This window comes from Mesoplodon bidens (assembly GCF_964165515.1).
Source record: "Mesoplodon bidens genome assembly, chromosome: 2".
NCBI classification, from domain to species: Eukaryota; Metazoa; Chordata; class Mammalia; order Artiodactyla; family Ziphiidae; genus Mesoplodon; species Mesoplodon bidens.
Genome location: NC_138177.1, coordinates 69,372,947 through 69,484,004, shown reverse-complemented (window position 1 = coordinate 69,484,004; position 111,058 = coordinate 69,372,947). Strand labels below are relative to the sequence as shown.

The 111,058-nt window shown below is 49.9% G+C and overlaps 4 protein-coding genes across 6 annotated transcripts; 3 read left to right on the top strand and 1 right to left on the bottom strand.

Annotated features, from left to right (window-relative positions):
• Window positions 1–8,808: 8,808 nt before the first annotated feature.
• KCNJ9 (potassium inwardly rectifying channel subfamily J member 9) lies at window positions 8,809–12,693 on the top strand (the record flags this gene model as incomplete). The annotated part of the gene is made up of 2 exons (XM_081225413.1): window positions 8,809–9,658; window positions 12,260–12,693. The coding sequence occupies 2 exons, from the start codon at window positions 8,809–8,811 to the stop codon at window positions 12,589–12,591; spliced, it is 1,182 nt and encodes a 393-aa protein (XP_081081539.1). The 3' UTR covers window positions 12,592–12,693.
• A 3,263-nt stretch (window positions 12,694–15,956) lies between these two features.
• On the bottom strand, window positions 15,957–23,394 carry IGSF8 (immunoglobulin superfamily member 8). Its single transcript, XM_081223594.1, has 8 exons — window positions 23,324–23,394; window positions 22,913–22,990; window positions 19,429–19,806; window positions 18,268–18,729; window positions 17,521–17,928; window positions 16,887–17,300; window positions 16,393–16,523; window positions 15,957–16,209 (listed from the first exon to the last, which is right to left on the bottom strand). Exons 2-7 carry the CDS (start codon window positions 22,962–22,964, stop codon window positions 16,408–16,410), a joined length of 1,830 nt encoding a protein of 609 aa, XP_081079720.1. The 5' UTR covers window positions 22,965–22,990; window positions 23,324–23,394; the 3' UTR covers window positions 15,957–16,209; window positions 16,393–16,407.
• A 21,183-nt stretch (window positions 23,395–44,577) lies between these two features.
• Window positions 44,578–68,893, top strand: ATP1A2 (ATPase Na+/K+ transporting subunit alpha 2). Of its 3 annotated transcripts, XM_081225409.1 has the most exons (23): window positions 44,578–44,677; window positions 49,850–49,954; window positions 50,140–50,199; window positions 51,679–51,882; window positions 52,375–52,488; window positions 52,741–52,875; window positions 53,574–53,691; window positions 55,411–55,679; window positions 56,836–57,034; window positions 57,170–57,279; window positions 57,421–57,555; window positions 58,282–58,471; window positions 58,587–58,762; window positions 62,261–62,397; window positions 62,853–63,003; window positions 63,092–63,260; window positions 63,496–63,650; window positions 64,282–64,405; window positions 64,612–64,757; window positions 64,963–65,093; window positions 67,565–67,666; window positions 67,764–67,855; window positions 68,828–68,893. In XM_081225409.1, exons 1-23 carry the CDS (start codon window positions 44,666–44,668, stop codon window positions 68,854–68,856), a joined length of 3,063 nt encoding a protein of 1,020 aa, XP_081081535.1. In that variant the 5' UTR covers window positions 44,578–44,665; the 3' UTR covers window positions 68,857–68,893. The 3 variants fall into 3 exon arrangements, with proteins under 3 accessions (XP_081081535.1, XP_081081536.1, XP_081081537.1); XM_081225410.1 differs by lacking the exons at window positions 44,578–44,677; window positions 49,850–49,954; window positions 50,140–50,199; window positions 51,679–51,882; window positions 52,375–52,488 and adding an exon at window positions 52,580–52,636; XM_081225411.1 differs by lacking the exons at window positions 44,578–44,677; window positions 49,850–49,954; window positions 50,140–50,199; ... (2 more) ...; window positions 52,741–52,875; window positions 53,574–53,691 and having other exon boundaries at window positions 55,539–55,565.
• Window positions 68,894–78,072: 9,179 nt separating this feature from the next.
• ATP1A4 (ATPase Na+/K+ transporting subunit alpha 4) lies at window positions 78,073–108,914 on the top strand (the record flags this gene model as incomplete). The annotated part of the gene is given in 26 exon segments (XM_081257912.1): window positions 78,073–78,216; window positions 78,400–78,459; window positions 80,248–80,283; window positions 80,287–80,451; window positions 81,047–81,160; window positions 82,751–82,885; window positions 83,111–83,228; window positions 86,548–86,618; window positions 88,117–88,315; window positions 88,552–88,661; window positions 88,852–88,986; window positions 93,282–93,471; window positions 93,845–93,971; window positions 93,973–94,012; window positions 97,947–98,083; window positions 98,483–98,633; window positions 98,954–99,122; window positions 100,925–101,079; window positions 101,236–101,359; window positions 102,623–102,768; window positions 105,559–105,665; window positions 105,667–105,687; window positions 105,781–105,815; window positions 105,818–105,881; window positions 108,511–108,602; window positions 108,886–108,914. Coding segments are annotated over 26 exon segments (2,874 nt in total).
• Between the last annotated feature and the right edge of the window lie 2,144 nt (window positions 108,915–111,058).

The following is a 111,058-nucleotide window of genomic DNA, read 5'->3' as shown; positions in this document are numbered from 1 at the left end:
CCCTATCCCGGAAGATCCCACATGCCGCGCAGCGGCTGGGCCCGCGAGCCATGGCCGTGGAGCCTGTGTGTCCGGAGCCTGTGCTCCGCAACGGGAGAGGCCACAGCAGTGAGAGGCCCACGTACAGCAAAAAAAAAAAAAAAAAAAAAAGAAGAAACACCAATCTGACTGTGTCACTTCCTGATTTAAGCTTTCCATAGACTGCCCACTGTCTATAAGTAAAGTCCAAATTCCTAACCATGGAACAGAAGGCCTCTTATGACCTGGACCTGGTGCCATTCCAGCCTCATCTTCTTCCACTGCCCCTACACACCCCAACGTACTGCTGTTTCCTCCTCCAATACCCAAGGTTCAGTCTTATGTTCTCTTTCCATGTCATGCTCCTGGACCCTTCGTCACTTACATGGCTCCAACTATCGTTCCTGAGTTATACCCAAATCTCTACCTTCAGCCTTAGGCTCTCTTTAGAGCATTACCTCCACAGTTCCAGTGGCTGGCAGGGGATTTCCACTCCAACTGGACAGGCCCCAAACTGAACTCATCCTCTTCCTCCTCAAGGCTGGGAGTTCTCATGACTTCCTTCCTTACTTCTGTGTTCCTCCCAGTTGATCAGATTAAAAAGCTAAAAATCATCTTCACTCTTCACCCTTACCCTATGTTCCATCCATTGACATGTCAACAAAACCACCAAATTCTGTCAAGTCTCCCTTTGTTCTATCTCTCTAGGATATCCTTTCTCATTTCATGCCTACTATCAGGATCAGGAAGGTCACTAGCAGCCCAGGACCTTGACCTACCCTTCACCCTTCTCTCTAGTCTCAAAGGAAGAGGTAACCTGTATTCGCAATGTCAGTCCCTGTGCCCTTGGATCAAAACCCCAAACTGGTGGCCCTTGCTTGCAGGTCACAGTCCACACTCCTCAGCTCGACATTTGGAGTACTCCTCTGAGAGAGGAGGGAAGAAAGAATCAAAGGGCAGGAGCAGAAAGTGATACCTGGTGGTGAAGAAGTCTCTGCAGAAGTTCCTTCCAAATGGTTTTCACTTTTCTGTAGTTCAGAAAAGTCATTTACTGAAACTCAGGGTGGCGGTGGGACTGAGCAATTAGAAAGCATTTAGAAGTTCCAGAACAGCAGGTGTGCAGAGGTTGTGGAAAAAGACACAGATAGCTTGAACGGCACTGTAAGTTTCTAATTTTACAAGAGTGATTTAAATTGGGTTTTTGTTCTTAAATTATGTTTTATAGCATACACACAGATATCCATCATGTATACATTCCTTTGTACATATCAAATGTCAGTTTTTAATTTCTAAGTCTTTTTACAAAAGAAAGAAGTCCTAGAACTGTCACTAGGAGCCCAATAGGGAATCAATAATAAACGGCATAGGAAATTCATATTTGTGAGTGTTGACTATGCAAGATATACATATTACTTGAGAGGGAGAAACTGTGGTTCAGAGAGTTTCAGCAGCTCGCCTATGGTAACATAGCTAGAAAGTATTCGATTTGGAATTTGAATCCACGTAGGTTGAACTCCAAAGCTTGTCTCGAGGTAATACTAGAGTGATTTTGCATGGTTGAAACATAAACTTGTCAATATGAGCACACACTGGTATGAAAAATTTGCCAGGGTTGCGATGTCCAGTGTTCCCACACAAAATGGCAGTTAGGGGAACCATCTTTTTTTGTAAGGACACCCCTCTGTTTCCTCACTTTAGCAAGTTCTGTCTTTTTTTTTTTTTTTTTTTTTTTTTTTTAGCGGTACGCGGGCCTCTCACTGTTGTGGCCTTTCCCTTTGCGGAGCACAGGCTCCGGACGCGCAGGCTCAGTGGCCATGGCTCACGGGCCCAGCCGCTCCACGGCATGTGGGATCTTCCCGGACCGGGGCACGAACCCGTGTCCCCTGCATCGGCAGGCGGACCCTCAACCACTGCGCCACCAGGGAAGCCCACAAGTTCTGTCTTTCTTATTCTCAGTTGCTCCTCTCTAACTCACTCCTCCCAACTTTGGCCTCATCTCTTCTTTTACCTCATTCGTAATAGGGCAGGGGCTCCTTCAGAGAGCACAGAGGACAGGAGGGGTGAGTAACTTGTTTGGGAAGGAAAATCCACAAGTGGGCAGCAGTATGAGGGGCTTCTGCTGGGAAAAGCCAGTGCGGACGGAAGGGATGAGGGAAGCTTTGGCTCAGGAGGCATGAGGAGGCTCAGAATAGGCACCATATCACAGTCAGAGGGATCGGCTGGAAATAGAGATACTGACAACGCCCACCACAGGATTCCAAGGGGCATTTTAGTGTTTGGGCCCCACAAGGCTGAACAATTTCCATTAGTAGTAGGGCACCTGATAGCTGGCTCATCCAGACCACAGAGGAGAAATCCAAGAGAGGGACTGAGCTACACCCCACTACCAAGTCATGAATGGATCATTATTTAGGTATACCACCTCCTTTCAGTAAATGCGATTTACAAGAACTCACATTTATAAGACATAAGTTAGGGGATGTTTAATCACAATACCAAAGGGTTCTATCCAGAATTTCTTTAACTAGGTGGTTTCTCTAGTACCTTTCTAATTGGGTCCAATGGAGAGAAATTCTATTAAAACACCCAATATACTGTGGTAGGAGGGAGGCAACAGGGAATAAAGAAACCACCAGGGACCAGGAGCCAGGAGGCCTGGGTCTTAGTTCTGTCTATGCTCTTGGGGCCCATCCCTGACCTGTAAATTACTTGGGACCCATCCTTGTCTGTAAAGTGCTTGGAACCCATCCCTTACCTGTAAAGTGAGGATTAATTCTGGACTGCCTCTAAAGTCCATGACTTTTAAATCCTGGTCTACTTGCTCCAGTCCTATAAAGCAAGATAGACCTGTGTATGAGAAGGTTCTGATCCTCCTGCTGTCCTGAACTCAGCCAGAAGACCAGCAAAGCCCTCAGCCTCAGGAGCCCAGTGGGGCTGCATCTGTCCTGGATCTGTGCTCTGCTTCTCCCCATTTCACTCTAATATCCAGCCACATTTCACTCCTGCAAACCTATGCTCCCTCTGCTCTGAGTTTTCTAGGGCCCCATCTCCCTTGAATTTATAGAAATTGTTATAATCTATCTGATTGGCCTCCCTACTCCATTAAGTTCATATCCTCAGCCATCTCCTGTATTCCCCATCACGCTTCCTCTCCCACCTCCAACCTTTTACCTAAGAAGTCTCATGATATTGCTCAAGGAAATCTTCCCAGATTGGTTGAGCCCAAGGCTGCCACATACAGTTGTACAGTTTGTGCACTGCATAAAGGCACCCATTGAGGGGGCAAACTGAGGACTGAACCACATTCAGTTGGCCATTCCTTGCATCATGGCTTGGAGCCGTGTCTACCGGAGGGATTCCCCTTTTATTTTTTTATGCCGAAGTACCACTTGCTACATGCCGTAAGGAGTGCATCTGCCCAGAGGGGGTTCCTTTTTCCTATTTTGTACCAAGTTTCTTTATAGACCAGCAATGTGGCCCCAGCTGTGCCCCTCCTGCCCTCAACATTCTCCAGTTCCAAACCCAATCTCCCATCGTCACAACTGTACTGACATATTTAATTGACTCCTTGTAAAGTTGCTTTCTTTACCTCATAATACCTGAAAGCTAGGATCCTGCTTATTTTTCTGTATCCTGGTACCTAAGAAAACATTTTTTTCCCTCACTCTGTTCAAGTTCAATGATAAACAAAGAATTGAGGTTAGATACCAGGTAAAGTCCAGGACCTGCCGGATCCATAAAGCAGGGGAGGGGGTGGTGTTCTCCTTTGTCAGGAAGGCCATACTCAAGGCAGCCTGCACTGAGGCAGGGGGCTGGCTGATACATCTTCCGGAGGACCCTGCCAGCCCTGTGATTTCCCCCTCCAGGAAATGGGGCCAGTTCTATGCAAATACGTTCTTGCCCAGGAGTTTGGTTTCTTCTCTCTGAGCTCCTGGCACAGTGGAACCAACGTGAGCAGCTGCTTGGCAGGACAGAGAAGGGCAGGCTAGCAGTCCCAAGGCTCAGGTGACAGGGCCAGGCCCAGGAGACAGGGATGTTGACTGGGGCTTTAACAGCCCTCCTGATGCCAATCTCAGGCTGAAAACTCGATATTTCCACTTGGAACAAGAAACATAGGCGAGAGGGCTGGGAGAGGAGGGCAGTGTACCAGGAGTGCCCCCTGCAGGTCTCACTGGGTGGCACCAGCACAGAGGAAGGCGGCACAGGGTAGGTGGAGATTTCAGGAGATGCCTGGGATGAAGACGATGATGATAAGAAGGAAGACCACAGCTAGCATCTACTGAGTACTTACAGTGTGCCACCACTGCCTAATAAATTCCTCATGACAATCCCCCAGAGATGGATAATACAGCTGTTCTCAGTTCTTAGATGAAGAAACTGGTCAGAGTGCTTAAGTAACTTGCTCAAAGTCACCCAGCTAATAGGGGACAGAGTTGGGACTTGAACCCAGGACACTGCCTCCTGAGACTGTATTACTCAGCACCACCTTTTGCACCTTGCCAGGCCATTCCAGGAACTTCTAACCTGCTGGTATCCGTTTCTACATCGTCCTGCTTCTCTAGCTCACACCTTCCTGTTCCAACTTTAAGGCAGCTGGAGAACTGATCAATATCTTGGGTATAATAATGCTGCGACTAGCAACACCTGGCATTCGTCTACCACTCTCTGCTTTTAACTATTTCCCTGGGGAAAATAAACATTGAAGTATTTCCATTTCTCCAGTTTTTTTCCCGATTTTTATCAGTGTTCCTAAAGCTATTTCTATACAGTTATGATCAGTTTGTAAGAATACTTTGGGGAATTCTCTGGCGATCCATGGTTAGGACTCCATGCTTCCACTGCAGGGGGCACAGGTTTGATCGCCGGTTGGGGAACTGGGATCCTGTAAGACATGTTCCTGTAAGACATGTGGTGCTGTGGCCCAAAATAAGAAAGAATACTTTCATGTTCTCGTTTTTGTTTTTTTTTTTTTTTTTTTTTTTGCGGCATGTGGGCCTCTCACTGTTGTGGCCTCTCCCGTTGCGGAGCACGGGCTCTGGACACGCAGGCTCAATGGCCATGGCTCACGGGCCCAGCCGCTCCGCGGCATGTGGGATCTTCCCGGACCGGGGCCCGAACCCGTGTTCCCTGCATCGGCAGGTGGACTCTCAACCACTGCGCCACCAGGGAAGCCCCATGTTCTGTTTTTTATGTAACAGTGTGTGTGCCTGCATGCACATTTACATATATGAACATAGTAACTGATTATATCGCTTTGCCACAAATATTGCATTACCAAGGGAACAGAGCATGGGGGTGTGACACAGGTGTATGAGTGTGACTACTTCTCTGCCAATGTCCAACTCTGTGACATTTGGCAAATCACTTAACCTTTTTCAGTTTTAATTTTCTCATCTATAAATAGAGAAAATAATACCTGTCTCATAGGGTATTGCCCAGGGTTGTTGAATAAGGTGTGTGTCTAGCTCAGAGCTGATGCTCAATCAATTCTTAGTAGTAGTGTTAGTATTCTGTGCTTATGTATCTTTCTCCCCCACTAGACCATGAGCTCCTGGTGGGCAGGGACTTATCCATTTCTGTAACCAGCTCCACCTAGCACATTACCTGGCACGTGGGCTCCACAAAAATTTGTTGAATGAAGAGTTAGTAAGCCCTAAACTAGCCTTTTCTCTCTGTTGGACATTTGGGTTGTTTCTAGACCTTTTGCTGTTAAGAAACTACTCCTCAAAGCCCTTCTATTTATATTCCCTCTTTTGATCTGCACACCCTGTAAAGTAGGCAGAAAGGGCTATTTGCACATATCCACATCTTGTGAAAGATGGAGCGACTGTGGCTGAGGGAAGTGAAGTGATTCCTATGGGTCACATCGCAAATCAGTGACAAAGGTTAGAACCTCTGACCCTACCTCCCTTCCTTGGGTGGATCTCTTTTCCCTCTAGCTACCTTCTTCTGGATCAGGGTGACCTCTCCAAAAACAGAGACTGTGATGGCAGGCCTGACCCAAGAGCAGCACATGCACCCAGAAGCCCGGCTGGAGGTGAATCCCTAGGAAACCAAATGCCTTATTCCCAAACACATCAAGGCCTGTATTTTCCCAGAGCAAGGAGCTTCTTAGGAAAGAGTCAGCATGCTAGCTTTTCTTTTTTTTTTTTTTTCCTGAGGGGGTGAAGAGGCGAGCTCTGAGTTGTCCAGGAGGAGGAACTTTGGCTAAAAATAGCCATGGCGTATGGATCAGCCTCTAGTGGTACCCAGGACTGGGAAGGGGAGGGGGATGCTCTAGAGCTGTCGCCAGACTGGTTGCTGTGGAAACAGGAGAGGAGCAGGGGAGCCTGGGAAGTGCGGATGACACAGATAGCAAGTCCTAGTCAGAGCTGCCGCTACATTTAGGAGAAACAGCGGTGCCTGCGGCTCCCACCCTCCAAGGGGGCTGGGGTTGGGGGGAGGAGGTGTCAGGGGCATGGACGCTACACCCCCAGGGGTCTCTGCTGCCGGCTACTCTCCTCTCCACACGCTGTGAGTTGAGTTCCAGGGGACTTGGGTTTGGGCCCCTATTCCCAGGCAAGTGGGGGTTTGGGAAGAGCTGGTTCCTGAGGGAGTTTTCGCCAGATCCCCTTCCAAAAAATAAGCCCCCTTGCTGGCCAGCACTCTGGCCAGAGAAAGGGATATCCAGGAAAATGCAGCACTGGGGTCTTCTGGAAAGGGGGCACAGCATGCACATGGAATAAGGAGGAATAGGCTGGAGGAACAGGACTCTTTGGAGGGAAGGTGTAGAAATCGAGTCTTTGCTCTTGAGATAGAGGCAACAATTTCACACCTTTCCTTACCCATTGAGAAAGTGCAGCCCAAAGACAGGAGATAAAACACAATCAAAGTGAGGCTCACCTAGATTCCCAGGGCAATGGCGGGTGAGAGAGTTCTGGGGGCCATCAGACTCTGGCGTTTCTTCCCCACACCTGGGCAGAGAAATCTGCCTCAGCAGGCAGATTGGGGGTCAGATTACCTAAGACCCTGAGAGAACATCTGAAAGCCCACCTTGGCAGAAGCTGGAATAAGTGGGCCCAGGTACTTCTCTGAATGACCTGTGATCTCTAAGCCAATCAAGGACATTGTGGGCTGCAGGAAGAGAAAAAGCAAGCTCATGGTTGGGGGAGGGGAAGACCCTAATCTGCCATTGCATTGGGGTTCCTGGATCCTGTGTCCTCTGATTCCTCCTGGAAATGTAGGGGATGCCCCTAAGCTCCAAGCCATCTCATTTTGGTTTTTCCTCCTGCCCTCTACCCCAGCACACACACACACACACACACACACACAACCTCCAAAGGTCTGGCTGCAGAACACCTCACTCCAGAACTTAAATTCGAGAGTGCTGGGTTTGGAGTTACATACCCAGGCAGTTTCTCCCCAGGACCTGGTCAAACGTCCAGGCCATCTGTGGTCCTTATGTCACACTCTTCCCCTCCATCACCCCACCCAAGCCAGCCCAGGTTTCCTTGGAGTGGGGAAAGAGGATGATTCCCAAGAAGAAGGGAAAGCTGAAAAGTCCTGAATTCTTAACCTTTCCTCATACGAGCCATACCACCTAGGGGCCCCTGGGTGCCTAGGGAAGGGTTCTGGGTCTCTCTCTCTCAGGGCAGCCTGCAGCTCAGAGAGCTCCTCACAGGGAAGAACTTAAAGCAAAATCAGGTAGGCTTCCCTTGGAATGTGAGCTTTGCGGCATATGGAGGGGGGCTGTTTAAGGATAGTCAAGGGAGGTGGGAGGCTGGGGAGGGAGGGGCGAACTGAAGGGAGGAAGGAGGTAAAGGTGTGTGCTTAAATCACTTATCTGATTTAATGGCTCATGAAGAATAGGATACCAGAGGGCTACAAGCCTACCTTGAACTTTGTGCTTCCTTTACCCCGGCTGTCCGTGTTGATCTCATATTCTCCCGTCCTCCTGCCCATTTGCAGGCTGTCTCCACTGTGGAAATAACCTAGGGGAAATGGGGCTGACGCTACAGCCGAAATGATCATGGTCAGTCCTCAGGGAGGATTTCCAGTGGGAATTTCCCAAGGTGGGAAGGTTCAACCCTTGCCCACTGGAGATTTTTCACTCGTTTTCCACCACTTTCATTTCTCCTTTGTAAGCTTGTTGAGAGGAAGAAGATGTGGGAGGGGGTAGAGTAAGCGAGGTCCAAGGAGGGAGGAACGGGAAAGACTTTGTGTCAGTCTCCAGGTGAACTTCCAAAGAGCCTGGTTAGACAGCAGGTTGAATTGCGGAGACAGGGATTAGGGGACTGCCTGATATTAGCCAGGGCGGAGTGGGGCGGGGGTGACCTTCGGGCAGGGAGGGTCCTGCACAGGAGAGGAAGATTAAGCACCTGCCTCGAAGGAGCCCACAGTCTAAGCGTTTCAGAAAACTCCCTCCTTGCCTGGGCCTCTCGCCTGGGGGTGGCCGTGAAGTGCTGCACAGCCCAGTTAGAGCAGTAGGACCAAGACCTCTGGTACCCCGTTTCCCTGAAAATACTCAGCCGTGCAGAGTGCGATCCAGTTCATACACACTATCCCATTTGATCTTCACGGTGTTGTGAGCTGGGGGTGGGGGCGGCTAGGGTTGTGTGTACTGTTCCCATTCTACCGATGCTGAAAGCTGAGGCTGAGACAGCAAGGGACTCGCTCTGGGCCACCCGGCCCCTGGGCGCAGGCCCGGACGTCTCGGCCTCTCCCGCGGCTCGGCTAATCCGGCCCACCTCTCAGCCCCTCCAGGCCCCGCGCCGCCTCCCGGGCCGTGACCTCCCCGCCGCGGCCACGGCCATGGCGCAGGAGAACGCCGCCTTCTCGCCGGGGCCTGAGGAGCAGCCGCGGCGCCGCGGCCGCCAGCGCTACGTGGAGAAGGACGGCCGCTGCAACGTGCAGCAGGGCAACGTGCGCGAGACGTACCGCTACCTGACCGACCTGTTCACCACGCTCGTGGACCTGCAGTGGCGCCTGAGCCTGCTCTTCTTCGTGCTGGCCTACGCGCTCACCTGGCTCTTCTTCGGCGCCATCTGGTGGCTGATCGCCTACGGCCGCGGCGACCTGGAGCACCTGGAGGACACTACGTGGACGCCGTGCGTCAACAACCTCAACGGCTTCGTGGCCGCCTTCCTCTTCTCCATCGAGACGGAGACCACCATCGGCTACGGGCACCGCGTCATCACCGACCAGTGCCCCGAGGGCATCGTGCTGCTGCTGCTGCAGGCCATCCTGGGCTCCATGGTGAACGCCTTCATGGTGGGCTGCATGTTCGTCAAGATCTCGCAGCCCAACAAGCGCGCCGCCACGCTCGTCTTCTCCTCGCACGCCGTGGTGTCGCTGCGCGACGGGCGCCTCTGCCTCATGTTCCGCGTGGGCGACCTGCGCTCGTCGCACATAGTCGAGGCTTCCATCCGCGCCAAGCTCATCCGCTCGCGCCAGACGCTCGAGGGCGAGTTCATCCCGCTGCACCAGACCGACCTCAGCGTGGGCTTTGACACGGGCGACGACCGCCTCTTCCTCGTCTCACCGCTCGTCATCAGCCACGAGATCGACGCCGCCAGCCCCTTCTGGGAGGCGTCGCGCCGCGCCCTCGAGAGGGACGACTTCGAGATCGTCGTCATCCTCGAGGGCATGGTGGAAGCCACGGGTGCGGGCAGGCCGAAGGAGAAGGGAGAGGAGGAAGAGCAGGGGGAGGAGGGGAGCGGGTGGGCGGGGAATTGGGGTCAGGGCGGAGGAAGCGGGGTGGGGGTGGGGGTGGGGGTGGGGGGATGGAGAGGCTGGAGGAGGCTGAGAGGCTGAGATGAGATGGGTTGGGAGGGTTGTATGAAAAGAGTGACCCCCCCCCACCCCGAGAGCCGAGAGAAAGCTGGGAGGAATCCTCCGAAGTGGCCCTGGCCGGGGGCCCTGGGCTGAGAGGTCTGTGTCACTGGGAATAGGAGAGAGTAATGATAATAGACAACACCCAGTGCTTACTCCGTACCCTGCACGGTTCCAAAGCACTTTACACCTCCTGGTTTATTTAATCGGTGCCCCATGAAGGTAATTTCTTCTTACTGTGCTCATTTTTCAGGGAGGAAATTGCCCCAGGGAAAGGTTAAGTTGTCCACAGTCACAAGCTAAATAAGCGGCCACGTCTGGATTGGACCCAGGCAGTCTGGCTTCAGCATTTAGGGTGCAGAGTAGGAAGGAGGGGTTAGGTTCCAGGTTTTTCTCAATACTGAGAGGTCCAGGCCCCTGGAATGTGATGGTGCAGGTTTTCCATGGTCTGAGTTATTCCTAGGCTGGACCTTAGGGAGAGGTTGATGGCTGAGCTCACTTCTGCCTCAGTTTCCCCATCCATCAGAAGATTCGGTTTCCACTGACAAAGGATAGATGATCTGCACATTTCAAGCCCCTTTCCAGAAGGAACTAGCAATGTACCTGTGATGTCAGAACCTCCAACTCAGGCTTATACAGTGAAAGGTCTGGGAGCAGATAGGATAAGACCAGTGCAGGGGCAGCAAATGAGTCCTTTGGGACTTGAGATCCGGAAGTGGAGAAGAAAACTGCAAGTGGGATAACCAAAGGCCCACCAGGGGGCCCTGCAGTTCCTGCCACTGTTGCCAGTATTGCCCTCTGCTGGCTTCTCCCAGACTGGTGCCATCAAACCCTTTTCCTGGCCCTTCATGCTGAGCCTCTACTTCACCGCTCTCTGCCTCAGTGTTCCCCACTCCTTCTCCCCACCCCCATACTCCCCTCCTTCCCCTTCCCCCACTCACCCTGCTTCCTTTCCTCTCATCTCACCGGCTGGCACAATTTTGCTGGTACCTGAGAAGTCCCTGCCCAACCCTCTTCTCCCTTTGTACCTCCAGCCCTTCCCTTTCTTCCTTGCAGCCCCTCTCCCCAGTGTCCCTTTTGCCTCTTCTTCCCCTCCTCTACCGGACACATGCCAGTCTTCAGCAAAGGAATGAAGAATACCAATGTCCCCCCCAGGTTTGCTCAGGGCAGGGCTTTCAATGTTGAGAGCCAGTCTCTGGTTAGCTAATGTTCACTCTTCTGTTCCCCCTTGTTCGGAGGTGGATATGAGCTGAGGGGAATATGAGAGATCTCAGGGTAGAAGGAAAATCACTTACCCCGGTGGGTGTGCCCACCCCACAGGGAAAACAGGACACAGGCCCACAGCAAGGAGGACAGGGGAGGGTGGGGTGGAGGAGATAGGGAGGGGAGCTTGTTGGAGTTTTCTAGAGAGACAGAGCTGGAAAGGATGGTAATATTTTGGGTGAGAGAGTCAGTATCCAAAATGCTTCTGAAAGGCAAGTATAATGAGCCAAAATCCAACAAGATGACATTTAAAACGAATAAATATAAAGTTCTACATTTAGGCTTTAAAAAATCACTTATGTAAGCACAGCATGGAAGAGCTCTGGTGAAAAAAGAATTGTGGGTTTTAGTTGGCCACAGGCAATGTGATACAGCTTCCAAAAATGTTTACGTAATGTAATCTTGGGCCCTATTAGCTAAAGCATCATGGCCAGAAGAGAGAGGTGGCGAGCCCTCTCTTATGCATGGATCAGGCCACAGTTGGAGTATTTATCATACTCAGAGTGCTTAAAGGATCCTCCTTGGCCATTCTGGTTTGCAGTCAAGAAAGTAAAATTTTTGGAAGCCAGGTCACATCAGGAATGGTGGAGGGAGACAGGGATGTTCAGCCTGAAGGAGAGAAGACATGATGAAAACTGAGACTCCTGCTTTCAGATACCTGAAGGGGTGTCATACAGCAGGAGAATGAAAATAAGGGTGGCAGATTTTAGCTCTGTATAAAGAACAACCCAAATATTAGAGCCGTCACACGAAGGAGTGGGCTCCTTGTGAGGTGGTGAGCTCTCAATCCTGGGATGTAATCAAGTGCAAGCTAGTTGCCCATTATTGGGAATGCTCCAGTGGGGAGCCCTGTATGGAGAGGAAAATTGGGCTAGATGATCCCCAAGGTCAGTTTCAAGGTTAAGCTTCTCTGATTGGCATCTCCAGTGGAGAGGAGGGGAGAATGTGGGCTGGAGGTTAAGAGGAGTTGGGGCAAATGGAGAGGAGGAGGGGGAGCTGGACAAGTACAAGAGTTGGGAAGGAAGAGAAAGCGGGCTGGACCAAAGGGGGTGGGTGGGGGTCCTTGAGGAGGGCTCCAGGGAAGAGTTCTAGGAATAGGGTTGTGGAATGAGGCAGGGGTGGGAAGGCTGGGGCTGGGATCTCCCTTGACCCATGACCTTACCCCCAGGAATGACATGCCAAGCTCGGAGCTCCTACCTGGTGGATGAGGTGCTGTGGGGTCACCGCTTCACGTCAGTGCTGACCCTGGAGGATGGCTTCTACGAGGTGGACTATGCCAGCTTCCACCAGACCTTTGAGGTGCCCACACCCTCATGCAGCGCCCGGGAGCTGGCTGAGGCCGCAGCCCGCCTTGATGCCCATCTCTACTGGTCCATCCCCAGCCGGCTGGACGAGAAGGTGGAGGAGGAGGGGCTGGGGGAGGGGGCGGGCGAAGAGGCTGGGGCTGACAAAGAGCAGAATGGCTGCCTGCCACCCCTGGAGAGTGAGTCCAAGGTGTGACCAGTTTCCTCCAGACCCCTGTGGCAGGGCCAGACACAAGTAACTGGGGAGCTGGTTATGGAAGGTGGAGGAGGGCGCAGGCAAGGTCCCTGGGAATGCACTAAAGCTGGGGAGCCTCCTCAGAATCTCAGGTCTGGGATCCAACATGGATGGGAGAGATCCTGATTTCAGGAGAATGGAGGGTGGGGAATGGGTAAACTTGCCAGCCTGTCTGTGTTTGACCTTCACTTCTGTTCACGCGTGGATGGATGGACAGAAGGATGGACCTATGCGGGTTGGATGAGAAGGTGGAAACAGAGAGAGACAGCCAGCCAGTGGACAGGTGAATGGGCCAACAGACCAACAGACAGGTGGTGTGCTCAGGGCTGCCGCTAACTCATAGAGCATCTTGGTGCAAATTCTAAAAAGGCGCCCTTTTCCTCCAGACTGACACTACCCCAAACTAGGGTGCGTGGCTTGGGGAGCAGAGTGTGGGCTGGATTTTAGTCCCCACTCACCTCCTCAGCCAGCTTCCCTGAGTCTGGCGCACCTGTCTCACTGGACACAGTAGCCCAAGCTGACCCAGAGGTGAGAAAGCTGGACGGAGGCGGGCAGAGATGAGGCGGGTGCCCTCCCAGCTCCACTCCTGCCACTGTGACAGGCTGAGAGGGAGGGTGAAAGGCTGCAGGGCGCCTCAGCAGGGTGTGAATGACCTTGTCCATGTGTGCAGGGAAACCGGCGATGGGGGAGATGCCAGAGCTGGGGCCCTGGGGCAGGGCCTAGGAAAGGCGAACAAGGGATGGCTATTTTCTGACAGTGAAGTGAGGTCTCGTGAGTACCACTGCAGGGGCGGGAGGGGATAGAGAGGTTTTGAGGAGGAAGAAGGGCCGGGGAGAGATGGAGAAACATGAGTTCACTAGAACTGGGACACGGGGTCCTCAGGAAAGCAGAATCAGTCTTAGGACACAGTGAAAGGGAGTCATTCACATGGTTCACTGGGTGCCCATTGGGTCCAGAGCACTGACCCGGGCATGTGTGGGGAGGACAGTCAGAGACCCGATTCCTATTCTGGGAATACAGTACACGTGGGAAAAACAGAGAAATATGCCTGTGGCAACTGTTTCAAACTGAGAACCTGGGCGATCTCTCCGAGCAGAGGGTGGAAGGGCTTGGTAATCAGAAAGCTAGGGATTGAGTCAGGCCTGGAGAGTGACCTGAGCCAGCAGTCATGAACTTGGGTGGGCATCAGGGTCTCCTGGAGGGCTTGGGAACACACGTGGCTGAGCCCCACTCCCAGAGTTTCTGACTTAATGGGTCTGGGGTAGAGACCAAAACTTTGCATTTCTAACAAGTCCCAGGTTCTGCTGACGCTGCTGGAACAGGGACCAGGCTCTGAGAAGCCCTTCCCTAAGCAGACTTGGGGGTCCTGTCAGGAGGTGGGCATCAAGCTGAGGAGTAGCTGAGGGTCCTTGGGGAGTAGACTGAAATATAATGGGTATGGAGAACTGTGGTGGGGGGAAAGGAGACCATGAAACCAAGGCTGAAGAGTCTGACTCTGGGCCTAGGGACTCACCCGTCAGTGGAAATAGGGCTGTGACAAGCTAGAGATGGTGTTCGGGCAAGATGAGTAGGCAAGATAGATGGGACAAAGCAGTCGGGAGGGCTTCAGGGGAGGTGCTGGCAAGGTGGTGGTGAGCTGAAGTAGGAAGGGCACCTGTGGCAAAGGATAGAATCCCACGTAGGACTTAAGAGGCAGGATTAAATGCGGGAGATGTGAGAGACAAACGGGAGTCCAAATATCTGGATATGACTGTGACCTGCTGTCTGCCCAGCTGGGGCAGGAGCCCCTGGAGAGGTGGCCACGTGCACCCCCTTCCTGGTGTCATCGCGGTCACCAGGGACACCCCCCACCCCAGGATTGTGAAGGAGGAGCAATGGCGAGTCGAGAGGGGGCAGAGGTAGGGGGACCTGCCTCTGAGAGAGACATGTGTACACACAGGCAGGCACACGCTCCGCCACACGGGCCCAGCAGTGACCTCCAGCCCTTGGCCCTGGCTGCACCCCATTTCTGTTCTTTAACAAAAGTCTGAGCCCTTTGCAGGGAAGCACCCCAGTGTGCTGCATTCCAGGCTGGGAAGCTGGGGTCCTGGGGGATGCCGTGCCTCCTGGAAGCAGGAAAGGGGGCTGCAGAGGGAGCCCATGCCAGCTTGGGTCCGCTCGGAGAGAACGTCTTTGCCTCAGGTCACAGGGTGACTTGGGTCACCGTCACCCAAAGATGAGGTCCCTGAACCCTGATGCTGGCTGTTCCCAAAGAACAAATGTTGGGGCATGGGATGAGGAGCAGTTCTGGTTTAATTTGCTGAAACATCTGGAGTCTGGACAGGAGGGAGCGGGCTCTGGGTGTCCACACTCATTCACGCGGTAGTTCACCCATTGCAAGTGAACCCACCGTAGAGGAACTGAGGCTGGATGGAAGGCATTGAGACCCCGCCACCCCTCTCCTTGCCACTCAGCGACCACTCAGGGCCCCACTGTGTGCAGTGCAAGGAGTCTGGGGACCTGGGTTCTAGTCCTGACACTGTCACGAATTAGTTCTATGACTCTGGGCAAGTCGCATCACTTCTCTGGGCCTCAGTTTCCCTATCTGTAAAAACAACACTTGGTAAACTGGTAATGCTCAATAAATGTTTAAATAACTGAGTTGAAAGAGGTAGACTGCGTGCCTCTCGAGGTGCAGTGCAGCTAAGAATTCTAGGATGCGAGAATCCTTAGGCAGAGACAAATGCAGGGAGCCCCGGGGGCACGGGAGGACGGGTGAGGCAAGGGGGCATGCGCGCAGGCGGTGGGGCGGGTGTATGCAGGGGCCCCTCTGACTGCTGGCGTCCCCGTCGCCCAGGTGGCTGTGTTCTGGGCCTTCCATTCTGCTGCTGTCAGGCAGAATAATGAAGATCAGGAGCAGAAAGGCTGAGGCCCCAGGGCCTGGGGGGAGGAGTCAGGTCCAAGATTAGCCTGACCAAGAGAATGAGACTGCGGAATAGCGTGGGGACTCAGAAAAGGGCACCGGGCCCTGGAAGCCCCTGCCCTGCAACCTAGAAGTCTAGGGGCACAGGCCGTGCTCAACTGGAACTCATCCCCCTTTCTCTCTCCCCACCCCAAGGAGGAATCCCAACAGGAACTGGCTCTGCACTGACAGCTCAGACAGCAGATGGGACCCAGGTTTCCCCTCCCGGGGTGGGTGGCATGGCCCACGGAGGCCAGATGGTGTTTCTGGGGGCGGAAGAGAGGCACGGGTCATCCAGAAGAGGCTGTCAGCCCCCAGTAGCCCACCTGCCACGCGCCCCTGCCTCTTAGAGCCTCATAGCGGGGAAGACACAGCCAGCCCTGGATTTTATAAAACAAGTTTATTCACATTTTACAAAAACTAATTCTAGGACAGGGAACGGCCTCCCTTTGGGCTATGTATGAGATCATGAACAGAAGGCCAGAGGGAGGAGCTTGGGAAGGAAGGAGTGGGCATGGGGGCCCTGTCCCCCACTCTGGGCGGGAGTAGGTCAAATAAATTAAAGGAAGGGCAGGCAGAGGGAGAGGATATTCAGACACCAGAGGCGGGCTTGCGGCTGGGCTGGAAGATAGTCACACCTGCAGGAACGGGAGAACGCACATGGAGGGGGCTAAGGAGAGTGTGACTTCCTCCTGGCCCTGGCCCGCAGAGCTAAGAGGGGCTGAGACGGGCTTCTCCTTCTCCAGCTGGGACCAGGGAGGAAGCTGCTCATCTCAGGACTAGGGAAGACAGGGCTGGGACTGGGGGTCCTTGCCCCTCACCTGGGGTGTGAGGGATCACCGTTTCCGCAGCCTCTTCATGAAGCAGCAGGTGATGGAGCCCAGGATGATGGCTCCGGTGGCTAGGGCAGCCCCTGCACCCACCAGCATGGGCACAAACAGGGTGTCCAGGGCTGGGCGAGAGAGGATAGCTGTGTTCAGCCTGGGGTGTCACTGCCCTCCACCCACGTCCCCACCCGTATGCCAGTACCTTCTCGGTCAGGCTGTCCACACCACCTCCTCCCGTTCACACACGGCTTTCCCCCGCCTGCTCCCTGCCCCATCTGCGCTCAAGCCAGCCCCTACCACCAGGACACCGGGGCAGCCGGGCACTGAAGGGCTGAAAGCTGGACTTTCAGACTTTCCGTGTGAAGCGAAGAGGAAGAGAAAGAGGAACCAGAGGGACCACTAGCAGGAGGATGAGATGCAAAAGGGAGAACAAGAGCATGGGGGTGAGGGGGGCTGGGGGGGCATGAGCAAGGCGGGGCACCACTCACCATGTGTGTACGGGTAGACCGTGACAGGCCCCGAGCGGGCACTGCCCGCCTGGTACCAGCTGTAGTCAGCGTGCTGCACCCAGGCGCTGGGGGCACAGTGGTACACGCCTTCGTCCTCGGGCCCCAAGCCGTGCAGTCTCAGCCGATGGCTTCGGGGCCCCACCAGCTCCACGCTGATGGGGCCTCCTCCGGGCCGGACCCCCAGCTCTGCCACACCGTCCTGGCCCACGCCACCCACCAGCTGGGCAGGGGCAGAGCTCAGCTCCCCCTCCTCCAGCCGCTCCACCCACCAGCTGGCAGCCAGCCGCAGCCCGGGGGGGCCGCCCCGCACAGAGATGTTGCAGAGCAGGGAGGCCGTCTCCCCGCGGTACACTGTGCCTCCCACTAGCCAGGCCACAGCCTCCAGCACCACACCTGCAGAACAAAGGTCAGAAGGTGAAAGGTCAGGGGGCATGGGGTTAGGACTGTTGTCAAAGCAACACCCCAGAAACTCCGGGTGTTCCCACAATCTTAGAAGGGGAGTGTGAGACTGAGACACAGAGGCAGCCGATGGAGAGGCAAAGAGGCACAGAAACAGAAGGGAAAGGTTCTGCAGACCCCGTATCCTGTCCAGGGCCAACCCACCCCCTCTCACCTTCCTCACGCACGTGCACGGGGAGGGGCCGTGAGCGGGCACTGGCGGCTTCCCGAAGCCGGGCCCCAGACCCTCGGACATAGGCCTTGGCGAGGCAGCGGTAGGTGCCCGCATCCCCAGGCCGGGCAGCCTCCAGCCGTAGCCGGTAGGTTCTGGAAGCCACCTTCTCCATGGCAATGTGCCGGCCCTCGTAGCCAGGGCCCAGGCTGCCCACACCCTCCGTGTCCAGCTGGGCAACCAGGCGGCCGGGCCCAGGTGCCCCTGCAGGTGCCATCTCCCAGCCCACGGAGTACGCGGCATGACGGCCTGGTGGGGGCAGGGCCCCTGACACATTGCACAGCAGCTCCAAGGGCTCCCCTGGGCCGATCCGACGTTCCCCAGGCCCCACTGTCACTGCCAGCTGGCTGGCTGAAACACAGGAGGGGAAGGGGTGTCAGGGAGGCAGGAGAGGGCACAGAGCACCTGTCCTTCCTTGAGAGCAGCAACTTCAAGGCCACCCGTCTTCGCCACCCAGGGGCCTGGCTCTCACCCTTCAGCCATGGCCCTCCCATTCCCACACCCAATTTCTGAGCAGAGAAAGCCCGTCATGGGTACAGATGCTAACAGGAAGTGATACTAATGGGACTTCACTCTAGGGAAGGCGGGCTCCCTGGAGTCAGACGATGGCCATCTAGTGCCCATGGTGGCCATGGTGCCTACTGAGATACCAAGGCTCCCAGCTGGCGCCGTGGGACGCGTGGCACTCACACAGCGTCTGCACATCCACGTGGGCCAGGACAGCCCTCTTCTCCGCGATCTGGGCCCAGCTGCCGTCGGGATCCTGAATCCACTCAGCGGCAGTGCAGTGGTAGGTGCCCGCGTCGTCTGCCTGGGCGCCCCCCACCACCATGCGGTAGCGCTCAGTCCCCTCCTTGCCCAGCCGCAGCTCCCCTGCTGCCAGCCGCTCAGCATAGGGAGCTCCGGCCTCCACGGCCATGTCGGGCCGGAGTCCCACCACTTCCTGCAGAGTTGCTCGCCCCACTGGCGCCTCGGGCACAGCTCGTCCAAAGGACACAGCCAGGTGTGTGTGCTTCTCCGTGCTCGTCCGTGCCAGGCAGCCCAGTGCCAGCTCCTGCCCCTCGTGCACCATCAGGCGAGGGGGTGAAGTAGGGGCCTGACGGCCCCGGGGCCCTGGGGGGGCAGCAGACACCTGCAGCATATCTGGAAGAACTGGAGAGAACAGCTAGAGTGAGGGAGGGCTGGGAGCTGTACAGTAACTAACACTTGGTACTGTTTCCTACCTACAACCTATTTCCCTAAATAGACTGTGAGCTCCTAGAAGGCAGAGACTTCATGCTGTATTATTTCTTCTGTAACCCAATGATGCCAAGCACAGTGCTGGGCACAAAACAGGCACTCAATACGTGTTGAATTTCATAGAACCAGCCCATCGCCTACTGACCCTTACGTTTGAGACTGACCCCTGTTTGAAATACTCAGAAGAGTGGCTCTGTCTTCCTTCTCAGAAGACAAAGAAACTCAAGAGAGCAAGAATGTCAAGTGGTCTCACTCCTCCTACCCTGCCTCTATTTCCCCCGCCACCCCCACTCCCCCAGATCTGGATCCTGGAATCTCCAGGAATGGAGTCTGTTCACCCTATTAGGCTCCCCTACCCTATCAGGGAATGGAAAAGGGCTGGACAGCTTAAGGACACTTCTTCTCTCCCAGGAAGTAGCTTGACAGAATAAGAGCAGTGGACTGGAATGAAGAGTTCTGGGTTAGAGTCTCAGGCCAGCCACTAACTTGTTGGGTGACTTCATGCAAGTCACTTAACCTCGTTGGGCCTTAGGTTCCTCTTAGGTCCCTGCTGGCCCTGACTTTCTGCCTTTTGGGAGGGCACGGCCCTGACCCCATCCCAGGGCCCAGTACCTCTCAGTTCCACTTTGCCGCTGTAGCTGCCCAGGTAGTGGGCATCAGTGGAGGGTGTGTAGCACTCGTAAATGCCAGCATCCTGGGCCTGCAGGCGGGCAATCTTGAGCACCACGGCATCACCCTGCAGACGCTGCACCTGTACCTCACCAGCTGCCACTCGGGGCCCAAAGACAGCATAGGAGAATCGGGTATCCCTGGTACTGACAATGCCCAGGGCAGCCTCTGGGGCCTCAGGCCTGTACAGGAACCACTCGAAGTCCTGCTGGGAAGGGCCCTCGTAGCCAGTGACATTGCAGGAGATGGAGATGGCTGTGCCAGCCACGCGATACAGGGGCCCCTCAGGGACTAGCACCTCCCGGGCACAGCACCCGACTCCTATAGGGAAGGACAGGAGAAGTTAGGGATGCCTGGGTCCCTACTGCATCCCCCCACCCCCACCCCCGCATCACTCTTGACCTCTGCTTGTGAAAGGAAAGGAAACCTGAGGAAAGTTGGTACACACTTGGGCCCTGTTCCGAGAACAGGCAAAGGATGCTGGGAGGTAAGACACCTGGATCTCAAGGAGGTGGTGGTATAGAGCCAGGTTTGCCTCGGAACCCAGAAACACCCCATTACTGGCAGGCCAGAAGCAGGGCACCTAAGGTCAGAAAGGAGTGTATCTGCTTCCTGATTCAACCATTCCTGATTCCGGCTGTCCCCTAATTCCCCCTCCACCCCGTTTCCCCACGTTTATGCCAGTTGAGCCTTCTAGCTAAGGCATCCTGAGACCACATGTCCCCCTCCTTTGTTTGAAGGGAGCTGGCAAAATCTTGATCAGAAGGGCTGGTGCGCTCAGCTGTGTCACCTGGGCCAGGGGACTCCAGACAATGGAGCCAGTGGCCCGAGCAGGACAGGGCACAGGCCCAGTCAGTTCTCACCACACAATCCCTCCCCACTCCAGCTGTGCCATGAGCTCATTGCTTCTCCACCCCACAGGGCTGCCGAGGCAGCTGAGGCTCATGGGGCAAGAACCAGCCTCTGCCCTGGCCTCTGGGGGTAGAAGCTCCCCTCCCCCACCAGTGCCTGCCAATCTTCCCGGGCAGGCCCAGCTGACAAATAACCCTCACCCCACCCCCTCCAACTCTCTAACAGAAGCCTTCATTTGCATATGGTGTGCATTTATTTACATCCCCGCTCCCTTTCAGTAGGGAGGCAATAACCCCCCAGCTGCCCCTTCCCATCTTTCTCTCCTCAGAGAGGCCAAAACTCTTCTTCACCCCACCCTCACCCCTACCCTGCCCTCGCAGATACTCCCGGTGGCCTTGGAGGGCTCAGCTTCTTCCTTCTCTCCTTCCATCCTTCCACAGCCCCAGATCACAGAACCTCAGAATGTAAGAAGGGCTGGGTCAGCCCTCTGCCTCCATTTTACAGATAAGAAAGTTAAGGTACAAGAAGTATAATGTCTTGGCCAAGTTCCTACTATCCTTGGCTAGCTTCCACACGCCCCTGCAGAGGGACAAAGCCAGAGAGGCAATGGGGAACTCCAAGGAGAGGCCTGAGGGCACTGACCTCACCAACCAGACTGTCACTCCCAGGGGCATAACCATCACCTTTCTTCAGGGGCTGGAGGAAAACACCTAATCTGTAGTCGAACTGTCCTCCAGCTCCTCCAGAAGCACTACCCTTACCTTTCCCTTCTTGCTGCGGCTGAGTCAGAGGGAAAACTTGTGGTTGCTCGGTTAAAGCACAGACTGGGATCAGGAGGTTGGGTTCCAGCCCCATCCCCATCCCCAGCTGTACCGCTTGGACCAGCCCCTTCCATTCCCAGGCCTCAGTTTCTGGAAGACAGCTAAGAGCTTCCACCCTGACAGTGAGTGAGCCTGTGTCTCAGCAGGGCTCTGCCCGAGGATGTTTCATAATCAGAGTGATGGTGGAGACAAGCGAGCTGACACTTTCCCTGGGCTCCGGACAGACTCTGCTCAAGAGGGCCCCCTCCCATCTTCCTGGCTCCACAACTGCTGATGCTTGGAGATCCCCATGGGAAAGTCATCCCCACCGCCTGGGGAAACCAGCTGCCAGGCAGCTCTCTCTCCAGCCAGGTCCCCTCCTCTGTGTTAGTGGAGAGGGAAAGGAGAGCAAGGAGACCTGCTTTGGAGTCAGATGGGAGTGGTTTCAAATCCAAGCCCCAACACTCACTAGATATGTTCTCTGAGGCAAGTGACTTCATTTTCCTCATCTTCAAAATGAAAGTAAGTGCCTACACCCAGGGCGCTCACATCTCGGCAAGCTCTTCTATCTCTTTGCACCACATTTACCCTGGGCTCCTCTCTGCTCCACGCTGCCCACTGGGGAAAAAGGGCCAAGTACTAGGCAGCTAGGCCTCACAGCTCCTTCCTCTGTATATCCTCCTGCCTCCCACCCAGGGCCCCAAGGAGAGGACTCATTCTAGTCCCACAGGGCCCAGGGACCTATGCAGCACATGGAGGCTCCTTGGCACTGCGATGGAGCTCTGGTCTAGAAACAGGCGGCTGGGGCTACGTCAGCCTCTGCCTTAACTATGGCAGCTCCAAATCCTGGCACCAAAGCCACCCCCTCACCACCCTGTATTCTTATTTCAAGGGTTTCAGTTTCAGTTTCCTGAACATCTGTACAGGCAGTCTCACTGCCTCGATACCATACTCCTCCCCAGACCATCCCTACAAGGAACCCTCCCATTCACGCCAAAAACATTTCCACTGTCACTGTCCTCATGCATCCATGCAGCAGTGGCCCAGAACATCCCACCATGAACACCCACCACAACAGATACAGGGTGCTTGGAGATCTCAGCATCAGTCTCCATGGAGCCTGGTTTCTCCTGAGGCAGGGAAGCTGGGACTAAGGGAGTGTGACAGCCAGTGGGAGGCTACAGAGCCAAGTGCTGCTATCTGGGAGAGGGAAAGTGGGGGAAAGACCCAGCCCAGGATGGAGATGGAACTGCCTCCAACTTCAGATGATGAAGGGGGGTAGGGGGGGTGCAATTAGGGGAGATGTACTTCAAAGATTGTGGGCAGAACCGGCCCCTGGGCCTCCAGCCAACTTAGGCAATTATAAAGATGGACAGGCACTGCCCACCAGGGCGAGCACCCAAGGCTGGGCCTGAAGCTGAGTGAGGCAGAGAGGAGTCGCAGAATTTGTGCGCAGCGACCTCAGGACCTGAGTGTGCCGGCTGAGAAGTGGGGCCTGGCGGTTCCTGGGGGCGACACCTCGGTGGGTCCTCACTGTGCCCCAGCCCGGGGCCTAGAACTCGGGAGCCTTCACCGCTACCCCACCCCCGCCCGCCCCAAGACTGGCTCGGAGCGCGGCCACAGAGAGCAGTTGGGTGCCAGGCCCGGGGAGGCTGGGGGAGCCCCTGACGGAGAAGGGGGTGCGAGGGGCTCCGAAGTGCTGGGGAGGCGGGCAGGGCTGGTCACCAGGTGGCAGGCACCTGCCGGGCGGGGCTGGGAGCCAGAGCCGGGCTTACCCAGGATTAACAGCAGCAGTGGCGGCGGCGGCTTGGGACCGAGGGCGCCCATCCTGCGCAGCCGGCTCTGCGAAGGCTCTGGGGGGCGGCACGGGCTCTGGGTGGCCGGGGGTTCGGGGGGCGCATGCCCGGGTGGGGGGCACGAAGCGGAGCAGCGAGGCGTGGGTGCGCGGAGCGAAGCTGAGCGAAGCTGGAGCTGCCAAGTCACGGCCCTCTTCCCTCTGCCCTCTTCCCTCTGCCCTCCTCCCTCCTCCCTTCTCCCCTCCTCCTCTCCTCCGCCTACTGCTTTCCCTCCCGCCTTGGCAACTCGGAAGACCATTCCCGCCCCGCCTTACCCGGGCCCCGCCCCCGCCCTGGGCTCCCGGCCCCGGCCCCACTCCGGTCCCCAACTCCGCCCTGACCCCTCCAGACCTCGGCCCCGCTCAGGTCCCCGGGTGTGCCCCGACGGGGTCCTGGACCTTGGCCCCGGCTCCCCCCGCCCCTGTTCCAGGCTCCGCCCGGGCTCCAGCCCTAGCCCCGCCCCCTCTTCAGTACCCGGCTCCGCCCCGACCCTCACCCAGGCCCGCCCCCCTCAGCCCTGTCTCCGCCCCGACCCCAGTCCGGGGGCGGGCTGCACCTGGTCTTGGCCAAATCCCCGGCAGCTCCGCAGAACGCACAGGTACCCTGCACCTTCCGGCTTTTCCCTGAGAGTTGGGTGCAGGGGCCCTGGGGTCGGCGAGGTGACTGTGGCTTCTCACTTTGAGTCCAGCCATTTGCTCTGGGCCTCTAGGCCTCGCCGCAAACCCTGCTGGTGGGAAAGGGCGGGATCTAGGAGTTAAGAAACGAGGAGGATCTGGTCTGAAGGGCGCTTCAGGGCTCTGCAAGGTCACTGGAGACCTGTTTGCCACCCCCTCGGGGCAGAACCAGAAGAAGAGGAAGGCTGGGCCGTTTGGATGCTGTCACTGCCTGGTTGGCGATCCTGGTCAACTTGCTTAACCTCCTCCAACCTGTTTTCTTGTTGGCAAATCGAGGTGGATGACATCTATCCCAAAGGATTTTTGTGACGTTAATTGAGATAATGTACAGAAGGTGCTCGGCACAGAATACACTAAATAGGAGATGGGGCCGGGGGATAAGTTATTTAAACTCTTTGCTAAGAGGTTTAGTTAGGACCTAAGGAAAGGGTGAGCCTGGGTTTAGGTGAAGGAGTCTCTAGTTCCAGTGAGGAGAAGCGGACAACACTCTACACTGGGAGGGGTGGGGCATGCCCTGGAGGTTGGAGACAGGAAAAGTCATCTTTCCTAGGCACTCTGTTTCTTTCTCAACTATGGAGAATGTGGGGAGTGGGGAGGAGCTGAAAGGGTGAGCCAGAACCAGGAAAAGGGACAGCCGAGTCTGCAAAGCTAAGGCTGTCAAAGTGGCCATCCGTAGGAGGTGACCCCAGAGCTCATCTAGCACCTTCATCCTCAAACTTCCATCAGTCCCCACTCATTCCCCCAACCCTCCCACTCAATCCTCACTCCCTTTTACAGAGGAGAAAATGGAGGCCCAGAGAGGGGAAGTGACACAGGCCAGACCAGATATTTCTTGACTTTGTCTTTCCAGAGCCTGGCACAGTGGCTAGATCAGAGGAGGTGCTCAGTTGAAGCCACATTCAGGAACCCTGAAGAGACTGGAGAAATTCTGAGACAGAATGCTGGGGACAGTTGAGGGAATCAGAGGTCCAGCCCTCCCCTCTCAATACTTCCAGTTCTGGCCCAGGAACAGGACAGCAGGGTGCCTTTTTCCTCCTACTTTGTCATATCTACAGCCTGATATCTCCAGATTCATTCCATCTAAATTCATCCACAGGCCAGACTGAGCTGTGTGAAAACTGAAATGTATAGGGAAGCTTTTGGAGGAAAACCACTCTCCCTTTATTGGGGAGTGGAGTGAACATGATGCCTTCCTGATGCTTGAGAGATGAGAGATGTTGCCAAATATCATCATCATCATCATCATCATAGATGCAATTTATGGGACGTGTTGATCTTAAAAATAACAAGGTCTTAAGCTAGCCAAAATGAGTTTATTCAGGAATAGCAGAGGAATTACAATTTGAGAGAAACAAACTATGGTGAACCATAGGCATGTCGGAGGAGACAAAGGGAAGGTCAGCTTTCATTAGGTTTTAGGAGGAAACTGGATAGGGCTGTGGCAGTTTTCTTTTTCGTTAGCTGCAACTGGTGAGCAGCTTGTTGTTGCTGAGTCAGAAGGAAACCCTTCTTCCTGCTGTGATCTGTAAGCTGCAGTGAGTGATATGTGTGTGAGAGCCCTCTCTTCATGGCTTCCTGACTCCATTTTGATTTAGTTTCCTTTGTTCATTTTCACATTTTCCCCTTTTGATCAAAATCTGTCCTTGAAAACATCGTGTTGAGTCAACATTCTGTTTGGTGTATAGTTTCTGCAGAGGTTGGGCAGGCAACAGGTGCAAAATTTTAAGATTATACAAAGCAAATTAAAAGTAATATGACTTTTTTTCTATGATGGCTTTAAATCATGATCCTAAAGTAGTCAACTGAACAAATAGCAAGTGCACTTGTTCCCTGATCTTGTATAACTGAGTTCCTACTTCTCCAGAGGCGTTTACCCATATGCAACAGGTGGTATATGCTAATGCCACCTTGTTCAAAACCAAGGCTATTGGTTGTCAACAACTACTTTAGCCAAGGAATCAAGTGATCATTGTTAGGTTGCAGAATCAGCTAGCTCTTCTAATGTTAGGGAGAGATTTATGTTCATATTCTCATTGGCACTTTGACCCAAGGGGGAAAGCCTCTCGCTATGGAGGCAAGCCTGGAGTCATGTACGCCCCAGGTAATTCCCATACGAAGATTTAATGGGGAAGATCAGTGGGAAGCTTCAGATTTATTATAGATATTAACAGGGATGGTTAAATATCCCAGTAAACACTGGCCTTCCATTTACCAGCTGTCGAAACATACATAAGTTCATTGAGAGTTTCATTTGCCACAGACAAGGCTAAAGCCAGGTGGTGCACATACGACTTATTAACAGTACCACTATCTGGAATTTACCAGTTGGTCCTTTAGAGCCAAGAGTCAATGACGTTTGGGGAATATTTAAGAAGAAACCATTCTGTTCTGTGGATTTTGTCCCTCAAGGCTGCAAAGAGAGGGGTTATTTCGTTACATCAAGCAGACTTAATACCAGAGGGTCACCACTGTCATGGACATATCGAGGTTTCTGGTAACATATTCAACAGTCAGAAGGTTTCCCCCTTTGGCAATGGATTAGGAAATATGGGTAAGAGCATGGTCTTTCCAAGAAAGAGAGGGAGAAGATAAGGCAAGAAGTAAGAGTAGGGAAAAGATATACAGGCCGGTCATCATGGGAAAGCTGTTTCCTTAAGCTACTGTATGCTTCAGTTCTTGCAAATCTTTACTTTTAGGTCACCAGTTGGGGTGTAGGTCCAGTCAGGGTTTGGTGCTTTCTTTAGATGTGATATATGGATCCAAGAGCCTATTCCTTGGAGTTTCGTGGCACAAGGATTGGTTAACAGTACCTGATAGTGACCTTTCCAATGGGGTTGAAGAGAGTCTTTCTGGAGATGTCTTTTCCAATAGACAACTCTCCAGGTTGTAAGGTATGGTGCTTAAGGTCTTCATGTCCTGGGAGCATGCCATGGAAAGATTGTTCTAATATATGGTTAAGCATAGTTTGTGGGCTCCGAAAGGAGTGGCCCTAAGGTTCAGAAGGACCAATGGCAATGCTTTTGGACAGGGTATTTGAAGGGTCTCTACAGATTTTTCCCGTTGGGTTTGGATGATGCCATTGGTACATTCGACTAGTCCTGGAGACTGGGGATGATAACTGCGGTGAAAATGTTGTAGAACTGGCCATATGGCACAGACTTCTTGTCACACGTGACCAGTAAAGTGGGTTCCCCTATCACTATGAAGTTTGGAGGTGGTCCCCTCAGGTAGGAATGATCTTTTCCAATAGGTTCTTAGCCACAGAGGAGTCAGTAGCCTGTCTACACGGAGAAGCTTCAGTCCAGAAAGAAAACATGCAAATTGTTGCCGAGACATACTTACGCCCGTGAGGTGGGGGAAGCTGTATGAAATCCATCTGCCAAGGCTCACATGGTCCATCAAGCAATGTAAAGTGCCTAGAAGCAGTGAGGACAGATTTTTCTGGGTTGTATTTTAGGAATAAACATCATCCCTGGATCCAACATCTTCCTATGCAATGCTGCATAATACTGGTCTGATATCATCTGCTGAGAATTCAATACTTGGGAAAGCAACATTAAAGTCTGCACCCTGGTGTTAAAATTCACGATATGCAACACTTTAAACAGTGTGTCAACCTGCTCCCTCACTTTGTCATCACCAGTCTGTTCACTCTTGTTCAAAGGGCACTAAGCATTTTTGATGCAATGGTTTTTTTCTCTTGACTTGTTGAAATTTATCAGATATCCCCACTATATGAACCATTTTAGTATTCTGAAGCAGGGGCTGTTTAATAGTAGCGCCAGTGGAATGTCATTCCCAGCCTGGAGAAGGGTTGGGGAAAGCCCCTGTGATTCCTCAGGGTCCCATCATTGGGATGTGGAAGGACATTGGAAAGATTGGTTGGGTGACTGAAGACTCCTGGACCATTTAGTTTATAGCAGCCTTTTTTTCAGTGTCCTGACTTCTTACAGTAACAACAGGTCGGGGGGATTTTGCTTAGAGGCTTCCATCTGCTGAAGCTAGAGATTAAGGATTTTAATGGTCTTTTTCTTAGTGTAATCATCTAAGGTGCAGGCTAATTAGTTTGCCAAACTAAGTCTGCAATGGACATGGTTTCCCATTCTATTCTGGTTCTCTTAACCAAGAGAGAAAAGTCCTGGTTTAGCCCATTGATGAACACAGATTTGAAGCCTACCCAATTGGATTGGACATCCAGAGGGAAACCAGAAATCTCAAAAACATTTGGAGTTGACTGTAATAGCCTGATCCTGTAACAAGGCAGGGGGTGGGTCTCTCATTTGCAGTTCTAGAGATTTTTCAGGATTATCCCAATTAGCTGTTTTCATTCAATGTTGGGCTTGGCCTTTGCCAACAAGCATGTGAACTAGCTGGTATAAATCTGAGGAACCTGACTGGTAAGTCTGGGTAACTGTATTAAATGCCTCTGCAAAATCTATAAGGATCTTCAGTAGCTCTAGGAAAATCCTTGACTATGGCTTTTAGTTTGGCCTTAGTCTAGAGGACATAGGAAATTGGGGGCTTAGCAATAGGATCCTCAGAGGGACTGATATAAAAAATTTTTTTAATATTTTTAAATTTTATTTATTTACTTTTCGCTGGGTCAGGTCTTAGTTGCAACATGCCGGATCTTCGTTGTGGGTTCTTTTGTTGTAGCACACGAGCATAGTTGCCCTGCAGCATGTGGGATCTTAGTTCCCCAACCAGGGATCGAACCCATGTCCCCTCATTGGAAGGCAGATTCTTTACCACTGGACCACCAGGGAAGTCCCAGAGGGACTGATTTTAAAGGAGCAGGTTCTAAGAGGTTCGGATGAAGAGAAAGTTGGGAAAGGTTTGGAGAAAAGGGGAAATTCACTGGGAGGGCTGGAATGAGGATGTGGTGGGTACAAAGGAGATGGAGTATGTGCAGTAGGGGAAGAGGATGAAGAGTCTTCCAATGCATTTTAATCTTCTTGTAATGGTTTATTCACCTCTGTCAATTTAGAAAGGTTTTTTTGTAAAGCCTCAAGATGTCAACTGAAATAGGTATCCCATTCAATTCGTTGTATTTTAAAGTTGTGGTCCTCAAGTTTAGTTCTGAGAGAAACAAATTTGGGGAGATTGAAGCTTCGCCATAATGGCCATTGAAGTTCTAAATGATCTTTGGTTAGGTCAGTCCATTTCATTAAAAATGCAAGTGAGGAGGGACCATAGTTTTTAAACACAGAATGGGCCAGGGTCCCAAAGGAAGGGCCATCCTGAGAGTGTTTATGGGATCCCATAATGTTAACTTAGAAGTTCAGAAAAACAAACAAGTACTCACCAAAAGGACAATGCCTTCAGGAAAACAGATCCTGAATAAAGTCAGAGAACTCAACCAAAAAGAGGGAACTCGAATCTGAGAGGAGGCTTGTGAACCTCTAAGAAGAAGACATCTCACAGGAGCGGAGGGCATGCAGTTCCAGGGGGTTCATCTCCTTCGGATCCCTTAATGGTTGTGATGAAGTGTCACCCTTAAGGACGAAACAGTATTTACAATAACCAGGACATGGAAGCAACCTAAGTGTCCATCGACAGATGAATGGATAAAGATGTGGCACATATATACAATGGAATATTACTCAGCCATAAAAAGAAACAAAATTGAGTTATTTGTAGTGAGGTGGATGGACCTAGAGTCTGTCATACAGAGTGAAGTAAGTCAGAAAGAGAAAAACAAATACCGTATGCTAACACATATATATGGAATCTAAAAAAAAATAATAATAAGGTTATGAAGAACCTAGGGGCAGGACAGGAATAAAGACGCAGATGTAGAAAATGGACTTGAGGATGTGGGGAGGGAGAAGGGTAAGCTGGGACGAAGTGAGAGAGCGGCATGGACTTATATACACTACCAAATGTAAAATAGATAGCTAGTGGGAAGCAGCTGCGTGTAGCACAGGGAGATCAGCTCGGTGTTTTGTGACCACCTAGAGGGGTGGGATAGGGAGGGTGGGAGGGAGATGCAAGAGGGAGGAGATACGGGGATATATGTATATGTATAGCTGATTCACTTTGTTATAAAGCAGAAACTAACACACCATTGCAAAGCAATTATACTCCAATAAAGATGTTAAAAAATAAAACAAAAATGAAACAAGGTCTTAAGCCAACCAAAATAAGTTTATTCATGAATAGCACAGGAATTGCAATTCAGGACAAGCAAACTATGGTGAACCACAGGCAAGTCCAAGGAGACAAAGGGAAGGTCAAGTTTTACCAGGTTTTAGGAAGAAATGGGAGGATAGGAGGGCAGGCCGTGGCAGGGAATTTTTATTGGCTGCAAGTGGCGGGCAGCTTGTTGCTGGGTCAAAAGGAAGCCTTCCTTCTTCCTGCTGGGATCTGTAAGCTGTGGTGAGCAATGAGTGCATGAGAGACCTCCCTTCATGACTTCCTGACTCCATTTTGATTTGGGTTTCCTTTGTTCAATTTCACAGATGCCTGTACAATAAGGCCTTTTTGGACATTACTTCCAGTCTTTACAGCATATTGTGCCAAATGGTGTCATTTAACAGATGAGAAACTTGAGGTTCAGAGGGGTTAAGCATTTTGCCCAAGGCCACACAGCTTTTAAGTGGCCAAGGTATGACGAGCTCAGACCTATCTGTCCCCAAAACTCCAAATCTTCCCTCACCCCACTGTCTCTCTTCCCAAGCCTCTTCACCCTATAAACTTTTCATTGAACAAATACCGACTGGAAATAGATGACTAATGAGGACCTACTGTATAGCACAGGGAACGCTACTCAATACTCCGTAATGACCTATATGGGAAAAGAGTCTAAAAAAGAGTAGATATATGTATGTGTATAACTGATTCACTTTGCTGTGCAGCAGAAACTAACACAATATTTTAAATCAATTATACTCCAATAAAAATTTTTCCAAAAAATGGACATGCTGTGGAAGCACACACGCACACACAAAAATACCGACTGGGCCACACCTCGTGCAGGGCACTGGAGATGCAGTGGTAAACATGCAGAAATATTTCCTTCAGGGAACATACAGTCGTGCCAGAGAGTTGTACCATAAGCAAGTAATAACCAACTCCCAGAATGAGTGTCATGAGAGGGCCACTCAGGGAGCAGAGAACACCCTAGGGCTTGGGGCTGGGAGGGAGCCGAGGGCAGGCAGCTGTTGAGGGCTGCGCTGGCCTCTCCAGTGGGAATGAGGCCCTGGGAGACCCGCTCTTGCACGTGTCCCTCCCCAGGTTGTGAGTTCCAGAGGCTGCCAGCAGGGGGAGCCCATTGCCCAGGCCTGAGTAGCCCCTCAGCTGCTTATGTAACTGGGAAAACTGGGGGAGGAGAACAAACCCCAGGCAGAGGCGCGTCACACAGTAGCACACGCACGTACCTACAATAACACAGAGAAGCTTCATACAGAAAGACGTCACACCCCCAACAGAGCGATGCACAGACACACAGCACACCCACATGCTGCAGAGGAGGGATATATCATTGGGAGGGGAGAGCTCTCCTGTACCCTCCCGATCTGGTCCCTAAAAACTCCACCCAGGCTTACCCAGCACCGAGGCTGATGCCTGCGGTGGGGTGAGCAGAGAAAGGAGGAAGGCGGTCTTTCCATGAGTCTTGGGCCAGCCTCATCAGCCATAAGGGAGGGAGCCTGGGGTTGCAGAGATGTGAGTGAAGCGGGCGGTAGTGATCATGGGGGGCTGTTGTCACTATGCCATCACCAGCCAACTCGCCCTCCTTGTACCACCAGGGGTGGGCATACATCAGACACCAGGCCTATGTTTCCCAGGCTTATTTAACTCACTTCCCCTAAGATGAAATATATACAAGGCACTGAGGTGGTGTCCTGAGTCCTTGAAGATAAGACCCACGCTGTGCCCTAAAGGAATGGATAATCTGGCTGAGATGTCACACTTTACGAGTCACAACCGTGGAGACATTTTTCTCAGAGAGGCACATTCACAGATGGGGCTGTTGACATATTCTCACCTGTGCCAGGTGTGTAACATGATCTCATTTAATCCTCCCAGCACCTCGTGAGGTGAGTGCTATTATCACCCCTGTGGGGAGGCTGAGGCTTACAGGAGTTTAGGAACGTGTCCAAAGTTAATGGATTAGTTACTGTCCAAACTCAGACTTGAACCTCGGGTTGTCTGAGTGAGGAGCCGGTGCTTCTTCTGTTAAACGGCTTCTTAGAGGCAAACGTGGACCAGCATGTGTGTGCAGACACCCCTCTATGGATACGGACAGTGCCTTGGGGACAGAGTGACAAACATATCCAGAAGCGAGCACACATACCCACCAGACATTAGACATGCAGAAGAGCCACAAACACACTCGCAGTCCTTGGCTTCCTTTCTCTTAAATGTGTATAAATCCCAGTTTGGTGGGAGCTCAGGATCACACACAAGAATGTCCTGTGATTTGTGTGTGTTTATGGAAGCCTTGACCCATACTGCCCCGACGAGCCAGATTTTCCCACCCTCCCAAAAGGGGAAATTCTCTCTGCTGACTTGCTGAGAGGCTCAAGTAAAGAGACAAGACAGAGATGGAGCAAAAAACCTACCTTTACCCTGACATCCAACTCATGCAGAGACACACTGAAACAGAGATGCAGACACAGGGACCTGGGTGCACCAAAAGAGAAACACACAGGCAGCATGCACACCCAGACCCACTCACACAACCACAAAGCTACCTCCCACACCCACACACGTTCACACCAGACCCTCTCCCTCCTTCCTTCCTAGCCAGGCATCTGCACCCTCATGGGGGATCGTGTGTGTGTGTGTGTGTGTTTGTGTGTGTGTGTGTGTGTGTGTGTATCTACTCCCTGAACCCTTCTCTAGCCCTGGCTGAGCCCACACTCCTCCCCCAGTTCTCAAACCCTATGCCAAGGGTGCGGCACAGCTCCTCAGGAGCAGGGAAACCACGGACTTCCCTGGCAGTACGGTGTTGAAGACTCCGAGCTTCCACTGCAGGGGGTGCAGGTTTGGTCCCTGGTTGGGAAACTAAGATCCTGCATGCCACGTGGTGTGGCCAAAAAGAGGAGAAGATGAAGAAGAAGAAGAAGAAAAAGAACAGAGAACCCACAACGCCATTGCTGGCCTAGACCTGACTCCGGAGGAAGCCCTGCCATTTCTAAAGCCAGGATTAGTGCCAGCGGCTGCCCACTTTGGAAGGCCGTGGATAGATCCCTCTCCGCTGGAAGCCCCTCCACCCCCCCACAAGTCCCTTGGTCCCCAGTCCCATAAGGCTGGGAGCCTGGGCTCCACCGCAGGTGCTCCCACATCTCTCTCCTCCATTCCCAGCTAGCTGAGAGGGAGCTGCCGGTGCAGACCTATGTCTGGAGGGTGGCATGGGGCTGAGGCAGCTCCCATTGTGTGACGTCACTTCTCCCCCATCACAAGCAGCCGGGGTGGGGCAGTGGGACCGATCAAGGGCAGAAGATGGCAGAGGTATGGCTAGACAGAGGTCTGTGGGCTGCGTGTTGTAGATGAGCCTCCGGGGGCAGGAGGTGGTAAGCGCCTGGTGACTGCCTCTGAGTCAGTGAGCGGGAGACAGGTTTGGAGAACAGGTCGTTCGCAAGTTTGCCCACACCCAGCTCTGAGCAAGGTGAGGAGGAGGCATGGGCGATTGCTAATGCTTCCTGAACACCTGCTGTGTGCCAGGCGCTGCTCTGCACAGCCTGCACTCACACACTCACTCCCTCCGCCCGGTCCTCACAACAACTACGAGGGCTGAGTCCTGTTGCCACCTGCTTTGCAGATGGGAGTGGGAGGCCTGGAGAGGGTATATCCCCCACCCAAGGCCGCCAGGCCAGCACATGGTAGCATCCGAATGCAAGTGCAAGCCGTTTGTCTCCTGAACTTAAGCTGCTAACATTCTTCACCCTCCTGCTCCCCTCACCCTCACACACTTGCTCATATACACACACGTGCACGCACACACACACACACACGCACTCCTGGTGCCTATGCAACCTTTTGAAATAACAGTCTTTTCCCACGAGTGTATCTCCAGCTCCTGGCACATAATGGATGTTTAATAAATATTTGTTCGATGAATGCATGCAGTGCTGAGGCTCAGGAAAAGAGGAATCAATAAGAGGAGTGTGTGTGTGTGTGTGTGTGTGTGTGTGTGTGTGTGTATGTGTGGTATGGAGGGTGGGGTGGGGGGAGAAATGGGCAAAAGGAATTTCACACACGTGCACACACGCACACATACACAGCCCTCTAGAGCTGTCGATATCAAAGGCTCACTTCTACCCCTGGGGCCCCAGCCCTTCCAAGCACCCTGCGTGGGAAAAGAGGACTGAAAGCGGGGTTCACAGGGCTCCCTGAGATGGATGGGGGCCTTAACTCTCCCCTCCAATCAGGACAGAGGACGGGGGATATGAGGCAAGCTCTGGGAAGAGGGTATGGGAGCATGCAGTCCCTGCTTGTCACCATTCCCTGCCCCGGTGCTTCGTGCACTCCAAGCCTCCCTCCCCACAGCCCCGGCACCCCACTATCCACACCTGGACTCTCCAGGAACCTGGCACCCCTTGGTTCTCCTGGCCAAAGAGTAGACAAATGCCCTTTTCCCTAGTCCAACTGAAACAAGGGTGGAATTTTTCCAAAGGCTCTCTGTTGGAAAAGAGAAGGGAAGACAAAGCCAGAAATAAAGACTACAAAAACAAAGAAACAGAGAGGATGGTGAGGGTGAAGGAGCTCACCCTGTGGGGGGAGCGGGCCTGGGGTCCTGATGCTGACATGCCCTCCCCTGCTCCCACAGCACCTGTCCTCAGCCCTTTGATGGCGTTTTCCACTCTGCATTGTTGTCCCAGGCCTGGTTTATGTTTGCCTCTCCATCCTGGCTGCGAGCCACTCAAGGCCACCGCTGGCTCTTCTTGGCTCTGCCCCCATGCCTAGCGCAGTGCCTGGCAAGGAGGAGAAGCGCCACAGATAAGTGCCAAGCAGTTGAGGAAGCGAGGGAGCAAATGGGTGACGGAGAGAGGGGGAAGCTGTGTCCTTTCTCTCATGGCCAGATCGCCTCTACGGTGGGCACTGTTGCCCCCTCTGGAGTTTGTCTGACACTCCACAGACAAACAGACCATCCACAGCTGACAGAAAACTTCTCCTCCTATTTCAGAGCCCTAACCTTCCATCCCTCAGCAGACAACCCAGCCTGGCTTCCTGGGCAGCCTGGGAAGGGCCGAGCTCTGTCCTCTGGGGAGGAAGTGTGCTGAGGCTGGACTCAGCTAAGGAAGAAACTGCAGTCCCAAGACCAGGACATGGAAAAGCCAGGGCAGAAAATATAGTAGTGAACATGCATTGAGCATTTGAATTTTCAAAATAACCCTGTGAATTAGAGCTGATAAGGAAACTGAAGCTCAGAGAAGCTAAACTTTTGTCCAGTGAGTGGTAGATAGGGTTTCTTATCCAGGCATTCTAACTCCACAGTAGTTCCTGACTATGTTGCCATGCAGCTTCTGCGTAGGACAAACGGCAATCCCGAAGAGCCAGTATCTGGGGGAACGACAAGGGTGTGGGTCCAGCCAGCTGGCAGGACAGGGTGATGGGAGTCCAGGTGGGCAGGACTGCCTCATCCAGAGGGCACTGAGGCACCGAGCGCTGGTGCTGAGGATGCCAGCTTCTGAACTAGATGTCCCTGGGGGCAGGTGACTAGACAGAGCAGACCCCCACGTCGGGGGATGAAGCCGGTTAGCTTTAGGAGTTCAGGCATATGAAGTAAAACTTCTGTGTTCTCAACTTAGTCAAAAACTTTGGGGCTGGACTTCTCTGGTGGCACAGTGGTTAAGAATCCACCTGCCAAGGCAGGGGACACGGGTTCGAGCCCTGGTCCGGGAAGATCCCACATGCGGCGGAGCAACTAAGCCCGTGCCCCACAACTACTGAGCCTGCTCTCTAGAGCCCGCGAGCCGCAATTACTGAGCCCTTGTGCCACAACTAGTGAAGCCCATGCTTCTAGAGCCCATGCTCCACGACAAGAGAAGCCACCGCAATGAGAAGACCGTGCATGGCAATGAAGAGTAGCCCCTGCTCACTGCAACTAGAGAAAGCCCATGTGCAGCAACAAAGACCTAATGCAGCCAAAAATAAATAAATAAATAAATAAATTAAAAAAAAAAAAACTTTGTGGCTGAGATTCCAGAATCAGACAACATAGGTCTGGCTGAACCTAGTTCTATTGGCTGTGTTGCCTCCATCCTGTTACTGACTTCCTCTAGCCTTGGTTTCACCGTGTGGAACATGAGAATTAGTACAGTCTTGACCTTATGTTTTTTGAGGACTATTGTGAAGATAAAATAAGAATGTAGGTATCTCGGTGCCTGGCTATGATCAAAGCTAGGGCACATGGCGGAGCAGGACCTGCAGCAAACAGAGGCAGGGAATTCTTCTAAGTGAGCCGTGTCTGTCCCCTGGTTCCCACCCCCTCTGATCTCTGTTTCCCGCTGTCTTTTTCCCTCCACTTCCTGTATTCCTCTTGGAAGAGGGTAACCTCCACGCCTGCTTCAGTTTCCATACACTCCTTATCCCTTCACAATGTTATCTCCAAACTCCACCCTCTATGGAAATAGTTTTCTCAAAGGTCACACCAGTAATTTCTGAGTTCCCCCAAAAGTGAGCAGCTTTCATTTCCCCTTGGCCTCCTGTAGCATCTGAAGCTGTTAGTTCCTTGCTCCTTAAAACTTTTTCCTCTTTCGGTTTCCAGGCCTCCTACTTGGTCTAGTTCCCCCATCTCTCTGGCTTGTCTACTTCTCCATCTTTTGGATCCTCCTTCTCTACACCGGGTGTTACCCAAGGTTCCGTCCAAGATAGTTGGTGCCCCTGGTTCAGTGATCACCTGTGTGCAGGTGACTTCCACAGCCTGCCCTCTCTCCCAAGTTCCAGTCCCCAATTCACCACCCACTGAGCGCCTTCACCTGGAGACCCTGCCAGGAACACCTCAAACTGAATATGCCCCGGGGCAAATGTGCGTCTTCTCTCTCACACAACCTCCTTTCTTCCATACCCTTATCTTAGTTCACTCTGCACCAGTATCCTCCCCCATCTCCAGCGCCTTCCTCTCTCATCCTGACGTACAATCAATTGCCAAATCTTGAAATTCTACCTCCCAGAGTCCCTTTCTCCTCATTGCCATTGCCACTCTCTTGCTCCAGACCCTTATCACCTCTTGGCTAAATTTTTGCCATAACCTCCTACCTGTCTCTCCCTTCCAGCCCAACACCTCGGTCCATGTACACACACCCCCTGCAATCAGTGAACCTTCCGAGAGCATCACTCCCCTGCTCAAAAATCTGAAGTGGCTCCATGTTGCTTATAACAATATTTTTCAAAGTTGCTTGGTGGTAAAAATACAGATTCCCTCTCTCCACCCCTGCCCTTATGGATCGGAAATTCTAAGAGATGGGCTTGCTCTCCTGTATTTGCAATAAGCCCCCGAAGTGATTATTATCATCAGAGCCTTTTAGGAATCACTGGCCTTTAGGATGGCACTTAGTCTGGTGTTCAAGGCCCCCCCATGAAACGGCTCCCACACCCATTCCCAGTATCAGCTCCCTTGTTTCTTTGCGCACTGGGTGCTTCAGGCTTCTGTGCCTGTGCCCATTGTGTTTCCTCTACCCAGAACGTGCTCTCTCCGGTTCTCTGAGTCACAGCTGGATCCTACCTATCCATCAAGACCCAACTAGAATGCCACCTCCTCCCTGCAGGCCTCCTAATTCTTCCAGCTGAGAACCATCTCTTCCTTCTCCGAGCTCCCATCACCCTCTAAACACAACTGTGTGCAGCCAGCAGCCAGCTGTACTGTTCCTTCCCTGTATCTTCTGGGGCATTCCTCTCTCTCGCCATTGCAGCCTGGAGGATTCTGCACGTGTGCTCCTGGGGATAGAGCAGCTCCTTCTCTGCATCCTTATAACCCAGAAGTTATATGTGCAGGTTCTAGAACCAAACTGCTTGGGTTTGAATCACAGCTGCCTTACTTGAGTAAGCATCTTGGGATCTTCATGTCTCAGTTTCCCCATCTATAAAAGAGTTGTTATGAGAATTAAATAAAATAACTCATGGGAAGTGCTCAAGTGCTTGGCATGGTGCCTCATTAACTGTTAGCTCTGAGGAGCTAGGGCTCTTAGACATGATTTGTTCCAACTCTGTTTGCACATCAGATCATCTGGGAGCTTTTAAAAGTTACTGATGGCTGAGTCCCACCTCAGACCAGCTAAAACGTGTTCCCTGGGGTGAGGCCCAGGCATGGGTTATTAGTATACAGCTAGACGTGAGCTGTATACTACCCAGTACACCCCCTCACTCTATTGATGGGAGGTAAAGGACTTCTTCAGGTTCACACGTCTAGTTCATGGTGGAGTGAGTCCTATCTGGCAAGCTTCTGCTCTCCCTCTGGTCCAGCCCAGAGTGATGTCTAATGCTCCATAGCCCAGCCTTTGCTCCTGCATCTTTGGGATGGGAGAATCGCCCAGGTGGGAAGCAGAGCCCAGGCCCACCCAATCTCACTTAGCATAAATGAAAATAAAGAAGGGAGGGGAGCTAGAGGAAATGAGGCACCCCCGAGGGCTCAGAGCTGCCCTTGGGAAGACCAGGTCAAGGGATGGGGTAGAGGGATTTGGTGACTAAAAGGTCATGAGATTCTGACAACAGGACCATGAGGGTGGGAATCTTATTTGCCTTGATTGTAACAGTCTCTCCAGTACTTTGCACAGAACCTGGCACCCAGTAAGTGCTCCAGAAATACTGGGAGAAAGTCTGAAGGATGCAGTGGACTGACCGTGAGCCCACATCATTGACTGAATCATCTGTGGGGGTACTTGGGTTCCTCAGGGGACAAGGCTGAGAACATCCAGACAGGAGCACAAGAGTGAAAGGATCCTGGACTTGCAGAGAAACCAAGGCACAGTGGAGGCCAAGCTCCCCAAGGTCCCAAGGAGAGCTCGCTGTGTGGCACAAGATTTCGGCCCTGTGTGCCAGATGTTTGCAGGGCATCCTGTCCCAGCCGGGCGTCTGGAATGCCAAAGGGGACAGGCAGACAAGCAGAGCTGTATTCTGGGCCAAGTGGAGGGGGCCTGGTTAGGGAAGAAGGAGGTAGAAAGGAGGAGGCTAAGGGGGAACCCGGCTGCCCCTTGATAGGGGGAGCTGGGAGGCGGGGAGATCTGGGCCAGTGGCTGGGTCAGATCTCGGGCCAAAGCAAACCTGCCTCAGGGGGCTGGGGGCTGCTCCCTCCCTGCCCAGATGGAATCAAAGGCAAACAGGAACCCTAGAGGGCCCAGCTGTGACCCCTGCCCCCCACGCTCAGCGGGGCCCCATCCTCCCCATTACCCCTAATAGATTTTTCCCAGCCTGAAGAATCTCTGGAAACAGACTCATCTGTTGTTTATGGATCAAATGCCAGCCGAGAAATGTCAGGTTTCTCCAACCTCACTCCTAGCCCTGCCCTTCTCCCCAAAAGACAGCCAGACCCTTCCTCCTCTCACACAGGCTCTCTGTAAGAAACCAGGGTAGTCTTTGCCCAAACCCTGAGCCCTTCCTTGCTTCTATGCCAAGAGTTGAAAGAATCAGACCCATTTCTGGGGGTCACACTAGTAAACAAAATAGGAGTGCCTGCCCCCTTATATCTCCTTCTGAACCCTGGTCTCCAACAGGTGGTAGAACCACAGGTAAATTTTCCCATTTACCTGAGCTGAGCCATGAGCTGAGGAGGAAGTAGCCTGGAATTTGGGGATATCAGAGCTGCAAAGGGACTTCAGAGATCTTCTAGCCCTACTCCTCGTTATTCAGACGAAGAAGCAAAGCCAGAGTGGGGGTGCCTCTTGCCCAAGGCCACGTGAGCACTCCCACTGAGACCAACCTCGCTGGCCTGTCTTGCAGACATGTGCCTTTTGCATTGGACCATGGTGTGGGCCGCAGGTAGGACAGTGGGAAGACAGGCACAGAGCAGCTCTGGGCCATCGTGCTCAAGGAGGAGGATTGACACGCTCCCCCTGGGCCACACCCCAGTCCTTTCCTTTTCCTCCCCCGGACTTCCACTGTGCGTCTAGGACACAAGCATGGAGCTAACCAAACCCAGAGAGCAGTAAAGAGGGCCAAGAGGTGGGCATGGAGCAGAGGCAGAGAGATGGAGGGAAATTCTTCTGGGTGCTCTTTGCTCTGTTTTCTGAATTCTTTTCTTTTTTTTTTAATTTCAAGAGTTTATTTGAGCAAACATCCATTCCAATCCACCAAATTGGAAGTGGTTAGGAGTGTTTTCCTAAAAGAAGCTAGGAGAAAGACTTACATAAAGAAACTGTGGAAGAAGAGGAAGGAAAATATTTAATGACCGTAGTTTAAAGCCTAGAATTTGTTGTCCTTAGCATTTTGATTTCATGATCTTGAGGCATTTACATGATTGGGTTTGGATTTTGGTTTGCTTACATAGGCTGCCACCTCAATCTAATGGTCTCCTTGTTTAGTTATTTTAATATGACAAACTTAATGAAAAAATTAAATTCAATCAGGAAGCATAATTTTACATTGAATCAAAAGGAAGAAAGGCACTTTATAGTTATTTTTGTTTCCTTGTTACAATCAGACATGTAACCCGGGACTTCCTTTTGTGCTTTGGATTCTATCCTCACTCTGAAGGACTTAATTCCTGAATTTATCTCTGTCTCTGCTGAATTATCAGTTTCTTCTTCTCTACCAGATAATTAACATACATTGACATACAAACATAAGCCTTCATACCAGCCACAGGAAACCAAAGTACAACAAAACACCAACCTCCCATTTCTCTAGGCCCACATCCCTGAATTCTTTATAATGTGGTTTTTTGTTGTTGTTGTTGTTGTTTGCGGTACGTGGACCTCTCACTGTTGTGGCCTCTCCCGTTGCGGAGCACAGCCTCCGGACGCGCAGGCTCGGCGGCCATGGCTCACGGGCCCAGCCGCTCCGCGGCATGTGGGATCTTCCGGGAAAGGGGCACGAACCCGCATCCCCTGCATCGGCAGGCGGACTCTCAACCACTGCGCCACCAGGGAAGCCCTATAATGTGGTTTTAACAATAAAAAAGATAATGAGAATAACCTGGAGGAAAAATTAAAGATGACAGAAACAAGGAGAGACAGAAGAAGAGGTTTTTAGAACACATTTTGCGTAGATTGAAAAGAAAGACCAGAAAGAAAACAGGCGCAGATGTAAAGGGGGGAAAGCAAGTGAGAGAGAAAATCCAACGTGGTCCTTGTGGTGCAGTGGTGAAACTCAGGCAGCAGCAGGACCTGGACAGCCACTCTGCCCACCACGGGGTCACTGCAACCTGCGGGAAGTACAAGGAGAGAGGGCTGCAGAGGAAGAGGCACCTTTCTGGGACACGTGTCATGGCCACTCCAGACCCTCCCAGGCTCCCCGTCCATCCTGTCACCTCAAGACAGCCTCCTCATGGAAGGAGATGTTTTCACTCACTCCCCCAGAAGGCCCTGGGGGCCTGGCAGTGGTGATAAGACCACAGGCGCTGAAGAAGAATGGGAAAAGGGATTCAGAGGGAATGACAGGGGGGAGAAGCGAGGCCGCCCAGAGCGGGCTGGCAGCGGGAAAGGAGGAAGAGCGAGAGCAGGACCGGGGAGCTGGGCCCCGACCAGGACGGGGGCAGAGAAGTGGGGTGAGGGGCGGGCAGAGGGCCAGAGGGGAGGCAGTGCTTCCGGCCCCCCCATTCTCCCTCCCTCGCTCTCTTTCATGATCTTGAAACAACCTTCAAGTCTGGGCTGGAGGCCCCAGGAGACCAGTCACTTAGGAAACAAAACTGTTTCTTGGAGACCTTGAAAGCCCATCTGCAGCTGAGCGGCGTCCCCACCCCCTCCCTGTGCACATACACATTCTCCCATGGCCTCTCACGTACACCCACCCGGCTCCACACGTCCTCCCCACCGGCCACACGTGCACACGCACGCACGCACGCACCCACGCACACACACACCGGGGTCCTAACATGCACTGGTACACAAAGAACTGATTTTTACTACACTGACCACACATCCCCCTCTGGAGTTACCTTGGTTCCTTCCCACCGTCTGTTCCCCACACACAGGACCCCACACAGTCACGCCCCCCTCAGTCAATGACGAGCACACAGGTGCATGTGTGTGCACACACACACGCCAGAATATGCCCTCCTCTGCCTCTCTCTGACCCTCTCTCGGTCTCTCTCTCTCTCTCTCACACACACACACACACACACGCACACCTCCCTCCCAAATCCTCCCATACTAACCAAACACCTGATTCAGAACCGGCCACCCTACCCTTTGTGGACCCCCTATCGGATCTATGACTTTCTCTCAAACCCACCTCCCAGCCCAGTCCCCCTGGCCTTCCCACCTTCTACTTTTAAGTCTTTCTCACTCTCTGCTTTGCTCTTCTTTCCCAAGGGCCTTGATCCAAGCTGGCACCACCGGCTGTGTTCAAAAGAAGCAGGAGCCCGACCAGGCCCCCCAGATCAAAGGACCAGGTGGTGTCTACACTGGCTGATGTCCTGGAGTCTGAGGTCCACCGTGGAGGAGGAGGTAGACTCCCAGAGCCTCCACAATGTCCCGGGCAGGGAGGGTGGTCAGGGATGAGGAATGGGCCCCAGGTGTCCTGTCCACCCTTTCCTTTGAGCCCCAGATGTGCACACACCAGTGCCCTTGGAGCTGCACACTAGCCCAAATGCAGGGCGAGGTGGGGACCCCCCACTAGGCTGTGTGGGCAGAGGAAGGGCACAGTCCCTTCCAGTGTTGGGTCTGGCTAGGGGGACCAGAGCCAGGGCCTTGGAAAGACTGGGCAGTAGTGGGAGGTACCAGGGGGGTGAGGGTGGGGAGTGAAAGCTAGGAGAGCCCAGTGCCAGAATTCTACAGACCCTCAAGTTCCGGGGCTGTGTTCTACCTCACCTTGTGTCCTGCAGAGGGCAAGGCAGAAGATAACCCAGATACTCCAACTTAGGAACCGAGGAACAGGTGCTTCCTAAATCCCAAGGCATCTCTCATCCACCCCTACCCCAGGGCAAGGCTGCCCTCTGTGTGGAGTGCCCCCCACACGTGGGGCACTCTTCCCCTGACTTCTTCAGGCAGTCTCTCCTGACGTCTAACCACCAGCCTTCTTGTTACGTCTTCAGCTACTTCTCTTGCTCTCCCCTCTACACACCTGGGCTTGAACTGGGATCTGTTTTCTCCTCATTGTTTCTTCCCACTACCTGTTCCCCCCAGGTCCAAATTCAAGGCCAGTTAAGGAGCCCATGTGGAGAAGGTGTCTACCCCATTCCACCTACCCTTCCTGCTGCAACCCAGGTGGAGAAGGAGGACTGATGCAGGGTGTAACCTACCGGATCCCTGTAATGGAAAATCCCAACTGCAGGCCCGGAGGGGGCCAGTTATTTGGGGAGTTCAGAGCCTTGTGCCCTGAGAGTGGACTTGCTGAGGAGAGGTTGATAAACCCTCTGTGGGGAGTTCCCTCTGGGGTCAGAGAGGGACCAGCCCAGCCAGCAGAAACCTCAGGCCTCTGGCCCAAGGGCCCCAAGCCCGCCCTCCTCTCCTCCTAACTTCCTTTCAAGCTTCCCAGCCAGGGCTCAGACCTGCCCCCTATCGGCTGGCTTCCCTCCACCAGGAGAACCCTGTCTGCTGACTGCTCCCACGAGAAGGCAAGCACAGGATTTTTTCTTCAATCTCTGCCCCTTCTGGTTCCCTGCCTCCTCGCTTTGCCCCGATTCTTTGGCTCTTTTAACAAACAAGCAGCAACACCACCTCTGGACCAGAGGGTCCTTTCCTGGCCATCTCCTCTACCACTGTTTCGGGCTGGTGTCAGGTTCCAGACCCCCTTTCTGCCAGAAGTGAGGGCCCACCTCTCTCCCCAGGCACTTCCTCAGTTTCTCCCATGCTTCCCTGAAGAGCGGCCCCTTGTCTACTACCCTCCATCCTGCCGGCGGCAGACTTGCCTTCCCTTCCCCACCAGAAGAAGGAAGCTTGTAGCCCTCCTTTCTAGTTCGCAGGTCTGGTACTTGTTAGGATATTGATCTCCATGTATCTCTTAGAAGCTCTGAATTTGCCTCTTTTGGGGCTTCTCCCCACGCACCCACAAACCCCAGGCATAATTTCAGCCTAGAGCTCCTCAACTAAGGGAGTGGCGTGTCCTGCCTGTAACACAGTTGAAAGAAATGCAGAGATATTATCTGGGAAGCCTGCTGGGCTGTCTCCTCTGTGCCCAGTCTGTCCATCCGCCAGCCACCTCCCAGGCCCCAGGAGTCTTGATTCTCAAACTTTGGAAAGGCTACACCTGGAGGGCTTGGGAGACCCTCTCCCTTCCATCTCCAAGCAGACTTCGTGCTACTCCTTGAGCTGCATTTGACTCTCACCAGGGCCCCCTTCATACACAAGGGCTGGCCTGGGGTTCCAACACTACCTTTTCCTGGCTTCAGTATCCCCACCTCCTCTACAGTTGGAACGAACAGTCTCTGCTTCTTTCTCTGGGAGATTGGATGTAGACTCAGGAGACCCAGATTCTGACTCTGTTTTATCAGCTCAAATTGTTCAGTCTCCCTGGGCCTCAGTTTCCCCATCAGGAAAACAAGAAGAAGGGTCAGATCTCATGGCATCTGGCCTCTGGGATGCTGAGGGGACTGCTCCCCCTCAGTCTGTCCCTAAGGGGCATGTTCCCAACCCGGCACAGCCTCTCCCTGCTCTCAGCAGTGGTGGCCTCAGGCCAGGGCTTGGAGGGTGAGGGGAGCCCAGGGGGAGCACTCAGCGGGACAAACGGACCTTCCACAGGCCAGTTGCTTAAGGGGCGGGAGGGGAGGAGTCCTCAGAGATCCTGTTTCAACAAACGTTTCTTTCCCGAGAAGGGGAAGGCGGGGGGAGAGGGGGAGAGGGACCTATTTAAAGCTACCCTGGTGCTCACTGTCTCTGTCTGTCTGCTGGGGTCTCTGGACACCCCAGGCTGGTGGTGTGAGCTTGGGATCCTCCCGGTGACCTCCCCCATCTAGATCCCTCAGCCACTCTGCCCCAAGATGGGCCGTGGGGTGAGTATCCCCAAAGAGCAGGGGCCTCTCTGGGGGGAGCAGTAGGGCTCTCTGGATGGTGCGGGAGGCTGGAGGGAAAGGATGAGGTGGGGATGGGATACGGAGGGAGGAGCAGTGGGCTGGTTTGAACTTGGAACTGACAGTGTCCCAGCTACCACTGTGTGCACAGCCCCACAGCACAGACCCATAGCGCTCAGCCGCCCAAGCGCTGTCCTCTCCACCAGCACCCCCAGCACTAGCCCCGCAGCCCACCACTCGCATCCCCTCCGGCCCTCCCTCCACCCCCTCCCTCATCTCTGTCCCTGCTCCTCCAGCCACATCTCCACGGTTCCTCCTCTCTCACCGCATCTCCCAGCCTCCCAGCTGAAGGGACATTTGGTACTGTTAATCCTCCCCGCCTTCGCCACCCTCTGAAAGTATCCATTCCTCTGGGAGTCCCAGCCTGAGAGGATGGGGGTCCAGTCTGAGGTTGGAGAGAGGGGCAGGGGCCATCCACTCCAGAGTCACCAAGCAGTTCCGGACACCAGCTCCAGGGGCCCTGAGCTCCAGGGACAGCTGGGCGGAGGGTGCGGAGGAAGAGTGATGTGCCCCCAGCCCCTCGTCCAGCGCCCCCGGATGTCCCGGGCAGCATTGTCCTCTGGCTGCAAGCCATGTGCTTTGAGGACTTTCCCAGAGGCTAGTGAGAGCCGCCGGCACCCCCCTCAGTCCACCCCATCCTGTGGCATTCTGCAGCACTGGGTATGCCAAGGGGAAGATTAACAACTACCAGGGAAGGGGGGTGGGGGCCAGGGCCAGGGCTTTGCATTCTTGGAAATGAAATTTCCATATGGAGAAAAGTGACCCAATCCCTTTACATCCTGCGCCTGGCGGCTTTCCTTTTGTGGAATGCTGGCAGAAGAGAGCAGGGAGGGAAAGGGCCTGGGGAGCGACGGGAGGGTGCTGAGGAAAGAAGGTGACTGCGGGGAGCTGTAGGGCGCTTTGGCCCCAGGGGGGTCAGGCAAGGACATGGTATCACACTGAGTTTAGCAGCTGAGAAAACTCGGAGCTTGGACACCAGGGTTCCTGAGCTAGGGTGGGAGCTATAAATACAACTGGTGTGTGAGTGTGTGTGAGTGTGTGTGTGTGTGTGTGTTTTCATGTGTTCTTCATAGGCTGCAGTTGATACAGACATTCATGGGTGAGCACCTGTGTTTGTGTCTTAGCAGACAAATTTGCAAACGTGCAGACCTTCAAGCATGAGTGAGCATAGATGTCACGGTGTGAGGGCACGTGAGGTCTGTGAAGAGCTGTGTCTGACGTGTGGGCTTCACAGAGGAAGAGCTCACAACCATGGGAAGATACTGTCTGGGGACCTTCAGCTGCACCTTGACATCTTTTGTTCCCCCAGGGAACGGGAGTCCCCAACTGAGGCGCAGGACCTCGAACCTCTCCCCTCCTTCACCTTAGCACAAGGTGGACCCAGCTCAAGAGGTCCTGCTTGAGAAGTGATTTGACCTTGACTTCTTCATGGCTCTGTGCTTCTCCCCCAGCATCCCTGAATTCCCTTCCCATCCACTCCCAGTAGCGAGTCAGGGAGCAGGTCTGGTTCTGTCCAGACTGAGGCTGGGGAGAGTGGGGGGACTTGGGGGGGGTAGCTTGGAGTTCACCCAGCCAGGAGACCCCTGAAGAGGGAAGGCACCCCCCATCCAAATACCCCTTTTCCCTGCAGAGCAAGGGCTCAATGTCACCTCACCACCCTGTGACTGTGAAGGGCAGCATGGGAGTTGGGGGAAGGGACGGCCCTGGTGGGAGGGAGCCCGGCCTGCTCCAGCTGCCACCAAAGGGCAGCGGTGGGGGGGAGGGCTGGCTGATTTCCAGCTGCCCGACTCTGTCCCAGCCCTGGGCTTTCTCAGAAAGAACTCTCTGTTCTCCTTCAGCACTCAAGGCCCAGAGAGGGGGACTTGTGGACTTGTGGATGGGGGAGGGAGGAGGGAAGGGGAGTGGTCCTTGCTTCCTCTCTTTCTTTCTTGCCTGGGCAGCCTGCTGGCCCTGAATCTCTGCAGGCTCCTGGCTGCAGAGCCTGAGATCCCTGCCGGGACAGGATGGGGGACGGGGCAGTGTGTCCGCAGCTCTGTGCCTGCCTGCAGGAAAGCAGGATGGGCACTTAGGGAAAGGGGCTGCTGCTGAGAGCTTCTTTGCTTAGCCACCATCTGTACATGCCAGACGTACATATGTGGGCTGGGAAATTTTTTAAACCATGCCTTTGATTCTAATTGTCATGAACTTTACTTCATGCCTGTATGTACAGAAATTCTCTGGGCTCTGCTCCTGGGCCCCCAGGCACAGCCCCCTCCTCTGTGAATGGCCAGACCCTGTTCCTGCCCCGGGAGCTATGGAGGGTCTCACTGAAGCTTATCCACCCCAGTCTCTGGCCTCTTGTCTCTTCGCTGCTTTTCATCCGTTTCTCAGTGCTGTCCCACCAAGGACAGAATCCAAAGCATTAGATTTGTGAATCCAGGATGTTTCAATCCATTCAATTAAATGAGCCCCCCTGAGTCACCTGGGGAAGCGAGAGGTAGCACTACTCACAACCCTTTCCCACTCCTACTGTTGGGCTGCTTCAGTCTCCCCAGGAAGATCAGCCTTCAGGAAGCTAAAAATAGCCTTGATCCATAGATGCTTCACATGGAAACAAATGCAAGATTTACTGATCACCTTTGCTGAGAAGAGCACTTCTGAGCAACACAGCCTGCAAAGAGCTCATATCCTTCTAGATCATTAGCGTCTGGGTGATAACGGTGTCCACCTCTCACGGCACCTCCCCCACCCCAGTTCCTGATTTCACTGGTCAGACTTCTGTATCTCCAGGTGCTAGATTCGTGATCTCTTGTGATCAGGGCAGCTGCCACATTACTTGGATGGCTCCTCTTTGATGGAAAAAAAAATGTATCATCCCCAAGCACAGTGGATTTTTAGGGCAGTGAAACTACTCTGTATACTATAATAATGGATATGTGTTATGCATTCATCCAAATCCACAGAATGTGCAACACCAAGAATGAACCCTAATGTAAACTATGGACTTTGAGTGATAATGATGTGTCAACGTAGGTCCATCCATTGTAACAAATGTACCACTCTGGTGCCAGATGTTGATGGTGGGGAGGCCGTGCAGGGGCGGGTAGGAGGTATATGGGAGCCTGTAATTTGTGCTCACTTTTGCTGTGAACCTAAAACTGCTCTGAAAGAAAAAGTCTGTTTTTAAAAAATGAATTATCCTGCAAAAAAAAAAAAAAAAAAAAAGGCAAGCACCTTGACTGTAGATCCCACCCAGGTGTTCCCTCTTTACAGTAAAAAAACAAAAAATGAATTTCATCATAGTATAGAAAAGCTCATTCGTGAAACCCTGGCATGGCCCTTAGGGTCCAGTGGAAAAGTGGAGGCACAGGACAGGAACTGAGCAGTGCCTCTGTGACAAGGACACAACATCCCGAGGGAGGAGAGGAGCCTAGGGAGGTAGAGGGGACGAGAAGGCACTTGTCACGCCACCCCAGGCCTCCCCAGCTACTTCCTATCCTATCACCCAAGACCCCTTGGAAGGAGAAATTCCCCACCCTCTCCCCCAGAAGGCCCCTGTGAGACCCTGGAAGCCTGCTGGCAGCGAGGAGACCACAGGCCCGTAAGAGGAGGGGGAAACAGTAGCCTCGCGAGGCTCCTGTTAAAATGTTCACCTGACTTCACTAAAGGACCCAGGAATGCCTGGACCTAAGAGTTCCATGCATTTTCAGTTTTAGATTTATCCTGAGACAATTTTTTTTAACATCTTTATTGGAGTGTAATTGCTTTACAATGGTGTGTTAGTTTCTGCTTTATAACAAAGTGAATCAGCTATACACATACATATGTTCCCATATCTCTTCCCTCTTGCGTCTCCCTCCCGCCCTCCCTATCCCACCCCTCTAGGTGGTCACAAAGCACCGAGCTGATCTCCCTGTGCTATGCGGCAGCTTCCCACTAGCTATCTATTTTCCACTTGGTAGTGTATATATGTCCATGCCTCTCTCTCACTTCGTCTCAGCTTACCCTTCCCCCTCCCCATGTCCTCAAGTCCATTCTCTATGCTCAGAGACAATTTCTTATATTTTTAGACAAACAGGGCCCAGTTCCCTCCTCACCCAATTGTGCTCTGGGGCTTCAAGTCCTGTGAATTGCCTCTTGCCCAGTCGCAATTTTTTTTTTTTTTTTTTTTTTCAGCCCTGAGGTCAACTTTTATTTCTTGGCTGACAGGACTTGCAGACACATGATCTTCCCAGCACCTTTTATCCTGCCCAAGCAGCGGCAGCCTAGTCCCAAAAGTGCCATGGCCAAAGGGGTTGGGGAGTCACTTCACATTCCAGGCCGGAGGCGAAGGGGGGCTTGGGGGTACTCCCCACAAACCTTTGCCAGCAAGAGGCCATGACTCACCCCAACCCCAAATCCTGCATTCTGGTGGGAGGTGGCACCAGGATGGCGAGGGCTCCCAGGACACTGCGTGCCCATTTCCTGGACGCACTGATCCTCCGACTACTGATTTCTCAGTCCGTGAGCCCTGCTCATCCCATTTCCACGCTCCACCACCAGACCCTGTGGCTCCCTTCCTCCTCCAGACACTTCCCTGCCCTGCCCCCTGACTCCCCAAAGACTCTTAATTGTGCCCTCCCCCCCAATTCCTAACTGTTTCTACTCCTCTCTGAGTAAAGCAGCCACGGTGTTGGGACAAAGACATCCCTACAGGGTACTGCTCCCTCAACGAACCCCCAGCCCTGTCCAGTCCCTTCTACAATTCTAAATAGTGTAGGATGGTGGTTTTTAAGGTTTTTGTTTACTTTGCTTTAAGAACAGGGTTCTTTCAACAAACAAAATCTTAGCATGAGCCCGACTACTCAAAAGCTAAGAGTGGGCTCCTGAGTCCTGAGCCCCTCAGCCTTTCCCGAAGTTCAAATGTAGAGCCCTGGGGTTCTGTTAATAGTTTTCAAACTGAGGGCCTGGGGTCCCCGCCACCCTGAAACCCCCTTTCCTCCCCTGGGATGACCACTGACTTTGAATCCACTGGCCCCCCCACTCCCAATGCCTGGAGTCCCAGGCTATCCAGTGGGAATAGAGGCTCCAGCCTCCATCCTCCCTGACTCCCTGGGCTCTCCCTTCCTCTTGCAGGCTGGCCGCGAGTACTCACCTGCAGCCACTACTGCGGAAAATGGGGGCGGCAAGAAAAAACAGAAAGAGAAGGAGCTGGATGAGCTGAAGAAGGAGGTGACCATGGTGAGCCCCCAGCCAGGCCATGGAAAAGGGCTCCCATGCTGGGAAAGCTGCCCCTCAGGGAAGCTCATGACACAAACCTCCCCCATGCTCCTTGCCTCACTGCTGTGCTCTCAGTACCCGCAGATGCATTCTAGACACACACAGTCTGCCTCCTTCCCCAAAGCAACTTGCTTTCTCTTCTCCAGGACGACCACAAGCTGTCCTTGGATGAGCTGGGCCGCAAGTACCAAGTGGATCTGTCCAAGGTCAGTGAAGGGGCTTCTAGGGAGGGCACCAAAGAAGTGAGAGAACCACGCAGCCTCAGGGTAGAAGGGGCCTTAAAACTCAAAGCCAACCGTCTTTACAGTTAAGGAAACCGAGGCCCAGAGACAAGGGACTAGTTGGTGGCAGGGCCAAAGCTAGAACACAGACCCACTGCTTCCTGGTCTACAGCTCCTTTCCTGAGTGCCTGGAAGCCAGAACTCCTTAAAACCCAGGACCTGGAGGGCCTCTGGGCAGGGCTGTATCCCAAGCAGCTTCAGTGACACACCTCCTCTTGTGGAACTGACGTACATGCAATAGTGGGGGAACCCATGACTGTTATCAGAGTAATGCGTTGGGCGCTGCTGTGCATGTAGCGCTGGGATAGATGCTTTACATACTTTCCTCTGATCCTTACAACAAGCCAGGTGTAGAGACCTGTTCATTAAAACAAGGAGACTCAGAGAGAGAGTAGCTTCTCACGTTCATATCAGTAGTTAGTGGCACGGTCACATTGCCAAGCCCATCATTGTGAAAAGTAAAAAAATCGTTCATCAGAAATGTAATGGGTGCATACCTCCTCCTGTAGGCCTTCCTCGACTGCCATTTTGAAAATTCTACACCCCCTTCCTTTACCTTACCTTATTTTTTTAAATAACACTTTTCACTATCTGGCAGTAATGTCTATTTATAGTGTGTTACCTCATGAGATCATAAGCTGTACAAGGCAGGAACTTGTGGGTCTTGGCCATCTCTGGATCCCCAGCACTGACCATATTGCCTGGCATGTAGTAGGCACTCAATACACATTTATTAAATAAATGAGGGGACAGATAGAAAGAGAAATAAGAAGTGGCCTCTGCGTTCAAGGAGCTCAAAGTCCAGCAGCAGAAAGGAAGGCAAACAGAATTCCAATGCCATATAGGGAGTACAGCTCTAGGATCATGCCTGGGATACAATGGGACCCAGAGAGGGGGCATGTGAGCCAGCCTGGGGCTAGGGCAACAGGGTCAGGCAAAGCTCTCTGGGGAAAGAGATGGATGGTGACCAAAGCTGTGTGACATTCATGGCCAATAATGTAGGACTCTTCTTGAATCCTTGGTGAAGGGGGGAATCTGAAGGCAGAGAGATGGGGGTGGGAGGCGGAGATCAATTGAGATGTCTTTCCAGGGAGTCTTATCAAGGCTGCCTCCAGAGGAGATTATTGTGGCCCTAACCAAAATGTGTCTCAACCCAAGGCTGACCAGAGGTGGGGGGGACCACAGCCAAAATCTTACTCAGCCTTCAAGTCCTCCAACACCCCTTGCAAATGCTGCCTCCTCCTTGTGGCCTTTCCTGATGGTCCCCTACCCCTTCCGACCAGGTGGGATTTTTCTCTCCACCTGGACATTATTCTGCTGCCAGGGAGCTGGTGGGAAGTGATGAGGGGCATGGCTTGTTCCAGATGCGAGCTCAGCTCCCACACCTCTCCTTGCCTCCCTCAGGGCCTCACCAACCAGCGGGCCCAGGACATTCTGGCTCGGGATGGACCCAATGCCCTCACCCCACCCCCAACCACCCCTGAGTGGGTCAAGTTCTGTCGCCAGCTTTTCGGGGGCTTCTCCATCCTGCTGTGGATTGGGGCCATCCTCTGTTTCCTGGCCTACGGCATCCAGGCTGCCATGGAGGATGAACCATCCAATGACAATGTGAGCCAGCATGCCTGACCCCTGGACCAGCCCATGATTCTGTCCTCCAACCCTGACTCTCCAGTACGGTGGGTGAGGGTCAGGGAGCAAGACCTTCCTGTACAGTCCGACAGCCCCTCTGTTCTTTAGGCTGAAAGGGGGTGAGACTTCTATACAAATCTCCTCCTCCAACACAAACATACACAATCATTCACGATTGAGACAGCCCCTCCCTGTTCCTTCACACATGAGTGGGCTTGTCTGCATCCCTGGGTCTTTACCCCCTAGAGAGGTCCTAGTCCTGGGAACTCCCTATGATTTTCCCCACCCCCTCCAGTCTTAAGACGCTGGGGATTAGAAGGTTGAAGGAGAGGTTGGAGAGAAGGACTTTCTTCCACCATTCTCACTCCCAGATGCAGACAAAAGGGGGGCACTGAATGCTCATCCTGAGTGGCAGCTGCCCCTCTAGGGTTAGGAAAAGGGCAGGTCCCTCAAAACCTTTCTCCTTACCAGCTGTATCTGGGCGTGGTGCTGGCAGCTGTGGTCATCGTCACTGGCTGCTTCTCCTACTACCAGGAGGCCAAGAGCTCCAAGATCATGGATTCCTTCAAGAACATGGTGCCTCAGGTAGATGGCGGAGCTGGGCTCCAGGCCGGGGCATAAGGTTTCTGGGAGACTCATCTCTTCAACTCCTTGGGCTCTGAGATGGAGGCTTGGGCAAAAAAGACCCTCCAGCTCTTCACAACAGGACATATCTTGTTGCTAAGGGTGCAAGGTCTGTCCTCCTTGGTGGGGTTGGAGGCGAGGTGGGGCACCAGCAAAAGAGGAAGGTAGGGGTTGAGATGAGCATCTCCTGAGATCCCCGGGGCCTCCCCACAGCAAGCCCTCGTGGTGCGGGAAGGAGAGAAGATGCAGATCAATGCGGAGGAGGTGGTGGTGGGAGACCTGTTGGAGGTGAAGGGTGGAGACCGAGTGCCTGCCGACCTCCGGATCATCTCTTCTCATGGCTGTAAGGTGAGGGGGCCAGGCCAGAGCCACTGGCTGAGTCCACAAAGCAAGCTGTGTAAAGCTGAGAGGGACCTGTTAGAAGTTTGAAGTTTGGGAGGCCCAGGTCCAGATGTCAACACCTGCCCCACACTGCCCAGCCACACCTTGTTTCACATATTACACGTATGCATCCTTGTAACTGTGTGTCATGAATGCTCTGCATCCCCGGTGTTTCTTTGATATCCACTTTATAGCAATCATGTATTGAGTATTATTATGTGTCAGATGCTTCATATACATTCACATAGGCTACCTAATTTAACTCTGCAAGAATGGTATAATCATGCCAGGTGGTTGCATGTGGCCACACAAGTCATGCCATGCACAACCCTAGCCGGTGCCATTTTCATTGACTACGGTGTTAATGGCACCCCCTGTAGTTGTGCAGTGCGGAGATTCTACTTCCATTCTCCATTTTACAGATGAGTAAAGGGAGGCAATGTTGGTTAAATAACTTGTCCAAGGTCACAGAAGAAGTCAGTGAGAGCCCAGATTCCAAACCAGAGCAGGGGCAATAGCTGAGTAATGCTATAAATATGTGATGAGGGCAAGTGTAATTCTGTCTTGGGTGTCATGGAGACTGAGTGTGGCTGGAGTCAGGACACAGCTGTGTGTGCCTGAATGTGTCTGCCCATCTGATGACTCCACACTGCCTTCCTCCTCAGGTGGATAACTCATCCCTAACAGGCGAGTCGGAGCCCCAGACCCGCTCCCCCGAGTTCACCCACGAGAACCCCCTGGAGACCCGCAATATCTGTTTCTTCTCTACCAACTGCGTGGAAGGTGAGAGGCTAGCCTGGTGGGGAGCCCCTGGTCCCAGCATCAGCTGAGGGAGGAGCCTGCATCTTGAGCCTCCAGGCAGGACTGGGGGCTATGGCTGTACTTACTTGTCAAAAGCCCGGCTATGGAGGAGGGAATTGAAGGGGCAGAGAGCCCTGAGTACTACAGAAGTAGTCCCCTCCAGAGAGCAGGGAATTGGCTGGGACGGCATGACTCCAGGGAAAAGTCACCTCCCCACAGAAACAGCTCTGTTCTGCCCACCCCAGGACAGCGCAGATTCCCAAGCCTTCAGATATGGGCCAAGACCCGTACACACATACACATACGCACACACGCGCATGCACACACACACGCACACGCCCCAAACCATCCTTGGTTCCTAGAAGTCTCTGGTTTGACTGATGGCTTCCATCTCTCCTGGTTCTGGGACTAGTTGCTTCATTCTCTGGCCCTTGCTTTGACCAGGGCCCAGGCTGGGGAAGGGACAGGAAAGCTATCAGTCCAGGTGAACATTCAGGCCTTCCTTCAGGCTGCATCCTGGCCTGCGCTTCACCAAAAGAAACTGTTGGTCATGCACAGGCTGCCCGGTGTGCCCCACCACTGCTCTGGGTTCTAGAGATGACCAAAGGCCAGGAACAGCTCCCAGAGCTGCTGCCACTGAGTGGCCAGAGTCCAAGCACCACCGAAACCCCTGCCCTCTTTGGTTGTGCCAGTGAGCAGAGTCGGGCTGACTCGGAGAGGGAGGCCGGGGCCAGAGCTGGTGGGAGGAAGAGCCTGACTAGACCATGAGCCTCAGAAAGTGGGTCAGAGGAGGCCTTGCGCCCCACTCCTCACGCATACCTTTCCCTTCCTGTTTCTCATTTCTCTTCAGTGTGTATTCTGTTTCTCTCAGCTTTCCCCCTCCTTCAGCAAGTTAGAATCATGGTGAAAATCACCACACATTGTTTCCTAAATTCTTAATGTACTGAGATTCTGAAATTTGCTCTACATTTCCCACAATTGATAAAAATGCCTAGTAAAACATGTCCATTGCTTACTCTGAACTGGCTTTGAAGAGAGGAGAGGAAATGAATGGAACTAACATTTGTTGAGTGCCTACTATGTGCCAGGCACTGCTCTAGGTGTATGACAACACTGTCTCATTTCATTATTAAAGCAATCCCTAGGTAGAAATTCAAAGATGGATGCAAACCCAGGTCTGGCTGGCTCCGATGCATGCTCTTTCCACTCCAGCACACTTCCTCCCCTGAAGACCCCTGGAATGTCTACATAAGGGCTAGAGATTGCCTAGCTTCTTCTATAGAGATTCATGCCTAGTGTTGAGAAAGAAAAACTTAAGACTGCAGGGAAAATCCATAAGTGCTTTACTTTGTGTTTGTAATATATTTTTGGATGATAACAAGTATGAGATTGATTTTACTGAAATACCACAGGCAATACTTTTATGTCATTTACTGAATCTCCTCAGTTTGAACCTTGAGTTTATTTGCAAGGTTTCTCCCCAGGCCCAGGTATAAGAGAAAATAATTTGCTGTTGTATTGAGTCTGGGATTGGCCATCTATGCTGGGAGAGGAAGCCAAGGGAGGTACAATCTAATCACAGTGACTCACAGTCTTTGGCTTGCTTACTCTGTGATGGTTTTCCTCTCCCAGGAAGTAGGATGAGACTTCAGTTCCTGGGACCCCAAGGCACCCAACCTCGTGTCCCTTCCTGTGTTGTAGGCACTGCCAGGGGCATCGTGATTGCCACAGGTGACCGGACGGTGATGGGCCGCATAGCCACTCTGGCCTCAGGCCTGGAGGTCGGGCGGACACCTATAGCCGTGGAGATTGAGCATTTCATCCAGCTGATCACGGGAGTGGCTGTGTTCCTGGGGGTATCCTTCTTCGTGCTGTCCCTCATCCTGGGCTACAGCTGGCTGGAGGCAGTCATCTTCCTCATCGGCATCATTGTGGCCAATGTGCCTGAGGGGCTGCTGGCCACTGTCACTGTGAGTGGGTCAGGCCAAGGGGCCTCCAGGAGAGGGTTTTGCTACCCTGCATCAAAAGCAAGAGAGGCTATGGCTTCTCTGCAATTTTTTTACTTCCAGCCCCTAAAATCACATATTCGATTCTCCTTTAATACATGGCTTAGAATGTGAGTCTGAAAAAGATCATTTAATACATGGCTCAGAGTTTGAATCTGAAAGGTTTTAAGTTGGGCTGTGCCTTTGCTCTCAGTTTCTCTCCCAGAGCTTGTCCTGGTCGGTCGCCTGTTCTCACAACCCTTGTACCAGTCATCTCCCCACTGCCCTCTGGAGCTCATCCTGGCTAACTCTCCTGTCAAGGCTCTCTCCAAGGTCACCAGTGACTAATTAGCAAATCCAGTGACCTTTCCTCAGCTCCCATCCTTAGCTCTGCTGCTGAAATGGATACTGCTGTCCGCCCTCCTAGCATTCTCTCCTTCGTTGATGACTGTGACTCATCACTACCCTGGTTCTTCTCTCCCCAGTCCCCTGCACTGTCTCCTCCTCCCCACCTCCACTGATCCTCAGTCCTCAATGCTCTGCTTTCCTCCTGATGCCCCTGAGTAAGCTCATCTCCTCCCAGTTTCTGATGCCTGTTTGGTGTTGATGACTCACACATACCTACACCCTGTTCTACTCTGGCCCTCTCTGGAGCTCTGGCCAAATATCTTCAACTCCCTACTGGACACTTCACCTAAATATACACTCATGATCTCAGCTCAACACATCTAAAATGGAACACATGGGCTTCCCTGGTGGCACAATGGTTGAGAGTCCTCCTGCCGATGCAGGGGACACGGGTTTGTGCCCCGGTCCGGGAAGATCCCACATGCCGCGGAGCGGCTGGGCCCGTGAGTCATGGCCACTGAGCCTGCGCGTCCAGAGCCTGTGCTCCGCAATGGGAGAGGCCACAACAGTGAGAGGCCCGCGTACCGCCAAAAAAATTAATTAATTAATTAATTAAAAAAATTTTAAAAAATAAATAAATAAAATGGAACACATTCATGACTTACACCTAGGTCTCTCTCAGTGTTCCTGGAGTAGGATCAAGGGAGGAGGGACCAAGCCATGGTCTGGGGTAAGGACATGGATATCTCCAGCTTCAGGCTGAGCCCTTTTTATTGCCCTCTCTCTCTACCAGGTGTGTCTGACCCTGACAGCCAAGCGCATGGCTCGGAAGAACTGCCTGGTGAAGAACCTGGAGGCAGTGGAGACGCTGGGCTCCACCTCCACCATCTGCTCCGACAAGACGGGCACCCTCACCCAGAACCGCATGACCGTCGCCCACATGTGGTTTGACAACCAGATCCACGAGGCCGACACCACAGAAGATCAGTCTGGTGATTGGGCGCTCTACCCAGAGTGGGAGGAGGGGACCGGAGGATGTTCAGGGCACTGGACTGGCGGGGCAGGTGGGGTGAGATAAGAGGTCTAAAGGAGAGCCTAGCTCCTGCTTCTCTCTCCTTTCCTCCCAGGGGCCACTTTCGACAAACGATCCCCCACGTGGACCGCCCTGTCCCGGATTGCTGGTCTCTGCAACCGTGCTGTCTTCAAGGCAGGGCAGGAGAACATCTCTGTGTCTAAGGTAGGGGGTTGGGGGATCGCCACAGCCTGCCCACTTTGCTGATGCCCAGCTTCCTCTCTTGCACCCTGTGGCTGCCTCGGGGACATCAGTGCCCTCCCTCCTTGGTCCTCCACTGTGACACTGAATTCTCCTTGTTGGCAGCGGGACACAGCTGGTGATGCCTCCGAGTCAGCTCTGCTCAAGTGCATTGAGCTGTCCTGCGGCTCCGTGAGGAAGATGAGGGATAGAAACCCCAAGGTGGCGGAGATCCCTTTCAACTCAACCAATAAGTACCAGGTCTGGTTTGGGTGCCAGGTCAAGGAAAGAGGGAGAGATGGAAGTGAGGGGCACACAGAGTCAAAGGGGAATCAACAGCAGGAGAGAAGGCATCTGATCACCCTCTCACCCCTGCATCATCCCCCGGGGCAACGTGGGTGACCAGATGTCTGGTTGCAATGACCAACCCCACACCCAGCTCCCAAACCTTCATTCCTTTACTACAACCTGTCACCTTCTCAACTCTTCTTCCCAGGGCTCCACATCCTCTGGCTCCAGTCCCCCAACCCTTCCATCCCATTCAGTTGAACCATACGTTGGAAATTTCCTTAGGGTATCCCTCAGCCTACAGGCATCTGTTAAATGCCAAGAATGCAGTCTCAGCTATGTCCTGTAAAAGCCATAGGGGTAAAATCCCCTAAGGCCAGTGTGGTGATGGGGCATGCTGATGACAAAGCCACCTCACCCCTAGCACAGTGCCTGTCCTAACTGATTAGAGTAAATATTTGCTGAGTGAATGAATGTCCTATGGGAAGGTGACTCTCAGGTTACAGGGTTAGGACTATGAGGTCCAAACACCCATCCACACATGGAGACTCTCCCTATGTTGACAATGGTTGATGGATCAGGGGTTATTTTATTAAGAGAGTTTTTCTTACCAGCCTCTGCTCTGTCCCAGGCCCCGTGCTGGGCACTGGAGCTTCAAGACAAGTGTGGCCCCTCTGTAACTGCCTTTCCTCTCTCCAGCTGTCCATCCACGAGAGAGAAGACAGCCCCCAGAGCTACGTGCTGGTGATGAAGGGGGCCCCCGAGCGCATCCTGGACCGGTGCTCCTCCATCTTGGTGCAGGGCAAGGAGGTCCCTCTAGACAAGGAGATGCAAGACGCCTTCCAGAATGCCTACCTGGAGCTGGGAGGACTGGGGGAGCGAGTGCTAGGTGAGGGGCCAGAAGCAGGGAGCAGGGCTGAGAAAGCCTTCCCTGGGATGAGGGGCTCTGGGGGCAACCCGGCAGCCACCTTGCTGCTCTCACTCCTCCCTTCTGTCCCCTTCAGGCTTCTGTCAACTGAATCTGCCCTCTGGAAAGTTTCCTCGGGGCTTCAAATTCGACACAGATGAGCTGAACTTTCCCACAGAGAAGCTCTGCTTCGTGGGGCTCATGTCCATGATTGACCCTCCACGGGCGGCCGTACCGGACGCTGTGGGCAAGTGCCGGAGTGCGGGCATCAAGGTACTAGCCTCACTTCGTCCCTCCTCCCAAACACCAAAAGTCCAGGGGCCGGAGAGGCTGCTGCCCTGGGGAGACCTGGGCCACTGTTGGCCTACTTCCTGCTGACTGAGAGGAGAAGCCATCCATCTTCAAGGAAAGGTCGGTCCCCGCCTTGTAGCTCTCACCCTTGTCCCTTTTGCTCAGAGTGACCAGTCTCCCACACCCATGCTTTCTCTCTGGCGCACGGCTCCTTCCATTCTTGTTTCAAGCCCATCAGTCACCCTTATCTTGGAGATCTGATTGTCCTCCCCTTCCCAGCTAGCTCCTACTCTCTCTAGCCGTTTAGGATGAGATTAGTAGGCTCTCGCCTGTGGCCGCTCACCTCCTCCCCATAACCCTGTAGACTAGCTCCGGTCCTCATTCCACCAAGACTACCTCTCCCTCATTCTCTTCTCCAACTGCAATTGCTTCTCAATGACCACTCCCTTCTCTGTAAGACATCTGTGCTTCATTCAACAAATATTTATTGTTTACTGAGCACTGTTCAAGGTGCTGGAGTTCAACAAACAAACAAAAATCCCTTCCATCTTGTCCTTTCTGTTTCCAAGATACAGCTCTTTACCACTCTTAACCTGTCCAGTTACCAATTCTGATGCCATTGCTTGTTCCTCCTTTTTCAACTTCTCACCTACTTCCAAATCAATTCAACTCAACCTGTCTACTGAGGGCCAGGGACTGCACCAGGCACTGGGGAAACAAGAGACAAATAAGATACAGTGCCTGGCCTCCGGAGCTCATGATCCCTCAGGGGAAACAAATGCCCTTAAATTAATCACAGAACAATTTTAACAGATAAGGTCTTTGAGCACCCGCTAAGGGTCAGATATTCTAATAATAAAAAGAGCCTATTGTTTTGTGAGGCTTTATATGCATCAGGCACTATTCTAAGCATCAAACCTGTATGATCACATTTGATTTTCACAACAACCCTACAAGTAGGCACTAGTATTTTCCCTTATTTACAGAGACAAAAACTGAGACGCAAAGTAACATGCCCAAGGCCACAGAGCTAGTAAGTGGTAGAGCCAGGGTTTGAACTGAGATATCTGCTATTTTTTAACCATCACACTAGAGGGCTTATATGTATATATGCACATATATGTGATTTCTGACCCCTGCAACCACTCTGTCTCTAAGGTAGGCATCATTATCCCCATTTAAAAATAAAACAAGCTGAGACTCCAAGTGGGTAAGTAGCTTTCCCAAAATAAAACTTCTAGTAAGAGGGAGACTGGCCATAGGAAGCCTGGCCAGCTCATCCGGAAAGCCCGTGCACCCCTTCTCACCAGGCAGCCTGTTACCATGATCAGAACAGTTACCGAGGCCTGGTGAAAGCATGTCCAGGGAACTCAGAGCAGCAGGGGGCAGTTAAGTCCACCTCGGAGAACTGGACAATGCTTTACAGAGGGCATGATATTTGATCTGGGCCCTGAAGGGTGACGAGCATTTTGTAAGGCGGGGAGGGAGCAGAGGCGTGTCAAGAGCAGGGAACAGCGTGTACCCAGCCGTGGCTGGACTGCACGGGGCATGCGCGTGTGGCAGTGGGAGGTGGCCGAGGAGCACCGGAGATGGAGGCTGCAATCAGGGCCAGGGCCAGTTGGAAGGATTTTGCTTAAATGCCAGACTTGGGCTTTATCCCGAGAGCCACAGAGAGCCGCAGGTGTCACAGGGCAGAGCTAGCCCTTAGGAGGCTACTTGGATGGAGAAGGGGCTGGATTTGGAGCAGAACTGGGGTTGGGGAGGCAGCATAAGAGGCTATTGCAATAGCAAGATGATGACCCAAATTAGGGCAGCGACAAAAGGAGTGGAGTAGTTACTTTTGAGAGGTGTTTTGAGAACTTGGTGAGCAAACTCAAATGGGGAGGCGAGAAGATCCAGGAGATAAAGGGACTGAATGAATTGAATGGATAGTATCTCAGGTGGCGAGCAGAGGAGAAGGCTCCATGGGGGCGGGGAGTAGAGATAAGGAGTTCACTTCGCCCTGAGATCAGAAGGTCTGTAAGATGCCCAGGGGGAGATGTTTCAGGGAAAGTAGGAATATGGCGGAGAGCTCAAGAAAGCGGGCCAGGACAGGAGAGTTCAGTCTCATTCCCATGTGAGTACAGATTAAAGACACACTAGTATGCTTGATTCTATTGCTCAGGAAAAGAGCAGGGGTGAAGAAAGGGGAGGGGAAGGAAACCCTGGGCCACACCAACAGAAAGGGCAAGTGGAGGAGGAACCAGTGATGAGGGGGAAGGTGGTGACAGGTAACCCTTAGTGAGTGTCCACCTAAGGCCGCTAACTCCTCAAGACAACCCTGAAGGAAAGACTCATCATCTCCATTCTGCTGAGACTCAGTGAAGGCACTTGGGGAAGGTCAGTGTTTCACCTTAGGTCTGCTAGGCGACACCAAAGCTGCTTCCTCATTCAGGTGGGAAAGCGCACCTGAAGAGGGATGGAGGGGAACTGGGAATGAAGGAGTCCATGGGAGCCAAGGGAGGACAGGGCTTCAAGGAGGGGGTGGTAGACAGTGTGAAACCCCTCAGAGGGTTGAGTAGGATGAGGACTGCCAAGATGCTTTTGTCTTTCCGCTGGGAGGCCCATGTGGCTTTTGGGGGTGGAAGAGAAGGCAGCGGGGCATGAAGAGGCTTCCTTCTCAGTATGTGTGGGATTTGCCCCACAAACCCCCACAGGCAAATGGTCTCCTAAGCCAGCTCTGACCTCCTGTTGCTTTTGCAACATCCTCTTTACCAGCCTCTCAGGTGCTAACCACCTTCCCCATCCGGCTTCATCCATTCTGCAACAGCAGCAATGAATATCATGGTTCAGTCAGGAATCACCTTCTTCCCACATTGTGAAGGGATGTCAGAGGCAGAGGAACAGGTGGTGGAAGGCAGCAGGGAGGGATGGGAGGGAATGTCTCCCTCCCATCCCTGCCCTGTCTGATTAGGATGTCGGCAGACCTCACACTGGGCACTAAGTAAACCATGTCTGTTCTGGTCCCCTGGGACCCGGAGCAAATCATGGGCCCCTTGCTAAGCCTTTGTTTCCTCACTGGTAAAATGAAGGAGCTGTTAGGGGTCCTCCCAGCTGTGACAACCTCATATCCCATGAAATTCAAACTCTTAAACAATCCTTGAGGCTGCTTTTCCAAGGGACCCTCATTAACTTGTTAACTCTGTCAGAGAGGCTTTCCTCCAGTTAGGCAAACTATCTCTGATCTCCTGAAAACAACTTGTCGTTGTCTCTTCCCCTCACCCATTCTCTCTCTCTCTCTCTCTCTCTCTCTCTCTCTCTCTCTCACACACACACACACACACACACACACACACACACACAGAGTTCCATTATTTTGGCTGGGATCTTCCAGTCCCACCGTCTAGTGGTCTAGCTCTTCCGACTTTGGGAAAGGAATAAAAGGAGAAAAAAAAAAAACCTTAATGCTGCTTTCCTTTTCTCTTTTCTCCTTCCTGCCAGGTGATCATGGTGACCGGGGACCACCCTATCACAGCCAAGGCCATTGCCAAAGGTGTGGGTATCATATCAGAGGGCAACGAGACGGTGGAGGACATTGCAGCCCGGCTCAACATTCCTGTCAGCCAAGTCAACCCCAGGTGAGGCTCTGCAGGACCTCTCCCCCATCGACTCAGCCTCTCCCACAGACGCTTGAACAGCCCCTGAGGGTATCTGGTCCTAACTGCCGGTTCCCTGGTCCCGAGCCTGTGGCCAGACTGTGCCACTGATTAGCTGTGTAACCTTGGACCTGTCACTTTACCTTCCCGAGCCTCCATTTTCTCAACTTCAAAATTAGTGTAGTATCCACGCTGCTGGTTGCTATAGGAGCGAGATACGTGTAAAGGAAGTAGCGTCTGGCCCAGCACGCTGTACTGATGACTGTGATGCTGCTGCGTGGTGAGGACTGAGCACCACCCCCTCAAAGAGAGAAATGGGAAAGACAGGTCACTGAGGGTCAGGGAGAGGAAGACTGAAGCTGTTGGGGAAGACCCGGCAGTGGCGAGGAGGGGTGGTGGGGTACCAGGGAATCAACAGGCTCTGCCTCTGCCTCCAGAGAGGCCAAGGCATGTGTGGTGCATGGCTCTGACCTGAAGGACATGACGTCAGAGCATCTGGACGAGATCCTCAAGAACCACACAGAGATTGTCTTTGCCCGGACGTCTCCTCAGCAGAAGCTCATCATCGTGGAGGGCTGTCAGAGGCAGGTGAGCAAAGGGGTAAGGGTCAAGGCCAGGGCCAGGGCCAGGCACGTGCAGGGGCTGCACCGCCAGCCTGGCTGTACCTTCTCCCCAGGGAGCCATTGTGGCGGTGACAGGGGACGGGGTGAACGACTCCCCCGCGCTGAAGAAGGCGGACATCGGCATTGCCATGGGCATCGCTGGCTCTGACGTGTCTAAGCAGGCAGCCGACATGATCCTGCTGGACGACAACTTTGCCTCCATCGTCACGGGTGTGGAGGAGGGTGAGGGGCTACACGGGCTGGGATGCCATCCAGGATGTCTGAGCTGGCACATCTACTTCCCTGCCTTTTACCCCAATTACAGACTCAACTCAGGATCTCAGGCATCCACCGCCTGCTTTAGCTTCCCTCTAACACAAAATCTCCCTTTGTTGGGTAGATGAGCGGCCATGCTTCAGGGGCTAGGGGTGGGGAGGGTCCCTCTGATCTCCCTGATGCCCTCAGAACCTCCCCACAGGCCGCCTGATCTTTGACAACCTGAAGAAATCCATCGCCTACACCCTGACCAGCAACATCCCCGAGATCACCCCCTTCCTGCTGTTCATCATCGCCAACATCCCCCTGCCTCTGGGCACTGTGACCATCCTCTGCATTGACTTGGGCACTGACATGGTGAGGCCATGGGTTGGAGGAGGGGACAGGCAAGGCAGTCATGGGAGCACAGTGGGTAAGGGTGGGCCACAGATGGAAGGAAAGGTGCATCAGGGACAGCTGAGCAGGCTGTGAGGGTTGCAGAGAAGATGAGCTCAAAGCCTGGAAGATGATAGGGTCTTGGGTCTCTCTTTTTTTTTTTTTTTTTTTAACTGTGTTGGGTCTTCGTTGCTGCGCACGGGCTTTCTCTAGTTGCGGCGAGCGTGGACTACTCTTCATTGCGGTGCACAGGCTTCTCATTGCAGTGGCTTCTCTTGTTGCGGAGCACAGGCTCTAGGCGCGTGTGGGCTTCAGTATTTGTGGCATGTGGGCTCAGTAGTTGTGGCTTGCGGGCTCCAGAGAGCAGGCTCAGTAATTGTGGCGCACAGGCTTAGTTGCTCCACGGCATGTGGGATCTTCCCGGACCAAGGATTGAACCCCGGTCTCCTGCATTGGCAGGTGGATTCTTAACCACTGCGCCACCAGGGAAGTCCAGGGTCTTGGGTCTTTATAAGTGTTTGAATTGTGTCAAAGATTCTTCACTGTTGATCATCCTCTGCTCCCACCCTCTCCCTTCAAATGCTGTCCTCTCCCCAACTGCCCCCTTGCACAGGTCCCTGCCATCTCCTTGGCCTATGAGGCAGCTGAGAGTGACATCATGAAGCGACAGCCGAGAAACCCGCAGACAGACAAGCTGGTGAACGAGAGGCTAATCAGCATGGCTTATGGACAGATCGGTGCGGCCGGGCCCGGGGCTCAGGAGGGAACCCCAAGAAGATGTTTTTCCCAGCCTTTGGAGGGATGATACCCCTGCAAAATTCCAGGACAGGGGCCAACTCCCCGAGGGTCAGGGATGTCCTTCTCTGGCCCACAGGGGCTGGCCCCATCCTGTTACCTTCTATGACCCAGGCCCTGCCCTTTGTCCTTTGCCCACCACCCACAGGGATGATCCAGGCGCTGGGTGGCTTCTTCACCTACTTCGTGATCCTGGCAGAGAATGGTTTTCTGCCTTCACGGCTGCTGGGAATCCGCCTCGACTGGGATGACCGGTCCATGAATGACCTGGAGGACAGCTATGGACAGGAGTGGGTAAGTGGAGCTGTGTAAGTGCAGATGCACACATATGAGAGAGTAGGGCTGAACGTCTGGCAGGAGTGGTCAGTCATGGCCAATGGGATTGGGGGCTAAGGGTGGAGTAGGTGCCCAGGGTTTAACATCTGCCCTGGACCACGCTGCACCCTGTTCCTACCCTTTCTTCTCACACTCTCACCTCTCTCTTCCCTCCCTCCCCCAGACCTATGAGCAACGGAAGGTGGTGGAGTTCACGTGCCACACGGCCTTCTTTGCCAGCATCGTGGTCGTGCAGTGGGCTGACCTCATCATCTGCAAGACCCGCCGCAACTCAGTCTTCCAGCAGGGCATGAAGTGAGCATGCCCACCAGGCAGAGCGCATTCAGGGCGCACTCACCCACCCACATCGGCTGGGGTCTCCGATTGTAGTTGCCCGGCTGTATATCCGTAGCCTTTTTTGGAAATAGATGAGCGAAGAGGAAGGAGGGCTATGACTCTTTCTGATGAGTTTTCATTTGCTCCTAAAATCTCCTTCATTATGGTCTCCTTCCATCGTCCTTCCTTTTCATCTTCTCCCCATACCTCTCCCCTCCCTCCCTTCTTCCTTCCTCCCTTCCTTCCTCTATCTTATACTCTATACTCACCCCCACCCCTTGGCCCAGCCCTAAATACAGGGTCCCCTGGGCTCCCCTCCACTCGGCAGGTAGCTCTAGTTTACAGCACTTGCCTTATGGTGGTGATGTTGTCCTTGTGGGAGCTGTGAGCTGCTCAGGGTCAAGTTCTTGTAGTGTGAGTTACACCTGCCAGTCACTGTGCTAAGTGATTCACAAACATCGTCAAACCTCACAGTAGCTCTGTGAGGGAGGTATTATTTTCATTCTATGGATAAGAGACCCCTGCAAAAAGTTAAATGGTGTGCCTGGGGTCACCCAGCTGGAAATAGCTCAGCCAGCTCTGTTTCTGAAGCCTAAGCTCGTGACTACTACACTGGGTGGCTCACCTGTCACAGAGCCTGGCACCTGAGGGGTACCCAGTGATTCCTCTGCAGCTCCAGCCTGGATGGTGGTCAGTGCCAAAGGTATCACTCCCATTATCTTTCTTTTCTTCTACTGCAAACAATGGGCAAAATTCCCCACGTGAGTTTTGTCACAATTTCTTAGTTTGAGGGAAAAAATTGCCAAAACTCCAGTGAATTTAATAGCGTTTGAGATCCTAGGGAGAGGAAAGGGAAAAGTCTCTTAGATGAAGGAAGGAGACTCCACTGGGCTAAAAACACTAATGGGGACAAGGCAGTGAGAAGAGAACAAGGAGCAGAGGGTCCAAGACACTAGGTGACTGACTGTGCAGGGCATGGGTGACAGAGCAAGCCGGGGACACAACCAGACCAGCTAAATCCTGCCCATCTGAGAGGCAAGTGGAAAAGAAACTAAACAAAAGTCAGACTGGGACAGGGAAGGAGTACTAATACCAACAAGAAACCTGGCCCGAGGCAGCCTTCGCACCTTATGCCCCACCCTGGGGTGTCTGGAGCCTCAGGGGTCCTCAGAGATGCTCTGTGCATTATTCAAACAGCTTTATGGAAATAAAGCACTTCCTCTAAGAAGATTCCCAAGCTTACCAAAGTGTCATTGTCAGGCAGAAGCCTAAGTATGAACTATAGTGATCACATGTTAATGCACGATTCTTTTTGGAAGTCGTGTGTATGACTAATTAATTTTTTAACTGGGAAAATATATTCATTCCTTTTTTTTTTGGCCTCACTGTGGAGCATTCGATCCCAACCAGGGATCGAGCCCGTGCCCCCTGCTGTGGAAGCAGGGGGCCCCAACCACTGGACTGCCAGGGAATTCCCTATATTCGTTACTTATTAACAAATGCAGCTGGAGAGACAAAAATCAATTAAAATGTGGTCTTTGTAGAGGAAAAACAAGAGGGATGCTTAATGAGTGAAAAGTTTGGGAACAACTGGCTTAAGCCATGAAGAGGTGCAGTGCATGAGATTATAAAATACAGCTAAGAATGTTCCTCGTTCAAGAGCTCTCCACGCATTATCTCCCACAATCTTCCCAGCAATCGTAGGATATAAAGGTACTATCTCCTCCAGAGAAGGAGCATGAAGGTCAGAGAAGTTAAGCAACATTGCTTCCACCCAGAAGCTAGTAAGTGGCCTGGCTGGGACTAGACCCCCCCGTCCGACTCCAGACACTGTCCTCAGAGCCTTATTCTCTCCTGCTCTTCAGTTCTGACGTGGTGAATACATATTCAGCACTTTTTATCCAGTGAGCTTTCCCTTTCTGAGTACTTTACAAACATTCCCTTCTTTACTGAATATCTATGACCAACAACTACCTAGGGCTGTAGGAGACACTGAGAGGGTAGAAGACATAATTCAGTCCTGAAGTGAAGGAACAAGCATCTTGCTGGGGAGACGACACTTTCAAAGGCCACGTGTCTGGAGCAATAACAAGATTATAAGCTGCGTGAGGGCAGGTTCCAGGTCTCCAGAAGGAAGCTTGCATTGACCACAGCATCTCCAGCACAGAGCGTATCACCCAACACATAGGAAACATGTATTTGATGAATGAAAGTATGTGTTATAGACAATAATCGGAGGTAAAATCAGTTAGCAGAAAAATTAAAGACAATCTTTCTTTGGTTACATTTAGCATGAGAAGAAGCATTTGAAGAAGGCATGGGAAGATGTCATTTATAGCCTTTCCCCAGCGTTTCTTCCCGCCTCTTTCCCTTCCACCACCAGGGGTCACCCTGGATCTCTGCCCCTCCTTGCCCTCCCCTCCAACGCTACCTACCCTTTGCCTTTCCAGGAACAAGATTCTGATTTTTGGGCTCCTGGAGGAGACAGCACTGGCGGCCTTTCTGTCTTACTGCCCGGGCATGGGTGTGGCCCTGCGCATGTACCCGCTCAAGTGAGTGTCTCTTTAGAAGGGCCCCCTGCTAGGATCCAAGTTCTGGTCCCTTTGAAGCAACCTCTGATGCTCTTGACACTCTCCTCTGTTTCCTCAGGGTCACCTGGTGGTTCTGTGCCTTCCCCTACAGTCTCCTCATCTTCATCTACGATGAGGTCCGAAAGCTGATTCTGCGGCGATATCCAGGTGGTAAGCACCTCGGCGCTGCACCCCGACCCCAGCAAAGTGCAACTCCCCACTGTGGCTACCAACCCATGCAGGGCTCCAAACCTGAACTCCATTCCTACTACGGACCCTTTTGCTCCTTTTCCTCAGTGCCCTCGGATCTTTGGGTCCGGGGTCCTAGGAGCCCTGACTCTGCTGAAACTCTTCCTCTCAGATTCCCGTCCCACCCAACATACAGCTGGTCTCTGAGGCCCTCCGCCTTCCACCTGAAATCACAGAACATCAGAACTAGAAGGGCCCTCTGAGGTCATCTAGTCCCACCTCCACATTTTACAGACAAAGAGAGGGGCAGAGGTGAATTTATTCATTCAGGGTCATAAAGCCAGAAGCAGCAGAACTGGCACTACAACCCAGCCCTCCTAATTCCTAGTCATCAACCAAGTATTTTTTTTTCCCCAACAAGCATTTTTGATCACTTACTGGAGGTTGAAAATGGATGGCCCACAAGCCAAATATGGTCCATGGATATTGTTTGGTTTGGCTGCCCTATCTTGCATGGGTGTTTTTTGTTTTTTGTTTTTCAGTTGGCTTAATATCTAAAACTTAGGGGCTTTCACATAAAATCCAAGTTTCTGGCTTCTCCTGAAAAATCACAGGTGCTGTCGATCCCAGGGCCCCATTTCTGGACAGCAACAACGGACGGCTGCCCTTTAGAAACTCACTTGTTACCTGAACAGCACCTGTTGCCGTTTGTATTTTCACCCCCAACAAAACCACTCTGGGCCCACCGTCCCCTGTGCTAAATGCAAGTCTCTCCTTCCCCCTAATCCATGGCCTCATGGAGTCCCCTCTGCCCCTCCCCTTCCACAGCTGCTTTCCTCAGCCCCTCCCCCAGGCTTCTGTTCTGCCTGGCCTCAACCACCAAGACCCTAGGGCATTTATCTCTTGTCTTCTCTAAGCTCACCCTGCAACCCCCGTGCCTAATCTCTCTAACAGGCTGGGTGGAGAAGGAGACGTACTACTGAGCCCGTTGGAAAGAAGAGCCAAGCATGGGAAAGACGGGGCGGGGTGGGGGGGGTGCGGTCCCTGAAGTAGTCGCAGGGATGGCGTTGGGGAGGGGTGGGAAACAGTGGGGTGGCATTTGGGGAGAAGACTTGGGGCGAGAGAATGAGGCAACTCAGCAGGCCGAGTCGTGGGGAGTGGGTAATTCAGCTTGGGGTGATTGCCCCAGAGGCCTGTCTAGGAGCAATCAGCCCAGACACTACATGTCAGGGGTCCCTCCCCAGGTCCTGCTCTGCTGAACTCCACGTGCTGTCTATCTCACTCACCTGAGGACCCGAGGGGTACCCCAGCCCTCCCTGGTCCCTGTTCCTTCACCCTCACCTCCCACTAGAACACATCAACACCGAAAGGCAAGGGTCTGTCTAGACCAGGAGGGGAACTGTCTCAGATGACCAGTGTCCCTTTATCTCTCCAACCTCACCCCACTTCCCACCTTCACCCCTCATTTGCTTCCTGCCCAACTCTGTCCCCTGCTTCCCCTTCAGACCTGCAAATCACAAATGGTGCCTCCTGGTGAGTGCTAGGGCCTGAGGCCAGAAAGGGAAGCCAGCCAGTTGGAGAGGCTGGCCCATCTCCCAGTCAAAGCCATTTAGGAAGCGCCAGAAGAGAGCTGGGCAGACAGGTGGGAGAGGGGGGTATGGCGGAGCAGGGGGACAAGAAAGGAGAGAGAATGTCAGTTCAGGATGTCTGACATAGATCTCTGGGCTCCAGCTTTGTGACCTGCCCTTCAGAGCAGTGGTCCCCAACCTTTTTGGCACCAGGGGCTGGCTCCGTGGAAGACGATTTTTCCACAGACGGGGAAGGGTGGTGCAGGGGAATGGTTCAGGAGGTAATGGCAGCGATGGGGGGCAATGGGGGGCTGCGGATGAAGCTTTGCTCACTCACAACCACTCACCTCCTGCTCTGTGGCCCAGTTCCTAACAGGCTGTGGACCTGTATCGGTTGGAGGCCCGATAGGTGTTGGGGACCCCTGCTTTAGAGCACCCTGCCAGTAGAACCAATTCCAATGTCACCAGAGTAGCAGCAGAGGCAGGACCAGGAGGCTAACTGAGGAGCTTCACTGAGATTCCACACCCATGTACCCGTGGTGTTCCCCACTGACCCTTGGTGTGTGGTCTGTTGGTCCCCAAGGCCTAGGTGTCACAGATGCTCCAGTTCTCTCCACCAGTGTGCTTGGTAACACCCCACCCTTAGAATGCTAAGTCCTCAGAATTTCCAAGTGGTGCTGAGAGGGGGAGCTGCCAGCTCATTCCCTGCCCCTCCCCCCTTCCCCTTCATGCCCATCCGGATGAACCTGCGTCACTCCCAGGCACTACCAAGCCAGCCCTGGAAAAGGAGGTCCCTGGCCATAAGCTGGAATTCGGGTAGAGAAGTTCCCAGAAACGTCCTCTCTTCCAGGGACATGCAGAATCAGCTTAGGTCATGGATGTGGTTAGAAACTCTGGACAACAAGAGAGAGCGTTAGGAGACCTGCTTTTGACCTTCTTGGACAGCAGGGCTGTTCTTCCCAGACCAACGCCCTTCACGCTGATGATCACTGTACCCACTTTCCCCTGAGATGAGGAGTTGGTTTCAGGTTCCTACAGGAAGATGCTTTTCCCTCCCTAACCCCCTCCCCACCTCCTCTTTGCTCTGCAGGCAGCTCTGCCCATTGTCTAAGCCTGGCTTAGAAGGCTTAGGGAATGTCCTGTAGAGAGAATCCTAGATGAACCAAGCAAGTGTGAGAGACACCTAAGGAAAATGGAAGACCTAAGGCAGAAAGGAAGGAGGCAAAAAAGACAAACATCAGGCCCGTAAACAACCTCCCAAGGGCTATTACTTCATTACACTGGAACTTTACTTTATCAAAGGTACCTTGAAATAATGAGTCATTGCCTTGGGCTTGGAAAACTAAATGGGAAACCATATGAATTTGGGCCTGATTAATTTGAGATTTATTGACCATGGACAAAAGTTTATCTTTGCACAATCAATAAAATGGCATTTGTTTAGTAAGTTAAGAGCATAAACAATATTGCTAGGGTGGCATATGTAGTCTCCTAAAACAATACTTTTGGGGCACTTTAGGAATATCCATTTAGAAATAGTGAATGCATGGGCTAATTGTCATCAGTTCTTATGTATTTGTTAAGAAACATCTACAAGACCTTTACTTGGTGACCTTTTGTAAGACATTAGTTTGAGGCACTACGTATGTACTTGAAAATAATAAAGTTGCATTTCTTTATGAAAGAAGAAATCCCTTCCTTAATTCAGATTTCTATCCTTAATACTTGCCTCCCTCCCAAACTGTGGTATTGAAATGTGTGCTGTGGCAAGATTTGGCTGGCAGAGGAAGCAATAAAGAGAGGGCAGGAGATAAGGACAGGAGGGAAACAATCTGGGAACAGACGACGTCAGTGGAGCAAGAGAGAGGGGAAGAAACTAGGTTGCAAAACAACCTAGATGAAAATACAGTGGGGCCTTCCTTCCTCACAGGTGAACCTACCCCAAAAACCATAAAGGTTTTTCTAGCACAGGGAAGAGCCCATGAATCTATGGGCCCAAACCCTCAGGGCCACTTCTGCTTTTTTCTGTCCCAGACCAAAATCAGGCCACTCTCAATATGAGCAGATAGGGGAAGGAGATGGTGGGCTGAGGCGGCCCTGATAGCCAACACCAATTAACAGTCTATACTGTTCTGGGTGCTGTCTTTAGCGGGGGATGGAGGGAAAAGTAGATGCAATCCTTGAAATTCATCTTAGTAGCAGACATCTAAAACCTTCACGGACAGGGTGTGATGGGCAGTAAGGAGGAATGCTTCTATGCTGGGGATGGAGGGGTGGCTGGGTGGTGTGCGTTTCTCCCTAATAACTGGAGAAAGGAAGACACCAAACTTACAGCCCTGTGCCAGGATCTTGGAATACCAATCAGGAGTCCTTTATTGGCCCCTTTATTACAAGTCTAGCAGTGGTGGTGATGGTGATTGTAATAGGAGTTTTAGGAGAATTAACTGCAGCTCACTCTGTGCCATAACTATGTCAGACCTTTAGTTGTATAGTCTCATTTAATCCCACCTCAGGACCTTTATTCTTGATGGTCCCTCTCTCAGGAACACTTTTCCCTAGTTACTCACATGCCTGGCTTCCTCGCTTTACACAGATCACTCCTTAAACGTTACCTCCTCAGCAAGGCCCTCACAGACCTCACCAAATAAAATAACACTTCTCGCACCTCTTTCACCATTCTCTTTGTTTCTAGTCATAAACACTAACTTCCTCAAATTTAGATAGATAGGTAGATATAGATAATATATTAAAATATATACATATAATTCATATATATACAAATATATATCTATAGTTTTTTGCTTATACTTTATTTGCCTGACTCCTTCTCCAGAATAAGTTCCACGTACACAGGGATTTTTTTTCTCTTCACCACCTTTATTTACCACCTAAAACGATGCCTGACATGTATTGGGCAATTAATAAATATTGGTTGAATCACTGAAAGAATCCTCTTAATCCAGTAAGAGGGAGACTATTGTTATCTTTAATTTACAGATGAGAAAACTAGGGCTTGGAAAGGCAAAAGTATGCATTCAGTTTCAAAGATGGTAAGCATCAGAATCAGGTTTCAAACCCAAGACCAGTCTGGCTACAGGGCAGCCCTCTTCACCACCATGCCATACTTATCGGCAACTGTGGGAACAGTAAACCTGTGAGCACGGAGTGAGCCTGATTAGCACAATGGTTTAGTGAACTGAGGAGGCTGCAAGGGGAACCAGGAACCTGTGGACAATGAACATTTGACCAGTAGGGGTTGGGCAGACCCAAGTGATTAGAACCAGAGAAAGGGAGAGGGTATGACCTGCGGTAGGGGATTAAGAGTCAACCATCTTAGAGGATCTTACTGAAAAGGTGAGAGAATCTTACTATGGGATATAGTGTTAGAGGTTAAGGCCAACCTCTGACCCGGGCAGACATGCTTTCCATGCCATTTCCTTTTTACCTACAGAATAGGGAATATGATGACTCATCAGAGACAGACAACAAGCTAAATATTCATAATGCTAAGAATGCAGGATGAAATAGAAAAAATGATTAGATCAATATTCAAGGAAGACATTTAAAATAAAATGAGGGCTTCCCTGGTGGCGCAGTGGTTGAGGGTCAGCCTGCCGATGGAGGGGACACGGGTTCGTGCCCTGTTCCAGGAAGATCCCACATGGCGCGGAGAGGCTAGGCCCGTGAGCCACGGCCGCTGAGCCTGCGTGTCCGGAGCCTATGCTCCACAACGGGAGAGGTCACAACAGTGAGAGGTCCGCGTACCGCAAAAAAGTAATAATAATAAAAAATAAAATGAGTATTTCAAAGACATCCTCAGCTCCAGTGAATTCAGTGGAGAATTTTTTCCAAATACCTCAAAGAACATTCTTATATTATTTCAACTGTACTACGATGTAGAAGAAAATTTTGTATGGCCCAGCCTATTTAATGAGACAAATACAGTTTTGATAGAATTTAATAAAATAAAAACAAATGTATATATTTGCTTATATATACATTTGTTTATATATATATATATATATATATATATATATATATATATATATATATATATATATATATATATATATATATATATATATATATATATATATATATATATATATATATATATATATATATATATATATATATATATATATATATATATATATATATATATATATATATATATATATATATATATATATATATATATATATATATATATATATATATATATATATATATATATATATATATATATATATATATATATATATATATATATATATATATATATATATATATATATATATATATATATATATATATATATATATATATATATATATATATATATATATATATATATATATATATATATATATATATATATATATATATATATATATATATATATATATATATATATATATATATATATATATATATATATATATATATATATATATATATATATATATATATATATATATATATATATATATATATATATATATATATAACTTTATTACCAAATAGTGAAATTCAAGGACGGTATACTATACAGAAAACTAACCATGAATATTCACTAGAAAAAATGATTACATAATCATTTCAAAAGATGTTAGAAGGTTATCAGTAAAATTTAACATTTATTCCTGATTAAAATGTTGGAGGAAAAAGCATATAGGAAACTGTAATCATGTTCAGAGAAGCAAGGAAGGGATGCATAAGTCTAGGAAACAATGATAACAACAACTATAACAAAAGCAATAGCAGCAACATTTGAAACCTTGGATAAGAAGTTTGTATTTATATGGTCTAAATAAAGAGACAAACTGGAAGAAATAATAACATATTTTTTTGGTACAGGACATGATTAAATACCTAAAAAATCCACGGAAGTCAACCAAAACAAAGCAACAGCAGCAACAACAAAAAAAAGTCCTAGAAGTAATGAGTTCAAAGTTACAGGGTACAAGATATCGATTTAAAAAAAATCAAATTTAGCCCTAAATATTAGAAAATACAGTACAAAGTGCTTTTATTTACAACAGAACCAGAGCAAATTATACTCAAGATTTAGTGCGTGTGACGTATGGTACTTATTAAAGAAGATTAAAAGCACAATGAGGACTTCCCTGGTGGTCCAGTGGTTAAGACTATGCAGTCCCCATGCAGGGGGCCCGGGTTCAATCCCTGGTAAGGAAACTAGATCCCGCAGGCCACAATTAAAGATCCCATGTGCCGCAAGGAAGATCCTGCACGAGGCAACGAAGATCCCACGTGCCACAACTAAAGATCCCACGTGCCACAACTAAAAAAGATCCCGAGTGCTGCAACTAAGACCTGACGCACCTAAATAAATAAATAAAATTAAAATATTAGGAAAAAAAAAAGCACAATGAGAGTACTAAAAAAAAATACATGGAGGGCTTCCCTGGTGACACAGTGGTTGAGAGTCCGCCTGCCAATGCAGGGGACACGGGTTCGTGCCCCGGGCCGGGAAGATCCCACATGCCGTGGAGCAGCTGGGCCCGTGAGCCATGGCCGCTGAGCCTGTGCGTCCGGAGCCTGTGCTCCGCAACGGGAGAGGCCACAACAGTGAGAGGCCTGCGTACCGCAAAACAAACAAACAAACAAACAAAAACAAACAAACAAAAGAATACATGGAGAGCTAAACTTAACTGCTGTTTGGGAAGACAGAATGTAGTAAAGATAAAAATAAATTGCTATAAAGAGCCAATCCAGTATCAATTAAAAGCCTCGTATTTTTATAAAACATGACATGTTGGTTGTGACATTCTGCAGCAAGTGTGATCAGTCAAGAATATCAGAGTTTTTTATAAGTGATTATGAAGCAAATGAGTAGATAACTGTGATGCTAGCGTATTTACCCTAATAGGTTTTAAAACATAGCAGACCAAAATGATGGGTATCAAACCTTATAACATTAAGATACAACCTGAAAATTCATCATTCAACTTATTTTTAGGAGCTATTTGTGGATGAACCACTCTGTGCTATTCTAAGGGCTGGGTGTAAAGCCGTGAATAAGCCAGAAAAGGTCCCCACTGTCATGGAGAAACAGACAAGAAGTCAACAGATAAATGGGCAGGATAATTTCAGAGGGTAAAAAGTGCAGTGAAGCCAACGAGTGATGGATTGAGGGCTGCGTGTGAGAGTGGCTATTTTGGATTTAGCAATTAAAGAAGGCCTCTCTGAAGAGGTAGACTTTTGAGCTAAGAACTGTGGAACAGAACGGGGTTTCCAAAAATAATTTCACTTGATTTTATGTCAATAAAGTTGCCTTGAGGGATCTCCTATGTTCAAGGCTGGGCTAAATGCTGTTGTCACATAGATGATGCATAGATTAACTTAACAATTTTAACTTTAATTTTAACCTTGCTCTTAGGGATTTTATGATCTACATTAAACACAAAGGCTGGGAGAAAATATTTGTAATGTATATGACAAGGCATTGGAACCCCTTCAAACACATCAACAAGGAAAAGAAAACAATGGAAAATTGGGCAAATGATAAGAATAACAATTCAGAAAAAGGAAAATGAACTCCAGAAAGCCAATAAATATAAGAAAAAAATGCTACCTGGATAATACAGAAATGCAAATTAAAACTGTAAGATACCAAATTTCACCAATTATAATAGAAAAAATGAAAATGGTCAAGGTCATCCAATATAATCAAAGGTGTGGGGAGTGGACATTTTTGCATCTTGTTGCTGGGATATGGATAAGAAGAGCTCTTTTGAAGAGCAATTTGGTAGAACATTTTAAGATTTTAAATAAGAGTATCTTATGATTCAGCAACAGGAATCGATTCTACATAAATTGAAGCTCAAGGGCCGAAAGGTACTATATATAAGGATGCCACTGCAGCAGTGTTTTCAGTGGTTGAAAAAAAAAAAAACAGAAAATATCCTGTAAATCCATCCATAGTGAGAATAATTGAATAGACCGCCATCAATACAGAATATGGCATGCCTTGTGGCCATTAAAAAGCAAATCTTTACATAAATGAAAGAGGAGTTGAATGATGCTGTAAAAGGTAAGACTGTACCTCCTTATAGATACTATTGGTATAAATGTAGAAAAAAGACTGGAAGGATACCCAGCACACTGCCAAAAGCAGTAACATCAGTGGTGGGGAATCTGAGTCTGGGGGGAGAGAAAGTGGGACTTTCCGTTTTTATTTGGTACACTTTTAATAGAGAAGAAAAATCTTATCCAATCTATTAAAGAAACAGACTATTATTTGTCCCAGCTGGGAAGAGAAAATTTCTATTTCTGAATACTGAAGGAGGGTTACATCAGCACCAAGATGGATGTTTTCTGATCCAGTCATATTTTTTAAAAGCATGCCAAGCCAAAATGCAATTAAATAAATACCCAAAAATAGAAAGGGAAAATGTATGTTGACATGCATAACTGAAAAAAATGTGTAAATTATAGAAATATACAGCTGCTTCAGATCCTTTTACAGAAGGAGGGAGAGTATAATTTACACGTAAAACATATAAAGTTAATACAGTCAAACCACTTACTGAGATGTCAAAGAAGGTTAATGGAAGAGAGAAATATGTCATACTAAAGTGAGGAAATTCAGGGTTATTACATGAAAAGCGTATTTTTACTCTCACTGAGAAGAGCTGCACATTAAGCTGCAAGTAAGACTTATAATATTTAATTCAAGCTATATATTGAGCACATACTATATAAGTCAGACATCGTGTTTTACATGGAGCACCCTCCTTTAATCCTTACTTTTGCCACCTTACAATGTAGATGGTATCCCCCTTTACCAATGAAGAAAGAGAGGCACAGAGAGGTTAGGTAACTTGCCCAAAGCCACACAGCCAGTAAGCAGAGGAGTCAGGACCCAAACCCAGGACAGATTCAAAAGTCAAAGATCTGACCTATTCTGCTATCTGATCTCCTACAACCAAAAGCTCAAAGTCAATGTCTGTGGGAAGGGCACCTCAGCAAAAGCACACACACACACAGACTGCCTGCTTTATTTTTTGAGTCAGCTATCTAGGGTACCTCTGAGTCTCGGAAGTCAGCAGGACCAGACTGGGACTTTGTTCTAGCCTTGTCATCAGACTGCAGTTCTCTCTGTGGCAGAAACTTCTCCAATCATTCTCAAACCCAGAGACTGAGACTTGTGGATTCTCAGTTAGAACTTTCCTGAGGCCTTTGTGACAACAGGCCTGGTTGTTGCCTTGGTGCTGGAGGGAGCTCCCAGCATGCCCTGAAGCCCACCGCACTTGCCCCCTGCTTAGGGCCCTGCAGCATCTTCATCACTTGGCACGTAGTACTCTCCACACTTCATTTCCTCGACTCCCTCTCTTCACCCCTCTCCTTCCTGTACCTCAGGCCCCAGGCTCCTCTCATCCCTCCGTGCCCTCCTTCCTGACACCTCCTCCTCCCCCATCAAGGGCTTCACTGCTGCCGCCCGCCCACCCTCCCTCTCTCTCTCCTTCAGTCCTCCCCCCCCCCCCCGCCTCAGCCATTCTTCCTCTCACTCCTCTCCCCCTCCTTCCTACTGATTCCCTCACACCCCTCACTCTCTTTGCTTTCTTCCCACCAGTTGATCTGGGGCAGCCATATCCAGGGAAAGCCATGGTGCTTGGAGGGAGAAAAGGGACCGTGACACCTCATGAGCAGAATCCAAGCCCAAGACCTAAGGGTACTAAAATGAGTAAAAGAAAGATGAAGAGGGAAAAAAAGAGAGAGATGGAGGACCTGAAGAAGGAAGTGGTCATGGTAAGAACACCCGAAATGGGTGCTGACAAATTGCCCTCCAAAAACCTCTCTCAACCCTCAGGCTTCTAACATCTCACCTTGAAAACTGATCACACAGGCCAGTGCCACCTCTCTTCCCCAAAATGTTTCCCCTAGAAATGATGCATCACCCCCTGTCCCTCAATGACTCTACTGTCCCCTCAGGATGATCACAAATTAACCTTGGATGAGCTGAGCACCAAATATTCTGTGGACCTAACCAAGGTGAGTGAAGGAACTCCCTGAGGGAGGCAGAGGGTCTCCATTCACGACCTTGAGGCTGCCAGGACAAAAGCAGGGCTAGAAATCTAGCCCGTAAATTCAAGGTCAATTCTCTTACCCTTAACCTGCGCCCAGCCAAGGACACACACTCAGAAAAAGATGAAATGCTAACTACCCAAAGAGAGTTCAGGATTAGATGAGAGAATGAGGATGGGTTAGGGCAGCACTTCTCAAACCTTTGTCCTCGGGACCCATCAAGGACCCCAAATCGCTTTTGCTTATATGGATTACATCTACTTACATTTATCATATTAGAAATTAAAATTGAGAAAATTAAAAAGTATTTCCTAACTCATTTATAAACAACCATTATATAGTAGTACAGATAATATTTTTATGACAAATAACTATGTTTTTCAAAACAAAAAGATATTAGTGGCATTTTACATTTTTGCAAATCTTTTTAATGTCTAGCTTTTTTTTTGTTTTTTGTTTTTGCGGTATGTGGGCCTCTCATTGTTGTGGCCTCTCCCGTTGCGAAGCACAGGCTCCGGACGCGCAGGCTCAGCGGCCATGGCTCACGGGCCCAGCCGCTCCGCGGCATGCGGGATCTTCGCAGACCGGGGCACGAACCCGCGTCCCCTGCATCGGCAGGCGGACTCTCAACCACTGCGCCACCAGGGAAGCCCAATGTCTAGCTTTTTAATAGAAGACAGCTAGATTCTCATATATTTTCAGCATTAACGTTATTGTGCTATCATGTGCCCTGTAGCCTTGGGAAAAGTCTACAGTATACTTAAGAGAATGAAAGTGAAAAAGACAAACAATTTAGTATTATTTTGAAAATTGTTTGACCTTGTGGACCCCGCCTGAAAGGGTCTCAGGACCCCATGGGTCCCCAGACCACACTTTGAGAACTGCTGGTTCAACAGCAAAATCATTTATTACTGCTATTATCACTATTACTGCTGCTGCTGCTACTATAACCACTAATACAATGACCACAAATAAACTTAAATAAAAGCTCTCAAAATGTAAGTTCCTCTTAGCTCTAGAATTTCTTCATTGGAGGGGCTTGGGATGGCCATCTGGTAACCAAGGAGGAGCATGGGAGACTGTTCCGGTTTTTATTAAAATTGCATGTTTTTCCAGGGGAGGTTGGGGAGTGGCTGATGGGAATTAAGGAGTGTTTTGGGTTTTTTTTTTACTATCCTCTGGTAGGTTCTACTCTCATTTTCACTAAGAGGAAAAAGCACACAAGCTTATGCACAAGGCTAGAGTGAGGATCTACACATTCATGTTGGATTTAGTTGGTATTTTTTCCTATTTCTAAGTTAAAGAGTCAAAGTGTGGAGGTCCATATGTTATCAACATTATGTATCGTATCTCATCATTCCATCAGCCTGGCACACTATATTATAAATCGTTTATATGTATCTCATTAGAGTTGGCGCTCCATAACGGTAGGGATCATTCTTACTCGCTTTGGCACCCTACCACAGTACAAGGCCCAGGATAGGTGTTCAAAAGATTTGTGAGTCAACCCATAAACTAAAAATTCTTCCTGTGTAAAGAGGCTAAATGAGATACTTCTATAATGCAAATTTTAGAATCCCACTTATGTAGGAAGAACTTCCAGGATGACCTTCAGAGAACTGGTCTCTAGACCAGTCTCTAGACTTATCCTAGCACAATAAATGGCAGACTTGAGTTTTGAAGCCAGGTTTTCCTTTGTTATAGTTGCTTTTCTTTTCATGGTTCTCCATCCATTCCTATTTCTTTTCCACACAGGGCCATAGCCCTGAAGAGACACAGGAAATGCTGGCTTGAGATGGACCCAATACACTTAGCCCACCCCCTACTGCTCCAGAATGGGTTAAATTCTGTAAACAACTGTTTGGTGGCTTTTCCCTCCTACTGTGGACTGGTGCCAGTCTCTGCTTTGTGGCCTATGGCATCCAGTTATATTTCCATGAGGACCCTACCAAAGATAATGTGAGTCTGTTCAACTACTACTGCCAAGCCCAGTGTCTGCTTAGCCCTCGATACTCTTCTGCTCAGCAGCCTAGCACTCCTGAAGTCCTCTGGCCCAAATCCCTATACTCCCAGGATTTTCTAAGGAAGCTTTTGTCCTTCCTGGTTTCCCTCTTATCTAGATAGCTCCTGATTCAGCTCCCTGAGATATAACGTTCCCCCCAGAAACTTGCTGTCCTTTGATTATCTTCCCAACTGGTCATCAAAGCACTTTGCTGTCCATTCTCTTTCATAGAATTTTAATCTCTTCCTATCCTTCCTCTCCATCTCCCTCAATAGCCACACTCGACCCCATGAATAGCCTTCCTGGAGAGGAAGATATAGGCTTTCTCAGGCCTGGGATTTTGCTGGCCCCTCACTGTAGCTCCGGGTTCCTTAACAAGGAAGCCCAGAGAACTGGGCCAGTCTCAGACTCTTCTCAGCCCCTGTGCTCTCCCACCGAGTCCCATGGTTTCTTCCACCTGGAAAAACAGCTGTTACCCTTGAAAGCTGACTTTCTGAGGATGAAGAGGAAGAAAAGAACCTACTGATGAGCCCTTTGTTTCCCAACCCTCAGCTGTACCTCGGCATTGTACTAACAGTCATGGTCATCATCACCGGCTGCTTCTCCTATTATCAGGAGGCCAAGAGCTCCAAGATCATGGAATCTTTTAAGAACATGGTACCTCAGGTAAGATTCACGTGGAAGGATATAGTGGGAGGATGTGTAGAATGTAGCCAAATACATGATTTGTATGTCCCCTGTAGAATTATTTCCTACAGTGAGTGAACTGAGTGAGACTGGTAATGAGGGTGACATTCACTTAGGTTTTACTTTATCAGGCCTTAAAAGTACTCTGAGAAAAACACAATAACATCCATGAAGTGGTCTGGTCTGGAATGCATGATCTGAATCCAATGAGCATAATCTGAAACCCCAAATCTTTTGGGGTTCTATTCCAAAAAGGGGGGGTGGGGGCAAAGGGAGGGTGGATTCTTCAAATGTCGATGGCCTTAAAGACAAAGAACAGTGATGGAGTGATCCAGATTAAAGGAGGCTAAAGAGACATGACAGCTAAATGTAATCTCTGACTCTAGACCAAATCCTGTGCTGGAGCAGAAAATAATGCTGTAAAAGATATATTGGGTCAATTGACAAAACTGGAATGCAGACAGCAGGTGAAAGTATTGTGTCAATGTGTAATTTACTGAATTTGATAACTGTATTATGGTTATTTAATATCTTAATTCTTGGGAAATGCACATTGAAGTATGTACAATAAAAGATCATGATGTATGTAACTTGCCCTCAAATAGTTCAGGAAAAGATGTATTTACATACACACATATATAGAGACAGGGAACAAATGACAAAGCAAATGGGGTAAAATGCTAACAGATGAATCTGGGTACAGGTTATATGGGTATTCTTGGTACAATTTTTATTCTTGCAACTCTTTTGAAAGTTTAGATTATCTTCAAATAAAACTTTTCTAAAGAACCTGGAAATAATATGACAGTAGAAGGGGGTTCCTAGGCACAGGGCTTGAAAACTTGGAAAGGGATAGGCTCCAAAGTTTCCCAATGACACGATCATGTTCTAGCATTATAGCCCAGGAGCTTCTTCTCCCTTTGGTGTCAACATAACTTAATTCCTTCCTTGGGTAAGAGTTCAGTGGGAAACGTTTTGGTAGAATGAAGTAGGAGTTTGGAGACTATCAGTTTTTGCTGCTAAACAAGCCACCTCGAAACATAGTGGCTCAAAACAATGAACACAGTATTTCTCACAATTCTGTGGCTGGGCTGTTCTTCTGATCTGGGCTGACCTTGGCTGGTGCTGGGTGGCCTTGGAAGACTTCATTCAGGTGTCTGGGGCCTCAGCTGAGATGTCATGGACAGCTGGGGCCTCTCTCCTTATCATCTTTCTCCCTCCAGGAGGGTAGCTTGAGCACATTCAATATGGTGGCAGAGGGCAAACCCCAGTGTGCAAGCACTTTCTATGCGCCTGCTTGCACTACATTTGCTAATGTCTTATGGGCCAAAGCAAGCCAACAGCCAAGCCTAAGTGTAGGAATGGAAAGATAGACCTCATAATTTAGTGAGAGGAACATCAAAGGGCCCTGTAGACAGCGATAGTAAGAATTTGCAATCTACCCAAGAGACCTTCGAGAATGATGTGGTGAGTGACAATGTATGAAAAGGGAATCAGAGGGAAAGAGACCAGGAACTGGATGAGGGGAGCAAAAAGCTTTGGAAATGACTCTACACTATCTTCCCACAGCAAGCTCTAGTAATCCGAGGCGGAGAGAAGATTCAGATCCCTGTACAAGACATGGTGGTAGGAGACCTGGTAGAACTGAAGCGGGGAGACCGGATCCCTGCTGACATCCGGCTTATCTCTTCACAAGGATGTAAGGTGAGGGGATGTGAAATGCTATGGAAGGGGGCCAAATATGGTCTTAGAGCACTGCAGTGACCTGGACTCAGTTCAAAAAAATATGATCTTATTGTTCAGAACCTTGAGAAGTCACAAGTGCAGATTTGAGGTTACAGTGATGTGTAAGTTTATGCTTCTCTCTGCATGTCAATAATGATGATGTTGGTGCTTTTGTTCTATGACCTGTGCTCTCTCCCATCCCAGGTGGACAACTCATCCTTGACAGGAGAGTCAGAGCCCCAATCCCGTTCCTCTGATTTCACCAATGAGAACCCTCTGGAGACCCCAAATATCTGCTTCTTCTCCATCAACTGTGTGGAAGGTGAATATCACATCATAAGTAGCCTAGATTCAAAAGCAAAGATTGAAACAAAGATTTCCAGACCTCTCTGTCTTCTAAGGGCAGTAGGGAAGGTAACAGCCAGTAAATAGTCTATGTTCTTCATCCCTCATGAGCTATACAAACTTTGATGAAAGGTCAAAGCCATCATTTCCACATTTGTACACTGATGATACTAAAAGTCACTACTCCGTAGATTTTTATGTGGGTTAAAGGAGATAATACATAATAAGATGCTTAGCGCAAGATCTAACACACTGTAAGTGCCCTATAATTGTAGCTATTTTTATTCTATCTAGTGAATGGACTATGCTCTATGAGCTGAAAATAGCACAGAAGGGAGGAGAATTATTCAGTTCTGCTAGGTCACTCTTCTCCTGAAGTAAGCCCTAACTTCTCACTATCCCAAGAGAGGGTACTGGCATTGGAAATCTGACTTACCAGAGGTGCCACTCACACCTTTGGCTTTGTTCTTAGAATCTAGGGCATCCTTGAACTGGGAGGCAGTTCTGGCCAAAGTGGTACCAATTGGCTCAATATCATTATGTCAACCTCTCCTTCATCCTTTCTGCTTAAGAAGGCCTGCAAAACTCTCTGGAACACACATGAAAACCATCATTTATGCTTAAGAATAAATATTTGGGTGTCTAAGAAATACCTATTCACGGGCTTCCCTGGTGGCGCAGTGGTTGAGAGTCCGCCTGCCGATGCAGGGGACGCAGGTTCGTGCCCCGGTCCGGGAAGATCCCACATGCCGCGGAGCGGCTGCACCCATGAGCCTGCGCGTCCGGAGCCTGTGCTCCGCAACGGGAGAGGCCACAACAGTGAGAGGCCCGTGTACGGCCAAAAAAAAAAAGAAAAAAAGAAATAGCTATTCTTTAATTGAATGCCTAGTACGTGTCAAGTGCCACCGAAATCTCTGATTCTAACAAGACTATACAACAGATATTATTCCTATTTTACACATGAAAGACCAAGGTTCAAAGAAATTAAATGCAGCATCCAAGAGCACAACTCAACAAAAAAGAGGAGGGTCAAGGATTCTAATGTAGGTCTGTCTCCAAAGCCCATGCTCTTTCCACAGAACCTCCCCTGGAATAAAGCTTGCTAATGACCCCTCTGGTAATAAAATTATTTAATTTGGAAATAGCTTAAAGGAGTAGAGTGCCATTAAGACTGAAGAAGAATCCAACTAGAAAATAAAGTATATATTTAAAAAAAAATTTTTAACTTGATTGAACAGAAAGATGCAAGTTAGCAAGCTTCCTCCAAAAACATGAGATTCCTATTATTAAATTTGAGGAAGAAATTTGCTCAGATTTGTCCTTCCAAAGTAGGCTTTTCATCAACAAATTATATGCTTCAAATAACAGGGAAAGTGGATGATGGAATTCCATCTAAGAAACAAGGATCTGACTAGAATAGAGAAGACTTTAATAGGAGACTAGAAGGACCCAAGATGTGACCAAGAAGGTGGAGCTAGGTTGAAGGAGCTCTTGACTGTTCAACTGAGGAATCCCTGTGCAATCTGCAAACAGGTAGCATCACTTTAACCTTTATCCTAGGCCCTTGCCTCTCTGCTTTCATCACTGTGGCCCTTGATGGGGCTGCTGGTACAAACATCTCTCTTTGGGTTCTCATGTATCTTCATGCGGGGTAGGGGGAGATGGTAAGCTATTTCTCTGGCATTGCATAGAAGGCGTAGGGAGTCAGTCTAGCCTGGAATATGGGAGGCTTGGCCTTCTTAACCTTCCCCAAGGTTGACATCAACCTTCCCCCTCTCTAGACACATTGGGATTAGTTATTAAATCCTGTCCCTCCAAGCATGGGGAAACTATAGCAGAAGGAAGAAAAATGAAGAACTAGATTAAACCATGGCACAAAATGACTATAAGTGACACCATACCCTAACCACCCCTACCCCCTGCCAAAATAAACCCTCTCAGCACCTCTCAATTATTTTAGTATCTTCCTGCTCATCTGCAGAGTGCCTCATACTGTGAGGCGTTCCAGAACCACTCTTCACATAGCAGTGACCTCACTCGTCTGCTGTCGGTCGGAGCAGAACCTGCTCTCAGACTCATAATGCTGAAGGTGACCTTGAAAATGGACTGGCCGCTCCATGCTATGATGTTCATGGGAGCTGCCAGATTAGAGCTACCCTGCAAGGCATGTGTGTGATTTTCTAGCCATCCTTCTGGAGACCTTAAATTCATCTAAATGGAGAAAAAAAAGAAACAAATATTTGAGTGCCTACTATGTGCTCCACCCTGTTCTAGGCTCTTTTAAAAACATTTAATTCTCACAGCTTTGTAGATGCTTTTACCCCATTTTAAAGATGAGGAAACCTGAGTCTCAGAGAGTTTAAGTAACATGCCCCAGGGTGAACAGCTAGTACATTGGAAGTTGAACTTCTAGCCCTGAGTCCTTCTGATTTGAAAATAAGTGCTATTTCTATAATATGTTGCTTTTCTGGGTGATTCTGACTGTAACTTTAATGGTAGGAATTTCAGCCATCGTGGTAAAGCAGGAAGAATTATTTTGAGCAAAGAACCTTGTGGGGCCCCTCATTTCAAGCTACAGCCTGGGTGTGTCAAGTTCCCCTTGATTCAGGGGCCATGTTATGGCCTGTGCCACCCAGCAGGGGGCAGACTGGCTCCAGCCAGCAAAACAGGGAAGAGGCTCGGTCAGAGCAGAGTTTCTCAGCTTCCACACTACTGACAACTGTACCGCGTTGTTCTTCGTGGTAGTGGGAGAGGAGGGCTGTCCTGTGAGTTGCAGGATGCCTGGCAGCATCCCTGCTCTCTGCCCGCTAGGTGCCAGTAGCAACCTCAGTCGTGACAACCAAATATGCCTCCAGACCTTGCCAAATGTCTCCTGGGGATGGGGGCGGCAAATTGAGTAGCCCTGGGTTAGAGGATGGGGAGATATTGGAACATAGGATTCTAGCAGAAGGGTAACCACTATTCCTGGGGCTCGAGAAGCTCTTCAGCTGCTGAGGACAAAATAAGAAACATATAGGCAATGGAAGAGATTTAGACTACGCGTAACAAAGACCTTCTTGACAGTGAAGGCAATTAGGCAATAAAATTGGGTATCTCTGGAGAACTGTGAAGCCTCTTCAGAGATTTTTCAGATGAGGAGACCTTCACTTGCATAAGCGAAATGTAAAGACAGTAGAACATTATGACCTCTCAGAGGACCTTGAGTTTTCACCTTGTTTTTGACTGTTGACAGTTTTCTCTTTGTGGGAACCAAACCCAACAGCCTTTCCAATTCAGACTTCCCCCTTCATCCACAGGGACAGCCCGGGGCATCATGATTGCCACAGGGGACTCCACGGTGATGGGCCAAATTGCCTCGCTGACCAAGGTGGAGTGTGGCCCCAGGGCAGACAAACAACCCCAAGGAAATGAAATCACTGGTACCTCTTTCGTGGCTGAACCTCTCCAGTGCACAGTACTCTGATGCGTATACAAATGTCAAATCACTGAGCTCCCAAGTTACACTGACTTCCTTCGCCCCTATTTTCTGGTGCCTTCTCTCTTTAATGAGAAAAGAAGTGAGTTACGATGCAGAAAGCATAGATTATCAATCACGGGGAGTGAGTTCCAGTCCTGGGTGTACTGGCTGGTGAATCTGGCCAACTCACTGCACTCTGGACCTCAATTTATTCATCAGTTCATAGAAGAAGATTAATTTAGGATTATAGAATCTTACTGGAAAGGACTTCAAAGCCCATATAAATTCAACCTTTCAACCAATGCCGAATACCCTGTATAAAATCTGTAGGAGATGAAGATGATGATGATTTCTAGTCATGGGAAGCCCACCCCTTTTTATCTGACCTCATTTCATTGTTGGATTGTTCTAGTTAGATTTCATTATGTTGAGCAGACATATGGTTCCCTGTTTGGTCCCAGTCTTCCCATCTGAAGAAATACAAAATAAGTCAATTCTCTCTCTTCTACAAACCTACCCTTTAGATCTTTGACAGTAGCCATTATGTCCCCTCAAACTCTCCAGGGGAGAGGTCGTATAATCCCTTTTCCTTTAGCCCTTCTTCCTGTGGCACGATCTTCAGACCCCTTGTCTTGCTGATCACCTGTTTGGGGTATGCTCTCTTTTATCAATACCCTTCTTAAAATGGAAATGAGAATAATACGCAGGTTGTGGTTAGACTAGCACAAAAACATCAGTACTCATGATATTATGTAAATAAATAATAACTCCATGATTAGAATTCTGTACATAACCGCAGCCTAAGAATTCATTCATTTTTAAAATAACCTTGCCCCACATCTGACTTTCACTGGATTTATGGTCAACAAAAATCTTTTGGTTTAAGTGACTTCTCAAGTCATTTTCAGCGCTGCAACAGTCCTTCTCAGGTTCATCATTCTCTCCTCCCCATTCCTTTTTTAAACTACTGGTACAACCCTTCTCCACACAGAGCATCTTATACCACAGTCAAAGGTTAGCTCTCACCGTGGTCCCTGGAAAGACTGGACTTGAGAAAGAAGTGTGGCTTGAACTTGAATGGAGAAGAGGCTGCAGAATAGAAAAGATGAAAGGATCGAGGGGGAGAGGAATATTCCAGGAGGAATAGGAGATCATTCTCTATGATACCCTGGTAAAGGAAAGCACTCTTCTTTTGAAATTCTGCCATAAAGTACAAACCGAAATCACTTTCCTAATTTCCTTTCCCATAGCTACAGATGGGGTTTCTAAAGACTAGGTGGTAACAAAAGGGAAATAAATATGAGAAATTAGAAGAGCAGTAAAAGCGATCAGATTTCCAAAAACACAAAGCGCTGTGAGCAGCCAAGCTCTCCTCTCCGTTTCCCCTCTCCCCTGGTCACGGCCTTAGGTGTGTCTGACCCCGACAGCCAAGCGCATGGCTCGGAAGAACTGCTTGGTGAAGAACCTGGAGGCGGTGGAGACGCTGGGCTCCACCTCCACCATCTGCTCCGACAAGACAGGCACCCTCACCCAGAACCGCATGACCGTCGCCCACCTGTGGTTCGACAGGACCATCTGTGAGGCCGACACCAGCGAAGAACAGACTGGTGACTAGTGGCGTTGGTGGTCGAAGAGTGGAAGGATGTGGGGAATGTGATGAGTAGCTGAGAGGGCGTGGTGAGTCCAGACAGCAAGAAGGTAGCTGAAAAGAGAGAGGAGAGCAGGGAGGTGTGGAGGAGATGAAACGTTGTCTCTGAGAAGCATCTGGGCGCAGAAGGGGTGTGCATAAACTCCTGCTTTAAGCTCTCCTATCCCTGCTGACTGTTCTGTTCTCTCTCCCTAGGGAATTCATTTGCCAAGGGCTCTGATACCTGGTTTATCCTGGCCCGCATCGCTGGCCTCTGCAACCGGGCTGATTTTAAAGCTAATCAGGAGTACCTTCCCATAGCTAAGGTGTCAGGCCCAAGGGAGTAAAGGGTACCTCGGTGTTCAGGGTATAACCTGCCCTCTCCCCTCAATATCTCGTTCCTGACCCTCGGTGATGCCCCCAGCACCCCTCCCCATTCTGTTCCTTTCCTTGACACCGCCGGCAAGCCCAGGTGCCTTGCCTCTCGGACTCATTATACCAACCCCATCCCCGCAGCGGGCAACAGCAGGGGATGCTTCTGAGTCAGCCCTCCTCAAGTTCATCGAGCAGTCTTACAGCTCTGTGAAGGAGATGAGAGAGAAAAGCCCCAAGGAGGCAGAAATTCCCTTTAATTCTACCAACAAGTACCAGGCACAGAACCGACAAAGGTAGGAAAATAGCAGTGGGGGATGGGCTTGTCATCTGGGGAAACGGGAGCTTTGCCTTTGCCTTTATGTCTGAGCTGTAGAACAGATACAGTGGATAATCAGCACCCCAATTAGGAGGAAGGGTCACCTTAAGGGAAAGTGGCAAACAGGTAAATGCAGGCATAGGTGATAAAGGAAGAGGCATTCAGTCGTAAGCAGACTTGAGGCTATGCCACTTGTGCAGAGAGCAAGTCATAAAGTGCTCTCTGAAATGTCCATAGGCAGCAAAGGCTGGCAGGGGAAAGTCGCTTTAAAGGCCAGCTGGGGAAAGTCACGTTAAAGGCGTCTCCGCGGCAGCTGTGAAATTTGCTTCTGCAGAATATGTTGGATTTGCCAGTCACTTCCCTGAGGCATCTTATCTCACTAGTCATCAAATATTTCTTTTCATTCCGTGCCTGCAGTTCTAGCAGCTGCCATCAGGTAGGCGGTCAGGGCTTTCCAGAGTGTTTGCGAAGCTGTTTTCCCAGGGCCATTTTGTCCATGATCCAGGGAGGACTGGCAAGGGAAGGAAAAATTGCTGAGGGAGGGACAGTGGTGGCCCTGACAGTAAAATCGATTTTACTGGGACAAGAAACCCAGTACTTCCCTCCCACGTGAGAACCCTGGCACACTTTGAGGAAAGTGTGGAAAGGAGGGAATGGTGGCATCACCATGATGGGAGCTCTAGCAGCTAAGCTTTGACTCATATGGGACAATCATGATTTACTTAGGGTAGTGGAATTCTCCAAATTCATGTACTGCCCTAAAGGTCAGACATCAGGTGTGGGTAACAGAGAAGAAAGTCAACTCCCAAAAGTCAGCTTTGGTTTTGTGTCTTAAAAAACACATAATAGTGCTCACTTCAGCAGCACATACACTAAGACTAGAACAATACAGAGAAGATCATCATGGCCCCCCCATGACAGGCAAATTCATGAGGCGGTCCATACTTTTATATTTGAAAGTTGCTTAAGAGAATAGATCTTAAAAGTTTTTGTCACAAGAAAAAACAATTTTTGTAACTAAAAAAAAAATGCCATAACAGGGCTTCCCTGGCTGCGCAGTGGTTGAGAGTCCGCCTGCCGATGCAGGGGACGCGGGTTCATGCCCAGGTCTGGGAGGATCCCACATGCCGCGGAGCGGCTGGGCCCGTGAGCCATGGCCGCTGAGCCTGAGCGTCTGGAGCCTGTGCTCTGCAATGGGAGAGGCCGCAGCAGTGAGAGGCCCGCATACCGCCAAAAAAATAAATTAATAAAAGCCATAACAAAATAACAAAAGCTATATAGATCTTTTTAAACCAAATTATCTATATTTTCACCCTGAATGCTGAACGAGTAAAAGTTAAAGAAACAGATCCATAGTTTTTTGTCTCATCTGACTTTTCATCAGTGTAATAAGATAGGTCCCCTAGGCCCAAACTGCAAACTTATTTCCACTTTTTCCTGACGTTTAGTGACCTCACTAACCAGACAGGAATTTTGTGCTTGGCAGGGCCCAATTAAAGCCTTCGACTGGAAAGAATTAGGTACCTCTCCTTCCACAAGATTCAAAATAAAATAAAACATACCCATGACATTTGATGGGACGTCCAACAAAATAGCAACCTTTCCCCCAAATGACAACGTTAGTGCCTTTTCTGAGCTACCGAATATCAAGTTCGAACAGCAAAATCCTTCTCTGCACCAAGTGTGCTCGGCCAGCCTGCAAGCTACCCAGCTCTGGCGGGGCTTGCTTGGGGGGTCCAAGAAAACACCTCTGGCTCCTTTTGCTCCGTACCCAAGAACAACTTGCCTTAGTCAGCTTGTTCTTGGGACAGTCAGAGGCTCCGGTCTGCAAGGGACATCTTAGCCTGGCGGTCGTTTGCAAGGCCTGGTCTCTTTCCGTCTCTGAGATCAAAATGAAAGGAAGAAGTTTCTCTGTTCTGATATTTCCAGATTTCTCCCATCTTTTTCACCTGTAATTTTCTATCAAGATGTGATGTTTCTGTGCTCAAATTACTAGCTTAAGCAGGTCTTGCTGTCATCTCTGAGAATCTCCAATAAATAGTCAACAAATAGGGGTTTTTTTGTTGTTGTTTTTTTGCGGTACACGGGCCTCTCACTGTTGTGGCCTCTCCCGTTGCAGAGCACAGGCTCCGGACGCTCAGGCTCAGCGGCCATGGCTCACGGGCCCAGCCGCTCCGCGGCATGTGGGATCTTCCCAGACCGGGGCACGAACCCGTGTCCCCTGCATCGGCAGGCAGACTCTCAACCACTGCGCCACCAGGGAAGCCCAACAAATAGGTTTTAAGTGCTCAGAAAATTTTTTTTAAAAATTTTTACAGCCTTCTGCTTACATGAGTTAAGGTTTTCCCTCTTAACGGCTTAAGCATATTTTAAATATAACAGTTTTGGGCAAGTTTCCAAAGAAGCCATTTTAACCACATTTTACACCCAGGTTTCCCACCCGGCTTCTCCTTGGGCCAGTACAGTCTGGTCCCCTCGGTACCACAAGCTCAATTCCTCTCAATGTGCTGATTTTGTTACCCAACAGGCCACGTAGCAGGAATTTCCTGTCGATCATAAGAGGAAACCCAGAGACAGTTCCTTTTCCCAGATCAGAGATCACAGGATAATGAAAAATGAAACTGATCTTATTTCTCTGTCCTCAAGTTGTCTCCTTAGGTTCTCTTCCTGACTACGCCCTCCCCTCCCCAGCTGAGCCACAGGGACCCCCAACTCACACCGTCGAGCCCCTCTCAGGGGCTGTGCCATGTTTCCAGGAGACATGGGGCTAGAACGACTAACCAGTTTTTGCTCTGTGCTTCACAGTTTTCGATATATTCTTTTTTTTTGGTTTTGAGACGTGTTCTGTTTATTGGGGAAAAAATTCATAAACACAAAATAACAGTACATTCAACATATAAACAAAATTCTTAAAGATGTGATTATACAAATTCTACTGGCAACACTTGGAAAACAGTTTATTCATCAGTCCCAAAAATGAACATAAAAATATAAGAAGCAACCACAGTTCAGTGTCAAACTAAACAAGTCAGAATGCTTAAAGAGTTTGGTAACTCAAAGTGAATAGATAACTTTAGTCTTTTGGGAAAAAATAAAAGACAGCATTAATAGAAACAAAGCAACGATCATAAATTTTAAGTAGACTTCATCACTAAATATGTGATGACAGAGTTAACAAAGAACTTAGAGCACAGGGTGGTTAAGAGAGCACGTTCTAAAGTGAGTCTATCTGAGTTCTTTCCTTGACAGCCTCTACTTCCTAGCTGTGTGATTCTGGACACAGCTTAACCTTAATTTTGTCATCTACAAAATAAAGAAATTGATAGTACTACTACAGGGTAGTAGCTGAGAGGATTAAATGACAATTCATGTAAAGCACTTGGAACAGTGGCTGGCACATAGTAAGTGCTCAATAAGTGTTGTTATTACTATTCGTCCTAATCCTGTCCTTCAGGCTCAAACAACCATGGTAAAGAACTGTCAGTGTTTTTCAATATATTCTTTACAAATATTATCTTTCTTTTATAAAAACCCAATGAAGTGGGCAACGTAGAACCTTTTACATTTTATCAAAGGAGCTAAAGTTTGGAGAGGTTAAGTGGACTGACCTGAGGTCATAAAGCTAAGAAAGCATTCCTGCTGGCCCTAGAGCACAGGTGGTTTTTTTTGTTTGTTTGTTTGTTTTGTGGTACGTGGGCCTCTCACTGCTGCGGCCTCTCCCATTGCAGAGCACAGGCTCCAGACGCGCAGGCTCAGCGGCCATGGCTCACGGGCCCAGCCGCTCCGCGGCATGTGGGATCTTCCCAGACCGGGGCACGAACCCGTGTCCCTTGCATTGGCAGGCGGACTCTCAGCCACTGCGCCACCAGGGAAGCCCTAGCACAGGTGTTTGACTCTAAGTTTTCTTTCCTGTCTTCTCTGCTGTCTCTGTGGCCCCCTGACTTCTGCTTCTAGCCACCCAGGCAGAGAGGAAGCAGGGAGGGGAGAGTGCCTGGGCTGCCCTTAACGCCAGTCTGGCTGAGAAGATAACAGATTCCTGTGCAAATAATACCAGGCTGGAGGTTCCTGCAAGGGAGGAAGGGTGGGCTCAACCAAAGGTCGGATTTTGCTGGAGGGAGGGGGGCTGCGCTGGTTTAGGGGACAAAGGAAATGGAGGTATGACACAGCTTGCCTGTTGGCTTTACCCTCAGAAAACTTACCCTTGCTTCTTTGCCCCAAACCTCGCTCTCTCCTCCTATTCTTCTCCTCTCCCTAGATGTCCATCCACCTTCGGGAGGACGGCTCCCAGACCCACGTACTGATGATGAAGGGGACGCCTGAGAGGATCTTGGAGTTTTGCTCTACTTACCTTCTGATAGGGCAGGAGTACCCAATGGATGATGAAATGAAGAAAGCCTTCCAGAATGCCTACTTGGAACTGGGAGGTCTGGGGGAACGCGTGCTAGGTGAGGGGGCTGCGGGAGAAGCCTTTGAAGAGTGGCATCAAAACAGTCATTATTGGGCTTCCCTGGTGGCGAAGTGGTTGAGAGTTCGCCTGCCGTTACAGGGGACACGGGTTTGTGTCCCGGTCCGGGAAGATCCCACATGCTGCGGAGTGGCTAGGCCCACGAGCCATGGCCGCTGAGCCTGCGCGTCCGGAGCCTGTGCTCTACAACGGGAGAGGCCACAACAGTGAGAGGCCTGCGTACCAAAAAAAAAAAAAAAACAAAAAAAAAACAGTCATTATTTGTGGGGTGAAAAATCTTGGAGGTTGGGGCGAGCAGGATAGAGACATAGACAGTGGAATGACTACTGGTCCTTTCTTCTGTCTCTCTCTAGGGTTCTGCTTCTTGAATCTGCCGAACACTTACTCCAAGGGATTCAAGTTTAACACTGATGAAATCAATTTTCCCATGGATAACCTTTGTTTTGTGGGGCTCATCTCCATGATTGACCCTCCCCGAGCTGCCTGATGCCGTGGGCAAGTGTCGGAGTGCCAGGATTAAGGTAAACACTGGAGCATCCCAGATGCCCCTCACTTGTCATAAACTGGATCAACAGTAGAAAACCTCGGACAGAGTAGGTTCTTGGTTTAACGGAACTGATTTCTCCTCCTGAGCTTATGAGTTGCAGTCTTAAGAGAGAACTTAATAGTAAGTGTCCTCTGTAGTTAGAATCCTGCCTTGCATTGAACATTAGAATCACTAGGGGATGAACACAACATCATAGATCAACTATACTTCAATAAAATTAAAAAATAAAATGAGATCACCAGGGGAGCTTTAAAAATCTGATGTCTTGGCCATACTCCAGACCCTTTCAATTAGAAATGCTCAGGGTGGAGCCCAGGCATCTGTATTTTTAAAAACTTTCCTAGAGATTCTGATGTGCAGACAAATTTGAGAACCATCACCCTAGGACAGTGCTTCTCAAACGAATGTGCATGTGAATCGCCTGGGGGTTTTGTTGGAATGCAAATCCTAATTCAGTAGGACTAGGACACCCCAAGATTCTGCATTTGTAACACACTCCCAGCTGATGCCATTGCGGCTGGTCTGCAGGCCACACTAGGAGTAGCAAAGTGGTAGAAGGTGTCCTATAAATGTACTGCTGGATGGGTTGTAAAAAGGGTGAGGCCAAGAGGGCTGGGGGCCTGGAGCAGGCACTAGTGAGAATGAGAGATTGAGAGCTGGGGCCCCTCAACGGATCTGACTCAGGGTGAGAAGCTGCCCTAACAGGTGTACGTCCAGGAGTAAAAGCTAGAAACCAAAACGAAGTGGTTCAAGAGTAAAACGCAGCTGCAGAACAAACCTAGAGATGGGAATTCCTCTTTAATCAGGGTGGGCTTTGGACTTCATGGGATTGCAGCAGTAAAATTCCTCTAATTCTGAGATGCTCTGTATCCCACATTTCAAATTCTAAGACTCCTGTACATCTTCATAGATTAGGTATTGTCACCTTCCCTGCTCATACTTGATATTCTGGGAATATCTGGGAGGGCAGGTTGGAGGGAGTTGGGCTAGAAGTATTTAAGGAGAACTGGATGCTATCTGTTAGAGATGGCTTCATCTTGACCTTTAACTGTTGGCAGTTTGTCTTGGAGCAGCCTGGGCTGCACTAAGTACAATGATTCGTCACTACAGTGGGAACCAAGGAATAGGATATTATTCTGAGTGAATTCCCTAATTACTACAAGATGTTTGGGGTGGTACAGTTCTTTGCGGAGACAGCATTATTATAACACGTCTGCATAGGATAGCCACGTATCTTGATACTCCTCCGTGGTTCTGTAAGCTACCACGTCATACATATTGTGGGAGATAAATGGAGAAGGGGTTCATTTGCATTTTCTCAGCTTTGAGGTGGGCTGCCAGCATGAGGAATAAAATTGTGGTTATTATTGTGCATTGTGTTATTGATGTGCACATAATAACACAGTCTAAAATTCACCTCACCTGGGAATTTATGGATCTCTTTAGCAAGAAGAAGAGTTTCAATTGTGCCTACTGTGTGGGGGGAGGCCCAACCAGGAGACAAAGAGGTGATTTGAGCCAGGTGGCCTGCCAGAGCAGGACACGGTCACGGCCTGAGGCAGAACGAGCTGTGATAGGTAACCATCTGAATAAGATTCCGGCTGGCCTGGAGCTGACACCTGAAGCAGGAGGCCTGGTGCTTTCTGGGCCAGACTTTGTTCTGGGCACAGGTTTACATTTTAATTTCTTACTTCTTCTGGACCTGAAGCTGACAGGAATTTGGCAGACTTGGTGAGGAATTTTGAATCACACCCTTTTCCCTCTAAGGAAATGTAAGACGAACACATGAGGCCATCCTTCAAGGTGGACAAAATGTAATGGTTATACAGGGGGTTTTCCCATAGGAGAGACCCTTCCAAGGTCAACTCCAAAATGGTGTTGATGCCAAGCTAATGGATATGATGAGGCTGCTGAAAGAGGCTGGTTAACGGCTGCATGGCAGCAAAGTTTTTACAATTGACGGTGGGACTGGTATTTCTCAGAGCCACGTGTTCAGACCTTTGGAATAAACTTAATTTTACAAAACTAAAATAAGGGACTTCCCTGGCAGTCCAGGGGTTAAGACCACCCTTCCAGTGCAGGGGGCGCAGGTTTGATCCCTGGTTGGGGAACTAAGAGCCCACATGCTGCCTGGCGTGGCCAAAAAAAACAACAACAACAAAAAACTAAAACAAAATGATGCCATCCTCTTTGCCACTACCTGAGGCCCTTAGTAGTACGAAGATACTTGGCCCCTGCTATGAACGCAGCCCCCTCTAAGAACTGCAGCTGAGCCATGAGGGCCTACAGAATGGTCACCAACACTGGACCGTTTCTCTCAGATGGGTCTGATCTGGAGGAAGAGAGTCCAAGGGAACAAGAGGGCAGCTGGCAAGACTGCGTGGGAACACCAGAGGTACAGTCAGCACCGAGAAGTTGGAAATGAAATTCTTTTAGTACTTGACAAATTCCAGAAACCACTAGATGTTCTTTACTTCAAAGGGAGCCATTCTTTGTAGAACTGCGCTTCTACTGTATGTATGCATCTCAATGTTCTGTGAAATTGTGTCCTAGGAACTCACTCTTGGGGTGACTGACTTTGTTTTTATTTCTCCGGCCTGGCATGGAGGTGATACTTCCAGAAACTACTGCAGATCGGCCCATCTGAGTGGTCAAGCTGGGCTAGCTACCACACATGTCCTACAGGTCATTATTGATGAACCAGTAGGAAACGTTCAGGGCACTGTAAGCCTGGAAAGGCATCACTGAGGGCTCAATCTGAACCACCTCTGGAATCTTCTAATCGTCTGTGCAGTTCCCTCTCAGATCCTCACCAGTTGCCTCGTGCCCCACAGGCCGAACTTGGTGAGGCCCCAGTGCCCCACAACCAAGCCAGGGCACTTGAAACCAATGGTGTGGGTAACTGCTCACAGCACACCTTTCCTGAGTCTCTGGCGATCCCAGATTAGTTAGCACTCCTTCCAGCAAGCCCGCTGTGCCAGTGTGGAATGAGGAGGGCTCATGGGAAAACTCCTTCAAAGCTTATTTCCACGCTCTGGAAGTAAACAGACTGACCTTTCCAGGACCTCTGTTCTTAGTTCAGCCACAGTCAGATAGTTTCCTTCTCCCTCCCACCAGAGCCTGAGAATTATGTGCTTGGAGGGCACTTGGGAACCATGGGCAGTGGTTCCCAGGAAGCGATCTTTCCTTCATTCTGTAATTGCTTGTTGATGGATTACTATGTGCTAGGGATTATGCTATGGCTGGAAACTTAACGAGGAATCATAGGCACGGCCCCACTCTCTCCAGGAGGGGAGAGAGACAGACAAGCCATCACACAGAGATGTGAGGAGGACTAAATGAACAGAAGGCTAGAAGAGCACAGAGCATGAGCACCTGATCTTTGGGGAGGAAAGGGACAGGACTAGGGCTGACCCCAGGTATCCAGAAAAGGGCTGGAATCCAGGGGCACGAGGAGGCAGTGGGAAAAAGAGAGGTAGACTGAGGATCTAGATGAATGAGGGCCTAGATGAAATTTTCCTAGGCAGATGGATTATTCCAAATGTTCCTTTATTACCACTGTTCTGCAGGTAGGTGTTTCTGTCTTTGAGCTTAAAGAGGCAGAATATCTTCTGGAGCAATTAAATGAAATTCTGAATACAGTAAATACACCCAAATCCCTGATTTATTCCTGGGAAAACTAGAGCTCAAATTATCCTATGTTTTATGTTCTGATGGCCCTGACCCACTCCCATGGGTTGAAGCCACCGTAGCAAGATTTTTGATTGACAGCACAAGTTCTTGGGAATGAGCTACTTAAACCCCTGTGGGATGGTAGCAGTGATCTGTTAGTTCTTAGAGAGAGAGGTGAAGGACCCGGGACCTCCCTGAAGATGATTCTGCTCCTTTTCCCTCCCCTTCCAACCAAGGTGATTATGGTAACAGGGGATCATCCCATTACAGCCAAGGCCATTGCCAAGGGTGTGGGCATCATATCAGAAGGCACCGAGACAGCAGAGGACATTGCTGCCCGGTTCAAGATCCCTGTCAGCCAGGTCAATGCCAGGTGAGATCCCCGAAAGGACTCAGATCTGCCATTTTTTCCCTCCATCCTTAGCCTGCCCCACCCACTAACATTTTCAGAGGTTCTTTCTATAGGTAGGATGTGCAGAGTTTACTTACTGCAAAGTAAAACATAATAGGAAAATGACCAAGCAACTATGTCGGTGGGTTTTCCGATGAAGGTGGGACAAAGAAGGAGGTAGAGAAGAGGGAGGAGGAGGTGGGAGAGGAGGGAAGGAATGCAATGTGCCAATCTGGGGACAGTGCATGGCTGGGGACAAGTGAGGAGATGGGGTTGAAAGGAGAAACAAGGAGGTTAAAGCAAAGATGGCTTAGAGGGCACCAGGACACCTGGTGAATTCTCAACACTCTGAACTAGTCTTTTGAAATTCCTCTCCCTCAGGGATGTCAAAGCCATTGTAGTGCATGGCTCAGAACTAAAAAATATGAACTCAGAGCAGCTTGATGAGATCCTCCAAAACCACACTGAGATCGTGTTTGCTCAGACCTCCCCCCAGCAGAAGCTCATCATTGTAGAGGGATGTCAGAGGCTGGTAAGGGAGACCAAGGAGGCTTGGAGAATCTGGAGGGAACCACATGGCACAGCCCAGCCCCAAACCAAGCATAGGAATGTGTGGGCTGGGCTAGAGGAGGCTCCAGAGAGCATCCCATCATGAACCCCTGAGACAGGCATCCATTTGGGGGCTCCCTGTGAGTTTTGCTATCTCAGGACGTGCGGGAGAAGGAAGGGCCAAGAGGCCTAAACCAAGCATGATTACATCAAGAAACAAGGGATGATGGAATCAAACTGACCTTTGGGATGGGTCCTCAATCTGACACAATAATTATTTCACTCTCTCTGTGCTTCACCCAGGGAGCCATTGTGGCGGTGGCAGGCGACTGGGTGAACGACTCCCCCGTGCTGAAGGAGGCGGACATCGGCATTGCCATGGGCATTGCTGGCTCTGATGTGTCTAAGCAGGCAGCTGACATAATCCTGCTGGACGACAAATTTGCCTCCATCGTCATGGGTGTGGAGGAGGGTGAGGAAGCAGGGTGCCCAGGGTAGGGTGAGGAAGCAGGTGCCCAGGTTGGTAGGTACCAACTCTCACCTGCTCAGACTCAGGTGAGAGTTGGGGTACATTATTCTCATTCCCTTTGCCCATCCTCCAACCTCCTGTACAGACTGGGAGAAATCACTGTAAGTCAAAATTTTGCAAATTAGATTCAGCTGGTACTTAGCACATCACTCTCTCGAGCCCTTATGAGATTGGAGGAAAGTCCAGATTTTCTAGGGAGAGTGGGGCTCTAGTGCAGCACAGCATTGTTTTTCTTCTCTCATGGGGATTCAAGTGGGTCTACAGTAAGTTTCAGGGTATAGCTATACCGTGAGACTACTCTGTACTCCACAACCTCAGGAGGACTTTCTAGCAACCTGTTGTCTGAATGATGTTGACATATCAAGATCAGCTGGAGCCTGATCTATGAAGTGACTGCATGAGCTAAACTAAGCCCCCTCTTTCCCAGAGACAATACCCACTAGCGTACAGGAGAACCCCAGAATTCTGCTTCCCAGGCTCCCTGATTTCTGATTTCTGCCTGGAGCTATGTTATGAAAATCTATGACAATCCACATAATAGTAATAGTTAACATTTTATTTAGACCTTGTATGATCCTCAGTAGTTTATATCCACTCAATTCAATGAACTTTCTGAGTATCAACTATGTACCAGGCACTAGTCTTGATCCTGGGGATACTATAATTGGGAATAAAAACACACATCCCTGCCCTTGTGTAACTTAATTTCCAGTGGAGACAGACAGACAATAAAGTAAACTGAACAGTATAATATAAGAAGACAAGTGCAATGGAAAAAAATGAGTAAAGCAGGGAGTGGAAGGAGAGATGACAATATTAGAAAAGGTTGTCAGGGAAGGACTCAAGCCATCTTGCAAGGCAGGAGGAATGAAGGTGAGGGGTGCCCAAGATCACAAGCTAGTTATGGCAGAAAATGGAATTAGAACCCAAGACCAGGCTCTTTCCACTTCAGACTTTTATTTAAATTGAAGTATAGTTGACTTACAATGTTCTCTTGGTTTCTGGTGTGTAACAAAGTGATTCAGATACAGATAGATAGATACATACATATATATGTATGCACATATATATACACATATATTCTTTTTCATATTATAGTATATTACAAGATATTGAATATAGTTTTCTCTGCTATACAGTAGGACTTTGTTGTTTATCTATTTTACATACAGTAGTTTGTATCTGCTAATCCCAAACTCCTAATTTATCTCTTCCCTGTCTCTCCCTTTTCCCCTTTGGTAACCCTAAATTTGTTTTCTATGTCTGTGAGTCTGTTTCTGTTTTGTAAATAAGTTTATTTGTGTCATGTTTTAGGTTCCACATATAAGCAATATCATATGATATTTGTCTTTCTCTGTCTGACTTACTTCACTTAGTATGATAACTTCTAGGTCCATCCATGTTACTGTGAATCAGCCTTAATCTTCTAATGGCTTTTATATTGGCATTCTCACACATATCTAAGTATTAACAGGCCCCACCCTGCTTAATTTTCAGAGATCAGATGATAGTAGCCATGTTGAACCCAAGAACAAAGAGTATACAGATATGGCATGTTAATAAATCACGGCTCTAATTACGAGTCACACAATTTAGAAACAAAACTGGGGCTGCCAAGGCCTAAGACCTTCGGACCCTTTCATGGACTGTGACACTGCTTTGTAGTGGTCTCTCTGTCCAGGAGCTGGTTTGTGGAAGGCGTGATGTCTCTGTGCTTCTCACAGAAGGTTGACCATCCTTCCCAGGCCGCCTGATCTTTGACAACCTGAAGAAATCCATCGCCTATACCCTGACCAGCAACATCCCTGAGCTCACCCCCTTCCTGCTGTTCATCATCCTCGGTATCCCACTGCCTCTGGGCACCATAACCATCCTCTGCATTGACCTGGGCACTGACATGGTGAGGACTAAGCTGGGATCTAGCTCATGGAACTCCTGTGAAACAGACTGAGGAGTAGGAAAAATCTGTGTCCGGGGAGAGGGGCAGAGCTCGAGTTACTTCTGAGTTTCCTTCTGAACTGTGTGTTCCCTGTCGCTTCCACCCTCCATCCTCCAGGTCCCTGCTATCTCCTTGGCTTATGAGTCGGCTGAAAGTGACATCATGAAGAGGGCTCCACAGAATCCAAAGACTGATAAGCTGGTGAATGACCGTCTCACTGGCATGGCCTACGGACAGACTGGTGTGGCCAGAGGAATGAGGGGTGAAGGGAGCGGGGAGCGGCTGCACCAGCGTGGCCACTGGACCAATCTTGGCTTGGAAGTCAGGGAGATATTTTCTTAACAACAAACTGTGCTGGGCCCTGGGACACAAAAAAACATTGATCTCTGATCTACCCTTGACTTAAGAGTCTAGTCAAAAAGGAGCAAAAGTACATAAAATGATGGCAAGTTGTTCTCCAAGTGCCAAATGAGTATAGATAGGACATACTGCAGGAGTACAAAGCAAGAGGACTCACCAATCTTGAGGACAGTTGGAGAGGCCTTATGGAGGAAACAGGACTTAAACTTGGTGCTGGAAGATAGGGCTTAGACTAGTAAATGGATGGTCTGGCGTGGGGGACCAGAGGATACCTGATTGTTGAAGAGTGAATAAACCAGTTTGGTGGAGTGCTTATTCCTGATAAAGAAGTAGTGGAAAATGAGGCTGTGGACACAGGTAGCATTTATAGCAGGGCCAGCTTTGAAAGACGTTTGAGAGCCATTAGAGGTCTTTGTTCTTGAGTTCCTAAATACGATAGGGGTACAGGAAAGAGACGGGGACAGAGGAGACAATCCTAATATCTAGAGATGGAGACACATAGGAAAAAAGCACAGATTTAGGATACATACCTATGTTTGAATCCCAATTTCACAACCTGTATGACCCTGGACAATGACTGAGTCTTTTTCGTGCTTCAGTTTTCCCACTTATGAAATGTAAATGATAGTTCAGAATTGTTGTAAGAATCAATGTCCACTGGTCCCTACACAGTGCACAGATCTGTGGTCAGTAGGCAAACATTAACGTCAGCCATAGCCGTGGTCCAGGCATGAGGTGGTGGAGGTTTTGACCAAGGGAGAGACAAGGGGCAGATGGGAGAGATGCGACGGGATGAGAGGACTTGATGAGTGCCCTGGTGTCAGAAAGAATGGACAGGGAGGAGTCCAGCACTCACTCAGTGGGGAGAGGGAACAAATCCCCTCTAAGGTCCTTTCCAGTTTTAAGCTTATATGATAAAAAGATGACTCTAGATTACAGCTTAGAAAGAAATGTCAGAGTTTGGAGACAAGTCCTACAGAGATGGTGGGATCAGATCATTAATGGCATGAATCTTCAGCAATACAGCTCAGACACACATCAACCCTGCTAGAAGCAAGCCCCAGGCAGCACCCCTTCCATGGTCTGCCTTTTGAGATCCTTCTCTGAATCAGGTTCCCCTGACCTGAGACTCTATCACTCACAGGGATAATCCAGGCTCTGGCAGGATTCTTCACCTACTTTGTGATCTTGGCTGAGAATGGTTTTAAACCTATTGATCTGCTGGGCATCCGCATCAGCTGGGAAAATCGATACCTCAATGACCTGGAGGACAGCTATGGACAACAGTGGGTGAGTAAAAGGTAGGGTAGTAGATTGTGACCAGTAAGAGTGAAGAAGTAATGAGGAAGAGTGAGTGTAGCAAGTTTTTGCAGAGTAGGAGAATGGAGGCACCAGGCAGACAGAGATGATCCTCATCTTCAGTCCTACAGGAGCTTTCTAACATTTGTCCTCAGTCTCCAATCACATCAGCAAATATGCTTCTCTTTGTTTACGCTGACCTCATTTCCATTCATTCTTACTGTCTGTTGTCTGTCCTTATCTTCCTGGGTCTTTTTGGCTTCCTTGGACCTGGAAGTCTACTTTGTCAATCAACTTTTTGGAGCTGATTTCTGGTTTTCCAGGTTCTAATCATCATTGTCCCAGAAGTGAGTGCTGGGTCCACTTTCTCCTGTTATGCTCCTTTTCCATGGGTAGTCAAAGAGTATGATTTTAAATCTGAAAATGTATTTTCTTTGTATATCTCTTCGTTGTTCTTCTAAACTTTTCAAACTTAGAGGATGCGCCTCTGTATTAGTCATTCCTAACACTCAAGATGAATAAGGTCCAAACCGAAGCCCTCCAACCAACAATATTTGCTTAAGAATTTTAGTGAGTATGCTTGTTTGCATCTGTGAACGCCCATCCCAATTTCTAAGACAGTGGGAGATGTGACGCCAATTTTTGCTAGAATCATAGGACCATAGAGTTCACACAGTCTACAGAGGACATTATGGTCTATTGGAAAGATTTAGTGACTTGCTTAAAGTCCCACAATGAATCCCTATAACAGTTGGACTAGAAATCTGGACTGATTCCTGCCCGGCACTTTCCCACTTCACCATGATGTCTCCAAACCAAGATAACTGCAGGTCTCTCAAAAGTATGTTAAAATCGGGGCTGTTGGAACATTGCCCCTCATACACAGTAGGCTTCCACTATCTGAGCCTCATGAGACCAACAGATGTCAATGTTCCCAGCTACCAACACTGCTCCAGGGTCCAAAGATGCCCAGAGTCCTCATTGCTATGTACCTTGTCAACATCTCCTCAGACCTCGGATCAAGACCCTTGTTAGTTTTATATCTTGATACCATCTCCCTGCTATCAAGATGAAGCTTGACACATGTTTATTTACAATAAATTAAAGATAATTAATTTGAATTAACATCAAATTACATCAGTGACGTCTTGAGATATTCCAAAATGGGTTGAGAACAATTGCCCTGTGGAATAAAGGCCATAAGGCAAGGTCTCTGCCTCTTCCACTGCTGTAATCTTCAGATAATCGAGTATATAGCTGCCCACCCAGGAAGTACCCTACATACTGCTAGATAGCTCCTTATCTTCTAAATACCTCTAGCAGTAATTCCATTAATCACCATTCTTTCATTCATTCATTCAGCAAGTATATGTTGAGCATCTTCTATGCACCGGGTACTGTTTTGTCCCTGGAATATAGTAGTGAACAAATTTGGCCAAGTTACTGCTCTCATGGAGCTTATATTCTAGTTAGGGGCACAGAGTGGGAGGGGAGAAAGATAATAGCCAAATATATAACATATTGGGTCCATGGGTTTTAAGTCCAAGTCCAAGAAGTGTTGGAATTGGGATACTAGAGTAGGTGAGATGGAAAGATAAAGACAGTGATCAGAGAGAAAAGAGGTGCTTGAAATTAAAATCACAGAAAAATTGTGGCTATTGGAAAAGACAATGTCTGGAGTTTAACCATGGAAGTTAGCAGCTGGGTGGGGAGTAGAGGATACAGTTGGAGGAGAAGATCAAGACGGTGAGACCATGGTACGGGGAGGATCATCAACATGTATATTTAAACCTCCAAAACCGAGGACACAGCAGTTAGAGTGATGGTGAGTCAGGAGCTAAAATTTTCAAGTGATGTTGGGAGTGGCTCAGTTTTGGTAGCTGGCTGCAGGGGATAGTGGTGGTATGATCTGATGCACAGAAATGTGCTGACAGGTCTCATTCTAAATTCAGTGCTTGGCTCATCGATTTCCAGCCTTTGTTTTCTAATTGTTTAGGGCTCTATATTTCCCTCCAAGTACAACATTGACCACATCCCATGAGGGTCTATCTGTAGTATCTCATTATTGTTTAGTCTTACATATTTTCAAATTCTTTATTCGATCTACAAGTTATTTATAAACATGCTGTTTTATTTTTTTTTAATGGGCTTTTTTTTTTTCCTCCAGTCTAATTTAGATGCTCCTCTCCTGTGTTTCCATAGCCCTCTGTGATCTCCCTCTTGTAACCTACCTACTGTGCCGGCATAGCATATTTATCTTCCCCACTGGACTCTAAGCTCCTTCTGTGTAAAATGTGAATGAAAGAATGAACAAATGGATGAGTGAATGCCTCCCATCTGGTACCACTCTTCGGGTATCCCTTTCCCCTCTGCATGCAGATTCCCCTCTGGCCCCATCTTCCTTACCTTTTTCCTCTGACCCTGTTTTCCTCTTGAAGTCCACCTTCTTCCCTTACACCACCCTTCTTCTTAGTAAATATTTATTGAGCCATAGTACCTGCCATTCACTGAATGAAGCATGGGGAGAGGAGACACAGAGATAAGTAAGACGAGGTGCTTGCCCTTGAGGGGCTCTCAGTCAGGGAAGGCAAACATATAAACAACTCACAATTACAACATGGAAAGTGCTAAGACAGAGATACATGTGAAGGGCTGCAGGAATCTAAATAGGGGACCTATCTCAGCCTTGGGGTCCGGGGAGGCAGGAGAAGGAAGAAGCCTTTGAGGCATATTTGAATCCCTCCTGACACTGATGGCTCCCCTCTGCCCGCCCTCCCCCAGACCTATGAGCAGTGTAAGGTATTGGAGTTCACATGCCAAACGGCCTTCTTTGTCAGCATCGTGGTTGTGCAGTGGGCTGACCTCATCATCTGCAAGACCCGCAGAAACTGTCTTCCAGCAGGGCATGACGTGAGCACCGCCCACCGGCCCCAACACTCTCCCAAACTGCAGCCCTAACTCTCCTTCCCGGCCTCCAACACACCCTTAAACATTTCCTCTCAGAAACAAGATCCTAATATTTGGGATCCTGGAGGAGACGTCCTGGCTGCTTTTCTGTCCTACACTCCAGGCATGGACGTGGCCCTGCGAATGTGCCCACTCAAGTGAGTAAGGGGAGGGGTGCAAGGCAGGGTGTCTCTGGGCACAGGAAGAGCACATGGGAGGAGGCATGTTTGAGCAAGGAATTCAAGAGGGGAGCAGGCTCCACTCAGTGATGTAGAGAGAACTGCCTGTGCTCCCAGAAGGGCATCTTATCTGGGGAGGAATTAGGGACTGTACCAAGTGATCGCAACCCACTAGACATGCAAACTTAGCAGATTTGCCAGTGCTTAACAGAGTGGTACCTTTTCTATGATAATGTGTGGTATAGCTGTCCCAGGCTACACATTGCTTGGAGCTGGTGTAATCATAAAACAGCCTAATCTATGCATGGCTAGCTCTGCTGTACTTCTGCAAATCCATTTTAATGTTCATATAGGTGGGTGGGCACACTGAAATTCTTATTGTCTGGTACCTTGTTTGGTTCAAGTCCCAAGTTTTTGTTTCTTTGTGTTTTTACATTAGTATATGCTTGTGAAACTTTTCCATTTAACATTTTTATAAAGAAAAAAGCAAAACTCCCATTTCATTCCCACTCCTCCCCCACCCTGCATTGGTAACCTCTATTAATAATTTAGTGTGTAGTCTTCCAACTGATTTTCTGTGTTTACACACTTTGCTCACCTTTCTGTCCCTTGCAGTGTTCTACACAATGCTTTGTATTCTGTAGCTTTCTGTCCCTTGCAGTGCTTTACACAAGCTTTGTATTCTGTAGCTGCTCAATTAATGTTTAATAAAAGACATTGGCACTGCCCTTAGATACTGACAATTCCAGGTTTGAATTTTGGCTGTACTGTGTATTATTCTATGACCTTGGACAAGCTGGTAACCTCTCTGAGCCTCAGCTTCAACTGCAAAGTCTCGATAACACACACCTGGCAGATTGTTCTGATAATTACAGGTAGAAATGCATATAATACATGAAGCACGACATTTGGGTCCCGGTGGGCACCTTGTTAATAGTAGCTCAGTTGTTGCTGCTATTAATGTCAACATATAAATGATAGTAAACGTGGTTGAGCATTAACTGTGCTCCCAAACACTCTTGTACGTACCTTGACCATAAAACTCATCACCTAATACTGTGATTATTTATTTTGTGTGTTTATCTAACCTCTTTTCCCTGACTGCTTGAGCTTCTTGAGATCAAAGACCATCATGTCATCATGTTTATTTCCCCAGGACCTAGCACATACACAGAGTAGACATGATAATTGTTGTTGAATGAATGCATGGCTGTATGTCCGTAACTGTTTATATTGGTTGAGGGGGGTGTGTGTGTGTGTAATGAACCATGGCCTAGGCCTGCCCTGTCCAATATGGTAGCCACCATCTTTATGCAACTATTGAGCTCTTGAAATATGGCTAGTGAGACTGAGAAATTGAATTTATAATTTTAGTTGACTGAATGTTAAAAACTAAACCAGTGTCAAATATTTTTCAATTAAATACAACTTTATTGTTTTGGTTAGACTACATTTTCCTTTAACCACTGAAAATTTAGTGTCTGACTTGAGATACACTGTCAGTGTAAAATGCTCACTGGGTTTCGAGGACTCGGGATAAAAAGAAGAATGTAAAATAACTCATTAATTATGTTTATATTGATTACATGTTGAAGCAATAATATTTGGGGTTAAATAAAATATTAAAATTAATTGCACTTTTTTCTTTTTACTTATTTTCATGTGCCTACTAGAAAATATTAACTAGCACATGTGGCTCACAGTATACTTTTTTAAAAATAAATTTATTTATTTTATTTATTTATTTTTGGCTGTGTTGGGTCTTCACTGCTGGGCGCGGGCTTTCTCTAGTTGAGGCGAGTGGGGGCTACTCTCCGTTGCGGTGCATGGGCTTCTCATTGCGGTGGCTTCTCTTGTTGCGGAGCACAGGCTCTAGGCATGCGGGCTTCAGTATTTGTGGCATATGGGCTCAGTATTTGTGGCACGTGGGCTCTAGAGCGCAGGCTCAGTAGTTGTGGCGCAGGGGCTTAGTTGCTCCGCGGCATGTGGGACCCTCCCGGACCAGGGCTCGAACCCGTGTCCCCTGCATTGGCAGGCGGATTCTTAACCACTGCGCCACCAAGGAAGCCCTCACAGTATATTTCTATCGGACAATGCTGCTCTAAGCCATCTCTCTATCATCCAAGGGACAAATGTGGTCCTGATTCAAGCCCTCCCCAGAGTCCATCTTCCTGGTCTATAGAAGAGATTCAGGAAGAAAAAGATTACCTCATCTTTGCAATATAGAACAGGGTATATATTCCCTGGCAAGATATACCCCACATCTAGTCTCAGACCCATCCTGCTTGGAGTTTGTGGGTGCAAGGTCTAGAGAACCCAGAAAGCAAAGGAAGTCTCCCTCAGAGACTCCACAAAAGCTGGTAGACAATCTCTGTGAACACTGCATGTACCTCTAACACGGCATTTATCCCTTTCTGTTCTCACTGGCTTTTTATGCTCCTGTCTTGGCCCCTCCGCCCTCACTCCCCAGGCTCTGACCTCCTCAAAGGTAGGGATCAACCTCCCACACAACAAACCAAACACTCGATTCCCAGGCGCTGTTCTCTGCACCTGCCTTTCACTGGCCCCTCTATCTCCGCCCCCGCTGACAAGCTTTTGCTCTCTTCAGGATAACCTGGTGGCTCTGTGCCACTCCCTACAGCGTCCTCATCTTTGTCTATGATGAAATCAGAAAACTCATCATCCGTCGTCACCCTGGCGGTAAAACTCCCCTGCACCCTGGCCTGAGAGTCTGCCAGCGTCCTGACCAGCTGCCCCACTCCCCCTGGTTCCTCCAGGCCCACTGCCCTTCTCCCCAGCTCACTGCCCAGCCTGTGCTGTGCCTGGATCCTGCCCTCTAGTCCTTGACCCCAGCACGCTGCTCCTTCCAACCCTCAGGGCCCTGCCTTCCACCCTCAAGCCTCCCACCTTGTCCTGGCTCACCCTTCTGTTTTTCTCCCCTTGAGGCCTTCCCCAGTTCACTCTGGTCTCTTCTCTTCCACAGGCTGGCTGGAGAAGGAGACCTACTACTAAACTCAACAGAGGAAGATCTTCACATGACATCAGGGTGTCCTGAGCGCCAGGTGGGGGAGGGTTGGGGTAATGAGTTTGGGAAAACATCTGAGAGTGCACATTAGTTGGGGCAGGGAGAGGCCAGGAGGAAGAACCTTGGATGAGAGAGACAGGTGATCCTAGGGCTGGGTTGAGGGCACCATGGATAGGAGATGAGGTGGGTTGAGGGGAGCCCAGCCTGCATCTGACTGGAGCCCAGCAGGGGGCTCAGTAGCCAGTCAAGAGAGTAAATGTTTGCAACAGCCCTTAGCTCCTGGATGTGTCGCATCTGATTTTTGGAGAATGGGGATTACTGTGACACTCTCTCCCTAGGTCTTCATGGGAGCCAGGCAGGGGAAGTCTTTCAGGGACCAGAGTCAAGGCTGAGAAGGGATCAGAATCAAGCATCCTTGCCCCTTGAGGGCTACCCCCTCAAAGTCACTCTCCAACCCGACAGAGAGCAAGGACAGGTCGAGTCCTGGGATCAGAGAAACAGAGGAGGTGAGAGAGGAGCAGGGGAGCCACACCTCACAGAGGGGCCGCAGCGCCCGCTCAGGTCCTCAGATCAATGTACAGACTCATAGACTTTTCGTGCTAGACCTTATTTCATCACGAAGAACCTGAGGTGCAGAGAGGTTAAATGACTTGGAAGGGGCCACGTGGTGAGTGGTGAATGTGGGGCCGCTGCCCTGCCTCTGAGGAAGGGATTGGTGTTCCCGTAGCCCCAGTCATTAGGGCATCTCGACCCCATGCCAGCCCTCAGCTGTTTTCTCTGGCGTAACCTTGAAATAGAGGCTGGAATGACGCTGAATGGATCCCTGTAGCCTTTACTCTAGGCAAAGCACCCACCCCCTCATGCCCCAGCGCCACACAGGTGATGGATGTTCCCCAAAGCCTGGCCTCCGAGCCTAGGCCCAGCACTTGCTGCGTCTCAGGCACGTGAGGAGTCCCCGGGAGACTTTCTCTCCTGCCCACCCTTGGTGGCAGCTCTTCCTTCCTCTTCACCCACTCGCTGGCTTTTGCCCTGTGAGCTGGTCCACTTTACCCTGTGGATCGGTTCGCGCTCAGGCTTCTTTTAGAGGAGGGTTGGCTGTGCCGAACAGCATACAGAGAGAGAAATGCTGAGAAAAGCTGGTGGAAATCGTAGACTGTCACCAAAAACAAAGCACATGTGTTAGGTGACTGCACATTCTGTCTGGCGGTAGACAAAGGCCTTACTCACACCATCCATTAATCCATACAACAAGTACATTCTTACCACCCCACCCGGTTTTTTTTTTTTTTTTTTAACATAAATTTATTTATTTATTATTGGCCGTGTTGGGTCTTTGTTGCTGCGTGCGATTTTGTCTAGTTGCGGCGAGCGGGGGCTACTCTTCATTGCAGTGGCTTCTCTTGTTGCGGAGCTCGGGCTCTAGGCATGTGCGCTTCAGTAGTTGTGGCTCGCGGGCTCTAGAGTGCAGGCTCAGTAGTTGTGGTGCATAGGCTTAGTTGCTCCATGGCATGTGGGATCTTCCCAGACCAGGGCTCGAACCTGTGTCCCCTGCATTGGCAGGCGGATTCTTAACCAGTGCGCCACCAGGGAAGCCCCCCACCCGGTTTTATAGATGAGGAAACCAAGGTCTGTCTGATGGCAGAACTTGTGCCCTCAACCACTTTTCAGGCTAGTCTTATGATGAAGGCTGGGCCAAAAATATACCAATGCAAAAGAAGAAAAATAGGATAGTGATAGAGGAAGGGCTGTGGACGAGTCTGGAGGATGAGAGGCCATGGACTAGCAAAGGGAAGGCTGTCATAAGGTACACCAGCCACTCTCCCCCTACATCGGGCCCTCCTCAGAGGTCTCTCTCCCACCTGCTCCCCTCCCTCCTCCAACACAAGGTCTCCTAGGGACAGGGCTGTATCAGTCTGGGGTCCTTCCCCGATGCTGACAGGGCTGAACCAGAGCCCGGAAGACGGAGGGGCCAGGGTGTGTGTGAGTGAGTTGGGGTGGGGGAGCATGGAGGGGCCAGCTCCTCAAGTTTCAGTAGCAGGAGCTTTGGGTGTCTGGTGGGTTAAAAATACAGAGGCCCCAACTTAGGGTCATTTGATATCGGTGGCTGAGCCTGAAGGCAGGGGCCTAGAGG

What these genes read in the sequence shown, in the direction of transcription:
- IGSF8 (XM_081223594.1), bottom strand. Translation starts at nt 22,964, where the DNA reads ATGGGCGCCCTCGGTCCCAAGCCGCCGCCGCCACTGCTGCTGTTAATC. An exon ending in ACTGCTGCTGTTAATCCTGG is followed by an intron (nt 19,807 to 22,912) that starts GTAAGCCCGGCT and finishes CCTTCCCTATAG; the next exon opens with GAGTCGGGTGCTGTGCCCGG. An exon ending in CGTGCACGTGCGTGAGGAAG is followed by an intron (nt 17,301 to 17,520) that starts GTGAGAGGGGGT and finishes TTTGTTCTGCAG; the next exon opens with GTGTGGTGCTGGAGGCTGTG.
- ATP1A2 (XM_081225409.1), top strand. An exon ending in GGCTGCTGGCCACTGTCACT is followed by an intron (nt 55,680 to 56,835) that starts GTGAGTGGGTCA and finishes TCTCTCTACCAG; the next exon opens with GTGTGTCTGACCCTGACAGC. An exon ending in TCTGCGGCGATATCCAGGTG is followed by an intron (nt 67,856 to 68,827) that starts GTAAGCACCTCG and finishes TCTCTCTAACAG; the next exon opens with GCTGGGTGGAGAAGGAGACG.